At 40.8% G+C, this 143,621-nt stretch overlaps 10 protein-coding genes and 1 long non-coding RNA gene across 14 annotated transcripts; 8 read left to right on the top strand and 3 right to left on the bottom strand.

Moving 5' to 3' along the window:
• Positions 1-12,343: 12,343 nt before the first annotated feature.
• LOC6571450 (odorant receptor 67d) lies at positions 12,344-13,658 on the bottom strand. The gene is given in 4 exon segments (XM_043215358.1): positions 12,344-12,571; positions 12,633-12,822; positions 12,879-13,081; positions 13,083-13,658. Coding segments are annotated over 4 exon segments (1,182 nt in total). The 3' UTR covers positions 12,344-12,358.
• A 486-nt stretch (positions 13,659-14,144) lies between these two features.
• Positions 14,145-17,743, bottom strand: LOC6571451 (odorant receptor 67d). Its single transcript, XM_043215357.1, has 5 exons — positions 17,095-17,743; positions 15,361-15,957; positions 15,115-15,304; positions 14,842-15,053; positions 14,145-14,367 (listed from the first exon to the last, which is right to left on the bottom strand). Exons 1-5 carry the CDS (start codon positions 17,712-17,714, stop codon positions 14,145-14,147), a joined length of 1,842 nt encoding a protein of 613 aa, XP_043071292.1. The 5' UTR covers positions 17,715-17,743.
• Positions 17,744-24,031: 6,288 nt separating this feature from the next.
• On the top strand, positions 24,032-26,419 carry LOC6557942 (transcription initiation factor TFIID subunit 5). The gene is made up of 2 exons (XM_043215454.1): positions 24,032-24,050; positions 24,155-26,419. The coding sequence occupies exon 2, from the start codon at positions 24,247-24,249 to the stop codon at positions 26,356-26,358; it is 2,112 nt and encodes a 703-aa protein (XP_043071389.1). The 5' UTR covers positions 24,032-24,050; positions 24,155-24,246; the 3' UTR covers positions 26,359-26,419.
• An 18,173-nt stretch (positions 26,420-44,592) lies between these two features.
• On the top strand, positions 44,593-46,184 carry LOC6557817 (odorant receptor 67c). Its single transcript, XM_001984559.2, has 4 exons — positions 44,593-45,392; positions 45,497-45,695; positions 45,756-45,911; positions 45,973-46,184. Exons 1-4 carry the CDS (start codon positions 44,593-44,595, stop codon positions 46,030-46,032), a joined length of 1,215 nt encoding a protein of 404 aa, XP_001984595.1. The 3' UTR covers positions 46,033-46,184.
• Positions 46,185-63,251: 17,067 nt separating this feature from the next.
• Positions 63,252-67,339, top strand: LOC6558927 (phospholipid scramblase 1). Of its 3 annotated transcripts, none has more exons than XM_001984560.3 (6): positions 63,252-63,293; positions 63,351-63,578; positions 64,047-64,320; positions 65,973-66,463; positions 66,528-66,686; positions 66,936-67,339. In XM_001984560.3, exons 2-6 carry the CDS (start codon positions 63,426-63,428, stop codon positions 66,993-66,995), a joined length of 1,137 nt encoding a protein of 378 aa, XP_001984596.1. In that variant the 5' UTR covers positions 63,252-63,293; positions 63,351-63,425; the 3' UTR covers positions 66,996-67,339. The 3 variants fall into 3 exon arrangements, with proteins under 3 accessions (XP_001984596.1, XP_043071430.1, XP_032597396.1); XM_043215495.1 differs by having other exon boundaries at positions 63,279-63,297; XM_032741505.2 differs by lacking the exons at positions 63,252-63,293; positions 63,351-63,578; positions 64,047-64,320 and adding an exon at positions 65,052-65,409.
• Positions 67,340-67,796: 457 nt separating this feature from the next.
• Positions 67,797-69,728, top strand: LOC6557953 (insulin-like growth factor-binding protein complex acid labile subunit). The gene is made up of 3 exons (XM_001984561.3): positions 67,797-67,930; positions 68,005-68,649; positions 68,709-69,728. Exons 2-3 carry the CDS (start codon positions 68,029-68,031, stop codon positions 69,699-69,701), a joined length of 1,614 nt encoding a protein of 537 aa, XP_001984597.1. The 5' UTR covers positions 67,797-67,930; positions 68,005-68,028; the 3' UTR covers positions 69,702-69,728.
• Positions 69,729-84,345: 14,617 nt separating this feature from the next.
• LOC6557687 (dentin sialophosphoprotein) lies at positions 84,346-95,485 on the top strand. Its single transcript, XM_032742263.2, has 8 exons — positions 84,346-84,390; positions 89,029-89,264; positions 89,543-89,698; positions 89,790-90,056; positions 90,525-90,626; positions 93,995-94,232; positions 94,501-95,161; positions 95,259-95,485. The coding sequence occupies exons 2-8, from the start codon at positions 89,042-89,044 to the stop codon at positions 95,406-95,408; spliced, it is 1,797 nt and encodes a 598-aa protein (XP_032598154.2). The 5' UTR covers positions 84,346-84,390; positions 89,029-89,041; the 3' UTR covers positions 95,409-95,485.
• A 2,960-nt stretch (positions 95,486-98,445) lies between these two features.
• On the top strand, positions 98,446-134,647 carry LOC6558297 (zwei Ig domain protein zig-8). The gene is made up of 7 exons (XM_032743008.2): positions 98,446-98,660; positions 102,458-102,759; positions 125,412-125,626; positions 127,969-128,179; positions 131,152-131,279; positions 131,791-131,959; positions 132,466-134,647. Exons 2-7 carry the CDS (start codon positions 102,723-102,725, stop codon positions 132,816-132,818), a joined length of 1,113 nt encoding a protein of 370 aa, XP_032598899.1. The 5' UTR covers positions 98,446-98,660; positions 102,458-102,722; the 3' UTR covers positions 132,819-134,647.
• LOC116806484 lies at positions 107,432-108,878 on the top strand. 2 transcript variants are annotated; one of them, XR_004365654.1, is made up of 3 exons: positions 107,432-107,876; positions 108,355-108,651; positions 108,726-108,878. It is a non-coding gene; the product is annotated as an uncharacterized LOC116806484 (long non-coding RNA). The 2 variants fall into 2 exon arrangements; XR_004365653.1 differs by having other exon boundaries at positions 107,432-107,880.
• On the top strand, positions 115,756-116,714 carry LOC6557926 (antigen 5 like allergen Cul n 1). Its single transcript, XM_001984563.2, has 3 exons — positions 115,756-115,903; positions 115,960-116,348; positions 116,406-116,714. The coding sequence occupies exons 1-3, from the start codon at positions 115,760-115,762 to the stop codon at positions 116,656-116,658; spliced, it is 786 nt and encodes a 261-aa protein (XP_001984599.1). The 5' UTR covers positions 115,756-115,759; the 3' UTR covers positions 116,659-116,714.
• Positions 129,490-130,629, bottom strand: LOC6557883 (antigen 5 like allergen Cul n 1). The gene is made up of 2 exons (XM_001984565.2): positions 130,258-130,629; positions 129,490-130,207 (listed from the first exon to the last, which is right to left on the bottom strand). Exons 1-2 carry the CDS (start codon positions 130,384-130,386, stop codon positions 129,575-129,577), a joined length of 762 nt encoding a protein of 253 aa, XP_001984601.2. The 5' UTR covers positions 130,387-130,629; the 3' UTR covers positions 129,490-129,574.
• Positions 134,648-143,621: the final 8,974 nt, after the last annotated feature.

Genomic DNA, 143,621 nt, shown 5'->3' with positions numbered 1-143,621 from the left:
CAGCACAACACATGTGTGTACGCTTTTGTAGTCATGTGTGTGTGTGTGTGTGTATTTGTGTATGTGTGACACTTGAAATGGCAATAGCAGCTACCCTCAGCTTGCCTGGCAGCTTCATTCCCCCTCACAACAGCCGCTCTCAGTTGGCGTTGCCACTGCCAACGGAAGATGTCTTCGGGTTGAGTGCTTTTCCGGAGAAAATGTAATTTTCTCATGGCAGTCATCCTCGTTGCTCGTTGTCGTTGTTCTCCTCGTCGAACGTCGCACGATTGAAGTGTCGGTCGGTTGGTTGGTTGGTTGGCTGGCTGACTGGCTGCGTCTGCCTAGCCATGCCTTGCCTTGCCTGGTACCTAGGCGAAAAGGATACTTAAAGGATGCTTCTTGCTGCTTGCGTCTTTCGCCTCGCCAGCTTTCTGTTGCCCTTTTCAACCAGCGCCTTGCAAATTGCTCTCGCTTCTCTCTCCATGTGTGTGTGTGTATTTGTGTGTGTGTCTGTGTGTGTGTGTATGTGTGTGTGTGTGTGTGTGTATGTGTATGTATTTGTGTATTTGTGTGTGGCATTGTCGTGGCGCTGTCTTTGTCATTATCCTTTTGGGGGTATTGCGACGTGTCAAAGCAACAACGCCACGCTTGGATGTCTCTTGCCTCAACGTGGCTCAGTGTGCAGTAGCATCCATCAATTTGATGGATAAATATATGCAAATTGTGTATTAGCAGTCCTTGTTGTTGTTATCCTTTAGCAAACAGACAGACACCCTCACACACACACACACAAACACACACAAACACAGCAGCTCACATCAATAGTCGCCGACGATGGCATGGAATGAATTTGGCACACGTGTAGTTGAGTACTTTTTGGGGCAGGTGAATTGTGGGTCGCATTGTGCCCGCCTACCACATTCAATAAATCATGTTAACAGCCAGTCAAAATGGAATACATAAGCAGTTGTACAAAGTGCAAAACTTTGGATAAAACATTATCAAAGTTGCATTTCCTTCTAACTTATTTAGATGTACAACAATTCTTACTCGAAGACCCCAATAAAAGAAAGCAAACAGTGCTAATTGAATTATTTTTCGAATTCACACGCCTCAAGTGAAAAGTTTCTCAGTTGACAGTTGGCAGTTGGCAGCCCAAGTGCAAATTCCTTGACACTCGGGGTTGCAATCCTTTCAACTATAAAGAAAAATGATTTATATGCAAAATCATGCGCAGAAGAAAAGGCTGCGATCAGAAACTGAATACAGATTGCAACTGCCGTTCAGAAAAAAAAAAACGATCAAATGTCGGCGCTGTTGTTGTCATTGTTAGCTCATTTGCATTTGCATTTGAATGCCGATGGCGATGCCGATGTTGGCTATGGAAAGAGGACATAGGACACGTCAAACTGTGAAAATTAATATTTTTGCTCGTATTGGGTTTTGGCACATCTCGGTGCTGCGCAAAATTTATGCAAATTTTTCACTATATGACAAACAAAAGAAGTTGTAACAGTTTTTCTTTTGTAAGGTGTGAAAGGGGTTTCTTTTGTTTAATTAGTGCCCACAAAGGAGAAAGGGTTGATGCACTGAAAAAAATTACCTATGCTATATATGTGTGAATTAGTATGTGCATAAATTAAAAATAATCTAAGGCAAATGGTTTATATTAAAGTTAGTAGATAAATTACAATTTTGACACCACTTTTACAAAAGGCTTCAGGATTAATCAATATGTATCTCAAACCATAAAAATTACTTATGTCAAGTGATGTATATAACAGTTATTTACGTCAGTTTCCTATAAACAAAATTATATTTTGTTTTCTTAAATAAATTTTTTTATATTCCTCAGTTTGCTCCCAGCAAACAACCCCCGTGTCAAGCAACTGCCTTTAAATCAGTTCTAGCGCCATCTATTGCTCAACCTGGCAAGCAAAAGAGACCTTCAGACGCTACAAGCAGTGCAAAGGATGCTGCACATGGCAAGCAGTGCGCTGCTGCGATACTCTCACGAATTATGCTAAGTAAATGAAAATAAATGGATATAAATTATGTCCGCTTTGTGATGAATATCTTGAAATTGCTATTTAATGAACGCACCTGTGTAGAATATTTAAAAAAATACTCACGTAAATATAACGAAATCTGCAGCAATAAACAATTAACATTTTGAATTGATGAGATGCCAAACTTGCCAATGCTAAATACTAAATGCAAAAATTAATTTCAACAAATTTCAACAAGATGCCGCAGCAAAATTGTGAAAATTGTTTTGCAGACTGAAAGACAGAAAAGCAATTAAGAAGCAGACGTGAGCAACAAGTTGCATAAATGTCTATTTATAATTATGGGTCATGGAGATGAGCGCTGTTCCTTTTATGAATTATGTTGTAAATGCCTCACATACTAAGCGGACTCTGTCGACCTGGTCTGGTCCGACAGTCTGGGCCCAGCCGGCTGGCCAGAGCCGTTGTAATTGCAATGGTTAATGAGAATACCGCAAGTTGAAGCCGTTGCACAGATGCAGCTGCTACTACCTTTGCGCATTCATTTTGAAATGAAACGCTGTCAATGAGGGATAAACAGGCAGCAGGCAGCAGTCAGAAGGCGGCGGTCAGCAGACGAGAACGCAGTGGAACGGGTCCCAAGCAACTTCGATTTGATGATTGCTCGTTAATTTGCGTTAACGATCGACGAGAAGCGAAATGAAAGGAAAACAAACAATCGAGTTGTGTTTAAGCCGTTAAGCAAGAAAGCTCGCAGGATCGGTGTTCAATCGATCAGTTTTGGCCAACAAATTATCTCCTCTTTTTATGGCCATTTCGGGGCGCAAACAAGAGCACACGAGGATAATCGCCAATGTAAACATGCAGCACTTTGCGTGCCGATGCCACAAGATATTAAACCCTTGAATCAGCCAACAAGCCATCCAGCACTGGATCTGTAGCTGACTGGCTGGTCGGCGTTAGGATTCGCACTGTTAACCAAACAAAGCGACTATGCGTAGCAGCAGGATGTGGCAAGATGGTCAGGGGGCAGCGGCCATACACACGATGTTGTTGGGCAAATTCTCCAGAGCGCTTCACATTCATTCGCATCAAATTAAATATAATTATTTCTCAGTTGCGTCCAAAATGCAATATGTGCATTCAACAACGGAGCCGCTGGGTGCACATCAATTCCAGCTGAGCTGAGTGAGCTGTGCTGGGCTGGACGCATGGGAAGATCCAGTTGTTTCTCTCTGGGGCACATAGCAAGATATTTTGAGCCTTCTTTTTATGCTTGGCGCGTAATTTGGGCCACTAAAAAGTAAAAGTTGCGAAGGTCTAAAACTTGTTTTGAATGCTGTGTTGTTCGATTCTGATTCAGATTCTTACCTCGACGAGATGAAGAAACATTGTCAGTTTAATAGTTGCCTTGATTCCTGTGAGTTTTGTTTATAACTCTATTATATTAAACTATGATTAAAATTGATAAATAAGTGGAACGACATTTTTACATTGATTCCCAACGAAAATCGTGTTTACCAATTTGAAGTATAATTGTAGAGGATAAATCGTAATTTAAAAAGTTCTTTTGAAAAGTTGTGGGCTATAATATTAGACACCTGGATACAAGCACTTTTTAGGGGTTCAATTTTTAAATAATATTTGATCGAAAATCGTGATCCAAACTGCATGCATATACTTAGATCTGACGGATAAGTAACTGTCTGCATCTGGACACCTTTTAATATTTTAATTGTATAATTAATAACCATTTTCATTGTTACAATATATTTATTGGATGCCAATGTCTGAAAAAAAATCTTCCTCCCTCCTCCTCTAAAAAAAACGTGTTTTCGTGTTAAGACCAAATTATTGCAAGCGCCAAAAAATTAACATGAAAAGCGCATAATTCTATTTTGCCGTATACTTAATAGCCCCAGCCCCGTTTTAAATACAATGTCTGGCTTAGTTATGCGCCAAACCCAAACTCGGAGCGAATTCCAAAGCCAGATGCCGTTTCTGGAGAAGCTTCATTGGCTGCGTGCATCGTTATGTCTTCATAAAAACAGCAATCAGGCTAAAAGCTGCAGCCGGACCATATAAACTGTGCCACAACACTTGTTGGCTATTAACTACTAATAATAATAGCCTAGTCTGTTTATGTGCGAGTGTATATTTTATAATACATGTTATTAAAATTATTTTTAAACATATTGCGCACTGGTCGACACTTTGCATGCTTTTCTGCTCGAATGCTTAATTAAGTCGGATGAATTGCAGCAGCTAGAAGAGGACGGGATGCAGCAGCATCATCAGAAGCTTCATTTCAATGGCACTCGGCACTCGAGAGTGCACAGACGACAACGCTGGGGAAACGATCTGTTAATAAACACCTACCAACCAACCAACCAACCAAGCAACCAGCGGGCAAAGGCTCTCTCCACCTCTGTTTCTTACTCGTTTCTCCTGCAAACGCATCCTGCAACCCCGACTGCCCACGTACTTCACATGTGTATGCATTATTTTAATGACAGTGCCGCGCAGGCTGCTTGTGACGCACGCCTCAAACATTAAGTACGACTCCGACTCCAACTCCAACTCCAACTTGAGCAACAACAGTACTAGCAACAATGAATACGCGAAGGACAACGAGATGAGGCAGTTCTGGGAACGGGAACATCGTCGCTGGGCACTTGTGTTAATTGCAAGGCGACATTCACCGACAAGTGGGGCGGGTTTGGTAACAGCAACCGACAACTGGCAGGGCAACCGACAACCGACAATCGTCAACTTGCACGTTGGGAATGGCAACTGCAAATTGTAAATTGCGCTTACACAACTTGCCACTTGCAACCCGTGTCACTGATCAAAAGCTGACTACCAGCTACAGTTGCACACGCACTCGAATTTTGGACTTATTATGGGTCACTTGGCGGTTCGTTGATGATTGTTGGATCGATACACAGACTGCCGCTCTCAAGTACATAGGATGGGAGCGAGACTCATGCAAATTATAATGCAAACATTTTGCCCTGGTGCAGTTGTTTATTTTGTATTAATGAGTTTGTAGTTGAGTGTAATGATAGTCCATCGATCAGAGTAGTCGTTGTCCTATATATGCGCAAACACAGGCTCCAAATTATCGAAAGGTAGGCCAAGTCAGAGGCGGTGCCTACAGTTGGACAGCCATTGTAGCGACTGCCGCTCAACACCAGGAGGCGCTGCTGTGCTCATGTTGTGTATGAGGTATTGATTTAGGGGTTGCTTTGAGTTGATTGGGAGATCAATAGATATTGGAATTGAACAAAACCAAACAGAGCTCATGTGGGAATAGAAAAACCAACGAATGGGAAGAATCCAATAATATATTTTAAAAGGGGCAGATTTAAGAGAACCGGCGCGGAAAATAAATAAGCAAAATAAATATTATTATTCTCTTTTTTTATTATTTATTCTCTACAAATATTTGTCTTATAGTTATGTTCTACTTCTAGTAACATATTTCGCGCTATACTTGCACTAACCTTGCACAATTTTATGCCTACATTAGTATCACTAAAATCTATTGAAATCTGTAAACCCATTATTCTGTTGGCCCACGGCGAAACAGTTCCAATTTAGAAAGCCATTAGACGGTGTCCTCGAGTTTGTGCTCATCTACAATTCAGTCTCCCCATCATTCCTGCTGAAGATATTGCCCCCCAGGCGAAACTACCAGCGAGCCTGCTCGCAAAGCAAACAAACAAACTAAACGTGTCTCAGGTCGCTTTAAATGCGCTACCCCTGTCCCCTAATGCCCTATGACCGCGGGTACAAAGGCTAGACAACCCTTTCTTTGCACAGTGCCCGTATCGAGGCCATGGCAATCAGTTCTCTGTTTTTTTTTCTCTCCGCTTGTTTTTTCCGCATTTTCTGTCAAATCGTCATGATTTAATGAAAAAATCAAGGAAAAAAACTTATTTGCATACGGATATAATTTAGCATTAAACGAGCCCGCGACAGGCAGCAAAAAAAAAAGGATTTTATAGAGAGATTTCCTTTTTTTATAACGAGTATTCAGTGGAGATTTGTGTGTGTTCGTTTGATTGTGCGATAGGAAATGGTTCGACGCTATCTGTTTGCTTGAGATTAATATGCCGTGCATCTGTCGGTTTCAGTCTGTCTCTTCCATATGGGGGATTGTTCCGTAGTTTGGCCTGTCAGCTCGTTTTCAGTTTTTGTTTTGAATGATGGTTCAAAATTAGCATGGATACGATTTCACTTTTATAATCAGCGACATTTGGTTCAGCTTCGGGTTGGCAGTTGTAGGTAACAGATATCATAGGGCTATGGGCAATGAAAGAGACAATCAAATTACTTGAATCGTTAAGCTAAATTTGATATTTGTCAGCTGAAAATATAATATCTGCAGAATCTACAGAATATAATATAAACATAAATATGAAAGCAATTCGACAACAGTCTTAAGCAATAGGTAAATCGATTAAGGGTACTTTAATTTGAATTTTAAAAATCCGAATTTTACTTATAACCTTAGCAACAAATCACACAATTTTCTTATCAATGCCAAGAGATTTAGCCGTCAAGGATTATCTTAAAGCACAGCACACGCCCTTCATGCATCTTATTATAGACAATCTACCTGCCAGCCCACCACTTGAAATACGAAGCTTAAGTTGCAACTGAAATATTTATTCGAACTTAAATTACCTTCTAATTACTACAAACGCCTTCAAATTAGCATTTCTGCAAGGCTTACCTGCCCGAATTTTGACCCAACCCCCAGACAAGAAGCTGCCGTGCTGTGCCCTGTGGAAAAAACAACATGCAACGAGGCATTTACATAAGAAATTAGCTTGTAAAATTAATCCGCAATAAGCTCGTCTCGAACAGCAGCCGAGCAGCCAAAATTACCGTATTAAAAAGCAATTAGCATTTAAATATCGGGCTGCAGACTGAAGACAAAAGGCGGTTCGGGGGACGAGGAGCCCCGAATCAGAAAAAAAACCGCGGCATATGGGCGGCATTAAGTGGAGCTGTATCTCTCTCTCTCTCTCGCTCTTTTTGTTGGTCTGAGTCATCTGTGACTCCCTGAGCTAAACTGAACTGTGATGAGCTGAGCTGAGCAGTGCTAAGGTTGCCATCAAAAGTTTCTTGGAAATTAAATTTCCGTTTAGTTGCCGAGGCGTCGGCGATGGCATTAAAATTAAATTTGCGCTGGGCGCGCAAAATCAAACATGGCCAAATCAGCAATGTTGCCGATAAACAAACGCGTTCGGAAGCCATTAAAAATTATCATTTGCGCATATTGATTAGGACCACGGCGACGCCGAACGGGGGTGGCGGGTGATGGGTCGGTCTATTGGTTGGGGATGGAGGATGGGTTGGGGGTTTAGCAGCGACAACGGTAAACATCAGCAGGCCTCAGGCCTGGTCCGTGTCCTGTGCCCATGAGACGCGCACGAGGCGCATTAGATTAGGCCAACGTCTGCTGGGTGGCTGATGCTTGTTATAGAAAACAAATATCGATTCCATCCCTTAAGTTTGCACCCACAGCGTGGTGGCACTGCCACAGCGTTACCCTCAATGGCTGCCAAACAAAGGAAATGAAAAAAAGCGCTGCAAAAAATATAGAAAGCTAAAAAAAATATAAAAAAAACATCACCCACCCACCGGCAGGCAGGCCAGCAGGCAGCAGGCACGGTCGCACCCCTGATAACGCCAGACGATGCTTGCGAAGGCGCCGGGGAATCTGACTTCGACTGCGACTCAGACTGAGAATTGGGTTGTGGGCACTGGGAACTGGCAAAGTTGACTGCCTCTTCAGCGCCTGCTCACCCGAGCAGCGAGCAACCATTAAAATTTCGAAAATCCATCATTGGAAAAATGGTTGAAAAAACTGTGCGCACAACTTTCGTGGCCATGTTTTTTTTTTGGTTTCTTTTTTTTATATATTTTTGGCAAGTCTGTGGGTAGCTGATTGGGGGACTGCTCGAGACCTTTTGCAAAAATTTCTATTACATTTTTCAATATTCATAAATTTTGTTGCATAAAACGCAGCCAGCAAGTTGGCAACTGATTTGATTTTCTAATTTGCCGCTGCAACCAAAATACTAAAAACGAATTTGAATTTGAATTTTGGCCCTTCTTTATGTGTGTGGGTGTGTGTGTGTGTGTGTGCATGTCTAGGCAGGCAGCCATGAAAACACAAATCCAATCAAATAAACGAAATTAAGTGCACGTTGATTGGAGGCAAATCTGTTTTCAGCCTGAATGATGACAATCAGCTGGAAGACCCAGCTCTGGGACTACGATTCAAACTCCAACTCCAACTCCGACTGAGACAGCGACTCAAATCGAATCAACATCAGACGGCGCTGTCTTTTTTTTTTGGCACAACAACAAAAAATTGATTTCTGCAAGCGTGGCACAAAAATTTCGAATTATTTTTATTTAAATTTTCAAACGGCAGCCACAAAATATGCCACACACAAATTTGCATTAGGCACCTGTAATTTCAGTAGGACCCACAACAGCAACAACAACAACGACAATGGCAATTTCCAGGCCAACAGCATCGTTTATCCTGTGGCCCAAGATTACGAAGCGGCTGCCAAGGCAACGCCAGGAAATTTTGATTGTTATTTGTGGAGACAGTAAAAGCCAAAGCGCTTGCTCCATCGAGGCCCCACACAGGACACAGGATACAGCACGCGGCACACAGAACACGGCCAGTGGCAGTAGCTTTTATTATAATGCGCTCCCATAACTTGCACCAAGGTAGAGACAAGGCCTAGCCACAGAAGCCACTTGGGGGGAAGCAGTGAAAGCGAAAGATTGAAATGTGGAATATTTTTTTAAAAACCAATTTCGTTGAGCCGCCACCGTTCCAACAAACGAGCCGAGTATCTGCCACATTTACCGAGGGGATGGGCCAACTAGGTGGCACAGAAAATGCTTATAAGCGAAATTGTTTTGTCCAGAGTTCTGAGAATTTCTGTTGAAGCTAAGCAACAATAATATCTAAAGATAAATACTAAATAAATGCAAATGCATTTGTGTTTACCCAAATATACGATTATCCAAAATATACAGAATACAAGAAAAATAAGTAGACCTCTTTACCTATCTAACATTTCAATGCAAATTGACAGAAGGAATGAGGCCAAATCGCATATTGTTTTCTAATTCAACACAACACAAACAAAACCAGAGCCGACTTTCAAATGCTGTCATAAGCACTTCATAATTAGCACACCGAAAATTGGCACACTTTTTTCTATGCCCAACCCTCGATGGTCGATAACAAAAGAAAGTGGATTGTGGTGAAAGTGAAATGGCGAAACTAGGCGCAAAAGGGCAACATACAACAAAAGGAATTAGCAAACATGACAATGTAAATGACACAAAAGACAAACAAACACACGAGAGTTGTTAAGGGACTGCGACCCTCAACAGTTCGAGTTGAATTCGAATTTGCGACTTAATTGCTTTGACATTTGACTCGGTTAAATTGGCAAAACTGCAAGAGATCGATAAGCGATTGGATAACACCAATAGAAGAGGGTTGCTGACTGCCAATTTAAGGGAAGGATAAAAACTAATACTCATTATTAGGCATTGGGATTTGCCAAATTGTCGGGGCGTTATTGGAATTGCAAATTGTTTTTTGTGCGTCACTGGATTAAGAACCTGTTGAGCTGCATGGATAATTAACTTATAGGCAATGATATTTGAAATTAGGGAACTACTCACCAAGTAGATGGAAGCAGCTGCAAAAATAGATCGGCTAAAGAGCTGTAAGGCTGTAGGGGTAACAATTATCGTCCAGGGAGTTTCTCACGCGTCTTTTGCTTCACTTGCATAATGCATGAGGCCTGCTGCTCCTGGAAGCTGGCTCTCTTACTGAAAACGTGCCCCGACTTAAGTCTCATCGCCGGCGTGTCCTCAACCTTGGTCTTTGTCAGTGGCATCCAGCAGCAGACTGCGTGACAGGAAGCGAATGTCCTGTTGTGTCACTCATATGCAAATTGGTAGGCTGCCAGACTGCTTTTTTATTTCTCCACCGTCACATCGTATACTGCTGCCTATTAATTAGAATAATAATTAATAAAGAAACTGCTCGAGAACGTTGCACGTGCAGCAAGAGTGAAAATCTTCAACCCTTTAGCATCGTTTCGTGGCTGCATAAATTAGTTGCCTCATTGGCAGCAGCTCAGTTTCTAAGGCTGGGAGGGCAAGTTACCTGCCAAAAGCCAAACCAATTAAATTCCAACAAACAGCAAATGATGCGTACTTAAACACGTCGACGTGATGTGAATACGAAAACCGAATGAGGACCGAAGGTCTTCCCAGAGTGCAACCAAATATGATTTTACTGTTCTTTCGGCTGGACTGGCATTTTAGGGGTAATCGAAAACTCAATTTCAATTTGCATATGATTTCTATTTAATTTACGAAAAAAAAAATATATATATATAAAAAGTCCATATTGAGGGGATGTTGGGTTAGGAATCAAAGTTGTTTTTTTTTCTTGGTCTGGACAGCTGTCGAATGACTGGAAAAGTTTAGCGGCATTTTTGTAGTCATTTATTTGACGTTGTTTTCACCGAATTTCTGCAGCCTTTCCAATGTGCGCACACTTCCTGCATAGACAACAACAATAACTACAACAGAAATAACAAAAGTACCACATCCGCATCCTGTTCAGCTGCCGCCTCAGCGGCTGCTGCATATGCAAATTTTACTCGAAACATTTTCGTTTTGTCTGCAACCTTTTTACGAGTTTTGTTATTTTTTTTCCCCGTTTGATAGAAAGTGAAGCATTTTGTTGTCTCGACAATATGTAACTGACACTTGAAGGGGTGTTCGAGCAACATTTGATGTTGTTGTGATAACCAAACTCGGGATAAAAAAAAAACACAAAAAAAAACATCAACATCATCATAGTCAACGGGCAGCAATCTTTAATGTAAAAACTCCATTAGCAGCATTAGCAGCAAACATTTGAACATAGCTGTAACTGTAGCCCCTAAAAGTTGTCGCGTGCTTGATGATTTACTGAAATTTAAGCCTGATTTATGATCCTCAAAATTCACTGGCAGCCCGCAAAAACAAGTTGCCACTGTCCAAATGTCGTCTAGTACATTAAAAGTGGCCACACACTTTAGAAAAATACGGATAAAATAGCCCCCCGAAAAAAAAGGTAAGAAATAAACCATCAGCAGCAGTATGCGTTTGAGCCAAATTGACATGGGCCATTAGGGTGGCTGAATTTCTTTTTTTTTTCGCTACTTTTTCCTTCGGTTTAGACACGTGGATACCATTGTGGGGTTGCAACGAGCTTTGAATGGGCTACATTGATCAATTTCTATACTGGCAAGACTTACGCATCAATAATATTTCGATAAAACATAGAAAGTCTTGAAGAGTATTTATAAATTAATATGGATCTTTTTAAATAAGAATCCAGTTTCGCTTTCTATTTCTATTTGTCTTTTACAAAACTGATTAGTGTATAAAATATCGCCTTCTATACCTAATTCTAAGTAGAAACTTTGAACTTTTTTCACTGAAAAGTGCGTCAGAACCAAAAAATATGGCGGCGCTTGAGCACTTGTTGTACAGGCTTGAGTATCTGCACCATTGGGAATCGCCTTATCCAGAGGCAATGATGAATAACGGTGCTTAGGCGTCGGACATTTGATTAATGATGCGTTTACCGCCCCAGTGCGGGACAACTTGCGCGCGCACATAATTTTTAACGCCATTTTTTTTAAAAGTAACAAAGTGAAAATAAAAACACACACCGCACACTATTTTTCACAATTTTCCGGGGTTTTTTTATGCTTGGGCATAACTTTATTTTATTAGCACTACGTGGCAATCTGCTGGATTTTTGTGGCATTAAAAGACAATTTTTACAACTTACCAGAGTTCATTTTTTCCCTTACTTGTTCATTTTGTACCCTGCAACCATAAAATGGTGCAAAATGGTATTTTGAAATTCTAGAAATTTTATGAATCTTACACGCATCGCAAAATTAACAACATCATTTTTATCAACGAGGCTAAGACACGTTTATTTATGTCATGACAATTTGTGTGCTCTTAATACATTGGAGCATAGGTAATAGTCTAAGTAGTCTAGTCAAAGCAGATAGTATTGCATTAGCAGGGTATCTCGTAGTTGATTTTTTGTATAGTAACTTTTGGTTTCTTACTATACTTCTTGTACTTTGTAGCAGACGTCGGTCATTTTTTTGTGGCCAATAAAGCGAGCAGTGCGATGTTTATTAAATTCTTGCGGGCAAGTTCATTAGACAAAAAGCTAAAATTAATCAGCGGAGCAGGACCGCCTCACTCCTTAAATCAGCATATACCCACTAATCCTCGTTTGTCATCAGCATCATGCCCATACTGTAAGCGGCCTTTGTCAGTTGCAGCGCGGTGTTCACGTTCAGTGGCATCATGCCGGCCACGGACAGAGATGACGTAGTCTGGGACATGCGCAGCATGAGCAATAGAAAATGCTGCTCTGATATGGGCAGGTCATACCAGCGGCATTCGGTGTAGATGATTGTGACGCAATCATCATTCTGCAGAATATACACAAATCAATTCAGGGATTACCAACTCATTAGATGCACTGAAACATACCGATTTTTCAACAATGGTGCCCAGTCCACAATACAAATACAGAGTCAGAAGCGAGAAGATCAAATAGACGGGAGCCGCGGGCCAATCGCCAGCCAATAAGCAGTACATGCTGCTCAAAACACTGAAAAAGGAGCTCAGTATTTGTGCCGCGATGACGCCAAAGGATATGCGTCTTACACGAAACTGTAAGCTGTAGATATATAGTCAGACTCTAAACAGTGCCCGATATCTTAGTATGATATTTACCTCAGATAATCTTTATGCCAGAGAATAATGTTCACCATAGCCTTGCGCAATTGTGCTCTTGTTGCCTTCTCGGGAGCTTTTCTATCCATAAGTCTATTGAGATGTTTAAACTTGCAAGCCAATATGTCCTTGAGAAGCGGTACACTTCCGACAAAGGTGACAAAATACGCGTCTGCTGCAAAGTTTCCCAGTGCCCCAAAAATTTAGGCATCCAGAATGTACACCGCATAGCAACAAATATCCAATCGTTGTGTTCTTATCCACGAACGGAAGCAGAAACTGCATGATTAAAATTCGCTTGTTGTAGAATGCATAATACACCGCTGGGAATCCCGTACAGCTAACAATGAGTGCCATGTAAACTAATATCAATATTTTAATACTTTTGATAATAGCTCTTATGCCATCGAGCATCACTTTCTTGTAGTCGCCTCCGAGTTTCTCGAAACCCATGTAGGTGGTGTCCAAAAATGTCTGCGATTCTCTAAACAAGTGGGCCCAACGAAAGAAGCAGAACAGTTTTGTGTTGACCAAAATGGCGGCACCCAAAAAGCTGGTTATTTCCAAAATTACGTTGAAGTTTCCTTCAGTAACGACACTTGTATATATCGTGTAAAATGTACCGAGATAAAATAGGAATGTCAAACCAAACATAATGTAGGTCAACTTATTAAATTTAAAGTTCGGTTCCAAAATATCCGCACCGCAATTTTTAGTAATAAGTCTTAGTAAATAAATAACCCGACGATAGGCCACCAGGCAATTCGGTTCGTCTCCCATTTTCTGCACGATATTGCCTTCCGACTAGCTGGAACTTTTGACTAGTAATTGAGAAATTGTCACGAAACCCGCTGTATTTATAGGTGGCAGAACAGGGACATCCATTACATATTGTCACACGCATTTGAATGGGTTCACAACTGAATAACTTATATAGTTTTTTTTTTATTATTGAAATATGTCAAGAGACTGATGGTTTAATGAGTGCACTCTTTAGGGCATGGTTATACTTAAATCGATAATAGATTTTATGATTTTCCTGGGATTTGCCGACTGTTTCAGAAGTCTTTGTCGAATATGCGTGTATCAATTATTCTATTATTAATGTGAGAATATATATTTATGGTTCGATTTCAAGGTAGAAGCAAATAAAAGACGTTTATTTTTATAATGCGAAAAACTCGTTGATTTTGTTTATTTACTTATTGCCAGCTAGAAGAATAAAATATGATGCAAGTCTACGATAAGCAATTATAAATTTGTCTCCTACTCTAGGTATGTGAAAAGCATCATGCTGAAACTGTAAATGCCCTTTGTTAACTGCAATGCAGTTGCCATCGACAGTGGGAGTATACTCATTACAGTTAGAGCCCTTTCTTTCTGTGACTTGGCCACCATGAGGATGACGAGTTTTTGTTCTGTAACCGGCAGTTGATACCACAATAAATTTGAGTATATCGCACCCATAAAATCGTCAAGAACAGCATAGCTGTGGGCCATTCAAAGATAATTTTTACAACTTACAAGAGTTCATTTTTTCCCTTACTTATTCACTTTGTACCCTGCAAAATGGTGTTTTGAACTTCTAGAAATTTTATGAATCTTACACGCATTGCAAAATTAACAACATCATTTTTATCAACGAGGCTAAGACACGTTTATTTATGTCATGACAATTTGTGTGATCTTAATACATTGGAGCACAGGTAATAGTCTACGTAGTCCGGTCAAAGCAGATAGTATTGCATTAGCAGGGTATCTCGTAGTTGATTTTTTGTATAGTAACTTTTGGTTTCTTACTATACTTCTTGTACTTTGTAGCAGACGTCGGTCATTTTTTTGTGGCCAATAAAGTGAGCAGTGCGATGTTTATTAAATTCTTGCGGGCAAGTTCATTAGACAAAAAGCTAAAATTAATCAGCGGAGCAGGACCGCTTCACTCCTTAAATCAGCATATACCCACTAATCCTCGTTTGTCATCAGCATCATGCCCATACTGTAAGCGGCCTTTGTCAGTTGCAGCGCGGTGTTCACGTTCAGTGGCATCATGCCGGCCACGGACAGAGATGACGTAGTCTGGGACATGCGCAGCATGAGCAATAGAAAATGCTGCTCTGATATGGGCAGGTCATACCAGCGGCATTCGGTGTAGATGATTGTGACGCAATCATCATTCTGCAGAATATACACAAATCAATTCAGGGATTACCAACTCATTAGATGCACTGAAACATACCGATTTTTCAACAATGGTGCCTAGTCCACAATACAAATACAGGGTCAGAAGCGAGAAGATCAAATAGACGGGAGCCGCGGGCCAATCGCCAGTCAATAAGCAGTACATGCTGCTCAAAACGCTGAAAAAGGAGCTCAGTATTTGTGCCGCGATGACGCCAAAATATATGCGTCTTACACGAAACTGTAAGCTGGAGATATATAGTTAGACTCTAAACAGTGCCCGATATCTTAGTATGATATTTACCTCAGATACTTTTTATGCCAGAGAATAATGTTCACCATAGCCTTGCGCAATTGTGCTCTTGTTGCCTTCTCGGGAGCTTTTCTATCCATAAGTCTATTGAGATGTTTAAACTTGCAAGCCAATATGTCCTTGAGAAGCGGTACATTTCCGATAAAGGTGAGAAAAAACGCGTCTCCTACAAAGTTTCCCAGTCCCCCAAAATTTAGGCATACAGAATGTACACCGCACAGCAACCAATATCCAATCGTTGTGTTCTTATCCACGAACGGAAGCAGAAACTGCAGGATTAAAATTCGCTTGTTGTAGAATGCATAATACACCGCTGGGAATCCCGTAAAGGTAACAAGGCATGCAATGTAAACTAACATTAATATTGTAATGGTTTTCCTAATAGCTCTTATGCCATCGAGCATCACTTTCTTGTAGTCGCCTCCGAGTTTCTCGAAACCCATGTAGGTGGTGTCCAAAAATGTCTGCGATTCTCTAAACAAGTGGGCCCAACGAATGAAGCAGAACAGTTTTGTGTTGACCAAAATTGCGGCACCCAAAAAGGTGGTTATTTTCAAAATGACGTTGAAGTTTCCTTCAGTAACGACACTTGTATATATCGTGTAAAATGTACCGAGATAAAATAGGAATGTCAAAACAAACATAATGTAGGTCAACTTATTTAATTTATAGTTCGGTTCGATAATATCCGCACCGCAAATTTTAGTAATAAGTCTTAGTAAATAAATAACCCGACGATAGGCCACCAGGCAATTCGGTTCGTCTCCCATTTTCTGCACGATATTGCCTTCCGACTAGCTGGAACTTTTGACTAGTAATTGAGAAATTGTCACGAAACCCGCTGTATTTATAGGTGGCAGAACAGGGACATCCATTACATATTGTCACACGCATTTGAATGGGTTCACAACTGAATAACTTATATAGTTTTTTTTTTATTATTGAAATATGTCAAGAGACTGATGGTTTAATGAGTGCACTCTTTAGGGCATGGTTATACTTAAATCGATAATAGATTTTATGATTTTCCTGGGATTTGCCGACTGTTTCAGAAGTCTTTGTCGAATATGCGTGTATCAATTATTCTATTATTAATGTGAGAATATATATTTATGGTTCGATTTCAAGGTAGAAGCAAATAAAAGACGTTTATTTTTATAATGCGAAAAACTCGTTGATTTTGTTTATTTACTTATTGCCAGCTAGAAGAATAAAATATGATGCAAGTCTACGATAAGCAATTATAAATTTGTCTCCTACTCTAGGTATGTGAAAAGCATCATGCTGAAACTGTAAATGCCCTTTGTTAACTGCAATGCAGTTGCCATCGACAGTGGGAGTATACTCATTACAGTCAGAGCCCTTTCTTTCTGTGACTTGGCCACCATGAGGATGACGAGTTTTTGTTCTAAAATCGTCATTCTAATAAGATAAGCAATTATAGGGCTGATTGATAAATGCATTCATTGTAAACTTACCGAATGTTCAATTTGTGTTCCCAGTCCACAATATGTATAAAGTACTATAACAGAATATATCAAGAACAGCATAGCTGTGGGCCAGACCTTAAGGAAAATACACGAAATGGTGCAGAGAATGTTGATGCAGGACGTCGAAAGCTGCACGAAAAAAATTAAATTGTAGACTTTTTCCGTTTTACGTAGAATTCTAAGAGATGGCAAATAATTAGGATGCTGTTTGATAGTATTAATACAGTTAACTCACCCAGAATACTTCTGATGCCAGGCTAGCAACTCCCAGAACATGTCGCGAATCTGTTCATTCTTATTGCTTTGCACTACCAACTCGTTAAATTCATTTATCTTTACTTTAAATAGATCCGTTAAAAGCGGCAAATTCGCAATATTAATAAATAGAAACATGTCGCAACCAAAGTGACCAAAGGCGCCCATACCCAAAGCTATTACGTGAAGTACTGTCAAAATTTCATGCCCTCTATCTGTATTGTGGTTGATGCCCGGCACCAGAAACTGCATCACAAGCGTCTTCTCATTGTGGACAACATACAGGTATATGGGATAAACGGCCATTGAAATTGCAACAATCAAATATAGCAACATGAAGGCGATCAGCATTCTCCAGGTGTTCTTGACACGCTTTTGCAGACATTTTATATACGCGCCACCCTTTGCCTCGTACTCCTTGTACATTAAATCGTAGGTGACCATCAATTCACGCAGAGACGTCTCATATTCCAATGTACTTTGTATTTTTGCTTGAGCCTGCATCGTGGATCCCGCTATGGAAAATACCCGTAGAATCACCGTCCAGTCGTTATTGTAAACCAACTCCACATATATCGTATACCCGTTGGAGGTGTACATAAAAACAACTAAAGTTATCGTAAAATATGTCATCGCCCAAGTGTGATAGTCAGGATTCCAAACATCGCATCCACAAACGTTCGTACACTTGCGTACGAGCCCTATAATTTTGGAGAACTGACTCGATGCGCTGGCAGCCATTTAAAATATGTTCACACCAATGGTCTGTAGAAGTCTTTGGCAACGACTGAAAACCGTTGCATCAAGCACATTCCTTTTATTGGCAAACTAAACTGATATGAAATGTCAAAATATTGACAACTTAATAGGACAATGAATGGTGTTTAGTAAAATAATCTCACGGGTCAATTAACTTTGTGCTAATTGCCTCAGTTTTAATATATTTAATTGCTTTAAAGTGCAGAGGAACTTGTCATGTCCACAATATGATTTATACCATTTAACGTGGGGGACTTTTGTGCCCACTCAGTTGCCTTATGCATGAGCACATTCGACACCCCAACAAAAAGCTGTACGCAATTGATTTAATATACAATTTTTAATAAAATCTGCTGCCCAAAAAAAAAGGAAATGTAAGCCGAAAGAAAACGACAGAGCAACAAGAATGAAATATCAATTCAACTTTTTCTAAGACGACTGTAAAATACCCTATACATTATAAAAAAAAATTAAACACAAAATAAAATCAACAATTTACTATTGATTGGAAAACCGATTGTTAATTTTTTTCGTTTCTAATCAGATATGTAAAAAGTGAGAAATTAAAATGTATATAGTGTTATTCATTATTTATCTATAGCAAAACCGTATGGCAAAGTCTTAACGCTCCATGCTGTAGCCCTCCAATCTATTTACACAACGCACGAGGCCTCTTCGCATATCCTGCCACTTCCTCCTGCTTCAAAATCTAGCAACCATTTTTATTTTTCGTCCAAGCAGGAAGTGCAAAAGAAAATGTAAAACGCCTAAGCTACGGCCCAACAACTAATAAAGGCTATCAACAACAGTTCAAACAGCAGCATCAACATCAGCAACAGCAACAACAACAACAACAACAGTTTAGTCTTAACAACGTGCAATGGACAATGGAAAACTGGCTCAGGAATACAAACAGCAACAACAACCAAATGATGAAGAAGAAGCAAACTTGCTGGCTGCGCAGCTGAAAATGTTTCTTCATACGCACTCAAGTGTATATTTTCTCATTTTCTTGCATTTAACTAAAAATTTGCTTTGAAGTTTTGACATTTCATAAAGCAGATTTCGTTTCCCGCCCAATGAACTTTTTTTTTATTTATTTATATACATACAACACAAAATGTTCTTCTCTTTTTTTTCTATCGAAAATCCAAGCAAACAAAAGTAAAAGCGACTTCGCAAAAAGAAGAAATTTCAGTTCGAGTCACCCCTGCGGAAGGTGTGGCCTCAGCTACAAAAAGAAAAAAACGACCCTCACCAAATGCCTACCCTGCTTTCACCCCACTCCTGCTCACATGAGCCAAACGCGGCGTATACTTAATATGAAATACACGATGTCGGCGTTGGCTTAAAGTAGCCAAGGCAACGTCGAAGAAGCTGACGCACAAGTTCAGCGTAGGCCTTTGAGGCGGCATTAGCTGCCTCACAAAATTACTGGCTCGTTAGTTGCCAGGTAGCAGTGCAGCGTCGTCGTTGACGTCGACAGCACCAGCGACAGCGACCGAGGTAACTTCCTGTGTTTCTCTCTATCTCTCTCTCCCTCTCTCCCTCTCTCTCTCTCTCTCTCTCTCTTTCTCCCTGTCTATGTGCTTGCTCGCTCGCTCGTACACGCACATGGCTCTGTGTGGTGGTTGCGGGGTAGGGGTGGTCTGAGCCTCAGAGTCAGCCTCAGGACACGCTAATTTCCAGTCACACAATTCCAGTGGAAAGTGCGTATATAGCTGCCGCTGGCCGACAGGAGGCGCCACCATCTACGTGAACTCAGTTTTGCTAATTGCCAACGGTTCTTGCATCTTGTTTCGGCTTGTTTATCTCTAATTATATTTTAATTTGCACACTGTTTCTGTTTGCTTTTTCACTCTCTCTCTCTTTCTCTCACTCTCTTTCTGTGCGCACCGCCCTAAAGTGTTTGCACTTTACGCGCGGCATCCTGGCGCACATTTTAATTGCAATTATGACAGGACGACGCTTGGCCGGTTCTTAAGGCTTGTCCTTGCCGCAAGGCGTTGTGCTTGGCACGTAGCAACATCATCAATGGGCCACTAATTATACCGGCAGTACCTGGCCAGTCGCCACAATAACAAATTTATGCCAAATCTTTCCGATTATTTGGGTTGTAATTACTTCGTGGACTCGAGGAAATTGAGCGAGTGCACAAATTCCGAATTTTAAACAGTATCGTAAAAGACAAATCGTTTTCTGGAACACCTTAAAGACCGAAGCCTTTTTCAAAAATTACTTGTTGGACTACCGGTTTATGCCCAAAGAAACCGCCAAGTCAGGCCATTTCTTGTTGAAATGTTGCCGAAACTGCACACCAAACAATTAGATCGCCAAAAATGTATGGAAAAGGATGGCTTTGCTGAAACCAGTCACGTACGGGGAAGCTCATTTCCTGGCCACGGGTCACAAAGGTGTCAAACGGATACAGCGACGTGCCGTGTATGCACAATGTCCTACACCTGGGGCTAGTGGGCTCTGCCCGGTAATCAAAGAAACCCGAGAAACAGTTCACCAAATTCAAGCACAAGCAAACTTTAAACGTTTCATAATTGTTAAATTGCCGCTGGCCGACATACCCACAGCACAGGACAAAGTGCCACACAATTAAACAGTGCCAGTAAAAACCGCCAAAAGACAAGAAAATAAGAGGAAGAAGAAATATAAGAAAAAGAAAAGAAAAACGCAGGCAACAACGGGAAAAAGCTGCAGGCGAGCGAGCGCTATGTTAATTAATTTGCCAGGACATCCGTGACGTGAGGGAGAGCATTGGTGGGTGGTGTGTACTGTGGGAGGTGGACTGTAGCTGCGTGTTTATTTTATGCCGTCGCGCTTAAGTGGTAAGCCCCATTAACAACTGCCTGTCGTTTGGCAGCAAAATAATGGCGTTAGATCATCGTCGCCTTGGCCAGGACACAAGATGTAGGACGCAGGACGCAGGACGAACGCCCAGCACTGTACGTCATTTGAGCGCTCAAAGCTTTCAGCGTAAATTGTTGAAAATTAAGAAATGTTTCTCCACACTCTCGCACACTCGCACAACCACCCAACTGCTGCAGTCCACGGTCCACGGTCCACGGACCAGTTCAGCTGCCCCCTGGTTCAGGTTCCATCATCGTCATATTTCATGGCTTTTCCGGGTTCTGCTCTGTTGTTTTATGAGCGCCATTTGGATTTGTTGTTGTCCTTGTTGCTGGCGTTGCTATTGCTGCTGCTGTAGTTGCCATTGTTAATGTCCTGGCAACCACAAATGGTGACCAATCTGTGGCCCACCCACCGTCACGACGACCGACAGTTCGGCATTTGGTTTGTCTTTTGCGGTTTCCTTGTGTATTTCTCTTCTGGTTGTTTTTCTTTAATTTAGTCCCTGGCCAAGTGGCTTCCTTGTGGGCGCGCTTACAATAATTAGATGTAACGGATATTGTAATTGGTGTTAAATTGCGTCAGAGGCCGTGTTAATGCTTGTTGTTTATAGGGCTGGGGAGGGGGCGTGGTTACAGCATTTAGTGTGGAAACAGAAGATGTTACGTAATTTTTGTGGGAATTTTGGTTGCGGTTAAAAGCATGCCTTTGTGGTTCCACTTGCGAAGTATTATTATTTACTAATTTATAAACTCGATAATTGTGCAATTATTGCATCAGTTTCTAGTTATTCTTAACACAATTATTTAAACACAATTTGATATCTAATCATCTTGTGAAACTTCTCAGCACTCTTATAAGTTCCAAATTTCTCAGAACTTTACGCATTGACATGTAGGTACAAACTAAATGAGGACTGTTTACCGATCACCGGCAATGTTACCTGACTGCTGTTTGTCTCTCAGCGAAGGAAACTCTCTGACTCGATTCTCAGCATTCCCATGGCTATTCTCATTGCAATTAGCATGACAGTGTGTGAGACAAGTTCAGGATACGAGGTAATATTGCGCGACAGGGGTTAAAGCTAAGGCACAAACAAGTTCTGATGGGCATACAAAAGAGGTTTGAACCTTATGACAGGATAGTTTGAATTTGAATATGAAGACCCAACGGTGCTAGAAATTAAGGTTCAAATGCGGAGCGCGTGTGAAACGGTTTACGAACTACGAGTTATTCAATTCAATTTAAAACATCTACGCTCTTTCTGTATGTAGTTATCCCGAAGGAACTAACTTGCCAGGCAGGCCGCATTGCATAAATCACTGTGCAGCATTTGCATAAGTTGGCAGCCCACAGCGAAATCGGCGCAAACACATTTTAATGGCCATTTCGCTTGCGTTAGCTGCACCGCACACCCTCTTCAAAAGTTTTGTCTCTAACTCTCTAATCAAATTAGCAACAGTTAACCGGATGTGCAAAAATCTGCCACCACTTTCACCTTTGTGCTCGTCTGTGTGTTTCTCATTGTTTGTTGTGTTTATTTTGGGCTGGAATTTTTATTGTGGTGTGGTGCATTTATTTTGATTTGATTGTTCGCACATCAGCGGGTTGCCGCAGTCCCAGCACCAGCCTCCGGCTCCGGCTCTGGATCTGGCTGTGGCTCCGGCTTCTAAAAGACCCGCCCAGTATCGCGTTTGCTTGCAAATTTTGTGCATTCGCATTTGCATTTGAATGTGGCTCGCGTGCGAGGCATGAATCATTCATCGTTGTTGCTGTTCATGATGATTCAAGTATCGATTTGCATTGATTTGCATTTCAATTGCACTTTTTCGACACTTTACAATGGATTATTTTGCAGTTGCATAAACTTGAACCGAGCCAAACCGATGCGCGATGTGATGTGATTTATTTATGGGGCTGCATTACATTTCAAGTGATTCGACCGCTTCTCAATTGCTGCTGCTGCTGCTGCTGCTGTTGATGTTGCTGCTGCAGATAATGAGGCTTTGTTTCTAATTATTCGCGTCTAATGATAGCCCTTGAGTTGAGTATTGACATATGCACATAATATGTACTCATAGAATTAAACACGCTGGTGCATTTCAATTGCGCTTTCAAGCTGTCCATATGACAAGCCCCAGCTGCATTTGAAATCTACATATGGCACTCGCATGGGTAACGAATACATTTTTCATAAATGCATTTTTTGCGTTGCCACAATATTTCATTGAAATAAATCATTGCGAAATTATTAAACAATATACAGACGGAATTTTATCGAAGGTGCAGCAGCATCCGTCTTTTTTTATGCGGCTGTTTGACTTATAGGTTTGAAGTATTTTCATTATTTATTTTTTAAACATTTTGGAAAACATTTTCAAAATTACAACAAACATGCTGAAAGCCAGCGCATATAGAACGCAGTAAAGCCGTTAGATATTGGCTATGCAAATTGTATTTATTCTTTTCCTCTCGGTTTTATTGGTACCGAGAGCTGTGCCCGCATTTTTTGCCTGATCAGCAATGCGATTTATGGCATGTTGTGAGAATATGCTTGACATTCGATGTGCTCAGTTCTACTGGCCAATATAAAAGTAACATTTTTCATTGGCTATGCTTCACTTTACTTGTGCGATAACAATGTGAGTCGATAGAATACTTTTGACATACTCAAATATCGTTATTGTTTCTAGCAATTATTCACAAAAAGCACATCTGTAACTTTTCTGTAGAAACTTTGTGAACATTTGGAAGAATGGACAAACGAAAGAAAAGTAAAATCATCGATGCAAAACGACCACATTCACAAGATGAACAACTTACTACCAAAATGTCAAAATTACAGAAAAATGCGATGAGCGATGAAGACACAGATAGTTCCGAATTTTCTGAGTCTGAAAATACTTCCGAACTGGATGAATTATCAGAGGAATCTGAGAAGGTATTTCCCCTAAACAAGCAGATAGAATCAACAACAATATGTAAGCCGGCTAGTAACTCTGCAGCATATATAAAAAATCAATCAACTTGTAAACAAAAAAAGTTCACAGAATGTTTTTATGATAGCGACAGTAGTGATGATAGCGATGATGGTACGGATGACAGCGATGATGCTGAATACAGCAGTGATACTGATGATAGTGATACTGCTACTGATTATAGCACTGATGATAACGATGATTGTGACGATATTGCCAAAATATCAAGTTCAATTGAAAAAGTAGCCAATTACTTGAAGAAGAAAGATAAATTCCAAAATGCAATGATCGCATTCTTGACAAAAATGTCGAGTCAATGCACCGATATAGAAAGGAGGTATATTAGATCTCGCAATCGTGTAATTCGTTCATCTATCTCTGATACTAACATTACCATTACTACTTCTACCGCTACTACTACAACTTCTACGAATACCACAGATTCAGTTAGTCGACGCAAGGCTCTGACAACTAAAAATGACATTAACAAAGTTGCGGAATTTTACGAGGATGATAGCACATCCAAAGATGATATGTTAAGTTCAGAAGATGAAAGAGGAGAAGCCACTTATGAGTCAGACCAGCATATTGTGAATTACCTTAATGAATATGAGGAGCTCTTTCATGAGATTCGCAAGATTATTCCTAAAGTACCCAATCGCTTCAAGTATGAAATATACAGCCTTCTGTTCCCGACACTGACAATTGTCTATTTTCGAATGGTTATCAGCGGTAAATTCCGTAAGGGCCGAGCATTCGTGGAGAGTTCTCGGCGTTACTTTGACCATTCCTACACTGCCCGTGTGGACAAGCTCTTGGGAATGCAGGACCCACGAGATATTCCACATAAAGCTAGAAAGTTGGTTACTGACGATAAGGAAAAGGTTCGATTTTCCATGTTCAAGGAAACGTACTATTTGTTGGAGATCCACAGGAATTTTTGGAGGCTTCCCATTCAGATGATGTTTTCAAAACATTTTGAACCATTTCCTGATAATAAAAACGATGCGCCTCGACAGCATACTCGCATCGGCTCTCCTTTATTGGAAAAGATTTACTGGGCTACACCCAAAACACTCTATGAAACCAATGAGAACAGTCCGATAAAGGGGAGACGCAAGCGCGCTAAAAAGAACCAAGCTTCGCCGACCAAAAGTGTCAATTTGCCAACAGTCAATCGTCTCTATACTCCAACTGCAAAGCGTTGGGACATGGAACGAATTAAGGAGGAGGATGATCATCGTGCGTCGCTTAACCGCGACAATCTGCCATCGGTCTACCTTTATACGGCGCATGAAAATGTTGAGATTGTTACATGTGCCGCCTTCTCGAGCAAAACCACAATGCTTGGTATTGGCACCGAAGATTCCGCAGTTCACGTCTTCTCGCTGACATCCTCCAAGCTAGTGCAGCTCAAGTCAGCCACATACCTCAAGCAGCTGGACACCAGCATGTCCGGCATAGACGAGAGCATGTTGGACGCGACCAAGAGGAAGATGAGACGCTCACTCTATGGTCATCGAGGTGCCGTCTACGGATGCTCGTTTGCACCGCATGATCGATTTCTGCTCAGCTGCTCTCAGGATCGCACTGTGCGCTGCTGGTGCCTGCTCTCCTGGAGCTGTGTGGTCATCTATCCGGGACACTGTGGGGCCATCTACAACGTGACATATGCCCCTTTGGGTTATTACTTTGCCACCACTTCGGATGATCGCACGGCACGCATTTGGGTGCAGGACTCCAAGAAATGTGTCTCTATTCTCGGCGGCCATCTGGCTGAGGTTGGCTGCTGTCAATTCCATCCAAACAGACATTATCTGGCCACTGGCTCGGCTGACTGCACGGTGCGCATATGGGACATCGTCAAAGCGCTTCAGGTGCGCATTTTCACTGGTCACAAAGATGGCATTAGAGCTTTAGCCTATTCGATGTGTGGACGCTACTTGGTGTCGGGATCTGATGATCACTACGTGATTGTTTGGGACACTGACAAAGAGCAGTTGGTCCGTTGTCTGTCTCATCACACCGGTCCAATTAACTGCATTGAGTTTGAGCTGGACAACAAGCTATTTACAGTGGGCGGCCAAGACTGCCAGATGACCATTTGGGATTTCGAGGGAATAACTCAGGAATACGTTGATCCTAAACCAAAGGAAGTTCAAGCCAATAGTCAGGAGAGTGATGCAGAACACACTCCATCCGAGCTGAGCAGTGAGGATTTTATGATAATGGCATATCCCAGTAACGGTACTCCATTCTATACACTACGCATTACAAGCCGAAACTTGCTGCTTGGACTCTGTGTCCGGCCAAAGAAGGATGATAGACTGATTGAGTCGGACACAAACGTTGAGCGAACAGAATGGCTCAAGCACTTAGATATACTAATGGTGAGGGCGTGCTATGCTCCAGAAAACAGAGAAATATTGCGTGGATTAGAGAGTTCATCGGATGAAAACGAATCAAATGAAGAGACGAACCACTGCTCATCTATGTCCGGTGTTGAGTCTGTGAACGATGATGCAGATGATTGCGATGTTGTCTCCTTGCAGGATGATGATGTTCAAACAAAGGATTCTGATGCATCGCAATCAAATAAAAAGAATAAACTGGGCTCAAAATTAGTTGAACTGCTTGAATCTTAATGTGACCGAAATAAAATACAGAAGAAGAAGAGAAAACTCATATTGTTAACCCCATTTTAAATAATGCAGATTTTGTATCAAAACAAGAAGAAAAAAAAGAATATTAAAGTAAATAATTCATGTAGCATAAACGCTGCGTGACTAACCCCAGAGGAACAGCAGCAGTAACAATTTGACAGTTTCAAAAACTGGTCAGGCCACGTGAACCGCCCATCGCCTGCCCACCAACCGCCCCCATGCGCCCAGCCACAAAAGGCGTGCAAAATTTATAGACGCACGCATTAAAAGCCGCCAGGCACGCTCGACTAACTGCGTCGCACTCGTCCACGTCGTCTTGTTCCTGGATAGTGTCCTCTTTACGGGTAACTCGCTGCACCCCCACAGTACATCCTCCCCCTTACACCGAAAAGCGACAGGATAATATATTTACGCAACTTCTTATGATTTTGTTGTGGTTGTTGTTGTTGCTGTTGTTGTTCTTGTTGTTATTGCTACTGCTGGATCCACATAAAATAAAATATAAAAATAAAAAAATAAACGAACTCAAGTGCTGTCCTTGGTGTCCTCGTCCTGGCTGCTGTTGTCATTGTTCTTGTTCTTGTTCTTGTTCTTGCTGCTGCTATATTTGTTGTTGTTATTGCAGGCAGCATCTTGTGCCTCGTTTGTAGCAGTTATCTTTTGGTCCTGCTGAGCTGGTCGCGCGAAATGAAATTGTTTACTCCACTGTCATGTGCACGTGAGACGTGGACTGAACGCCGTGTCCTGGCTGCTCCTTCCGGCCCTTTAGCCCCGCTGCTATCACAAAACGAAAAATCTCTTCTTTTTTTCGCCAACCAAAAAAAAAAACAACAAAAAATGAAAGAAAATTCAACGTAATAATTCTTTTCCGCTCGGATAAGGTGCGATAGGAGTGAGAATGAGTGCAGAGTATGGGCAGGGGGCGTGTTGGTGGGTTGCTGGGGTTGCCAGGGCTTTCGCCTCGTAATTGTGCGCAATTTTTGTGGCGCTTGTGCTGCCCATTTGCCCGCAGTTACAACATCTTCTATTCGGCATTTTTCTTTCCGTTTTCCTTAGCTATTTTCTTCTCTGTGTTTTTATGCGCGTTTCTCTACTGACTGGCAATTCAGCTACTTCCCTCTTGCTCACATTCTCTGGTGACTGTGGCCAATTGTGTGCTGCTATGTTTCGCCATTTTGGTCCACACACACATGTGATTCATACACACACCACCCACATGAGCAACGGTTGTACCCGGTCCTAAGCCTCAGCCATTATTCATGGGGCTTATTAGGGGACAGCGCGTAAAACTGTCGCAGCAAACAAAATAAACAGCACAGTCCATTTAACCGATTTCATGGGGTACAAAAGCAGAGCATAAAATAAATATTTATAAAGAAAACAATGTCCTGTCGTGGGGGCGTGCGTTCTGCTGATGATGAGCAAACAACTTGAAGCGCAACCATTTTAATTTACAATTGTCGCAGGCTGTACTTTTGCTTGTCCTTGTCCTCCTACATACCATACATACCATTCCAGAGCCCGTCTCCTGTGGCGCACCATCCTGCACTTGACAGCCACTCACCAGTGCTCAGTTCTCAGTTCTCAGCTCTCAGTTCCAGTTCCAACCAAACCATGGGCACCCCAAATAAGACCTTTTCCAAGTTGTTTTCTACCAGCAGCATTTGGCAGCGCAATGCACCCCAAAACGTACTAAACTTAAACCGCATATTAGCAGGCCATAAATGCAGGATGTGTTTTTGGACTCGGTACTTAAATATGATAAATGCGCGTATTGTATTACATTTGGATTTAGGGCAGTGCCAAAGACAATAAATTAGCCGGGACACACACCGATAATTGCACACATGCTGCGCCTGCGCTTATTCAATGCATTTTACCAAAAAAACAAAAAAAAAGCTATGAAGATAAACTGCCTGCACTGGAACTTAAATACGCTTGGAAACACACTCAAGTATATAGATGGTATATGCACATAGTTGTATATTATATCGGACTAACGATTGGTAACAGAACTATAAAAAAATAATAAAATTTATAATTTTAAATTATATATATTCTATATATTTCCACTGCCTTGTACCTTGCAGAATTGAAAAACTATTGTACCCTTTGTGCCAGTGTATAAAATGCAACCCGTAATTAGTTATGGAAGCAGACAACATGCATACCTCCCAGCCCGTTCTTCAGTTGGCTGCCCAGCTTGGTGTCGTCAATGCAACGTTTGCCAAATTTACACAAATTCCATTTGCCTCGGCCGACAGCCGACTACCGACTACCGGAGTTAAGTTTGGGCACTGGCTGCTTTATGAAGATTGGCCCGAAACGTGTTTGCGGACTGGCCAATAACGAGTTGTGGGCAAACTTCGTATTCTTCCTCCACATTGCCTGGGTCGATTATTATGGGCAACGGTGCGCTGCAATTATGTCGTCCAATTAATATCAACACAGCGGGCGTCGTCTGATCATGGTGTGTGGGGAACGTGCGGAGAGGGGATAGAGTGGGGGTTTAGTATTTTATGCTATTTTTAAAATTTATTGTCTCTGATGGTATACCATGGGGCCAGGACCACCCGTTGGCCCGTTGGCTGCTTGCTCTTTGCGATCGCTGAACTTATGCAAAATAGTTTCGATCGATTCGGCGATTAGAGGTAAAGAACAAAAATCAAAGAGAAATGATAAGCAAGCGTCTGGATCGGTAGGGCCAGACATCAATCAAGCTGTCAATATGGCAATATATGACCAGTGCAAGGTGTCTGCATAATTGCAATGCCCAAAGTTGATGTTTATTATAATATCCACACATCAGACGCGAGTGCAACTTGAAAACTGAAAACTGCACACTGTTCAGCGTGTTGATCATTATTTTTTGCATGTAACTCAAAGTCATTACATTGATAGACTTTGCGCAAGCGACAGCTGCAGCCGATACAACGTGACCAGCCGCAGGCCGACAGGACGAAGAGCAGGACTTGGTACAGGACAGAGTAGTTCATACTGCGTACCCTTTAATTAACAATTAAGTTGCAATTTTATGAGCAATTCAAATTCGCCTTTTAATCCCGCTGCGAATGGGACGGAACAGTTAATGGTCTCTCCTAGTCGCAAGTTGAATAAATTATCATTTCTCACACGTGCGTGTATGCGTGTAGCATATTAAAGGATAGCCGGAAAATCTTCCATTGTGGCTAGTTCAGGCTGCAGTTGCAGCTGCCACACTTGGTCACAGATCCGAACTCACTGATAAAGAAGTCCAGCATAACTAGGGATTGTGGCTTTTAGCCGATGCCACTTATCGCATAAGCTTGCCTTAATTCAATTTGTGGCGAATTTGCGTTGGGACCAGAGTTGCGAGGTCATTATTTTGCATGTCCCATTTTATTTTATTAATATGTTAAGGGCCACATTGTAATTTATACTTTAGTCATGTTTATAAACCTACCTTAGGGTTGGCAACACGACGCGATGCTCTGATGGATTACAAACAAATTGGCGCGCTACACATAAATTTTTATGCAATTTTAATGAAATAAATGATCTGACATACTGGCGACAATATGAAGGGCTAAAACTGCTCGAACCAGTTAAGGACTACCGCAAGATATTTCCCAACAAGTTCGATGAAAGCGCACAATATTTTGTGCAGAGATCATAAACGTTATCCAAAAGGTGATGAAAGTACAAATGCACGCTACATTTTAGGGGAGAAAGACCCTCAAAATGTTCGTAATAATCGAATATACTCCAGCCTGGCCACCCTTTGACTTAACGTGCAGAGCAGAAACGCCTTAAGGTGTGCCTAACATTATCCCAGCTTTCACTATGAATTATATTTATATGTAAATATAAATTTATACATATTTATATATGCGTATGGCTATTTCCGCATCAGCATTCTAAGCATGGCTCCCCATGATAATTAGGCATCGGTATACAATTTGAAAATGCATACAATATTAATAATATTATTTTTCGTCGAAAAACATGCCCGCAGCGACATGAGAATGCGAATGCAATTGGCCAACTTTGAGCCCAGTTGCCATTGTTTATGGCTCTGACACACGCACTACTTAGCTACGTACAGGTAGAATATTCCCTCCACCTCCACCCCCTGCTCCTGCCCCTGCCCCACTGCTCATTCAGATAGTCAATGCCGATAACTGGCTTAGGTAGTTCAGCTTGTGTCTAGTTGGGCACATTGTACTTAAATGGTTCGTTGTGCTGGGCAGAGTCACAAGTAAACAATGTTTCCTGCATGCAACTGCTGGCTGCGTCAGTGGCAAGTTGAACTGGGGTAATGCCTAATTATGGGGCGGGCGTTATCGCTGGCAAATCGGCCATCAAATATGCAGCGCAACGCGTGCATAGATAAGAACCAACATAAATTCGCAAAAGTTATACGAGCTGCAATCATGAAAAGCAACTTGTTCTCTCTCACATAATAACCCCACGTCAGCAATTAACACATTGTGCTCCTTCGATAAATTGAATTTTCTATATGACATTGGCTCAAAACTCAACATGTGGTGGATAGAGCAACGGCCTCTCACCTGTCTCCGTCTCCATAGCAGCCTCTCTCTCTCTCTCTCTCTTTCCCAATTGTCGTGCAACAACAACAAAATCGATATGAGTTGCATGCAATGCGAGGCTGCTGCTGTCGCTGCTGCTGCTCTTAGCCACGGCCTCTGATAGCATGACGACATGGCAGGGCGCACAGGAAGCTGAAGCTGAAACTGAAACTGAAGCTGAAGCTAAAACTGATGCTGATGCCGAGCATGGGCAAGCGACAAGCGACGGTAACATGCGCCCGGCATTATAATGCCAGACGCGACACAGACCGACCCCACACACACACACACACACGCACTCGCACACACACACACACACACACAAACATACGTAGACAGGGAAACTGCTGGAACGAACTGCTGACTGGCAACGTTAAAACCGGTAAATCTTCATAGAGTTTGCTACGTAAGTTGCTCTGCGCTGCTCGAATACTCTAACAGAGTCCATCAGCATCATGATATTCTTAAACAGAATGTTGAAGATGTTTCAGTTGATAGTGAACATGACTGAAATGCCAAAACGACTACTTTCTTGACAGAAACAGAGAACACAATATTAATAAAAATTCTCAGTTTGATTTATTTTAGGGCATTTAATTTTCGCTACGTTTATTTTTGCTTGCACTGCAGACAACGCTGCTGCCGTAGACGATGAGGGTTTATTTCATGCTTACTTTGGCTTTCTTTCTACAGCCGTAAGCAGCCCCACCTAATACTAAGCGCAGTATATCTACCACCACCCAAGCAAACCAAAACTGAACCACCTTGCCACCCAGCTACACAGCCACCCAGTCACCACTGAATTTTCTCTCTGGCCTGCTACTTTTGCATATTCTTTTCAATTTCGACGGCGGCGCTGGCTCGTTTGGGTTGGCTGACTGGCTGAGGCATTTTCTTTTGCAAAACTTTTGCAATTTTCTATTAAAGCAATACACATGCACACATGGCTGGCTCTCGTGTTGTTCATGTTGGTGGTGGTAGCGGTGTCGTCATGTGTTTGCTGCAGTGCTGGTGTGCAGATGTGTGTGTGTTTGTGTGTTTGTTTTTCATATAAAATGGGAAATTTTCTTTATGTGTTGGCGCATGGCTTTTGTTAGTTTTTGGCCCGTGCATCGGCCAAGTGAAATGCCTTTTCCATTCCCCAATCTCTCTCTCCCTTTTCTTTCTCTCTCTCTCTCTCTCTTTGTATCTCTCGTTCTCTTTTTGCTAATTTAACAGTTATTCAGCAAATGTATTTACAAGCAGCACCGCCATGTTTGTTCGCACATAACCTCAAAACTTTATACGCATTTTACCAAATTGCGTGTGCCTTCTTGTTGAAGTAGACATGCCGCACCAACATCGAATCGCTGAGCAGCTTTTTGCCTTTGACTTTTGCCACTGATGCGTTGCATAGTTTTTGGCGTTTTGTGTGGCTTTTGCTTTTAGCCAAATTTGCAGCGCCATGGCAAAATAGTGCTTAAAGCCTTAAAGTAACTCCATCAATTCACTGGCCTGTATCTAATCAGCCAGCGTGCGTTGAAGCTCATTCATGCCTCAGTGATGAAATTTGTTAACACTTGAGCGCCACACGCAGCACCCGATGAGAATCACAAAGAAAGGTCTGTGTGTGTTTTGACCAACAGTTGGTTAACCGTAAAGGGTGTCCATATAACTTCAAAGGTTGGACAAGCTGCTTGATCAGTGAATAGCTTGCTTTATACTCTGCATAATAAACAATATTCGTTTTTGTATGATATTAAATATTAAATGTATGCTTATTAAACTTGGGATTTTATGTGTTTCGAAAGTTTTATTGAAATTGCCATTTGAATTTCATATTAGATGATGAGTTCTCGCCGTTTAACTGTGCACGCTCACCTGTGTCCAATGCTATTTTATCAGCTGTGTGTGCAAAAAGGGCCATAAGCATTTGGGCCAACAGCCCGTCATCGACATGGTCACTGGTTACTGGTCCCGGTGGTCGCTCAGTCCATTGTCCTTTGTCCTCCTCCTTGACTGTGTGGCTGGAGTCTAATGTGCTCGTGTCGCAGGCAAAAGCGTTCAAAGCCATTTTCTATTTTTATGTGCGCACAAACTGTAAAATAAAAAAATAAATGTGGGAGAGGCAGCAACAGCAGCTGAGTAGACGTTATAAAAAGGCAGTTTCGCAACGGTGGCCATAACAGCATGGCCAGAACCAACCCATCGGCCAAGTTAACTGCATTTTAACGCGCATTTCAATTTGGAACGGATATAATTTATAGACGACTGACTGGCGCTCGCTTATGTGTCCAAGTCCACGTTCACGTTCACGTTTACGTTTACGTTTACGTCCACGTTTCCATCCAAGTCCAAGTACGAGGCACAATGTTTGTTGCCTCCAAATTGAACCGTTCGCTTGACTGCTCGCCCAACCCATCCGCCAACCCACCCACTATTCCTCAGTCCGGACAGCAGCGAAGACATGGCAATATCTGCATCCCATATTTATCTAGATTTTGTTTTGCCAGCTCCGACATCGTCCGTTAATGTGCAAAATTTAATAATAAAGTATTACGACCCAGCGGCGGTTAAAGAGTTTAATGTTGTTCAACTCGCTGTTGCAGTTGCTACTGATGTGGCAAATGCAATTTCATGTAATTTGCATTTGCAGCATCTGAAGTTGCAGTCCGCCTTAAAGTATGCTGCAAACAATTTACTTGCCAAATTTGGTCTATAGCTGCAAGTGACTGCCCGGCCTGACATTTGCATCGTTGCCTCGTTGTTGTCCTTCTCATGTTGATGCTGAACTTATTTTTCGTTCAGCGCATTTTTTCCCGTTCTTTTTTTTTTTGTATTGTCCTCGCGCATTTTCCACTTTTCAAAATGTCTGCGTGTTTGAATTGAACAATAACCCTAAGTTGTTGTCGTCGAAATAATATTTTCTGTGCCCTCCAATGCTGATTTCTCATACAAATAAACGTGCGTCGTTGTCTTTCTTCTATCTCTGTCTCTCTGTCTCTCTGTCTCTTAGTAACTCAGTCTCCCCCTTAACTTTCTTACTCTTTCTCATCGCTCGAATTCCTTCCCTGCTGTTTGCGCTACAGCGAAAATCGCAAAGCAATCAAATAAAATTTGAATAAAAGATTCTTGTCTGTCGTTGATTTGCGAAAAGTACAACAACAGCAACAAAATGACAAAAACAAAAACAACAAATTGAAAATAAGAAAATGATGGCCGGCAACTTGTGCGCTTTTTGCCTGAAATCCACTTCAGGGAAGGCTGGGGACCATACGTACTTATTTGACTAAATTTGGAGTGGGTGAAAACTGAAGATGTTTCAATGTACAGTTTTGGTAAAGTTTCGGAGCTGGTATGATCAAAAAGACGTATGGGATAAGAAGAGGAACCCTTGTTAATCTTGCACTTACCTAACTTAAAGATACAATCAACGAAATTCACCACACTCAAAGTCATTCAAGTCTTTGCTTCAATATTTAATTATTTCCTTAAATTTTCACAAAGACAACAGTCTGACACTGGCCTTGACCCTGACCGTGTACGTGAATTTATGTTGGCTTTAGCCTTGACCGAAATGCTACGAAATGCAAATTAGTTCAACCCACAAACGAGCCAAGTAAAATAAAAACAAAAACTCATTACAAAGCACTGCTCAACGCGACACTCCGCGCGGCCTTATTTAATTTCATACCAAATTACACAAGAGGAAGAGCAAGAGCAACAGCCGCAACAGCAACAGCAACAGCAACAAAGGCGACCCACATAAATGACGTCACCGAAGGGCAGACACAAAACGTGGAAGCAGCTAAAACCTAATTAGCCAACGACCGCGACGCGACGCGACGCGTCGCCAGCATCGCCAGCGTCTCCAGCGTCGCATCATTTTCAGTGTCACGGGCGGCGACCCGAAGCGTCGTTTGTTCAGCCCTAAAGATGACCCCAGCTTCGAGAGGGCCCACATTAAATTACGGAAGCGTCCAGTGTGGCATTTAGGACGTGGCAAAAGCAAAAAAAAAAAAGAAGTTATTAACGCGGCCCAAAAAAGGAAGGTCGCGCTAAACTTGATAAAGATATTTCTGCTAGGCAAAGGGAAAAGGGAGAGCAAATGCGTGGTACTACTTCTGTTGAGATGCCGGTCTGACCTTATAGCGAAAGTGTTGACCGCAAAACGTGCTGGGGGCGCTGGCGGTGGGAGGTTGGAGCGTGCAACCAGCAGCAATTTGTTGGCCACCATTTGGGTCAAAGTTGGCAGCAGCTGGCGCTAATGTAATTAACACCAACTCGCTCTCACACTCTCTCTCTCTCTCTCTCTGTCTCTCTTTCTCTCACCAGTACATCCATCTTGGCTGCCGAGCTCTTGCTCTCGCTCTCTATTTCTCTCTGTCTCTCTTGCTGGAAAGCAGCGCAATTGGCTGTCACTTGTAACAGGCGCACAGCACTGAGAGCTAATGTTTTTAATTAACTTTTGGCGTTTTGCAGTTTGCCTGCTTTCCACCTCCCAATTTCTACCACCAGAGCTGTGGGCTTTTTGCAGTTAATAATTGTGGCTTTGGCTGCTGCGCGTGGCACAAAGTTTTTGTCGCATGCTCTTCTCTCAGTGCGCGTGTGTGTGTGTGAATAAAGTCCTTGCCCCAGTATGAAGTTGTAGGTGTGAATTGGCGCTGAGTCTGAAGCCAAAAAGGAACTGGGCGAGCAGCAAATTGTGAATGACATTTTTAGAATGGAATAAGCAACAGAGAGACTAAAGACATGGGTAGAGAGAGAGAGAGAGAGAAAATCAGAAGATGAAAGAGAGAATATGTACAATTTAGAGAGGGAATAAAATGAAACTGCACTGAAGCTGACAGCTTTTGAATGATAATGATAATTAAGCTCAAATGCCATTAAATTCACTCCGTTATAAAATGATAATTATATTTTCATTTATTGCTTGTAATTCAAAACAGCTTCTGCCAAAGCCTATTCACAGAATTAAACTATTAAAATGTATATTAAATGCATAATTACCAGCTATCAATATCAAATTGCAGTGTTAAGGACAGTCCACAATTAACAACCCTCGGAATTGCACAAACAACTGGCAAGCTGACAATACAAATTATCACTTATGCCATTGATTATTGTCAATTGCCAATTGCCAATCAATTTCGGCTGGCAGTCACAGGAGGGCGGCAAAAATATCAATTGCCAAATGCCAAATGCCACAACGTCACGTCAAAGTCCTAGCTAAGAGAGGGGTGTGTGTTGGGTCATTGAATGAAATCGTTTGTTGTTGGTAGGCGCACAAAAGGCACTCAATAAAGCAAACTGAGCCTGCCAGCCTGCTGACTGCTTATTGTGTGCCGTGTTCTGGCCATGCCAACTCTCTGCACTTGACTTGCCAACTGAACAAAGGACATGCATGAAAAATACGAAACCATGGTGCATGCAATGGACTCTGAATGTTGCAATTAAGCGCAGCAGATCTCGAAAACGACATCGACTCAGAAATATGAACCCCTATTGAGCCTCCATCGATATTTCGACTTACCCTTTTGTATCCACGCAGCCCTGCAGCCTGGGCACCCTTTCCTGCTGGTTGTTATTGTTATTCCATGTATTTGCATAATTTGCATATAATTCTCTGTCAAACTGTTAGAGATACAAAACAACACCGAAACATAAAAAAAACCGCCGCTCATGTTTTTCAATAACTCTATGCAAATTCGGTCGGCGTGTGAAAATTTCATACGACTGCCAAACAGTCAACACAGCTGCTGGCCTCGATGGAGAGATGGAGAACCACCCGTAAGAGGAATACTATAAAATAACAAAATCAACCTCGGCGACTTGCACGTCTGCAGTCTATAAATATTCAAGCGTTGCATTGGCAAAAGTTTTATTCAAAACTTTTAATGCTGCGACAGCTTAAAACAATAAAAGAATAAAAATACGCACCAGCTTAGGTCAATTGGCATCGGACAGCAATTCGCTACATATATATCTATACATACTTAGAAGTGGCAGAAAACTGGAACCAAAGTTTGCACGCCGTTTAGCATTTTGTTACACTAACTTGCAGCGGCACTTTGAGTTTGGGTAACTGGGAAGCGTTAAAGTTTTCGCCACAAATGCGTGGTGGCAACAACGAAAGTAAAAACAGTCGTGGCACAGTTGGAAGCATGTGTACGAATTGAAACAATCAGCATTCTGTTGAAAGGGTCTAGTTTTAATAATAAAAAAAAAAACAAATGACGCAATTTAAGGAAAAATAAGCATCAATGAAATCGTCTTGAGTGTGGCAGAACACATAATTGCAATGGCACCATAAACTATGCCTACACATATATATACATATTTATATATACATATATATTCATACTAAGTAACTCATTAGTATAAAACTTTGTTACAACACTTAAAGGCTGTGCTTGCTCATTTAAATCCATTTCATGCATCATAAAATGCCATTCCTGAAAAAGTGTGTAAAAAATTCCAGTAGAAGAAATGACTGGGCCAAAAACTCATCGAGTGGGCCAATTAGCACGCCATAAAGTGCACGATACAAGCAACGGCAACTGCCAAACGGTAGCGCCTTGCAATTAGCCAACTTAATTAAGACTCGGACATGAACAGTGCCTTAAAACGGACGCCGCATAATGAGCGAATTTGCATAATAAAAAGCAAATTAAGTGTGTTTAACTAGCTCTTAAAGGTGCGGCCAGCCAAGCAGACAATAACATACAGATGTGTAAAGCGGCAAACAGACAACGATGGGAACCCAACTTGCCATCTTGTGTCTCATGTGAATGGTGCAATTGTGGCTGGATTGCAGCCATGCTAAGTTCAATTTATATGCAGCCACTGGGTAAGCAATTCTGCAATTCTGCAACTCCCATGCATAGCTTTCCCTCCCCTCCCCTACACGCCCCGCACCGCCTCTTGCTTTCATTTATAGTTAGTACCATAAATTTGGGCAGTCGGCCATGTCCGAGCAAATGGCGAACTGACCCACGCCGTGGCCACAAACTTAATTTCGTATTTGTTGCCAAAAACAAAGGCCCAGCCCATAAAAACAACAACAATAACAACAAAAGCGCTACAAAAAATAAGTGCTATGCGATCCTACATCGTAGTATATATATCCTATACTGCTGCTATATGTCTGAGCTACTACATACAGTTGGCAGCCAGTGGCTCAGCAGCCGCATCGACATTTGGGCCAGCCCATTGGCCATTTGGCCATTTGGCCAGACATTTGTCTGCAACAGACGTCGCCTCGGGGCGTGCATTTTGTTTACATTTGCCAAAAAACGGCAAGTTCTGTTCTGGTAGCAAGTTTATTAGGGCGTATGATTAATTGCCCCTCACAGGCGCCGGCACAATTCAGCCGCAGGCAACATTTTGAGGAAACTGACCCCAAACACAGCATGACGAGACCCAAAAAGCTTCACTTACGTATAAAAAATTTACGCGAATTATTACAGTTTTTGCTGCAGGCGATGGTTAAGACAATTCCCACAAGGGTAAGGAGTAATAGGTGGGCGTGGCTTTATGGTAATTAAAACTGACATAATCAAGTTTATGGAGTTACAAATTTGAGCAACAGTACTCGGGCAAGTTCAAATAAAGGAAAGCTTGAATTATTAGCATTAACATTCTATTTTTCAAGACAATAGTTTCACCTCAAAATTCCATACAGAAAGTTAAAGAACTATTGCCATTAAACTTTCATCTCTCACACTGTGATTATAATTAGAGACAACTTTATTGCTCGTTGAGGCAAACAACTTCAGTTAAGCCATCGAATTCCCATTCTCAATGGGCCGCATCAGCAATGTGCTCACTAATTTTTTGCAATTGTATCTTTTGCTTTGAATGCGATATCTATGAAATCCATCCATCTATCTACGGCTACTTGTAACTGTATCTGTGCATTGTGCATTGCCAACCTGCCGCTGGAGAGCATTTCAATCAAAACCGCACTAATGAAGCCCATTGAAAATGCAATGCTTAAGCAGCAGCTTCCGATTGAAACCAGGCTCCACCAACCCCCTCCCTTCATCTTCCACAACCACCATCCGCACACTTCGCTGCCCCTCTTCAAGCCAGCGTAACCACATTTCAAAGTGCAGAGATCCAATTCCCCAGGCGCTAGCAGCTTTCCGCTTGGCGTCAATTTTAATGGGCGCGCTATATTAATGACATTTTCATTTCCATTGCATCGGCGATGGCACAAAAAAAGATAAAAGCATGCGTATCGTTATCTTGTAAGTGTGTGTGTGTGTATCTTGTCAGCATAATTATATGGAAAGCACAGTACAAAAGACAGTTGACAGCATAGCCCTGTCTGTGTCCTACTCTCTCGAGCTGTGCTGTAGCAGTTGATTTTTGACATTGCTTTCGTTGAGGGGGCGTGGCAACCAAATGTGAAATGTTATTTTTTCAAAGTGCATGCGACGTTGCCAGTTGGTCTTGATGTTATTGTCGGTGTTGTTGTACGCTTGAACACATATTCACTTGCCATGCAAGAGGTAGCACTACATCACTTCACACCACACCACACCACAGCACACCACAACACATCACACCAGACCATACCTAACCACATTAAGCCAACGAGCCAACCACTGGCGAAATAGAGTTCTTGCTGTTGCCAGGTAGTGCCTTCAAGTATAATATTTTTCCACATTTCTTTATTTTCATGTTGCCATAATTGCGTCGTCGACGTCGGCTGCATTTCTTTTGTCCAAGTGCGCCTCATCAGCGTCCACCATCAACTCTCGCATCAGCTTCAGAATATGCCCCATCTTGTCTGCCCCTCCCAACGGATTCAATGCTTCTGCATCTCTCTTCTTCTCTTTTACTCAGTCATGCTCGCGGTAATTAAAGCGAACTGCAAAATTTTATGTTTTTTTTTTCGGCGCTTTTCAGCGTTGTAATTAAAAATTGCAAAAGTATTTTCTTGTTTTTTCCGCAGGTTTTGCGTTTTTTTTTTTTTTACTGCTGCTGGGAGAACAAATGCCGAAAAGCTGAGTGGGAAAACCGCGTCAAAAGCAACAGAAATGCATTGGACAGCCCTTTTCTCTTTTTCTCCTTTCTCCTTGCCGGGAGGACTTGGCTGGGAGTGGCCCTTGGCTGGTTCATTTTTTGTGTACGGCATTGATATGGCGAAAGCTGCAGGGATTGCTGTCATTTCGGCCATGGAAAGAGGAAACCGCAACTTAAAGCTGACTGAAGTTGAAGGCTTTCTGAACGTATGCAAAAATGCAAGGATTACATATAAAAAAGATTTAAATGTAAAGACACTATTTCAAATTTATAATACGATCATAGGTCATCATTGAAGATATATATAATATATTATCAAAACTTTTCACAATCTTGGTTGCTGTCAAATGTTGCGGAGTAACTTGACAAGCTTCCCGCAACTCTCACTCCAAATTAGCAGCCGAAAAATGACCAACATTTTGGGGCCAATCAGAAAAAACTGTCAACTAGCCATAAATAAAAAATAAAAAAATGCTGAGGAACCAAAAACGACAAAAATGAGCAAATTAAATTAGGCAAGCAGACAAAAGGCGGCCTGCAATTTACAGAAAACTGCCAACAAATCAAATTGCCTTATAACCAGATCTCAGTCAGCACATAAAACGATCGCTGTCCAATTCCCGCGTGGACAATTGCAACGAAGGAATGAGCGGTTGCAGCAGTCACTGCAACAGCCACAGCCACCGCGACAACCAGAATCGCTGACAGAGCAGCAGGAGCAGCAGTAGCAAGAGCAGAGTAAATAATTTCGTCTTGCCATAAAAGTGCAGTACGGCGAGGGTGGGCAGTGTCGGTGTGTCAGGTGCTGGTGGGGTGGGGAATGGTGGTAGATGGCAGCATCTGTCAATTGCTTGGAGATTGATGCCCCTGGATAATAGCGACGCGAACAATTTGCAGACGACAACACGCCACAGAGCCAACAACGAGGTGGTCGCATGTCCCCAGACAAAGTGAATGACAACTCTTTAGACTCTGGCTGGCTGACTGGCTTGCTGGATAGCTGACTGGCTGAGTGGTAACGGGATTTTAAAGCAAGTTATTTGCCCAAAAATGGTGGCGACAGACGGCAAAGTGTCGCAGTGCCGCCGACAAGTGACAACGGCGCATGCGTGACTTAGCGAATGTGGCCCAATGTTTGTGCCGTCGTCTCCCGATTGCCGGCCAAAGATTGCCAATTGGCAATTGGAAGACACTCATTGTTGGATTGTTGCCTCGCATTGTGGCTGATATGGATATATGGTAAATGCAACATTGACTGACACTTTGTCAGCATACGCAACTTGGACAAATTTGCCTTGTTTCCCACTGCCATGTGGCAGTAGTGGCAGCTGCAGCTGCAGCTTTGTCTGTTTTGCAAGATCTGTGTGGCATGCAAGGGGTTTTCAAGCTTAAGCCGGCAGCTGCATGCCTAGACATTCCTAGACAAAGGCCACATTGTTTGTGGCGAGCAGAAGCAGGAGCAGGAGCAGGACCAGGAGTATGGGTAGGAGCAGGATGCAATAAAACGCAGTCACAGGTGCATCAAATGTTGGTCCAAGTTGCAGTCAACATGTTGCCAAGTCATTAACTTGAGCCTGTTTCAGCTTTTGTTACATGTTTCTGATTACTACTGCTGCTGTTGTTGTTGCTGCACTTGTCGCATAGGGGGTGGGGAACACTGCTGCAACAAAAGGCGGCCAGGACATGGACATGGGCTGTTTTGTTGTCGGTTGTCGGCCGGATAATTGCAACAGAAACAGAACTTAAGGGGCAGCTGCGTTGGCGTTGGCAGCGCCTTGAGCGTTTAGGCCATTTGAAAAGGGCCATTGCAGCCCTACAGCTGACTGCTAATGTGGGAGGAAGAGGGGGGAGTGGTTTGAAAAAACAGAAACAGCAGCGCCAGCAACCACTTTGCCCAACAACAACTGCTGTTGCTGTTATTCCTCCATCTGCGCTGGCATCGTGTGTGTTTGTCTTGCTCATGTGCGAATTTTTATGGCCAAGGAAAACAACCCCCAAGCGGCACGCACACACAGATACACACATATAAACACATGAGTATTATTTTCAAGTGTACGTGTGTGTGTGTGTGTTTGGCAATGTCAACTGGGGCGGCTACAAGCTGCTAAGTGCACTTGCCCAGTATTTCTTTGCCTTTCATTTGTTTCTCCTTTGCCATTTATCTATATGTGTATGCGAGAGGTTGACTTGGGGTGGTGCTTCTACCGCTGACACTCCCCCTCACCAACACATGTGCCATGTTTTATTTTGTATTTTTTTTTCTCTTCAGTAAATGCCATGAATATATAATGCACTGCACTTGAGGCGCTCCTCCCACTCCCGCTGCTCGCTCGCTAGTGACAAAAGCGGGCGGCTAATTCAAATGATGGGTGCGGGACTCAGTCCGTCAGATAACTGCATTCTCCAAATGTTGCCAAAGGATGCAAGCTCACCCAATCTCCCATACCCAGCCAGCTGGGCAGCATCTTTGTTCGCCATCCGTTGCCGTTGCCGTTGCCGTTGCCAGTCGGCCGGAAAGTAATTAAAATCTGCGCTTAAGTGCAGGCTCTTAAAAGCAAGGGAACAGAGTACGGGTGCCGAGGCGAGATATATCAACAAAAGTGTTAAAAGAGCTACTGAAATATGCAAAATGAAATATTTAATAGGCCTGTAACAAACGCCTGGAAAACGGAATGAAACATTCGAGATTGGGCAAAGTGCTTGACGCCATCTATTGAAAACAGTTCGTACAAATCTCTGCATCCTTGCTGACAAATCATTGAATTCATATTCGCATGTCCTTTTGCGTTACACTAGCGCCATCTGGCGCATAGCGAAAACTGTTCCCAAAATCACATCGTAGACACTAAACATCGTAATGGGAACAGCTGGGCCCAGAACATAACACATCGATTGTAGGGGTTGACTCAGGAAACATTGCAGCGATGTTAACATCGCCGCAATTGAGTTCCACTCAAGCAGGACGCACTCAAACTCAATTACCCCTTCAAATTAATCACTCCACTCACAGCGCTGCACGCAGGAGCAATGTTGAGTGAAAGAGCAGCACAGGAATTGAGCTAACTGCAAATTGTTTTGAGTGAGTGGCATGCGAATGAGTTTGAGTTGAGCGTTGTGCTTTCTGCGCTAATTAATCGAGATTTCAGCTATTAACATTGCTACTTGCTGCTTAAATAATTTATTGTTGAATTGTATTTGACGAACGGTGAATTGTTTCGAATGTCAAATGCCCATCGCTGATTAATTAAATAATTACAAATGGCCAAAGGTTTAAAAACACCCAAACCAAAAAATGCAAACCATTTTTTAATATGTTACAAGCATATCTACAACGCAATCGGAAAAAGTTTTTTCTCTGCCAAACGTAGCTGCGGGCAAAAGTTTTTCCAAAACAGCAAAAAAAAAAATTGAAAAAATAGGAAAAAAAATCATTCAAAGCCCATCTCTTCAATGCTGCAAATGAACAAAAAATGCTTGAAGTGAAGTGCGAAGGTGTGGCGGGTGGGTTGGTCACAAAACTGCGAAAATTGAAATGAAAATTACCCATTGTGGCAGCAGCATTTCAATTTGAGCTGCCATCTTGCACGTGCCTTAGCCTTACGCCTCGTGCGCTCTTCTCAGCTCTTCTCAGCTCTGCTCTGCACTGTTCTGCTAATGGTCCGTGGCAGTTCCTGGTTTCTTGACTGCTTGCTCCAAGCCATCCATAAAGCCGGCTTTTGCATTTTATTCATGTCGTGCGACGTCGACGTTCGACTTTATTAGTTATTTTCTGCTCAATTTGTTCTTTGGAGGCAGGATAACAAGAAAAATTATTTTCATTTCATTCAACTTGAACACATTTAGCATTATGGAAGAAAATAAAAATAAGAGAACAAAAATCAAATCGTTAGTTAGTTCAGTGCAGGTAGCAAGTAAATCCATTCATTGGCACTCGAGCGAGCCAACTTCCAATTTGAGGCTGAAACTGGCTACTCACAATTGCGTTTCGGCCTTACAGTCTGGGCACGTACTAGGCCTGGTTTTAAAACACGCGATAAGCGATTATAACTTTATGACTTTGAAATGCAAATTAACGTATTAGGGTATTGCAAACAGTATAAGTGTATGCGTACATGTATATGATTAAAATAAGATGCATCACACGACATTTTGTAGAGATATATATTATTAAATCAATATTATTTATTTGTTCTGCATCTCTTGATAATGGGCGACTGTCTGCGAATAATGCTTTTATAGATTTTATAGTATTTTAAGAATAAATTAAAAGAGTATTCCAACTATAATAATAATCCGACTTCGTTTCCTGGTATGAATGTATGTATTTTTGTTACTTGAAGCTCGCAAAATCTTTTCTAGCAATGCTCAACGGCCAGCGAAGCTAGCTCCGTCTGGTACAATCAGTGAGAATTTTACAGCTGCGACACTTTATAGTTCTAACGCCTAATTAAATTCTTGTACAAGTTAGAAACTTTACGCACAATTATCAACACTTGGCCAAGGCGCCGTGATGGGGCACAAAAAGTTGACAGGCACGCCCAGTTCGCTGCAGTTAAACGGAAGGTATAAAAGTCAAGTTTTGGCCACATCCTGTACAGTTACAGAAAGCGAACTCAGACGGCAATAAATCAAAACCATGAGCAGCTCCTTGATAGAGACACCTCGCACTTTCGAGGATATGATGCGGATACCAGTGCTCTTCTACAAGACAATCGGTGAGGATATCTATGCCCATCGCTCTACCAATCCGTTGAATTCTCTACTGCTTAAGATCTACCTGTATGCGGGTTTTATCAACTTCAATCTGCTGGTGTGTGGTGAGCTGGTTTTCTTCTACAAGTCAATACAGGACTTTGAGACAGTGCGTCTGGCCATTGCTGTAGCTCCCTGCATTGGCTTCTCCCTGGTGGCTGATTTTAAGCAGATTACTATGGCACTCTATAGGAAAACGATGATACAACTCCTGGATGACCTGGAGGAGATGCATCCCAAGACACTGGCGGCACAGAGTCTCTACCAAATGGCCGACTTTGAGCGCACCATGAAACGTGTCATAAGAATCTTTACTTTCCTCTGCCTGGCGTATACCACAACTTTTTCTTTTTATCCGGCCTTTAAGGCGACAATCAAGTATAATTTTCTGGGCTACGAGACCTTTGATCGTAACTTTGGCTTTCTCATCTGGTTCCCCTTTGATGCAACCACCAAAAATTGGGTATATTGGATTACTTATTGGGATATTGCGCATGGCGCCTACTTGGCTGGCATTGCCTTTCTCTGTGCGGATCTTCTGCTCGTCGTGGTCATCACCCAGCTGTGCATGCACTTCAATTACATATCGACGTGCCTCGAATCTCACCCATGTAATGCGGATCAGGACGAGGAGAATGTGCGGTTCTTGACCACAATGATTAAGCATCATAATAAGTGTTTGATGTAAGTGATAATTAAATCAGTTACACATTTATTTCTTAAGAGACTCACTGACTTGTTATCAGGCAGTCAAATTAGTTACTAAACTCATATCTTATCCGTAAAAGGCTCTGCGAGCAAGTCAACAACATGTACAGTTTTTCGCTGCTACTCAACTTCTTGATGGCCTCAATGCAAATATGTTTTATTGCCTTTCAAGTGACTGAGTCCACAGTAGAAGTTATTCTGATCTACTGCATCTTTCTAATGACGTCGATGGTGCAAGTGTTTCTAGTTTGCTACTACGGCGATGCATTAATAGCAGCGGTATGTGATGATTTAAGTGAGTGATTCTGGATTTTGCTAAAAAATGAATACACTTTGCAGAGTCTGCGTGTGGGTGATGCGGCCTACAATCAGAACTGGTTTCAGTGCAGCAAAACTTATTGCATCATGCTTAAGATGCTCATTTTGCGCAGCCAAAAGCCAGCGATGATAAGACCGCCCACATTTCCGCCCATTTCATTGGTTACATACATGAAGGTGAGCGCGTTTTTTTTTTTTTTAAGTTATAATAGACTTTTTACAGCTTTTGTGCTTTTAGGTGATCAGCATGTCCTATCAGTTCTTTGCCTTGCTGAAAACAACCACTGACCGAGTCTAAGTTACAATGATAAGAAGCCTTTTGATTGCTCCTGCTATTGTCATGGGCTAATTGCGCTATTGGCAACGCTATGCGAATCGAAATACTCCGCCTCTGCAAGTAGCTTCAGTTCCCAATGGAAGCTAGCTACAAACCTAATGATGTCCACTACACACTTTGATAATATTTAATTAAAAATCGCACTTAAAATTAATAAGCTTAAATTGAAATCAATATCGCCCGAACGAGCACAAACGCAAAATGTGGAAAACAGCAAAATAAAATAAATAGAAGAGCACACGGAGGAAAACAATTTTTCAAAAAGAATATTACAGCAGCAATAAGAGAAAATCTCACATAGAAACAAAAATCTGTAATGGCCCCCACTGTGGCGTCCAGTATAAAAAGATGCCAGGAGCAATCTCCCCATTTACCACTCCCCATCTGGTAATAAAAGGAACAACATAAAACGCAATCACAATCATCGACAATAATCCGGCAGCAGCAAAAAATGCTTATTATAAAATTTCACAGTTTTTCAATGAGCGGCAAAAAGCAGCAAAAAGCAAAGCAAATCAAAAAAAATAACAACAACAAAAAATGGAAAACAAGTAATAAAAAACAGCAATGGCTTTTCAAAATCATAATGGCAGCTAGTAACAAGAGTTTTGTGTACAAATAAGTGGAAAAAAATTGACAGGCAGTACCATTACGATCAGCATCCACATCTACATCCACATCCACGTCCATGTCCATGTCGGCGTCAATGAGAGCAAGCAAATACCACGTCAGCAGCTCCAGTGGTACCACAGCGTTCCCTTCGCCAGTTCGTCGTGCACGTCACGCGCAACCACTTAAAAAACCTTGAGCCACCCAAATCAGCACCCGCATCCACACCCACACCCACACCCATTACCAAGCCATTCTCCATTCTCCATGCCCCATTGCCCGCTCCCCATAAAGCTCTCCTCGTTGCATTTTCCCTTAACAGGCCGTTAGTCGTTATTATTTTGGTCCATTGACGCTGCGGGCCATGGCAGCCCAGCTCTATGTATACTGGTATATATACCTCGGCCATATACACCCCCTCCATCTCTTCTCGCAGCTTCTCTCTCTCTCTCTCTCTCACACTTCATCACAGTTTGCTGTGCTTAATGCGCCGTTCAGGCCAACGGCAGTGCACGGGCCACATTATGTACCACCACCACCATCACCACCACCACTATCAGCAGCCGCCCGTTTCTGCCCGGCCAGTCCATCAACATCAGCATCACCCACCTCCTGGTTGGGCTGTTTGCCACCCTCGTTGACGTTGATGTCCCGTATTGGAATCGCGTTCGTCTCGCCTTGTTCGTTCTCCTCCTTGGCCCTCCACCGCTTTCATCGTCCTGGTCGCGCACTCTCGGCAACAGCACCATCAGGAGGGCAATTTTTATAATTTTAGTCTCGTTTGCTTTGAATTTATTTTTATTTTTCTGGTTTCTTTTTCTTTTTCATTTCTTTTTTTTCTGTTTTTGTTCTCTCTTGCCCGCTCGACTGGCTTGACTCCTCCTTTCCGGCATGGCAAAAATGTTCCCCCGTTGCGGGCTTTGTTGATTTTATATGCCTGCTGCTTCTTTCTAAAAATTTCTTGTCAGAGCTCAGAGTTGTTGTGTACACACACAAACCAACACACTCATAGAGATTTAGTTATGGATTTGTATTGGTTTCATTTGACGCTTTTTTTTCTTTTGCATTCTTACTCACCCAGCATTACAAAATGGCGTTGCCTGTATTGATTTTCGATTTGCTCCTGCTTTTATTTTCACCAGATTTTGTGCCCTGTGTAGGCCAAATAAAGCCAAGTAATGACTAATCAGAATGTATACTAATGCGCACAACTGTACCATTTTTTTTGCAAATGTATCTAAGCATTAATATCAAACCGAAGTTCTTATTTCTATCGGGTGTCTGAAATTCGATTCTTAAATATAATTTGAGTTTATTATTCTTACATACATTTTCTCTAATTAACAGAGATAACGTTTTCAGTCTTTGTTTAAAACTAGTATTTGCCTTATGGCCAATTTGATAATTTATTTATATCAGTTTCAAAAACAACTGTGTCTTTCCTGTGTATTCAATGCCCATTAGCTGACCCTCATCAGCTTTCATGTTGGACTATCGCCATCCACAACCCGCCCACACTCAACTTTGATGCTCATAGAAGGAGTCGTGAAGGCAAACATTTTGTATTGAATTGCTTCAGGATGCTGGAAATGGCTACAAAGTGTGCGCAAATACGCAAAATCTTTTTATTTCGCTTGTCAGCTTTTAATTTTATGCTTTTCCCTGATGGACCACGACCAGAGACAGCAGGGGCATTGGGATGGGGCGTTCTTTCTTCTTTCCGTACGCTTTTTGTGCGACTGGACCTGGGCCGAACGGACTGCTACTTATGCGGCAGCGTCACAAGAACAACAAACCGTCCTGGTATATCTTCGTCTCCGGCTCCGGCTCCGGCTCAAAAGATAGCCATGGCCATGGTAAATGCCCGCCCCCCAGCGGCCCACTTTCCCTAGCAACGCTAATGAGATCCAAACGAAGTGCGCGGAGGTAACTTTCCATTACGTAGAATTTGTTGCGTTTTTCTCTTTTTTTTGTTGTTTTATTTTTTTGTTCTCGTTGTCGTTGATGCTATTTCGTTGTCCGTTTGCCCCGCACCACGCTTGTCCGTGATCTGGCGTGTGTCCTTTTGGCTTGTTAAGAAAATGTCGCTCTCTAATGCTCAGCAAGTTGCGCTCTGGAGAAGTGGCAGCAACAGCGACGGTGACAGGGCCAAGGGGTGGGGTAGAAAGACTTGGCTGACTGGTCGCTGTTGGTATTGGAGCCGCTGCCGTAGCGTCCTTAAATTAGAAAAATGTAAATTTATTTTAATTAAGATAAATAAGTAACAAAATGTTTTATGGAAATTACGTTAACAACGTGGGGACAAGCGGCGGTAATGTGCTCCGAGGGTTGGAGACTGCTTTCGCTTTGGCTATTACTTTCAAGAGGCAACACACTCCAGAGCAGCGCAACGACCGCAGGACAACGCAGGACGACGCAGCAACTGCTTTTACATGCAAATGCACATAAGCAGCAGTCAGCCGGCAGCCGGCAGCAGGCAGCAGGCAGCCAGTGGAGCCAACATTCGCCAACAACAACAATTGTAATAGGAGCTGTCTAGGGCCACGTTGCTCGAACCCACAGTTGAGAAACAAATGAAATAATTTTTTTCATGGCTTTGTTGAAAAGTTAGCCATTGGAGCGATCAATGTCTGATTTTTTTAAAAATAATTTTTTTTGGTTTTTATGTTTCACATTTTATGTTTTTTATTTATTATGTACACATACTTTTGGAGCGACTGTTATCGACACTCATTGAAGCGGTTTGATGAATGCTGTTGAAACTTTTAATTGAAGCCAAGCCTCCAACGCGTCTGAGCCTTTCGTAATTAATATATATTTGCACTTGCGTTTACCACACAATATTTCAAACAAAAGCAAATACACATAAAGGCCAGCCTTTTTTTTCAATTTATTATTTTCTCATATTGATGTTTTATTTATTTTAATTAAGTCGCTTAATTTGTGTGTGTTTTTTTTTCCTTATTTCGTTTTTAATTGCCTGGTCAGCCATTGCATTAAATGATCCCATTGAAAATTTATGGTCATCAATTGAGGCTGTAACGTTATTCAATAAATGCAATAATTAAAACTGTTAATAAATGTTGGCTTCCACAATAGTAAGGTAATTTAATACCTCAAACATAATTTATTAATTAAATAACGTTTAATCAGGTTGTTACCATGTATTTCACTCACTCACCATCAAACCACCCAACTGCAGAGATATTCTTAAACAATGCATTGTATTAAATTAAGTTTTTAAATATTTTTTTATTATTTTAACAGCCCAACTATTGTAACGTCCCGCATTCAACTTTAAATGTAAGATTAATAAAGAGGTTAAACCATTTTCAGCTAGCCCTGGTTTTGAACCGACCACATGTGAATTTTTCGGAAGAGAAATATTCCACCTAAAACTCCAGGTTTTAAATATAAGCGCATCTAGAAACATATATATTTTAAGCATTATATCTTCAGCAACCGCATTATGAAGAACGATATTCTGCACTCAGTCCACTTTTCAAGCTTAATGGTTTAAATATTTACTCATAATTAAAATTCAGCTTTATGCACATCACATCAAGTGCATAATCACAGCGACGTTATGCTGGCCAGGCTGTCAGCATCCCGGCAAGGCCATTGAGACGATTTCTGAGTGAGATGACGCCCAGCGTGGCTGTCACCAGGCGGCAGGTGGAGCAGGAGTCAGGCACAGCATTAGCTACTGGGCAGGGTAAGTAAGCAACTGAAGATTATGACGCCCCCTAAAGTAAATGAAACTTGTGCACAAATTACACAAGTCAGTTGACTGGCTCCTCACTCCACTCTGCCCTCCACCTATGGGTCTGCGGCATAGCTCCATTCCACCCCACTCCATCCCACTCAACTCCACTCCAGTGTAGCCCACTCCGAGGAGCTCTGCTCATAATTAAAACAGGCGCTGAATGAAATCGCATAAAATGAATTAAACATTTTAGGGCTATTTAGACGGGGCAGACGGCGACTTTCAAGATCTGAGGTGTGAGGAGTGTACGTGTAGATGGGGGGGATGAGTGCAGGCCCGTAGTTGCTCTCGGGACAATTGCAGCGTTAAATGCAATATTAATGGTGTGGATATTCAAGGCATGGAGCAGCTTCTCTAATAATGTAATCCAGACGCAGCTTTTGTGGGCGTTGTGGGTGGGCGGCCGAGCAAGGACTGTTTTTAATGATTTTTTTGTTTCCCTTATTGTTGCTCGTTGTTGTTGTTGTTGTTGTCGTTGTGCACACACACTCCAAAACATTTTTCAAGTGCATCATTATTTGTTGCGAAATATGCGGACGGCAGGGGGCACGGGGCGTGGCAAAGGTGGCTGCCTCGTGCAAATTCAATGCGCTGCATTTTTAATCCTGGCACAAGAATTTTTCTGTGAGCCTGTTTTATTTCTTTTTTTTTTCAATGCCGCAACTGAAGTGCATGCCACGCCCACTGCACTTCATATGCAAACATTTATGATGACGACGTCGGCTGCCTTTTGCTGTGGGCACAAAGGTAGTCCTACTGCTTTTGTTTCGCCTCCCTTCTCCACGACCTTCCCTTGCTGGCAACCATGTGTGGGACGCCGCTCGTCGAGTGCATTCCAGGCTGCATAATGGGATGTCTGATGAAGCTCTTAGTCGGCATAATTACTTTTTTCTTCATTTTTATTTTTTATTTTTTTGAGTAGCAACTGGTATGCGTCGGTTTCACTGCTGAGCTTTGCTTTAAAACATGAAATGAAATTAATAATTATATGCCAAGCTGACAAGCTTCTGGCCAGCACTAATGAGGTAAGCTGAAAGCTCTGCACTGGCCAGGATACAGTTGCAATGCGAGTAATGGTATTAACAGACGCAACGGGAGCAGCAGGAGGTGGTTGCCTTTGATCGCAACCACTTGAATGCCAATTAAAAACGTGTAAATAAATTTCAACAATCGCCAAATATACAAAGGCCATGCATACATTATGTTCTATTACATTAGGCAGCAGCTAAACCTGTGGCAGGACGAGCGTGAATTATGGCTACTGCATTAGCATAAGGATTTCGAGTGCGGCATAGTTTGACACGGGTTAGGACGGGGAATCGGGGAACCTTACCAGGTAAATCTCAGCCCAAGAAAGCTGCAATCATAACAACATAAATCGTGGGAAAGCCTAGCACAGACTGAGGCATAAGAAATATTCAAATTAGACGAATGTCACTTCACAGGACACAGGCCAAACAGTAGGATAATGCGGCATTCGAAACTAGCGCTACAGTTTTGTCAACGTGCACGAGTGACAGAATAACTGAATAGGTGAATAATAGAATAGGTGAAAGGATAAATGAACCAAAGGGTGATTGTTCTTGTTCTCACAATCTGCGCCCAAAGTGGCGATCGTTTTGAGTTTGTGTTTTTGTAAGGGTTCCTCAATCGTCAGGATCACAACGGCTGATGATGCTGTGCGTCTTTTCAAGTTGTCCCATAACCCTTTCATTTTTTATTTTTGCATATTTTCCAACCAATTTTAATTGAAATTTTTACCTGAAAACTTTAAAACTTGGCCATCGTTTGGGTGCTCAGCATGCAGCTGCGATCCGCTCAGGAAATGTATCCGAGCCACGGATTAATGTACAATTCTGTACTTATTGAAATGCGCCAAATATTTTCATAAAAAAAATACCACAATATTTTCTAATGGAAACCGGCTAAACCGGTCTGACTGTTACAATTTATCCCTAGCATCTATCAACTTCATCATCAGTTGAGATACTTTTTTCGCCTTGATAAATTGTTAAGTTGCCAGACTTGGATGGCCGATATTGACATCTGCTGCTTAAACGCAGATAATTAAATTCAAGAAATGTTTTTTAAAAAATCTTAAGAAAGAGAATGGAGTTCCGTGTAAAATTTAAAACAGCTTCGAATAAGTTAAGTGAGTTATTACAAATTGAGTGTTCATATTTTGTCGTTTAATTATTTATACATTTTAGTTTGTAGCTACCATTTTTCCATACTCGAAACTTTTTCAATCTTCACAATCTATCACCAAACTTGGACAACGACAGATGCGGGTAGATGAACATTTTATTTTGCCGCCCCATTTTAAGCAAACAGCAACTTAATTTACGCTGAAATCCATTTGACTTTATCTGACATTCCAATCAAGCCGTCTAAAAATTTGTAACAACACAAAAAAAATTATAACAAAAACCAAAAAAAAAATTATGAAAAAAAGTTGCTCGCAGTCACGTCGTACAACTTTTGATACAAATTTTTTTCAAAAGCATTTTTTTTCTCTTGCCTGCCTGCCTCTGCACCATGGCGATGATGAGGTCAACGATGATGATGATGATAGTGGGGTGGCGCCGCGCTAATAGGCAGCAGCCCACCCCTCGCTGATTTCACGTACAAAAATAATTCAATTGTTCGTGCGACGATAGCGAATGAGAGAAGGACTCGGGAAAATTAAAATAGTGTGGCAAAAAAATAAAAAAAACAACAACAGTAAAAGCTGAAAAAAAATCTTTAAAAAAAAAAGAAAAAATAATGCCTCGACATGCCAACAATATGTGCTGCGTGTACTTACGGGGCCAGCCGGGTTTGCTCAGCAAATGTATTCTCCTCTGCTGCTCCTGTTATTGCTGCTGCTGCTGCTGCTGGTTCTTCTGCTTCTTCTGCACGCACATAATTTCCGGCGCGTTTTTATTTAATTTTTTTTCTAATGGAAATCACATGCTGACATATTCTTCCTCATAACAAAAAAGGACCTTTTTTTATCGAAAAAAATTTGTAATTTTGTAGTCAAACTGTAAAATTTTTTTTTTTTTTTAACATTCAAGTTTCAGGGGAGTATAGAGCAAAACAAAAAAAATATATATAAATGAAATTAAAAAAGCGCACAGTTACGCTCTATAAATTTTAATGTAAATGGATTCTGTGCTGTTGTTGTTGTTGTTGATATTTTTACTGCGTTTCGTTTCGCATACGCTTGTTAGCTTAAAAGCGCATTGTTACTGACAAGCTGTCGGATGCGTTTTATGTTATAAATTTTGACTTGTTTTTCTGAAGAGTAGCAAAGTAAAAATAAAAAACCAGACAGCAAAATATAGATGCGGATAAAAAAAACAAAACGACATATAAAATGCAAATGCGTGTAAAGTTTATTGCCTGCTTTGGGATTTGGCTTAATGTGCGTACTATAAACCTGAATTTGGCGCACAGCTTATGGATCATAATAACGATTGCAGTTGCAATGGCAACTGGATAAAGAGTGACTGTCTAATGATTTATAGCATGGTCAAATAGTTATGATTAAGTCAATGGCTAATTTTCGAATGTTCAATACATGATGGAAGTTCCCAATAAAAGCTTTTTTAGCCATTAAATCGAACTATTTATACTGCATGTTGCGTTAGTCAGTACATATGTAAGGCATTTCAAACTCACATAAATTTAGTACTTTAATTAATATGCTGTCTGACTCAGAGCAGACTTTCATCATATGGCTCTATTAATTGTCTGTCACTCATTTAGCTTGTAAACATTTTTTGTAATAATTCAGTGCTTAGTTTTCAGCTGCTTTAAAGTCGCATCAATTGTACTTGGCCTATTGATTAATTGCCACCCAATTTTGCAGCCAAATCAAGTTGATTTTCAACAACTTAATTTAATAGGCAACTCCATCAACAATGTGCATATCTTTCAACTTTTCCACTAACTTAAAACCACATTAATCTTTGCAGCTCATCGTCGTGTTACGTGTGCAACATCAATCAGCAGCCAATTTGCTCACCCCAGACCCATCAACAGGCAACCCGCAACATGGCCACATTTCTCCAACTCTCTGTCTCTGTCTCTGCCTCTCTCTCTGTCTGTCTGTGACAGTCTCGCGCCCTCTCAGCTCTGATTTTTTGCAAATTTATTGACATACAAATGGGATTTTGACGGCGCTAACAAGTCAATAAAGCAAAGTTATAGACCTCAGCCGGAGATACAAGCTGACAGCTAAAATTGTCAGTTTGAAGTACTTGGAAAAAATTTACAATAAATAAAAGTCGAAAGAGTGCGCTACCAACAACAACAACAAGAGGAATTAAGCCTATTACCTTTTTTTTTGGTAGCCCAACAAATAACAATATACTCGTAAAAAAAGAAATAGAACAAAAAAACTCTGACGGGTTGCTCGGTTAGGGGTTGGGCCATCCTTACCCCTGGCGAAGCACCCCTCAATGCACATTTTCACACCAAGCGATCAATGCTCACTTTGTTACTTTTGTTGTTGTTGTTCTTGTTGTTGTTGTTGTTGTTGACTGGCTGTATACATGTGTATATATAAGTGCCGATTTGCGATCGATTATGCGGTCTGCATTGATTTCATTATTGATTATGGCCGCTGCTCAGTGTTTACTGTTTACAGTTGAGCCTGTCATTAGAGTTGTGAAAGAAAAGTCGCTGAGCAACCCCCCCGGCTAAAAGTCATACACTAATTTGCTGCTCATAACGACATTGTCTGAGCGCGCTTTCAGCTTCCCCAGTGCATTCAATTATCGTAATACCTTAATTTGCCACCTGAGCTCATTGGCGACCTTTCTGTATTAATTTTATTTTTTTTTTATTTGGCCTGCGACAGACACTCTCCCAATTGGAATGCTAAATGGAAATGCCGCAGACACGAAACCAACCAGAAGAACTTCGTTTCAGCGTCAGCGAAATTATACAGAAAAGCGAAAAATGGCGCGGTGAAAAAATAAAATAAAAATGGTACAGTCGCCAGTAGAGAAACGCCTTCTCAGGAAGGACTGCCAGCTTTGTGGTGAATGTTTGAAGTTTCCTTTTGGTTGCTATGCGCAGCATTCAGCTATCTCCCTTGAATATACTCTATCATTGTCTTTAAGTTTTAATTAAGAAAATTCCCGTAAAGAATAAGATTTCGACCAGCAGGCAAAATCAACAATTTTATATATTAAATTATATTTTAAGGAAGTTCTAATCTAAAGCTAAAAGTATACTTACAAATTGCTGGCTCTCCATTTGCTGCGTGTACCCGCACATTGGTTTCATCCGAGTGCTATTCTCTGCTTTTGGTTCGTATTCATTTCATTTGAAAATGCCACAGCTTTTTCATTTACCATTCACAACTTTCGGCTTTGGTGGAGTGGGAGGGGGATTGTGCTTTGTGGAGTGCTGCTAGTGCGGCAAGAATGGAGGTCTTTAAACTGTGGATGTGGATGTGGATGTATCGGCCCGTTCACTAATATTTCTTAATTAAGCGCATATTTTGCTGGTTCTCGCTCTGCGTTAGCCACAAAAATATTTTGCAGTTCATAAGATGTATACCCGTGGAAAACCCCTAGAAATGTCAGTGCATTTAAAAAACTATTATTTTCGCACAAAGTGCAATATAAGCTCGCCGGGGTTTCCTTATTAAATTTCCAGCACAGACAAGGACGATGGCGCGGCGCTTGTAATTCCTTCAAGGGAAATCTTTTCAATTACAATTCGTGCAGATGGTTGCGTTTCCTTTGCGTCACCTCCAGCCCCTCTCAGCCCACTCTCTGCGGAAGTTTCCCCCCCGCCCCATTTTTCGCTGGTTACTTTTTAAACCCGACAGACAGTGGCAATTTCTTTTCATTTCGCAGCGTATCTTGCAGCGGTCCTGAACGAGGCGACGTCTGGTCGTCCTGCAGCAGCCTGTTGACAAACTGCGGGCTACGCTTCTCTTTGGGCTCCCTCGAGTGGCGCTGCGACATCACAAGTGTCTGCTCGAGACCTGACTTGAAAGGTGAGGCATCTTCTGGGCGGCAACTTGCAGTTAATTAGTGTATGTGGTGCACAGTTCTAATTGCATGCGACAGCTGCCACAGAGCTGCCACAGAGCTGCCCTGGAGCTTGCTCTTCGCGCACAGAGCAAAATCAGTGCATCGGTATCAGCAAATATACTCTGCAGCTATTTGCGGCTTCATAAAGAATATAATCCAAGTCGTGTATTTATAATCCTCAAACACAAATTACGTCATCATTGAGTATGGTCTTTGCTGGTGGTCTGGCCTGGTCGTAAATTCTTGGCGTCGAATACAAATTGTATAGCCATTTGAGCGCTAATGAAGATCAGCCCACAGCTTCTAGCGCCGGCGCAGGTAAATTATGAAATTATTGCCCAAGGTGCAATATAAGAATTGGAAAATTCAACATTGGATAGGTCGCCCATTCGATTTGATACCCTACATTAGCTCCGACGAATTTGCAAAGATTTTTCGAAAAGAACTTAATATGATTAGTTTTTAGTTTTATAGTTTAAATAATTATTTAATTTTATTTATAGTTATTATAGAATTTTATAGTTTAAATAAAGTAAAAATAATACAAACCAGAAAATCAATCAAAATAATTGCCTTTCATTTGAGCAGTCATCTTTGTGCAACTGTAGCGCATATGCGACTAGCCGACAAAGCAACTTGCAACTTGCCACAGCTGTACACCAATAAAAATTTGTTTATGGCTGACAGTGATGGAGCACATCTGATAATGTTAGCTTGTCGAGAAGTTGGCCATCAGTAAGAGCCTCAAAGTGGGTTGCCAAAGTGCCACTCGAACACTTGCCCAGTCAGACCCAGTTTGATTATCTGCAGATTACAGCATTTGTCATTGTAGGTGAACGCCCACAGTTGCAAGTTCAATCGGTTATCGTCTGGGGAGACGCCCCCCTTCATTGGACACGAGGCCTGAATGTTTCGTGTGATTTGTGCATTAATTACATTTAACATTCTAAAGTTGAAGCGATGTCGATGTTTGTGTTGAGGTTTTAGCGACAGAGCTGACAAATTTTCCAACGGCCATAATGAAAAATTGCATTTTTTATTAACAAGTAAAATAGTAATATTCTGACATAATCCGCTTAAATGTATGCAGCTTTTGTCATAAATTCCAGTGCATTGTTCCATGTCACTAAATCATATCAACAGCAATTTATGCAAACCCACACACAAATGAGACCCAATACACTCGGAATCGGACCACAGACTCAAGCAGAATCATAAACAGACGCAGGTCCAGTTTTCAGTTGTGGCAATTTCAATTCCAGTTCCAGTTTCAGTTTCAGTCGGTGTTCGCCCAATTAAAATGCAAGAATTGTTAATGCGCGACATTAAAATTCATTATTATTACATACGTTTATTACTATTACGGGCATTTGGCATGCCAATTGCTCTTGCTGCTAATCTTGTGCTTGCTCCATGTAAATGCCCAAGTCAAACGTTTTAAGCCATTTAGGCAGCTGTAAACCTGAAATCTGGCTGGCTTGCGCAGAGAAGTCTTCTTGAAAGGGGGCGTCGAATAATATATATGTAAGAAGACCACAAAAAAAGGTGCATCATATTTACGGGTCCAGTTAAGAGTAGTGCGCATATTGACACATTTTCTGGCGGTTGGTTTAAGTGCCCCCATTTAAGTGGTGCATGCGGCGCCGCTGCCACATGGGGCACCTGAGGCCAAACAACTCACACGCTTTTCAACTCCTACCGTCTGTCAAACGCGTCAAAGACCAGCCCAAGCCGCATTGTAATTAATGACAATAATTTCAGTTGTTTCTCGTGTCAGCCAAGTTCTACCTTCGATTGGTGTCATTAAAATTGAAAAATGCTCTAGCATATTTTGCCCGTATGTTTGTTCGTGCCCACCAAACGGCAAACTCGTTACAATTTATGGCCACAGTTGAAGCAACCACTTTTTTCTGCCACACATATTGTTATTACTAAGTTGTTAACCAAAACCGTTGTTAGATTTTTCAAAATTTTCTCGTTTCTTTTTTGTACCGCTTTAATTGCTTATCATTAAGCCGAACGCGCCAGGCTGTAAAACCCAACACAAATAAAAGCACTCGCTGCTCTCGGCCCGCAGTCATCCGTAGTCCATCGAGTATCACTCATCGTGCAACGTGCAACGGGCATCGATCAACACATGCGGCTGACCCCTGGGCTTAAGCTCAAGCAGTGCCAGTCAGCGATAGCCCAGACTAGATAACGACAGCTGCAAACCCGTTCATGACCACACACACACGCACACACATATGCATATTTGTAGGTAGGATCAGAGGACCTCTGCTCACAGTTGGCTGCACAACAAAAGCCTTAACCCTTTCCAGCAGATTGAAGTATGCATAAAAAAGAGTCGCCGTTGCCGAAATTTCATTTTAAAACATTTTTAATATGCACGCATGCGGTTCGTGTTGAGTTCTTGTTTGATTTGCAGTTCATTTCGGGATGGTTCTGGTCAGAGGCCGGCTAGACAGCTGCCCGGATGGCTGGCTGGCTGGCTGGCTGGTTGGCTGGCTGGCTGGCTACTCAGCCACCAAACCCTCGACCTGCCTCTCGACCCGTCCAATAATTACACGCGGCATTTGCTTTGTTTTGTGAGCGCTTTTTCTTCTGTTTTTTTTTTTGTGCCAGCATCCTGGCATCCCGTAGAAGGACGAACGCGCGCTTAAATAAGCAATTACCGTGTAGCAGCATCCTGTCAAAGGTCTGCCCAAGGTCCGCAGCTACACACACAACAAAGCGAAAGGGTTAAAAAAAAAATCTAAAAATACAAACACAAACAGCGCGTTCGAGTCGCGCTTTGTGTTGCTGTCGGTTTTGATTTAAATCGTTTGGCCATGACATGTGGCCACCAGACCAAGAGCTAACCCTTTCCTCTCTCCCTGCCTCCGTCTCCCTTGCTCTGTCTCTGCCTCTGCCTCTGTCTATGTCTCTCGGTGGTAAAATCAATAAATGTCAGGGCGCTCTTTAAAATCAGTTTGGCCTCGCTGGCTGTCCGTGGCGCCAAGTTCAAGTTCAACACTCGATAATTAATTGCGCGTCAGCTCAAAAAACCCCCACACCAGAAACCCCCTTGCCCCCTCGCCACCTCACCCCTTCATCCGCCCCCGCTTCAAGTGCGTGCCGTCTCATAAACATGCCGGCAAAAAGGGTCGACGTTTCGGGTCATTGTGCTTTTAATTAGAAAACGGACGGGTTAAATAAAAAAAAAGAGGTGAAATGAAAACTCATTAAGATTTGCGTTGTACATAAGCCCTTTTGCAGCTCCTTTTACGCCATTTGCCGCTGCTGACCCAGTTTCGTCCGGGCTTGACCTTTCGCCCAGTAAGTGCTAATTAAGTAATTAAGCTAAAAGCACTTTCACCCCCTCTGCCATCCAACCAGACGGACGCAAAAAAAAAACAGAGCGAACCATGACCCAGGTCAAGCAAGTTGTGCAATTCCCATGGAATCACAGGTGTCCTTGCATGTTTTATTGCCTCCGTCTGTGCATGTGTGTATGTCTCTGTCTGTGTGTGTGTGTGTGTGTGTGTGCATGTCCGGTCATTCTTTAACGTGATTGCATTGGCAATATGTGCAGATGACCTCGTGCAAAAATCTTTTATATTTTGTTTTTGGCTGACAACAGCTGCGCACCCATTGAGCCAACTGCTGGTTGGCTAGCCAAATGCAGTTCCCACAATCTTCCTGTTGTAATTGCTGCTGTTGTTGTTGCTGTCGCTGTTGCTGTTGCTGTTATTGTTCTCTTTGTTGTTGTCCTTCACATTGACACATTTATGCTGCACTTGTTTTTCGCTGTCCGCGGCATTTCGCACACATGCAACAACATCACTGACCCAGCACAATGTGCATTTTATTTGCTTTGTGGATTGGTATCCACTTTTCGAATCAGATTTTGCAACATTTTTTGAATTGGTATTTTTGTTTTATTAGCATATTATTGGATTCTATTTTAATAGATATTTATATATTTTAATTAATCAATTTTAAGTACACCGCATTTATATTCAACTAATAATTAAATTAATGATGCAAAAGCGAGCTCTGCTAATAAAAATAGTGTTTTTTCTTTTACTTTTATATGTGTTAATTACAGTCGTTTATAAACTTTTATATTCTTTCTTTCTTTTCCTGGGAGTATCCTAGTTTGAACAGGTATCTAATATATGGTTAGTTAGTTAATACTTCCTCGCAGCACATCTTAATTCTATATATTTATATTATATTATATATTATTATAAATTACTTATATTCGTTTGAATTGAGTTTTGTTTCTGTTGTCTTGCATATTTATTTAAATATATTTGAATTTATTGTCGTAAACTTGAGAAATTATTCAATGTATTTAAGTGAGTGAAAATTTATCGCATTTTTTAACAACATTCATCGTTAATTTTTAGCTTGATCTACATATCTATTTAGATCTTGGTTTTAATGTCTAGTTGTGAAATTAACATATCTGGTTGGATCTAAATCTGCATATCTAGTTAAGAAAGGCGATAAATTTGAACTTAATTTAAACACCTTAAAGTTGCAAGATATGTATGTCCAAAAATCTTGAAATATTCACATTAAAATGTAAATTATTCAAAATTCCTTAGAACACGCGCCAAAAGAAATATCTTTCACATTGCGTTGTGCTCCCTGGACTGATATCAGTCCAGTAACATCATCAGGTAGCAGATGTTCCCACAGGCTGAGCTGTCGTTCTACCTGTCCGCTGGACGCAACCCTCTCAAGCCGAAAGCCATCTATCAATTGGGAACGTGGACAATAGAAGCTTCGGACTGCGACTCCGTCTCCGACTGGGAGTATCTTTTGGCGACTTGATTTATGGCAGCGCTGTCCACTTGAAGGCAACTTTTGCTTTCGATAACGGCGATCCAAACACACACACACACACACATAAATTAGATCGTGCTGACAATAAATAACCAGAAAGATCATATAAGAAGGCTGGCCAAACAAATTTGTAGTTTTTAATGTTTAAAGGCGAAAAAACAGCGGCTAATGAGCAGCTAACAGAGATGAGGAATTTTTGGCACTCGACGCTGCAGCTACCTTTGCACCTGCACCTGCCACCGCACTACCATTTACACAAGGTGAATGGAAAGGGGAAGGGGAAGGGAGAGGGGAAGGGTCACCCGCATGCAACTCTGTCTCTGGAAGCTGCATTATGTTTGCCGGCTGCCTGATTTTTCGAGATTTTGATGCACTGAAGCGACAGAAGCAGCAGCAGCAGCAGCAGCAATAGCAGCAGCAACAACAGCAGCAGCGCCGACGACAGCAACAGCAAAAGAGTTGAGGTCGAGGTCATGTGTGGGTGGCTGGGTGGTTGCTTGGTTGGTTGGTTGTATGGGTTTTATGGGGATGGTGCAGTTGAAGCTTTTGTGTTGGTTGCCAACCGCAAAAATGCTCTCTGACTTGCTGGTTATTTTGCTGTTGCTGTTGCCATGCAAAAAGCAATGGCAACTAATTGAATGTGCTAAACTCATACCCACACACACACACACACACACACACACACACACACACACACACAGACAGACAGACATATATGCAACTGCATTAATATCGCTTTACATGGCGCATTAAGGCGCTCATTTCAGCAATTTGTTTCTTTTTTTTGCTTTTACTTTGCTTTGCTTTGCTTTGCCATTTGGCCTGACCCGCTCCGAGGGTTCATTTCAGGCCACCCCGCAAATGCTGTGGTTGGGGTGGGTGTTCATCATGATGATTTCTACATTGCGCATTGCATTCGTATTGGTAATTACGATGTAACCGTCTCTCTGTGTGTGTGTGGTGTGTGTGTGTATGTGTGTGTTTGAGTGACGTCTGTTTGCTGTCCCTGCCTTGGGGTGGATTTTGCCAACGTTTTTTTTTGTCCAACATTTTTTTCGCTTGCTTTTTTTCTGCTGGCCTCTCTCGCTTACTCACACACACACACGCGCACACACAGGGCAGCAGTGTTTTTTTTGTTGTTGTTTCTGCTTCTCAGTTTGCCGGCAACGGAAACCGCCATTTTTTATGCGCCCTAAATACGCCACCCTCTCTTTCAGGCCTGTCACACAACTGGCATATACAGCTGTCGCCATCTCGCTCTAGCCTCGACCTCAGCCAACCCGCACCCTGACGAACTCTCTCACCCTCTCTCCCTCGCACTCTCGCACAAAATTTGCGCATTAGAAAAAAATATGTGGGCTCTGTGAAAAAAAGAAATAAAAAAAAAAATGGCGGTTTTTTGTTGATACCAAAAAAAAAAAGAAGAGAGTAGATAAAAGTACATTGTTCATTTGTTTGCATGGCAACACTGAATAAATATATTTTATTATTATTTAATAAACATTCGATTTGGATTCTCAGTATCAAAATTGCAAATCAATTGCTCCATTTTAGGTTAATTTGTGTGTATTCAAGCTTGAGTTCATTTCGGCAGCTACATATACTTCTGCTCAAACTAATGCAACACAAACTTGGAATAAATTCAGTTCAAGTTCAGTTTTTAAAGTTACACTTTTAATTTAAGTCATCTTGTGCTCTTTAGTCGCCATCTGTTGTGCGGCATCAGTACTAGCCCACCTTATGCCATCTGTATTTCAAACTTATAATACAGTGGCGGCATCTAATGTTTATTTCAGGTACCAGCTGACAGTGCTGACAGTTGTTTCCAGAATGATATATCGATAGTTACATGCGATATTTCCTAGCACTTTTGGTATTTTGATCTTTATAGCTTTCAGTCCCATTAGTTGGCTATAATTTTGTGTGGTTGAGATTTGTTGAATAAAAAAACAAAAGCAGCAAACAAGTTTTTGGCAAGTAATTAATCGAATAACAAACGCAGCTCAATCCAAATATTTCAACAATTGTAGAAAGCTGCAGCGTGCTGTCGACCCAAGTTGCTTCCAACAGAAACGCACAACGAAAACAAAAAGAACAACAACAAAATGAACAACATTAATAAAGGTGGCTACGTCCCACCCGGTTATTATCCACCAAATGCGCCACCATCCGAAGGTGGTGCACCCAACGCACCACCCTATGCGCCACAGTATCCTCCACCACAGCACGGAGGATCGCAGCCGCAGCCATTAGCCTATGTGAGTAATTCGGATTTTCGGGGGCGTTGCCAACTTTCAACTGTTGACAAACATACATACATACATACATATATACATATATATGTGTATATATGATGTATACATACATTCTTATTTTATATTTATATACTTGTATTTGCACGCAATCATTTATGGTCTGACATCATGTTTTGACTTGCTTGCTTTCTTTGCTTATCTTCAAAGTTCAGTTTGCCAATATCCCCCAAGTAAGAAATATGCTGAATGCAATTTCAACAGTTTTGTATGCAGTTTGTAACTGGTACGAGATTAACACTTCAAATGCTTATCTGTTGGATATGCTGAAACTTATGTTAGTTCATGTTATTTCCATATCTTGCACTTAGTAGTAATGGAGAGTTCAGAGAAGGTGCAAGCTCACCAACGCCCCTAATTATTTTATGAGACAATTGACCAAACATTCCGCTAAAACCAATTATTTGTTTTCAGGGTTTTGCTCCGCCACAGCCACATCAAGCAGGAGGAGGAGGTGGTTATGCTCCAGTGCCTCAAGCGCAACCTTACGGAGATGTCTATTATGGCGGTGGATCAGCACCTTTTGGCGCAGGCGCTGGCGCTGGTAGTGGTGCTCCACATTCATTTGAGTATCCGCCAGGACCAGCTGGTCCGCCGCAAGCATATGGACCAGGACCTCAGCCGGTGATAATGCAACAGCCTCGTATGCCTGGACCGCCCGCCATGGGCGGCGTAGCTGGTCCAGCTGGTGAGTTGTGCTTCTGATGTATTTTTTATATAGACACACACTGCTGCAATTGCAGATGTTGGCAGCATTTTAACAATCACAATTCCGCATCGGCATCAAATAAAATCAATTGAAACAGACGCAGACGAGAGCGTTGAGCGTTAATCGGTGTCAATGTACTGTAATTGTGATTATACCAAGTCCACAACGAGGACGCATCTTTGGTGCCATTCAACCACACCGAATGCTGGTTCGAGTGATACTAGATAGAGATACTCGCTGAGTGGACGCGAGCGGTAAACTACAAGTAAACTTTGTCTTAGCACCCAAAACAGATCTGTAAATATTTACACTCGAGCTGTTAGCGAGATATATTTGAGGGTGATATCTCTAATCACGATGAGCTAACAAAAGCAAGATGTTTTTGTTTGTGCTTGCACTCCCCCATGCTGACGACCCCCCATATATATACATAAATATATATATATATTTATGCATATATCAGCGAATCATCCAAAAAAAGCCAACCCGCTGTTTCTTCTTATCATGAGGCGAAGCGTTTGCTTTAATTGAACCAATAAAATAATACAAAGCGCTATTTAAAAACACGTTCAGCTTGCTTGACTACGATGATTTTTCCGGCGCGACGCGCTGTCAACTGTTGTCCATTTGTGTGCCCTCTCCCAGGCACAAGCATCAGTTCAACTCGGTGCAGCATCGAGAGCAGTCGCAACAAACCCCTTAAATTCAATTAGCGCTTACGATGTCAGATGCAACAGCAGTTCCAGTTCCCGATGCAGTTGCAGTTGCAGCAGCCAGCTCGAATTACATCTCGACCTTGGATCTGACTAAAAACGAATCGGGCGATCAAAGGGAATCGTCGACTGGTGGTGCTGCTGGTGCCAGCAGTGGCTCCAAAGTGTTACGCTTCATTTGGCACTCGCTGTACAGCAAGTACAATTATTTCTGCACAAGATCCCAGACGCTGAAGCAGTTGGTCTGCCGCGAGGCCAACAAACCCCTGCCCAAGAAGTTTCGTCACACAATGCGACTGAACAAGTCGGCCAAGCGCAAGGGCTACGAGTTCTACATAAGCGATGAGGATAGAAGGTGAGATTGATCCTTATGGTCAGCTTGCGACGATCTCCCAGGCTTGTGAGCAAACCTTAATTGGCTGCTCAAGGCTAATTTATTTACAGCTTATTGAAGCCCACTCAACGCATAATATTTGTGCAATTTCAGGGGGCTTTGTAAAGCTGTCTTGTTAGACGTGCCAAAGATAGCGTTTTGAGATTGAGATTTATATAAGTCATTGTGATGAAATTATAACTTTGCATGGACTTAAGATATATATCGGTAGTGTCGTTAACGTTATCTGCCACTCTAAGTTCGCAAATTAGATTAGATATAAAAGTGACGTTGATTGGCGTAAGCAGCCCAATAAACCACGGTGCGGGTCGTGGTCGTAGTCGTGGTCTGCCATTGTCCATTGTAATGCCTTCAATTGGGCATTTGAGCAATTGGCACGATGACACAACGACATTGACCAATTGACACGCTCTTCTGCTTTAAAACTAACCCACACACACACACATATGCTGATGTGATATGATTTTGAAAGAACAAACAATTTAATTATCGATGATGTGATTATTTGTTGTATTTTAAAACAGGCGACTGGATGAGTATACCTACAGGAATTCCGAACTGTCCGCGCGGATTGGAATACCTTACGAGTATCGACCAGCTTTTAGTTAAGCAAAAGGTGGAGCTGCTCGAGGCCTTCACTGGTTTCGAGACCAACAATAAGTTCTCAATCAAAAACGCGCTTGGCCAGAAGGTCTATTATGCGGTGGAGGACACCGATTGCTGCACCCGCAACATGTGCGGTCCGGCACGCCCCTTCGATATGAAAATCTTTGACAATTTCCAGCAAGAGGTCATCCATGTTCACCGTCCATTGGCCTGCTCTGCCTGCTGTTTCCCCTGCTGCCTGCAGACAATGGAAGTGACAGCGCCACCGGGCAATGTTATTGGCTCTATCGAACAGGAGTGGTCCATTTGCTCGCCATCATTTCGCATTTTGAATCACATTGGCGACACGGTCTTGCGTATTGAGGGTCCCATGTGCACCTTCTCGATGTGCGGCGATGTGGAGTTCAATGTTAGTACTAAAGTTCTCTGATCCTGTAACAGACTATTAATTGATCATTTTAATTGCTTCGCAGGTGGTCTCTCTTACCGGGGAGAAGGTGGGCAAAATATCCAAGCAGTGGTCAGGATTGGCACGTGAAATATTCACGGATGCCGATTTCTTTGGCCTTACTTTTCCAATGGATTTGGATGTACGCATGAAAGCCGTGCTGCTTGGCGCCACGTTCCTCATTGTAAGCAACCTCAATTTTAATTATATAGCAAATTTGAAACACTAATCGCACATTCAGTCGTACAGCATTCATTTCTTTCGCCTTAAACTCATGAGTCGTCTGCATCGCAGACTTCGTTGGCGTTGAGGTAAAACTTTACTAATATACCCCATCACAATCCGAGCTTACTCTGAATATGCTAGATAATAAGCATTTTCCATAATACTGAATCATTTCAAATTGATAATCTTTGTATTTCATTTATTTTAGGATGCAATGTTCTTTGAAAAGAGCGGCAATCGGGAGACTGATCGTCCAGGCATGTTCTAACCCTTATGGAATTGCTGTGAGGTTTGCTTGAAATTTATGTAGCAAACTAGCAGATATAAGATATTTCCAGTGCACTATCGCGTACTAGTCTGATATGGCCAAAGCTGCTGCATTCTTGAAATAACCAAATTATTGACTCTTACTTTTATCCAAATTTGGCTACAAGCCACATCGGAAGGATTTTGTTAATCTCAGGATTTGTTTATTTGCTATATTTTTTTTATATTATTATTTTTTTTTTATTATTATTTATTAATATACGACGACTACTATCTTAATGAATTTTTGTACATTTACATTACAATGAATCGAAATCTCTGAAAAGAGTCAACAATGTACTTTAACTATGTGTATTTGTGTCTTAATATATTTCAAATATATGAATTTATATATATATATATATATATAATGTAACCGTTTATCCAGCTGAATCAATAGCGCACAGCACATTCTTTGGCATAACGAAACAATTTTCGAAATTTTAAACTCCTGATAATAATCAAAAATATATTATATAATATGATCGGCAATATTGGAAGAATGTTCAACATTTGATTATGGATAAATGCGTACTTGTGAAGAATATTGAGAGTTTGCAGATAAATGAATGTATTTATTTACACTAAAAAAGAAAACATGTTGAATGTTATATATAGAACATATACATATATATACACATGGAAACTCATGTACATTTATTTTATGAAGTAATTTCAATGTCAGTTAAATAAAATAATCAAAATAAAACGACAAGTTAACTACGACGTGTTAACTATTCACATTAAAGGACGTCTTCTTAAATTAACAACTGCAGTTTGCCTTAAAAGATCCTTTCTTTCGGAGCGATTACTTTCTACCTGCCAAATATGTTCCCATGCAGTCTTTTGGGTTGCTTTCAGACGCATCGAAACCGGTTGATAAGCTGACAGCTACAGGTTGGAAATGGAGTATAAAAACAAGTTTTTTATACGCTTAAAAATAAACACAGTGCTACGCTCTGTATTTTTAGGTAACTGTTTCATTTGTGATAAAGATGCTGTCGAGACGAGCTCTTATTCTTGCGCTGCTGTTCGTATTTTGTGAAATACATGCAAAAGATGTGCAGGAATGTGAACACGTTGCACACCAAAACTATGTTTGTCGCGAAATTGAAAACTTTGAGCAACTCTGCCACTACATACAAGCGGATTGGCAAAACATTAAGGTTATTAACGAGCATACGGCAATTGAAAACGATGACGAACCGCTCCCCAAGCTGTCAACGCTGCGGCAATTGGACCTGTCACAGTCTGGAGGCCTGACCCTGGGCAGACGTGGCTTCAGCGATTTTACTTCGCTACAGCGACTCAACCTGTCGCACTGCCAACTGGAGGAGCTGCAAGCCAAGCAATTTGACAACAACGCGGCCTTAATCAGTTTGGATGTTAGCCACAATGATTTGCTGCGCGTTGAACGAGATCTTTTGAGGCAAATGCCAAATCTTGTGCACGCAAACTTCTCAAATAATCTCATAGCCAACGTGGAGATGGACGCCTTCAAGGATCTGAAGTACTTGGAGTTTCTTGATCTGACCACTAACGAACAGGAGAACATCACTCTGGGCTCTAATGCCAATCTGCGTTATTTGTCCATTAGCAACAACAATATTAAAAATGTAAGTTGAGCAAATTTGTATATTCTCTTGGTAATGAAGTCATTTGTATTTTGTTGTAGTTCAAGTGGTGCCGACTGCGAGGACTGCCCCAGCTGCAGGAGCTGCACTTGCACAGTAATTGGCTGGAAGTTCTGGATGCGAGCATCTTCAATGTTCTGCCCCAACTGCGTGTGCTGAACGTATCCAATAACAACATATATGAAATTCAGCGAAACTTATTCGGCGGTCCAGGTCCTGATCGTACTCCATTGCTGCGTTTGCTCGACTACAGCTCCAACAATGTTAAAGTGCTTGATAATCAAGTGTTTAGCAGGCTGCAGCAACTGGAGACACTCAATCTCTGGTTCAATCAGATAAGCATGATCTCGCCAACAGCCTTTCGGGGCTTAGTTAACTTACAATCGCTACAGTTGCAGGGCAACAAAATTTGTGTGCTGCCCGATGAGGTCTTTGCCAATTTGACGGCCTTACAGCTGCTTGATTTAAGCAAAAATAATATTAGGCAATTGGGCGCCAATGTGTTTGGCAGCTGGGTGCTAAGAAAACTAAGCTATCTCGATCTGAGCAACAACCACATTGAGGAACTGCATCCCCTGGCCCTCTCCTCACTGCCCTTTCTGCAGCAGCTACGACTCAGGCGCAATAAGTTGATTTCATTGGACATCCGGATGATTGCGCCACTGCGTCGTCTGCGGGTTTTGACGCTGAGCGAGAATCATCTCATGGAACTCGATCAGGATCTGCTGACCTGCTTGGACAAGCTGACAGAGCTGGAAATTCATAACAATCGGCTGACCTTCCTGCCTGCATTGGAGGAGCCGCTTCTATCGCAGTTGCGCCGCATTAGCATAGAGGGCAATCCTTGGCAGTGCCCATGCCTTGACGAGCTGACCAACTGGCTGCACACTAATCAAGTCAACTATGCTCGGGCTGCCAGTGGCTATTTCAGCGGCCGGAAACCCCTATGTATAGTCACACCAATGGAGCACTGCGTGAGGGATTTGCAGCTGGTGCGCGCGCATGGATTTGTCGAGAGCTACGAGCAGATTTGAGGTGATTGTACTGAAGCAATAAATCAATGGCACTAAATGCTAGTCAAGTTTCTAACTGGGTGGGCCCATCTGAGTTTAGTTGAGTTGCGTTTAGCTGTGGGTGTCGCGGTGAGGAGGACTGGAGGACTGGTCTTCGTAAATCACAGACAAATGAATGACCATCAGGCGCAAAAGTTTTGCAAGCCAAAGTATTTGGCCAACTGTCGTAAAACAATAAAACGGAAAACGGCCGCAAAGCGAAGCCCAAGTACAGAACACAATAGCACAGAACCGAACAGGGGGACACAGGACACAGGAGAGGCAATGGGAATATAGCATAGAATAGCACAGATTTTCAAATACTTAACACCACTTAGGCCAACAGTTCGACAATGACAGCGACAAGTGGGTTGCTGGTTTTGGGTGTGAACTGAATTCCTCCCATTGATTGTTGAGCGTAATTTAACGTAAGAATTTTTATTAAAATTGTCGAATTGATTGCGTATAAAGTTTGTGCATTCAGTGAGCGGACGATTGACCATGACTTAATGAATAAATGATTGATTGTGATGAGTGTGAGTCTGGGTGCGACTGTGAATACGTGTGGTGAGTGCTCATGCCGTGCGGAATCTTCCGGCTGCACGGGAAACATGGGAAATGGAGCTGTGGGAATTGTTGGAGAATATTTTAAGAATGCGCAATACAAAAGAATGAGTTAAAAGTTCGCAATAATAATGAGTAATGATTTACAAGGTAAATCGGTTAAAAATGTTAGCATATTAAGCTCTTTAAAGTCTATTGAATTAATGAATAATGATGAGGACTGAACGATTATATTTTGTAGCCAACAGCGCCAGCTTATATAATACAACTTTTTTCATTTCCTCGGCTCATTTCTCATAGGACAAATTCTAAGTTTGTCGTGCTTTAGAAATGTTTGCCTGTGTGTAAATGAATATTTGCTACGCAGAAGTTTCATAGACAAAAACGCATCCATTTACAAAGACAGCATTTGCTGGCAAATAAGTAGTTCAACATCTACGTATTCACGCAAATGCATTCAAACCGAGCACAAGTATTCGAGGCATTCACACGCATAGGTGACAAAAAGAAAGCCCAGTCCAATGCGCAGAGACAAAGCATTCTTATAGCTGCACAGAATGCTGGTATTGCAGCAACAGAAGGAGCAACTTCACCTAAGGACACGGAGCCCAGCATCTGACATCGTTGCTGAACAGGGATAATAAAGGTTTTAGTTGGCTGTGGCACAATATGGCCCCAGTTGAATATTAGTCATATATAGGCTGTGTTGGTCTCGTCAACGTTGTGGGAATATAATTTTAAACTAATTTAATTACTTTCGTGTTTATTTATTTATTTATTTTTTTGGGCTGACGTTTTCTAAATTTGTCTTCGGTCAAAGTATTTCTTGTTAAAGGTGAAACTTTCCATTTCGCCGCTTCTTAAAGGCTGACATCAATTTCGTTACGAACTTTATGGACAGGAAGGAGCTGTTTTGGAGACGGACAAAGTCCTTTCAATTAATTTAGGTACAAACTTTGGTTAGACTTTTGTTTGAACAATTTGATAACTGAAAACGGTAGGCGTTAATTTCGTGTTTCTGTATGTGTGTGTGTGTATGTTTGTGTGTGTGAGTGTGTATTTATGTGAGTCACACTTGTTGCACACACCGAAGCAAATATTGAACCCTCATCAAATGGAAATGACGCTCAGTGCTGTCAAAGACATCACAGGCCATCAATTTGAGTCCTAAGTTTGGCCATTGACCAAACATTGAGACTTTCAATTTAATGTTGACATCACCTGGTGTTTGTGTAATTTTACACATTTTCATTTCATTTTTGCCTATCTGCATTTGATGTGTGCTGCGTGTGGAGTGCTACACCTGTTCCTAAAAATGGATATTCATAGACGTCGCCAAGTGTCTCTTGACCAAAACAAATTTAATGTTCACCACTCACACAGTTTTGGTAATTGCGTGCGCAGTTAATTGCATTTTTGTGGCCCTAATTGCCATACATTTTTGTTAATGAAATGTTTGCAAAACATTTTATAAGTTTTTTTGTTTTAAATTTGCATGACAATTGTATGTTTTAATGACACATTCTATGTAGAATGTTATGGCAACAAAATCAGAAATTAGCGCAAACCATGCAGCACAGCCGGATGTGGTGCAGACTTCACTCCAAATTACAAAATTCTGCGGTTCTGTGGCTTGCTGCATTCATAATTATGGACAGTTGTCGGTTTCTGTGTGTTGTTTTGGACTACGCAATTCGATTTATATGCAAAGTTTTGTCGCATCATTTTGTTGATAATTACCGAGTTAATTCATTTTTTTGCTGGCTATGGATTTATCTAATACTTGCTCTGCTTTGCAACTCATTTCAAGCAATCCTATGATTATTTGGGCCTTTATTTGCCACAGTTGCAGTCATACCTTATTTCGAATGCCGAGCAGGATAATGATGGTATATGTTTAAAATGGCTTCTAAAAGGCCTTCCCACACATCATATGTCGCTCGGCAACGTGACGATGATCCGGTTTAAGACACTTTTGAGATACTTTTGTCCCACTAACAATGAAGTACATATTGTATAGTAGCATATAATGCTGAGATCTCTATAATGCTCCAGGCAAATGCCTGTCAACTGTGCCACTTTTCAATTGTTTTGTTCATTCTGTTGTTTGTGGAAAACGGGATGTCTCCTTTTTACTACTAGTGCTATTTGTACCTGCAACTGACGCACTCTAACACTCTGAGATATCTTAATGGTATTTCGCGTATTTAGTCGTCACGGGTTGTTCATGCAACAGCACCTTGCCTCATCTGCTCTAGATCCAACTGGGACAGCCGCTCTATGTTTGGCCCACTTGGACTCATGTGCAATCTCTGTTGTGCTGGCAGTGAAAATATCAAAGCAACTGCACGATGTTCCACGTTGGCAAGGAACATTGCTGGAATGCTTTGTATGTGTGGGTATTGCTACAATGTCATCGCCTGCTGCCTGCTCTTTTAATGAAAATACTTGGCTGGTGCCAAAAAGTATGCAGCATGCAATATGTAGGTAAAAGCATGCAGCTGGTGGCCAAAAATGAAACTTCATCTTGCTAGGCAGGCAGGTATAAAATACCTGTTGTTAATGATTTTTAATGGCGAAATTGCATGGCCATCGTTGAGTTTGAGTTGAGAATTCTTGAAGTTGGATGCACCCAGCAGGTTTTGAGATGTGTATATGCATCAGCTGAGACTTTCTGGTCCTAGTGGCTTGTCTGCTTGTTAAAAGTGTATTTGCTTGCTGGTCTTCAACAAAGCTGGAGCAAGGACGCAACAAAGTGCTGGGGCTCACAGCCTCATTTACGTGCAAACACAATTCGATGCGAATTTACGGTCAATAAATTATGCATGCCACCAGCGCAGCAACAGCCCCGACGCCAGACATCCAATGGGAAGAAAGGGGCATGCAAAGGAGAAAGCGGGCAGTGTCCGTTGGCCTTAAAAAACAAATTAGTGGCGCTTACTCAACAAGATTGAGCGTCGCTAGTGGCAACGTCATCGTCATGCTGATTGTATTGCTGGCAACAGAGGCGTTGCAAGGTAAGTAAACTATACCTCAATGGCAGAATTAAGTCGCCTCACGCTCGACGCCACTGAGCGCCACATGCAGCATGAGACTCATCGCAGCAGGCAAGGCAGAAAAAGAAGCTGAATTCGAACTTAATTAATGAGAGAGCCTCCGTCCATTGTGCCGTGCAGAACTCCTCCTCAAGTCGATTGTGCAGCTATTTATAGTGCCATAGATATTAACTGATGAATATTTACATAAATAAATACATACATATATACTAAGTGAGTGAAGCTGACGCGGCAAATCAACAGCTCAGTATAATTTTGTTTATAATACGTGCAATACACGTAATTTGTGTATCACTTCTAGCATTGCGAGTGAGTTTGAATCGAGCAATGAAATTCGAAATGGAACTATGCATGTCGACTGTTGGCAATTGGACTCCGCATCTGTTGCAAATGAAATTATGGTAATGTGACAGTAGCAGCTGCTGCGTTGTGGGTATGTGTGCGTGTGTGTGTGTGTGTGGTTGTGCGTATCATACGTTGACCCACAAATATAATGTGGTTTCGGTGGCCGCCGCTTGTCTAATCCTAGTTTAATGTTGATTGCTTGCATTAAACATGTGAAAACGCCAAAAACAATTGGCCAGTCCACCGGACTGCCCTGAAAACAATAAAGGATCTGTGTGCGTGTTTGTGTTTATTTGTGTATGTGCGACGCAAATTGGCGCATTTGGCGCGGCAATTGAATAAATTTAATTGCAAATAAGGCTTATTACGGTCAATGAAAATGGAAATAGTTGTGGTTGGCAATAAACTTGACAATAGTCAATCTATGTTGCAGTCCCTGACTGCGGAATGCAAATTGAAAGAAAAATCCCATTAAAGTGGACGCAAACTGTTTGCGACACTTGCAACTTTAATAGTAAATAACAACAACAACAACAAGCGCCGCCAAAGCCGCAGCTGTGCCACGTTCCAAACTTTTTGTAACAAAGTTGGAAAACAACATTTTGCTTTGAAGGGCTCCGTTGTCGCACTGCAAACTCCTCGAAGGGATTTACAGTCTTGCAGCAATAGATACGCTCCGCATAACTTGCAATCCATCTAAGAAATCAGTGAGTCGTTTCTGATTGGTTCTGTTTGGGCTTAAAATTAGAGCCACGAGCGGGCCAATATTTACTGAGCCGAATCAATTAGAGTATTGGCAAGTCGCCATCAAGCCAAGTTTTCAGTTTTAATTTAAAGGCAATGGCAATACTGGCCTCGATGCCGATATAAAATTAATATTGATTTTGTTATTGGCCCGCTCCGCCTCCGCCTCCAGCTCCGGCTGTTGCTTGTGCTTGGCCTTATCAGAAAGGGTGCGCCTCGAGTGTCACTTGGGGTGCGCTTTGACAAAAAGTTTCTTTATATTATTTATGCGCTGTACATGCCCCAGGCAATCGGCTCTTAATATGTTGTTTATGCGACCTTGTTGCTACTTTAAGCTTTAGTTTTGAATTTATGCTGGCAGCTGCCCTGCCGAAATAATAATGAAATACCATATACCGAAATGTCAAATGCATTTGGTTAAAAGAACCCAAATACTAATAATGTGTTAACTTTTTGGCATTTTGACTGCTGCCATTTTGAGTACTGTTGTTGCTACTGCCACTGCTTCTGGTTCTACCACTGCCACTGCTTTTCCTTTTGGCTGTTGCTGCTGCTGCTGTTGCTGCTGCTGCCACTTGAGCTGCTGGCAAACAGTCTGGCAAGCAACTTCACCACTTGAAATGCCAAAAAGTTTACCCAAAAGAGGCCAGCAAACTAATTATTTAGTTTCATTCTGAGCAATGGCGGAATGCCAAACGGCAAACGGCAAAAGCAAACGGTAAACGTCAGTGTAAGCAAAATATCAATAAAAACTCCAATCGAGATCTATTTCAATTAAGTTGTATGAAAACTTTTTAATTAACGGCACTTCAGAGCCAGAAGCAGCTACTGAAGCCGGTCTTCATTTCCGGCTTTCCATTGCCATTGTTGAGCAATTTATTGCTGCGTCTAATTGGGCAACGTGCAACAACCGAAAGCTAAAGCAAAGAATAATAAAAAACAGGAAAAAAAAAATTGCTTGTTATGTAAATGTTGATAAATCAAGTTGCGACTTTTGTCTGTGACAAGCGGACAACTGTTGGACAGTACAAATAAATAAATAAATACATATTAAGCGAACAACGCTAACATGTTCATGCTGACCCCATTGTGCGGCTGCTCTAGTGGCAACAACTTGTATTTGTTTGCCACTGTTGCATACTTCGCAGCGACCCTCATCAAAAATGGCGGCCATTGTAAGGAGTTGGGCTCTATCGTGACACCTTGTGATTTAAAAGGCAGGTCAAAACTAAAGCTTTGCTCCTCAGCTCAGTGATTTATTGGAGCTAAGCTGATTTAGTGCCAGAAATGCTATAAGCTGCGGCCATAACTAAGAGGCTAACGGGCTGGGGTGCAAGTAACGCTGCTAAACAGAAATGAGCACACGCTATGTTGGCCACAATTACAGCGTCTAGACTATGAGCCAGCTCTAAGAACTGTCAAACTGTTGCCCACTTTTTGTCGTCCATTCTTCATTGGCAGCGCCTCACTGTCAATGGCCCGAAGTTTATTATAGAAATGACAAATGCAGCGACATCTTGAATTGAACTGACGATGAGTTACTTTTTCTATCCAGCTGCTTGATAAATTGTCCTCTGCCACCCCCCTCGCATCTTTCCACCCAATGGGCTATTAATAAGATAAATGAGCGACAATAAGTGGCAGAACTTCTTCCGCTGACGAATATGGCGTATGCGTAATTACCATTTCATATGCATTAAGCCTCAATCACAAACCACAGAGCGCCAAGCGTCGAGCGCCGAGCGCCGAGCGTGTAAGTAAATATTTGTTGAGCTGGCTAAGACTCTCCACGGCTCGTGGGCTGGCTGAGTGTCTGGTTGACTCACTGGAAATGGCAACGCTATGTCATTAAGCGCATTTGTAAAATCATCAAGAATATATGCGCAAAGAGTCGTCGATGTCGTCGCTGGCGTTGCTGGCATTGCTAGCACTGCTGGTGCTGCTGGCCTTGCCGGTCGTCAAATGGATTTTATTGTAAGCGAGGCATAAAAAATGCACAACAAATTGAAATGCGATCAATAATAATTATTGTTGGAGCACAGTGAATACACAGAATAATTGCGTTTCCATGCAATTGCTCAATTTTCAATCCCAGAAGGAGCTGCCTATCGCACAATGACGCGATTATCGAATGAAATTGATGGTCCTCAAATAATATCGAGCGCCAGCTTGAATTGGAATCACAATGTGAATTCAGTAATTGTTAAGTGACATTTGTAAATGGACTGCTTATATATAAAAGAAATAATATAGCTAGATGATATTCGACGATGCCTTAAAGTGAATCGGTAAATAAGAAGTACATTTAAAAACAGAGAAAACTTGCATATCAAATTTGTACACGATTTCTCACCACAAACTTTCAATTATGGTCCCATTGTGCTGCAGTTGCCAGCGGCGGCATCGTTTAAAAAAACATTAGCCCGAGTGACAGGCGTGAGTGGCCAACAGTGCAGCTTTAACTTTGAGCCATAAAGTAGTAAAAGTTTATAGCTATTGAGGGACAAGCATCTTGACTGTCTCGCTTGACCACAAGTACAATGATGTTGGTGGTCAATGGCCTTGCCCAGTTCGTCACAATGAAAATCCAATTTAATTTTACTGATTCTGCACTTTGGCCAAATCGAAACGAGCCGAACGAAATCTTATCGGCAAACCGCAATCTAACCCATGTAAATCGGATATATATTTATATTTATATAGGTATATATTTAGAGTAGACAGTAAGCTTAAACGTATGCGGGTATCAGTCGTCGGCACATCTAATTATTGTTTACCGTGCTTAAGCGCCAGGAAAATTGAATTGAAATCAAAATAAAATGCGACGAAAATCGAATTTGCGTCCGGAAGTTAAGTTGCCGGCCAAGACAAGGAGCCGTTACCGGTGTCAGCCAGGTCAGCTATGCCCGACCCCAGAACGATGGCAAGTATGGAAGCCAAGCGTCGGCAAATCCTTAAAGATTTTGGTTTAGCCCGAGGCCGAGGCAATAAGAAGCAAAAGAAGCGTAACCGAAGGAAAGCAACAAAAGTAGAAGCAGCAGGTAACATGAAACGACCAACCAACTAACTCTATATAAAAACAGTGGACTGCCAGGGGGTGCCAGCGGTCTGCTGTGGTAGTCGAGGTCTATCAAGGTTAGTCTGTGTTTTGCCCTGGTTTACCAAACATCGAGCAATGTGTGTTTGACATTTGATTTCAGAGAAGGGAGAGAAGAAAAAGAATCTTCAGTTCTTTCTTACCCCACGCCGCCTGTAATCATATTAGTACATGCCTCTTGACTCCCAACCTGATGCGACAGAGGAAATGCAGCTGGGCAGTCCAAACGCTATCCAATTATAGGAAAACACCAAAATGAACAGGCCCCAACAACTGTCAGATGTTCAAGTTGGTCAGCTTGTTCAGATTTGGTATACATTTGCATTTGCAAAATGCAAATTAAATTCACGGTGCGTGAGAATGAGCAGCAGTTCCATGAAAAATAATCCCTTGTATATATGATTTGCTATCAAGTATCCTGTAAATAAATTAAAGTGATTGTTAAGCTTCATCTTCTTATACCATTATTGCAAACATTCGTGTTACTCAATGTTCACATTAAATATTATATATTTCTATAAAATATTTAAATTTCTTAAGCTATGGTGGATGTTAGCATACCCTGTCCATACTAAATTGATTTCACTAACAGGATATAATGAATGTTTAACATGCAAATGTGCACTGGCCAGCGACTTGGCCTAAAGACGTTGCCTTTAAGACCTGTCAGTGTCAGAGTCAAAGTCGTGCGCTGACTGGCGGCCTCTGTGCCCATGGTAATTGCTGTCCGGTAAAGGTCCTCAGCAGCAGACAGGCAGCGTCCTGTTCGGTGAGTGCTTCTAGTTTGTGAATCCACCTAAATTCTATGCAAATATTTGCCTTATTAACATCGTGGAGTACCACAACTGATAAACGTTCAGCAGCACGCGCCATTTTCCAGCGCCGCCCGAAAGTATACTACAAAATGTATAAGCCATAAGTTATGCTAATGCCAAGTTTTGGCCGGGATGGGGAGAAGGGCAAATCCCGTTGAATGTTGGTGTTAATTCAAATGACATTATTTAATGCACAGTACACGCAACATGGCACTAAGTTAATTTATATGTGTGCGTGAAAAGAAAGTGGTTTTCATAAAATGTGATAAATGCTTACATAATTCAATGATTAAAGTGAAAAAATGTGAATCATTTTGATTGTTATTGCACAACAATTATATATGTTTGATTGTATGTATGAATCTTCGACCAGGCCCATCAACGAATTGCATATCTAATAATAGTCAGTACTTATGACCATTTGATGCGAACATTGCAATTAAAAGTACATCAACAATATCACATGAGAAACGAACAATACACATTGGATTCGTTGTTAGTTTTCTCGTCCGCAATAACAACAAAAGCAATGAAAATCAATTAATTTTATGTAATTTGAGACTCCGAAAATTTGCATATTTATTAAATTTTGTGATTGAATGCGATTGCCTTGAATATATACAGCCGTTAGTGAGTGTAGAAATAAGATAGCAGCATAAAATGTGAAGGAAAAAATACACTTAAATTCAATTGATGGACGAGATTCCACTTGATTCAACTTTAAGCTAATGGATTTTGTGGTTTTATAAATTATATATTATTGAATAGTCTCCTAAGGATTATTTAAATGGCAATTTAATAATGCATCATTAATAGTGTGAAGCTTAAAATAATTCACATAGAATAAATATCGTTTGTTAGTCAAATTTTTGGCATTGAACTTTTATATGAACTTAAATATTTCAAACTGTGCTACTTGACTTGTTGTTGATAGTGGAAAGACAAAAGAAGTATCCTGGAACCATTTAAGTTCTACTCATACTACATTGATTACATCAAGCCAACATTCATTTTCTAGCCGGGTATTCGATGATCATATCTGCATGTATCATTTGAAAATAAACAAGTATTTATAATTGAATTGCAGTGCTCAAAGTTCATCAGTGTGTGCCTTACAAGAGCTGAGGCTGATCCATTGTCGAATCATCAGTTGTTGTTGCGTCTGCTGCTGTTCGTCAAGCCGACAACTCAGTTTGACAGTTTTATGACCATAAATGACATTTTGTTAATGTTGTAGTCATTCTGCCACGCCCATTTTATGCTGTGATACACCCTCGTTGCTTCTGGCAGTCATTTTATTGCATTAAAGTGTCAATTACCCAGAGACGTGAAGTGAGTTTCTTCCCAAATTCGAATAAATATCTATGTGTGCCCATACTTGAATTATAAAGAGCTCGAAGGCAGTAGCAGCAAACCACAATGCCAAGAATTGTAATGAGAGCAATTGGTCTATTTAATTTTGTTGTTGTTTTTTTTTTGTTGTGGATGTTGGTCATTGATATTGTGCTTCCCTTTTTTGTCGTATATTATTTTTTACCTGCTGCTGTTACTGTTATCGGCAGTGAAAGAAAGAGAAAGTGGCCGAGGCCAGTTTTTGGTATTTATTTTGTTGTTATTGTATTTACTTATTCGAATTGACTGCACTGTGCATGTGTGCGAGAGGAGGCAAAGAATGTCAATTTCTGGCCGTAATGTTCATGCGGACTTTTGCTTTTCTTTGAAGCTGTGAAACAAGCCCCACATTAACTCAGTCACAACACTATACACACACACACACACACACACACACACACACACATAGACTGTGACACATACAGCTGCATATAAAGTAACACGTTCGTCTGCAGCTTTCCCTTCCTGTGCGAGAGTCGCTCGAGATGCTTCCACTTCTACTTGGCTCGTCGTCTCTGCATTTATTTTATATGTGCGAGTGTATGTGTTATATTTTTTCGATAGGCTTGATTCATTTTTTAGTTGATTTTATATTTACATATCTTTTATTGGATATCGGCCGTGGCAAAAAGCATGAAAGTAAAAATGGGTATAATTTAATGACGTCGCTGACAACTTTTTCTTTTTGTAGAACGATTCAAATAAATTAATGTAAGAAATGCTTCTTGTGGTTTGTAGACTTTCGCTAATTGAAAGCCATAAGACAAGCTGGTTGCTATGAGCTTTGAAGTTCTCTCTGCATATTCATTGCAATGCGACACAATTAAATCGGACAGATATAGAGATGGGCATGGTCAGGTAATAGCCCAACCCAAAAGACTTCGGGCCAAGCGCACAAATTTAGAAAACTTTTTGAGGGCACTTTCATTTACCATTTTTATTATTTTTTTTTTGTTGTTTTTGTTTTATTTTGCGCCGGTGCGTATTGAAATTGCTTGGCTCGGTTCGGCTTTCGTTCGATGGATGCGCTGCTCATTGAATGCGAAATGAGTGCCACAAAAGTAAAGGAAGCCACTTGGAACTTGGGGCTCGAATATTGAAGCTTTAAGCTTGCCACTTCGAACTGTCTTAACGGTCAACAGAAGTGCCGTCCGTCGTCGTTGTCGTTATCGTTGAGGATTGTACGTGAATGAATTCATCAAGAAACAACAACAGCTTGTACACTGGCAATGCACAGCATGAAAAATTGAATATAATGGGCAAATGAAATTCAATAGCAACAACAAATTGAAGCCCAATCCCAAAACCCAATATAAATCCACATCGACAATTTCTGCGGTTTGGCTTAGACGAACATATTTGAGTTTTCAACAAAATGAAATTGTTCGCACGCATTTTGCATATAATCAGGCAACAGCAGCAACACCAGCAACACAAGCAGCGACTAACTAAAAATCGATTAGTTGGCAGCCACACGCATTGGATGGCAGGTAACCACTCTTATTTTATTGACAATTGCTCCCAGCCCAACTGGCGCATCCAGTCCAACAGCTGCCCTGCTAATTATTCTGGGCACAGAGCGACGCTTTCATGCATAATCCCACCTTAAAACTACAACAATAGCAAATATAACACACGTGCAGGCAGATTAGGCATACTTAGGTATTTGTATTTCACTTTTTTCTGTGCGTTATTCGAAGCCGAAAGAAAAGCGAAACTTTTTCGAGACGTTGAGTTGCCAAGAAAAACGGTTAGTAATCAAATAATTTCTAGCATTTAATTGTCGACGTCAATCTGATGTGTCTGGCTGTTAATAAGAAAAAAAAACCAACAGCAAGAGAGGGCCAAGATATTGAATAGCTTAAACCAAACAGACACGAAAGTAATCATGAGCGCTACACGAACAAAGTCGACAGAAACCAACAATTGGATTTTGGTTTGGCTGGCAGTTCACCGCTAATTGATAGTCGGCTTGTTAGTCTGGATAATTTAATATATCTCTGGAAGATATAATTAATTCTAAAGACTTAGGCAATTATTATTAATATTGGGTGTCAAATATTATTTTATTATTCATTTATTTAATAATTGATACAGAAAGAAAATTTTACAATAATCTTTTTAATTTTATGCGAATAAGTAAAGGAATAATCCTGATTTAATAATATAAATGTCTGAAATATTTAATGGGTACACGATATTTAAATAGCCTTATACACATACATACATAATCATAAATTTTAAAGCCTCTGAAGTGCTAAGTCTTAAGATTTTTAATAACCACTTGAAAAATAAGCAATCAACAAACCCCAAACAACAAAGCCGAAAATTAACTTATATACCTCCAGAAAAAAAGTTTGTTGTAGCTGCAAAAACTAATCAGCCCCAAAAGTCTGCGTTTTCATGAAAGTTGAGCAAATTAATTAGTCAAATGGAACAACGTCTCTGAGTTGGACTCAAAGGCCGACGGTTTCTCAGCACGCCCCGTTGATTTGTTGCTGAAAATGTTTTACAAAGCCAAATAGCAAAAGACATTTTGATTAGGAGCAACTAAGTTTAAAAATGACTGGTTGTTTGGGTGGGCAGTTGGGCGCAACGGATAATTGTTTTGTGTTTATCAAGTTTTTTGCCACCTGAGTGGCATTCCCAAAGAAAACGTCAAAATGTATTAAGTCGTAAAAATGTTTAATTATACGGTGTTTAAAACAATGATCCTGCCCCCAACGCCTCAATCGCTTTATAATAGTTGAAGTTTCGCCAAGCGAAAATTTGTTACTTTGAATGAAAGTTTTTATTTATTATTTGTCTGTTGCTGACGTTAGTCGGAGCACTTCAATGATTTTGTTTTTTTTCTTTTGGCGAGTTCTGTTGTTGTTTTTCGGCACATTACATAAAATTTCGTAACATTCTGCGGCAAAAGACTGAATGCGTCTGCAAGTTGAGTTAAGTTTTTAAGTTGAGAAACTCCACTGACCTGTTAACTGAAATGCTTTGCAAAGACTTGCATACTTGCCCGCTGTCTCAATAACAGCAGTAACAAGAGCAACAATAACAATAACAACAACAACAACAACAAAAGCTGCGACGACGACGACGACGACGACGACAGCAAGTTGCGAAGAAAGTTATAGACAGACCAAGCTTTGGGCTGCAGTAAAAACAACTTTTGCCCAACTAGTACAACTACAACCACAATAACAACAGCAACTACAACAAGAGGCAACTATAAACGAGTAGAACACGTTTTACTGTTGGATACGCTGACTGCGCTGCCGGCGAAACTGTTGTCGCGTATTGTTGAGTATGTGTATGTGTATGTGTGTGCGTGTATGTGTGTGTGTGTGTGCGTGTGTGTGGGTGTGTGTGCGTATGCGTGTGTGGGAAAGCTTTGACTTTGACAGTCAGCTCGCTGACTGTCCATTTTCCTTGGTCCACTGTGTCCCGGACATTGAAAATGAAATGCAAGTAACTTAATTACATTACAGCTTGTCAGAGATGTGAGTAACTTTTATCGAAATGTTTTTCGTTTCATCTTTTATTGTATACACAAATTAAAAATCACCATTACTGCCCTGTGGCAAAATAGTCCATCTAAACATCATAAATATAGTAACACTTGAATTTGTAATGAAACTTAAATGAATCCAGTCTGCAAGGGTATTTATTCTTCGGCATGACTTCGTTTGCCGTTCTTATTCGTTTCGTATTAGTCTAATATAAAAGTTGACTGCTCGATGGCTAACGATTTCACTTTAATGTGGTTGTTTTGCCACAAGATTTCGGAAATTAGCACTTCTCATCTGCCTGACTCGCGAAGCGCGAAAAAGCTCATCAATAAAATTTGCACATATCTACATACTTTAAGCATATATTATATATTAGTCATTCCATATTTGTCAAGCATAAACTCATTGAGCAGGCCAAAAGGTATGTCCGGAATGGGGTTAGGGTGCGTCACTCAAAATTCAGAAACAATCGACTGAATATTTACAGAAATTATTGATTTTTTATTTCGGATATAGTAATAAAAATGTGATGGATTCATATTAAATCATCACATTATCAATATTATGAAATAAAGGCGAGCCAATAAAATGATTCAATAAATGTCATTAAATGGGTCATTAAATTTACTGCAATTAAAAATACATTGTTAAAACTTAAATAAATCTAAAATCACACCTGATATAAACTTGATACCCAACATGCTACAAATGAAGTGAAGCTTAAGCCTGTTTTGTCGCTAACTGTAATAACCAGACGCTTACTGTGCCAAATACTTTCCCATAGGAACCGCCCATAAAGCGCACAGCTCAAGTCCAAAAAAGATTGAAAATCAAGTTGGTCAAGACATAGAGAGAGAGAGAGAGAGAGAGAGAGATAGAGAGAGAGACACTCAGAGATAGAGAGGCTATCAGCAGAGAACGCGAAGAAAGCAATGTAAATGAATTGTGGGGGAACGGATCGGTTTCTTCACGGTGTCGTCTACAACTATGCTGGTAACTGAAGATTCCAGCCACGATCAGTTGCAGACGGTCAGTCGTGCGAGACAGTTGAGTGCGCGGCGGTGTGAAAATTACCAACGACGAGGCTCGACAGCATAATATAAGCAACCAGAACCACAATCACAAACCAAAAACTCCGCCAGCGAGAAACAGGTAAAAAGCAAGCGTTGAAAAAAGAAAGTCAGTCAAGAATCGCATGGGGCTAAAAAGCATACGAGAGAAGCTTAACCAGCGACAGTCTTCAGCGGGTACTCGAGGAGTGAGCAACGGTTACTTAAACTCAAATTGAAATCGGTTATCGTAACAAACAGAAAAAAAAAAAAAAAAAAACTAATCAAAACCAAAAGAAAAGAAAGAAAATAATAATAAATACAAATTTACGGTGTGTGAAAGCAAGAAACTAAAACAGAACAATATACAATTATTATCATCGTTTACCATTATCATAACCAAAGGGCAGCTCAAGGTTAGCATTGGATTAACAGTGTTAAAATCTGAGGATTATCGTAACATCGAATCGTGTGTGTGCCATGACTATGCCAAGTCCAAGCAATTCGCATGCAAAGCGATTACCCCAACACAAAACCCACCCCCGAATTGCTGATGACCCACAAACAGTTCACAAAACGGGAGATAGAAAATAGCCTTGGCAGCGTCTTGGCCAAGAACTTTTAATTGATTTTGCAGAGCTGAGAAAAACCAAAGTCGACACAAACTTGGACTCGGACCCGGACTCTTAACTGGCCTGGGTCATAAATTGTATCTGCACAGCAATTTAGAGCCATCCCCGGAATTTTTTTATGTGCTTTGCTCCAGATACAAGCCACACAACCCAACTCTGCTCCAATTTCATATGTGCTCTGTGGTCAGCCATCGAAGCAATAGAAAGAGCAGCAGTTGCCTCGCTGAGTAATCTCTTATGCCTTCTCACAGATTTCTTCTTACAAACTGACCCACATACGAGCTAGTGGCTAATTTAAGTGTTTCCTGGCATCGCAGTTATAGTTTACGCTGTTTACATTGCCTCTGCACTTTGCTGCCAAAACAAAACATTCTCAAGTGTTGTTCCAAATAGTCTCAGTCTCAGCATCAACACCAACAACGCCAACATCAACAGCATACATGCACTTAGTCCAAGTAGAAGCTATTAACAGAGAAATATTCGACATACACATTGAAGTTTTTGTTTCTTTTTTTTTTTCGAAATTTGAGTGGACCAGACAGCAAACCCACATACCCCAATCCACATACCCCAAAAAGTTGCCACCATTTTTTGCTGTTGCTGTTGTGTACTTAGTTTATGACAAGAAATGTAAAAGTTTACTCAGTTTCAAAGATAGAAAAAAGGCTAAAGGAATGGTCCTCTTGAGGATATTCGACTCTGAAATACCCTACTCTTGAGTGTATACAAAAAGGAGTGATAAGATTGGCATAATTTTGGCAGATGATGATGATGAGTTGGACAAATAATTATTAATGGATTAACGAACACATTTATGTTTTATATTCAAACTGTATCAAGTCATGGTTTTCCATCAGCTCCGGCTAGATTATAGAGTATTATCAAAAAACATGACTAGACCAAGTGCATTAGTTGGCTGAGATGCCAGGCAAGGAGTTAGTGCGTGTGATGCAGTGTTGTTCTGCCAGGTGGCTCCGATGCGACGATAACAGCTCTTAGCTCGTGCGGCATGCAAGTTCATGCAGAAAGTGAGCGAGATGAATGAATATGTTGTCAGATTGGGAGACCGAGAGGGAAAATGTTGTAGCCTGGCGTGAATGCTGCTGCGGCTGCAGGTGGTTCAGCATGGGGCGTGTCACCTCAAGCGGCACGTGTAGAGATTATTTGTTTTTTCTTCTTCACTTCTTTTGTCATTATCTCGGAAAATTAACCGCAACAGCCACAGCAGAAGCAGCAGTAGCAGCAGCAGCAGCAGCAGCCGGCAAGACAATATCGCCCCGCCCAGCCATATATGAGGCAAGTTTAAAACAAAGACAAAGACTCACAGTTGCGGGAATGGCGATGCTAACAGGCTGATATGTAAATCCCCAGGCACTTTTGTGGGCGCTTACGCGTGGCCTTTTGTACGGCCAGCATATTTATTGATATGACGCTGATATGGCAACGTAAACGCAGATAGGACGAGGCAGCAGCCGCAGGCAGCCGCGATAGGGATCAAGTGGTGGAGTGCGTTGGTGGTGGAGAATCTTCGGCTTCAATAACCCCCCTTATGTGGGGTGTGTGTGCGAGGGGCTTAAATAATTTTGCTGGCTGTCATGCAAGTGCATAGCACACACTCCAGCAATGCTCCATCTCCTCCACCTCCTCCACCACGTCTGCCACTCGCATGAATATTAATGTAAAATGCTCACACGGTTAGTTGCATTTTTCTATGGTGCATTAAAATATAGTGGGAGCAGCGTTCCATATGAGTTAGTGCCTACAATAGTGAACAGCAGCAAAAAACCAGAACCAACTGGTCGGATACGAGGAGAGCGACAGGAGAAGGGAAGCGGAGTGGCAGGGGGGGATGGGTATTTTATGCTTGTCAAAAGTTTTCCCATTGCAGTGCGGCTGTTGTTGGTGCTTGTTCTTGCTTGTTATAGAATGATGCGTAAAATGCTTGAAGTTAGGTGAGAAAATGGAAGAATATTGAGCAGCTTGAGGAGTATGCCACGCGATGGCAGGGGGGCAAGACGCATGCTTGCTGGCAAAGTAAATGCAATTTCGTAGACTTCAATAACCAGAGTTTATAAGTACCCAACTGAGGACGCCGTAGTAAAAGCGTCAACATTTACAGTGGGCGTCAACTGTGAAGTGCACTCCACAAAAAATTACACACATATCTGTTGAGTACTGGTTCTAAAGTATCTCACATGAGAATCAATTGCTGTAGAATTGAAGCAAATATAAAGCAACAATCAATTGGCATCACACAATATTGGTAAAATCTCAGTTCATTGTCGCTTAAGAGAAATGTTTTCGAAATGTTGACCCAAGGCATTTATAGTCAAATTAATATTCAATTTGTTGCACTGTCGCACCTGCCCTTCGCGAATAGATGGTTGTTGCTAAGCACTGCGAGGATTGTGCCTGCCAAGCAGGTGATATGTCATCTTTGCTTGAGTGCCACGCCCAGAAATGTCACTTTCTCTCCCACTGCCACTGCTACAGGCAGTGCAGTACCTGGGGCTTCCGATTTTAATAAGCGCTGCTTGAGAGTGTACATCGTAAAAGTTTTAATTAAGCAGAGCTTCGCGGCGACGAGTCTTTAGTCTCATCCACAAGGCAACCGCGTGGCAGGAGAAGACTTGGACGCCGTTAAACTGCGTCGTCTTTGAGGTTATCAGGCAGACTATCGCCAAGCCGGCGAGAGGCCCTTTTCAACCAGAACCACTGGCACTGCAATGTTGAGCGACTGTTTTGGGCTGGCCAGTAGGTCACTGGGTTTTCACTTTGGCTTATGGCTAGCGACGTTGCTTATCAGCGCTAAGTTGAGCTCGATTTTTAAAGCGTTTTTTTTCTTTCAATAAGTGGCCGGACAGGTAGCCAACAAAAACAACAACAACAACAATAATAACAACAACAGCTACAGTATTGAACAAATGGCTGTGGCAATGCTGCCGCAGAAAACTTGTTCGTGGCAGCGAAGTCGACGTCGACGCAGACGTTGACGTCGCTTTCACTTGGGGTAGCCGCACTTGACAGTGCGACAATGGCAACACCAACAACAACACCAAACAACAGCTACAACAACAACAACAACAGAAGCATTAAGAGCCACAGCAAATATAGCAACAGCAACAATTGTTGCGGTTGTTTGCTACAGCCATTGGCTGTTGGCCATGCTGATTGTCATGGCTAAAAAGCCAACAGCAATCGCAGTAGTCTACAAGAAAACCAACAACAAAGTAATGCCAGAATGGAAAGTTAAGGATGTTCATGTGGATGCCACAAATACCCTAACCTATAAAGGACTCTCTACTTTGCTCGGCCCACCACTAATCCAATGTAAATTTTCTTACTCAGCAAATATTTTGATAGAAATTAATCCAGTTTAAATTACAACCTAAAATTTGTATTACATTTTTTGAAATGCGATTAAAGTAACCAGCAGATGAGCTGGCAAATGTGAGACAAAAGCTGATATGCTGTCACTTAATAAACAATACACTAATTTTTGTCTGTCTTTGTGTCTTTACCTGCCACTGTTGTGGTGTTGGTGGCGGCGGCAGTGGCAACTGGAACGGCGTCAAATGGCGCCGGCAGCATTATTGTTGTTGTTGTTGCAGCTTCTGTTGTTTCTCCTACTGCTGTTGTGTGTCAAGTGCCAACAAAATGGACATGTGGACACCGCCCGGCGGCAACTTTGAGTCGCAGTTCAAAAACATGTTTACACTTACACACACACCGAGACACACACAGACACACACAGACACACACAGACACACACACACACACACAGACACACACAGACACACACACACACACACAGACAGACGCACACACACACAGACAGACGCACACACACACACACACACACTTCGAAGTTGCTTTCTTTGATGTCTGCTTTTCTGACTGATTTACTTAGTGGCCCGCCAAAGTTGGCTTTTGTTCAATAAATATGTAATTTATAAGTCATGGAAAAGAAAGTGTTGCACTGCCACAAATTGGGTTAACCGCAAAAGTAAAAGTTCTGCATGCCCCAGGTTATAGCTCACAATCTGAACTTGAATGTACCACACAAATTTAGCTCATCTTGTATTCATCTGTTAATCTGTCTGTTGCAGAGACGAACCAAAAATGAAATTCGTGATTTTGCTGTGCGTGCTCAGTGCACTGTTGCTGCAAATTGAGGCATCGCCGGTGCAGTTGCTCTCGAGGAGCGAACGGGCCGTGGCTCGCCAGCAGGCGGTCAACAATGATGTGGCACCGGCGGCGGCACCAGCCACCGATGATGATGACGACGACGAGGAGGACGATGATGATGAACCGGATTTGGGCGATTTGGTTGATGACGATGATGGTAGGTAGCCAGACCAAAATGTGAAAAAAAACAAACAGCGCACACACACACAGATATTAAGCATGCACCCGATCACCTGAGCACCATGCACCCACTGAGAAGCACCACTCCAACTAGCAACTAGCAACTAGCAACTGCAATTGCAACCACTAAGAGGCACTCAACGAGCAACCATTTTGCAACAAGAAATATTTGCATATTGTGTGATGTTATTAACGAGAATTTTATGCTCTCCTTCCCTTTGGGTAACGCAGTTATTTTGCTTTCGGGGTTTACAGATGATGACGAAGAGGAAGATGATGATGACGACGAGGAGGATGACACGCCCCAGGGCCAGGCAGCGCCAGCAGCCGGCGCCGCCAGCGACGACGATGAAGAAGAGGATGACGATGACGATGACTACCTGGACAGACTCTTCGATGATATCCTGGGCGGTAAGGACCATCGATAAGACTTTGACACTCCACTGAGCCGACCAATTAAATTACTTTGGCTGTTCGCCTATTTCCCTTTTTCCATTATCAGATGATGACGATGAGGATGATGACGATGAGGTGGCGCCCGCTGCCAGTGCACAACAGGCAGCTGCTGCTGCTGCGCCCGTCCAGGCACTTGAAGAAGTGGCGCCCGCTGCGAGCAGCTCGCTGAGCTCGGGCATTTCTGATGGTGTCGACTTGCCCGCGGAGAGTGGCAATGCCGCTGACCCCATTGCCACTGGCAATGCTGTTGAGGATGTGGCTGCGGCGCCCGTACAGACAGCGAGCAGCAGTGGCAACAACAACAACAACGAAGGTGAACTAAATGTTTTTTACGATGAAGATGCACTTTTAGATGGTAGTAGTGGTGGCACCCCTAGTTTAAGTAGCACGAATGCAATTGACCAACTAAAACACAACATAAAACAACAACAAATACAAATACAACAACTACAAGTACAACAACAACAACTGCCACAACATCAACATGGGACACATCAAACAATAACAGCAAATCAAGCATCATCACAACAGCAACATATAACAACAACAACAACAGTATCAACAAAGAACACTAATAACAATAACAATTTAATTGTCGGCACTGCTCCGGCCCAGCAAGTAGTGGGCGTGGCAGTGGGACAGCCACTTGCAGCGCCCGCTGCTGCTAATGCTGGTGCCGGTGCAGCGTCCGACGATGATGACTATGACGACGAGGACGATGAATATGATGATGATGATTATAGTGATGATGATATTGATGAAGGAGTCGATGAAATTACAGGTGCGCTGACAGGTGACGACGAGGAGGCTGACGACGATGATGATGACGATGACGATGATGATATTATTGGCGATGACGTCATCGAGGCCAGACGCGAAGCACGTGAGTCCAAGTCAACAACAGCAACAAAAACAGCCAAAGCCAAAAAATCAACAAGTGCTTCCAAGAAGTCCAAAAAAGAGCTCAAGCATTAAAAGTAAACAACTGCCACAACCACAACAACAACAACAACAACAATAAGAAACTGCAAAAACTGCTTATGACAGGGACAACAAAATATCACATTGAAATGACTTAAGACGTTGCAAGGCATTGCCAACTGTTTTTGGGTAGGACCACATGAAATCTCTCGGACATTGCATAATTCTTTGCCTGCACTGACTATCTTTATAATCCCAAAAGCAACAACTCGATCAAAAAATCACAGGAATGCAACAGCAACAACCTAATTCTAATTTATTTATTTATTTATTTTTGAGTTTTAGTTACAATGCAACAAAAGCAAATTCTCTAGTTTACACAAAGTTAAACAAAAGAAACACACACAAATTGCATAATTAAGTAAAAAATATTTTAACAATATCCTCGAAACGAGTTGATTGAGAGTTTGGTGCTAGTCAAACTATCTGCAAAATGACAACAACAAAGAGCACAATAAAAATGCAAATGCAAATTTTTAAGCTGCACACACACACACACACAAGCAACAATCCTTTCTGCCCCTTTACCCAACCACATCACCATCACAACTCCTCCGCACACAATTGTTACGTTTATATTCAAAGTTATTTACGCACGGACTGTTTCACAAGACCATCACAACCACCACCACCACCAACCACCACCAACAACAACAACAACAACAAGAACAACAACTATGAAACGCACAACAACCAAATGTTTAATGCTGAAGCACAAATTGTTGAAATAATATTCGGAGCAAAAAAAAATAAAAAACAAAGAAGAAAGAAATGCTGATATGAAAGTGAAAAGCTCGCCGCGTGGTATGCAACAAAAAAACGCTATTTTGGCAGATATTTTTGTTGCTATCCGCGTCGTACGCATTCACGCATACACAGAAGCACACACACATATACACACACACACACACAAATAGCTAATTCTATGTTTGTAAACAACAATAGCAAACACCAACAACAACAACAACAACAACGATAAATGTTCACTTAGTGTAATTTATTTATTATAATTTTTAACTTTTTTCTTGGTCCACATTTACTTTGTAATTAATTGATTTATTGGACACAAACAACAAACAACAAAAGTAATCGCCGAATTTATAAATGCATATTTGTAGCGCATATCAAAAGTCCTCTCTCTGTCTCTCTCTCTCCCTATGTATTTCTATTTGTGTATCTCTCTGTATCTGTCTCTGTTGCTCACTTTACCTTCACTCACGCTTTCATACATTTGGCTCACAATTGACATCAATTAATCGTTGGCTACTTTTTTTTGGCTTCTTTCTGGCTCGCATAACTTTCCGTAAACGTAAATAACGCAAATTGTAAAAAACATACAACAAAAAAACAACAAAAAAAAAGAGTAAAAGACAAAATTAAACCAACTGTAAATTGTAGCTGAAAGTTGATCGCTTGAAAGGCAGCGCACAATTTGCCAAAATTTTCCACATAAATGAAAAGTGACGTCAAAAACGTTTTCATTGCACAAATTGTTAAACTTTGCGTTTTAGGTTCATTTATTTTGTAATTTATTATTTATTTATTTATTTATTATTTATTGTAAAAACAAAACAAGAAAAAAAAAACAAACAAAAAAAAAATTAGCAAAGCTGCTCACACATACACAAAAAAACACTCACAAAAGTTTACTTAAATAAATTTTTAATGAAATTTGTGTACAACTTTCTGACAAATCAATTGAAAAAATCAAAATAAAAACCTGCTTATGTGTTTTATTTCTACATTCGTCCCAACAACACTTTCAAGCGTCACTATTTGCATAAAATTCAGGGATTTTTGGTTACACATTCTATCTCTCTATCTCTCTCTCTTTCTCTCTCTCTCTCTCTCTCTCACTCTTTATCAATGTGGTTGTCTCTTTCTTTTCACCACACTTTTATCATTGGAAACGTCACTTGTAGCTCTGTGTTATCAATTCATTAAAGTCTGTAATACATATCGAATTCTGTTGCTCTTTGCGGCTGGATACTTCGCTCACACTGTGTATATATAAACATTTACATTTATTTATAGGTATTGGTATAACGGACAGTGTTATTCTCTAAAAAAAACTTGATTACTATCTATTTTTAATATGGTAATTGGAAAAATGGGCGCAATGAACTTCAGTAGAAATTTTCCTCAATTAACCACAACAAAAGGGCACAGTTTAAAATAAATAAGGCTTTTCCGCCCGGATATCAGCAACTTCATCCCTGTGTACTTAACTAGTTAGTAGATTGTAAGTGGGTGGAAGGGACACACACACACACACACACACACACATTAACATGTAAATGGCACATTAGTGGCTCATTATTTCTAACATTACCAGAATAATGTTCTCTTGTATATGTAACTATGAATATTTGTTTGATTAAGGGATGCAAAAAAAGAAAAGGAAAAACCCAAATCACAGTTGGATACAGTTTCTTGGGTGAACGACTTCCATTTTTTTTTTTACGAATAGTTAAAGATATTTCTTTGCTGCTAGTCAAAGCTTACACTGATTGCGTCGAAATATCAATTTAAATATGTCTTTTGCTGGCTTTATGCTAAGTGTTTTATATTTTTATACTCCGATATATTTCGAGTCACGTCTGGATTTGTCTCGTGGGAGAGTTTCACAGCATAAGCTGTGAAGTTTGAAATTATTTAGATATGAATAACAAATATAATAATATTTTATTCAAGCTTGTAAAATTTACATTTCACTGAAGTCAATTTAAATTTATAAGACTTCCACAGCATCCATTACATAAATAATGTATCAATATTAAGCTAATTTTATATATGAATTGCACTTAATACTCATACTTTAGCAGCTCTGGAATATTTGTTCATAGATTAAGTATGGCTTTAATTAATTAAGAGCTCATAACTGCGCAGCTTGAATGTCAATGCTCTTTTATAACATTATTTGCTTTATTATGATTTTATTTTCGTTTTCCCTCCTTCACCTACACACACATAATACACCGACTTGTGGGTATGAGAGCATGGTTATTTGTGGTGGGTTCCGGGATCCCGTATATAGGCACATGATGGCGACACACGCACACACACACTTGTATATAATTAGAGAGACACACACAGTGGCGAGCACTGCATGAAAAAGCATGTTGCGACATTAACAGCACGGGGCCACGGGGCCACAGGGCCGCAAAGTTGCCACACACACTCACATTCACACACAAAATCCACAAAATGAACTTGTGTGCTAGGCTCATGAAAGCGTATTAACATCAAATCTTTTATGGCGCCGGGCAGGTGATCTGAAAAACAACATCATTGACATGTCAACGGATGCATTCCAAGCGCGCCATAATCATTTCATCGATGCCATATTCTCTCGCATAAATCGCATTGTCGCCGACAATTATGATCCGTTTGTTGTGCGATTGGCCGGGCGCTCGGCCACGCCCACATATGGGGCAGGTGCTGCAACGAAGACTACAACCAAGACCAAGGGGAATGGCAATCACAAGGCGACAACACACAAAAAACTGTAAGTCAAACTAGCAATAGACGTAACTCGATGTTTGCAAATGGTTGCCTACAACTTGGATACACTTGTAGAGCATAAGAAATGAAAGTTTCTATCTAGTTGTATGCCACAGCAGTTGCCACAAGTTAGAAAGTGTTTTACTCAACGTGAAGTAAACCGCATGACTTAGTCAAGCAGCTGACTGCTCGGCAAGGGTATACAAGCTGGCATCAAATCAGGGCAAAGTCAAAGCAAATGATGCAAATTTGTCAATCTCTGTGACTTGCAGCAAGAACACTCGCTCGGAGCCGCGTGCCTCCTCCGCCTCCTCCTCGTCCGCTGGCACCATTGGCAGCAGCACCGAGTCAATCAAATTGCAAGAGCAATTGACGCAATTACAGACTGAGCTCGGCCTCAAAGCAAGGGAGGAGCAGGATGGCCAAAAGGAGGTGGCATCCGGATCTGGCAAAGCGGAAACTCGTACCGTGTTCAATAGGGAGCAGGGTGCTGCCAAAGTCAACCAAAAGAAATCCACTGGCACGCAGCAGGCGGCGCATAAGCACAACCCCAAAAAGCCCGGTGGTGGTGCGGCCCTGAAGGCTGGCACTGGCAACTACAATAAGCCAGCGGGTGGTGGGGCCTCCAACAAGGCTGGCCCGGAAGTGGAGAAGCTGCAAAAAGCGGAGGGAAGTCTATCGGGTCTGGCGTCGCTGAAGCGCGTTGGCAACGTGAAGGTGATCAGCGATGCGGAAGGACGCAATTCGACCATTAAGGCCAAATTCACGTTGGGCCCACTGACTCTGCGCGTGGAGAAGTCCTTTAAGCGGGGCAGCGTGCGTAACGTGAAGAGCGCCACTGCCAGAACCAACGAGATGATCGGACGCATTAAGTTCAGTGTGCTGGATGATCGGGCCACCTTGATGTCAATCAAAGTGCAACAGCCCAAACAGGTAAAGCCTCAGTTGCCACAGCTGTTGCAACACCTTTGTGCCCTCTGCAATTAGCCCTAAATTGATTTTTCTTTCTGTTTTCTTTTGTGGTGTGTAGGTGGAGGTGGAGAGCAAGGATAATCACGACCGGACCCGCGAACTCGTCTGGCGTCGCACGCCCAAAATTGCCAAGTTGGTCAACGAGAAGCTCAAATTGGCAGCCGAGTCCCTCTTCACACCGCAGGGCGTTGAGGTTGTCCGGCTCTAAGCGACTGGGAGTTGCCCTCCTTTGCGTGTAGCTCTAACTAACCTAATTTTAATGTCTAACTTATTTATTTAAATTATTTGCGCTCTTTATTTGATAATTAAAAATATTACTGTCGCAGTTTACAAATGGAAGCAATCCAAATGCCAGCTTATAGATCGGGAAAGGGTTTCTAAATCGAAATTATTTGGTTATATTTTATTCATATTACGCAATTGAAATTGTTTTAATTAAGACAACTGTGATTTGTTTGAGAATTTGTGGCAGGCCTTTGGTGAAATTATCGATGCCATCGAGTTGCATCTAAAAGTCTATTTTCAGTTCAAAATAACTATTCACTTCAGCAGTGCCGCTGCAAACAAAGGGTCTGCAGCAACAGTTGTTGCACCCAGTTGCATTTCAGTGCGTTGCAAACTAACGAGAATGCTGAAAGTATCTCCCTTCATTAAAGCTGCAGGTGGATTCTGGACAAAGCCCTGCATTTGCCCCTTCGACTTCCCAAAAGCAAATATGAGTGCGTATTTTGTGCAGCATCTAAAAGCGGAAGGACATGCAATTTGTTGTTGTTTGCTCATGTAGCTGTGTACTCCACTCACCCCACCTGCTGCCCACCCCAGTCAGGCAACTCTTGGCTTCTTTGTCGCCATCGTGTATGCTGTTTGTCTTGTTGTCCTGTCTGATGTTCGTTGTTGTTCTTTGTTGCACCTAAATTGACAACAATATCGTTTCATTTGCTCAGTGAAGTGAACTCATCAGTGCTCAGATCCCCATACCCCCTCCTAACCCACTGCACAGTTTGTTCCCCTTCCAACTAATTTCGTTGTCAGGACACTGACACACTGCTGCATCAGTTTTTTTGGCCAGCTCTTGCTGCAACTTAGCCGTGGGGCAGCTTGAATGTAATATTCTAAAAAGAGGTCAATGTGTGATTGTGGTATTTCATATTTTTAAATTGGATTTACTTTAAATAAAATGTTGTTAAATGACATTGTGCAATGCAATTGTTGGTCTTAGTTATGCTGTAAAACGCTGCACAGCAACAAATTAAATCAATTCCATTGCTGCAACGGGGTCTGAGGCAAAAACTCATTTGCAAGACTTGCCAGCCAGAGCGTAAAATACGAAAATGTTTAGTAAGTAAATTTTGTGGAGCATTCATTTGCATTTGTTATTAGTTGGTCGGTCTTTGCCAGTTGCAATTGTTGTTGAATATGCAACAATGCCTAGACGAAAGCCAAGCTCAGCCAGAAGATTAAATTCTATGTTGGAGCTGATTGCATTACCCCAGTGGGTGGTCCAATGCCCTATTTACTTGGAGGAAAAGTATGAAAAGGGATTCCTTCATAAATCATATGCAACAAATTTGAATGTTCCTCTTACAATCTGGCCATATGAAGTCTTTCACTAGTTTGGTTTTGAAATGGAACATTTGCAGTATGACTTGACTTAAGTTTTGCTGGAGTTCGAAAATATTTTGAACGATATGTGCAACTTTTGAGTCAAACTTGTGTGGAAAGTTTAACAGCTTCAAACGTGCCACATGCTGCCTCATTAGACTAAGATAACGATGTGTGCCACACCCAAAAACAAACGTGTGAAAAAGTTGCCTGCCTGGTCGAAAGTTCTGAAAACTATGCCCAAGTTGCTGGGCAAAGTCAAGCATACAACTTGCCCCATGGCAACTTGGCCAAGGTCAAGGGGCACTAGAAATTAATCAACTTGTTTAATTAGCTCGCTAAGCTGCAGATGGGCTTCACCTGCCGTCCAGGCACAAACATGCTCTGATCGAAAGTGTCGTCGAGGCTTGCCACAAAAGCGACAACTAATTGCCACATAATCAACAACAACAACAACAGCAACAATGCGAATGAGAAAAGGAACTGTGACAACCGCAACAAGCGGTAACTATTGTAGGTGGCACCAGGGGGTGGGTGAGGACTCGGATCGGAATTAAGCACTTGCGCTTTTTACCAACTCAATTTACGCTAATTACTGATTTTCGCCATGGCGATAACGGTACGCGCTGTATTTGCCTAACTCTTAGCTATCCCCAAGAGATAAAACCCAAAACGAACACAAACACACACACATTTATATATATATGTGTTTGTTCGTAGTGGAGCATTGTCAACATCAGCGCTCGTTGCCCATCTGCGGCAACCAGGCGAACGTCATGTGAATTTATATTGTCATTAGTTCTTTTTATGTAAAGTCGCTATGTAAATTGTATTAAAATTCCACCAATTCGCCGCAAAAGTGCAGAGAGAGTGAGCATGACCAATGCGCATGCGCGCTCTTTGCTTCGTTCTCTTTATCTGCGCGTAGCACTGACCTTAAATTGTGATGCTGTGGATGCTGTTGTCTGAGTCCAACACACAGTTCACGTCGTGTGTTTTTTTGTTAGACTGATTATGATAAAGAGAGCTGTGCAAGTCCAAATGACCAAGAATGAGATTGTGATTATGAAGATCGAGGCGAGAGCTTATTGAAATGAAACACTTAATCTATGTATAAGTAAAATAACTATAAATTCGCATTTTGTTATCCTCAATTGGCATAACTTTTTCAAAACTACATAGATATAATTTAAGTTTATGAAATTCAGTGTATTAAAAATGGCTTAAGTGTAATACAGTTTAAGCAACATAATATTAAATGTACTTATTAATGACTAAATAACAATTCCGCATTATAAATTAATCACGTTTCCCAATTACCATTTGCTAGAAATAAACGATTATCTTTAATAGTTAATTCAGTTTTATATTGTGTCAGACGCATCACAATAAACCATTTTATGCTTGGCTGCTTGAAGAGCACAAATCAGTGAGCGACAAATTAGCTTGAAGAGAAGTCGTCTTTGCGGCGAATTGGCAGTCGGCTTTGGCAAATGTTGTCGACGACACCAGCGACGCTGACGAAGCCCGAAAGCACGAAGGCGACAGCAACAACAACCGAACAGGCAACAGAACGAGGCTTGGTCCTGATAATGTTGGAGGCTAAGGTTCATTCGTTGCGTCAGCTGGCAATTGCTGGGCCCCAAAATAAGTTTCAGTTTCAGTTTGTGTGCGACGACGACGGTGAACGCATGCGAGACAAACGCAGCGGGTAACGTATGCGAGCTCAGTTCCGAAACCAAATTCAATTTCGATAACGAATTCGATAACAACAAAAGCCCAGCGGCAAATAAACCAAACAAGTTGATATCCACCGAGTGAGACGCGAATTTATCTGCATCTACACCAGTATAAAACTGTGAGTGTGTGTGCGTGTGTGCATGTGTGTGTTAAAGAAAAGTTGAGACCAACTTCTTCTTTGGAGCAAGTCAAAAAGTGGCAAAGTCGTAAATTTTGAACGTGTGAAAACGCAGGAAAAGCCTCATTGCCACATTGCCGGCCTGGCGGGAGATGAAATTGAAAGGACTTTGTTGCTGGCATTGTTGTTGCCATTATTGTAACTGCCGTTAGCTTATGCCTTTTGGGGCAGTTTAGCAAAGTGCGCGCGACACACGCGAATATTTTATGACATCGTTTCGAATTATATGCGATTTTTTGTTATTTTTTTGTTTGCTGCTGTTCGCAACTTGTTAACTGTGGCAGCCGACAAAAGACGAAACGAAACTAATAAAATAAAAAACAGCAAAACGCACACACAACAAATAAGAAACGAGCTGCCCCTTCCCCCATCCCCCATCCCTCATCCACCTTCCCAACTCTCCGGCCTGTGCTCTCTCCGCACCTACGCACCTAATGCCCCTCCTTAGCATTCTGCCTCATTAGCAGGCAGCAAATTAAGTTGCTTTTATATTTAGACCAACATTTTCCACAACGTGAAAATAAATTAACAAATTAAAAAAACACCGAACTCAATACAAACACCTCGAAAATGTAGTAAATCGTCTTTGATCTTTAGCTCGACCGATAAATGGAATAACGCGTCAAAACAAATTGTGTGCACAGCAATTTCCCCGAACGACAATATATTGTAATTTAATATTACCATAGCCTTCAAGCGGTAAAAAAAAATAAACAAAAAACTGACAAAAATTAATAGAAAACACATAAAGAAATCAACAGAAAGTGCGCGATGGCTTTTAGTGGGGAGCCAGGCGGCCAGCGAGACCAGCAGAATGATCGCCAGCGGGTACACACTGCGTATGCGCATTGCGTAAACTAATTTGTTACGCACACGCCACGTTGTACAAGTCTGTAAGGCAGAAAACAGCTACAAGCGTTGTCATTTTTGCTGCCGTTGTTCGCCAAAAAAAAAAACTTTATCCTTAATAGTTGCACTAAGTAGTTGAAGACAGGCGGGAAAAGTTTCTGTACACTTTTATTAAATAAGAGCACACATCAAGAAAGTCGAGACAAAAGCACGAACATGCCAAGTGCCAAGTTGCCTTTTGCTATTTTATCTGTGCTTCACCTGCTACATAAATTCCTTTCCAAAAAACACAAATTGAACACTTCAAACTTTTGCCAATTTGTTTTTCGTTAATAATATTACAATATTCAATCAGGAAATATAAACAAAGAAATATTTGGTTTCCATTAAAATTGATCTGAGTAAGAAATATTTCTGTCAAAATTGCCCCAAAAATCGTTAAACTTAATTTAATTTACATAAAACCTCGAATAAATGAAATGTATTAAAAGAATTGAATTTGCGCACTCGCAAATCTGATTATTTTAGTTCCTGAGTAGCTCTTCAAATACACAGATATTGTTATAGCCTCAAATTGCCTTCTCTCGACAGTTGAGTATCAAGGATGCTGGCCATAATCATTAGGTTAAATGCAGAGAAAATCTGCGTAAATGGCTTTCAATTTAGCAAAACAAGCAAACAAAATGGAAACCAAACTAAAATAAGCACACAATGCTCTTGTATCAATAAAATATTCATGAACAATGCGAACAGTGTCGCACGGGGAGCCACTGAACCGTAGCAATGCGGAAATGGCCAACTAAACTACGGGAGGGGAGGCAAAGGGAAGGTGACGACCACGTCATCTAATCACGGATACTAACTGTAATGACAAGCGTCGCCAAAGGGAGTAGAACACTGCTGAAGAGCTGAGCAACAAACTGCAGACGTTTGCAATTACACACACACAACACACCGACACGAACTGAAAAAATGATATAGAGAATGATAGACAGAGAAAGGAAGAGAGAGAGAGAGAGAGAGAGAGAGAGAGAGAGAAGAGGGAGTGGTGCGACAAGTGGACTTCACTTGAGCTTTCACAGCCTTGGGCAACAATTACCAATCCGCACACACTGACACAGACTAGGTACAAATACACAGCCATAACACACTCTCAAAGAACGTGTGTGTGCATTAACACTTTCGAGAGAGAGCGAGAGAGAGAGAGAGAGCGAGGAGAGCAGCAACAGCATTGTCCTCTGCGCTGCTGCCGTCTTTAATTCTATTACGGAAGCAAAAGCGACAAGTGGCCCCCACTGGGCGCAAAAGGGCTAAGATGCCTTCTGCTGCTGCTGATTGAGGTCTAACACAACACAACACACAACAGCAACAGCCTCAGTATCTGCTTCAGTCTCGGTTGATGTCAGTCATTGTACCTTTGAGTTGATTCCTGAATCCCATGCCCATTTTTAGTTTGTAATTAGCTGAAAGTGTTGCTGCAAATTTGCAATTAATTTGCCTTAAATGAACTGGGCACGCCACAGACAAATTTGCAAGTGACGTGCGAAAAAGTCAATGGCAACAACGGCTTCAACAAATTACAAGTATATTTATCAAGGCAGCTGATGTAGGAGCTGGGGTAACTTTATTCAGCCGCAGCTCGAATTGATTGATATCCAGCTGACACATAGCGCATAAGCTCAAATACACACAAATAGATAAAAATGCTTGGGGATGAGTTAAGGATTGGCCAGAGGGTAAAGAAGACATTTGGTGGGTTTCAATCTTGGGGCGTGACAAGCCTGTGGGCCAAACCATTTCCCAATTCCCGCCATCCATTTGCCCCATATGCAATCAAATACGCACGCACATTTACACATATAAGTGTGTGTACCTAAATCTATTTATTTATTTTGTCTGTTTTCTTTGCCTTTAGCCCGTTTTGATTATTATAAGCACGGTCAAGCTTATTTTTGGTCTTGGGGGTTCCATATTATTCCATAGACATGCGTGTGGGCTGTGCTCATAAAATATGCATAACTGAAATTCTAGCAAAGTTATCTGTTAATTATACACCCAGTAAAGGCTCGCATTTAAAGCAGTGTAGGGTTGGTAATTATATAATTGATTTTTCATTTCTTAAATTTGCTTAAGGTCGAGTGTTCCAATTTAAGTGAGATTAATGTACACAGAAAACTTTTACAGACTAATGTAGCACGAAGGTTGATTATTAAAATATGATCAACTTTTACAGACTAATGTAACACGAAGGCTGATTATTATAGAATCATTGCTCTTATTAGATTCTTGAATCAATTCAATTCACTAGTCTCATCCGTAAGAAGTATTTTGCTTACGATATTTTTGCTAGGATATTTTATTCAATGCGTCATTTGTGTTGAAACATAAAAGGTTTTCCTTTATTTTATTTTGTTCAATTTGTAGCTTTTATTAGGTGAAAATGGGCACCAGCACTAAACGAAGCGAACAGGCTTATAAAAACAATGATAAATTTAATCAATTAAAGTTCACAAAGCTGACAAAATCAATTTGGCAAAGACAGCAAAAACTGTTCGAAGCGCGTGGCAAAAAGAAAAGCAACAACAAAATGGCATAAATAAAAGGCTAAAGTTAAAAAAGGAAATGGAAAAGCGAAACACAAAAAGTAATATTTGGCATAGGCAGCAATGGGACAACAGCAACAACAGCAATAACAAATAGATTAAAAAACGAACGAACGTTAAAAGATTAAAGTGTCTGCCATTGGAATTAAGTGTTTTAAATGTCATTGCGAGTGTTTAATTCTTGGCGAGTGGGGAAATAGCGCAGAAGTCGAAGGGAGTTTTTATTGCTGTTCTTCTTCTGTGTCTGTGTGTGTGTGTGTAATATGAATAAAATATCATTTACAGTGAAGGAAAAAAATAAATAACAACTATAAAACGGCTAAAAGTGCAGCTATAAAAACACTTAAAGCTAACAAAGTGCGAATCGATAGTGAAAACATAGCAAAAACATAGTAGGAAAGCGAAAGTGCAACAGCAGGTGATAAAGATCCAGAAACGGAGCCAACAACAGAGAGACAGAGAGAGAGAGAGAGAAGGAGAAACGTAGAGTGAGAGAGAGAGAGAACCCCAGAGAGAAGCAGACGGCGCTGGGCGCTCAATCCACATAAAAATGCTGACCTTCTCGACGCTGCTCTGTTGCATGATGGGTAAGTTGTAAGTCCGGGCAGGACAATTGAACCCTGTCCTAACCCCAGTTAAATACATATCTACCTATACCTATACATATATATATATATATACTGTCTAAGCATGCATAAGATTATCTGCGATTGCAGGCGACAACGAACCCAAGTGACCCCCAAGTTATTATTGCTGTTGTTGCGGCAGCACCTACTGTGAATCCTTTAAAAAACATTTGTGGCCCGGGCCCTGTGAAAATCCAGATTTATGTCTGCCTGCTGCGCTGCACTGCGCTGCGATCTCGACATCGTTGCCGTTGTCGTTACGTTGTTTTTGTTGTCCTTGCCAGCAACATGGCTAATGCCAACCGCAGCATGAGCAGCAGGCAAGCAAACTAACAAAACTGCGGTCGCAACGCTTCAGGCAGCCCCAGACAGACATATCGCATAACGGGAGCGAATACGGGGAAGAGATCTTGCTGCTGCCACAATTAAAGCTTCAACTTTAAAAGACAGTGCACAAATGGCTCTCTGCACATAATTATGCATAATTGAAAAGTGTAATTACGCCCAAGACTAGAGCTGCGATTTTAAGTGGCACAGCTTCAAGCTCAATCAAGCAGAGCAACAGCATAAGCCGTGGCAACAACACAACAGCACAGCGGCACAAGGCAAGAGGCAGCTGTAGCAACGTTAATGTTCAGGACTCTCCTTTTAATTGCTACCAGATGCAGGCTAGGCTAGGCACTAAGATGCCTTAAGCAAAATAGTCCAAGCGACCTGCATAGCAAGACAAAACCATCTGGAAAATATTGAAGAACATCTTTCTTGGACTTGCTGAAAGTTAAGAATCCTTTCCTTTGCTTGTGCGAAGTGCAGTTAATCGGATAGCCAAGTAAATAATGTTACCATCAAAAACAGACGCAATATTGCTACTCGAAGTTTATATTAAGTGGCGCAGAACCATTAGTCTTGCCAGATGAGGAGGCTATAATTAGAATACAACTCAAGTATAACAATGCATAAATATGATTATATTTATGTAGGTTGTGTTTCTGGTTAACTCTATGAGTAGGTTATTATGGGCCTCCTTACGTTCCCCCTGAATACAAGGCATACTTCTTTCCTGTTCTGGTTTGCTGTAAGTTGTTCTGGTTCTCAGCTTTTGGTTCAGTTTGTTGTTCCTCGCCTCAAATTTCGCCCACTTTGCCGTCAGTTTTCTTTCAGAGGTTGCTTTTTTCTGCCTCTTGTGCCATGTGTTTTTATTGCATTAATTTTTATGGTCGCTTGCCTTGAGTTGTTGTTACTGTTGCTGTTCCTGATGTTGCTGCCGCTGTTTCTTTTTGTTTTTGTTGTTGTTGTTGTTTTGGTGCTTTTGTTTTACTTGCGTATGCCCCAAAGTAATAAAGTGAATTGGTTTTCTCAAATAATTTCCATTTTAAATCCAGTCAGCAAATCCGCACAAGCTATACTGCCCACCATGCCCCACTTTCTTCACTCCACATTCGACGTTTGTTGCTGCTTGTTGTTCTTAGCCTTGTAGTTGTTGTTGTTGTTGTTGTTGTTGACGTTCTACCAAAAGTGGCTTCATTTTCTCGCATACAATTGTTTTGTAAAGTTTGTTCAGATTTGTTTGGTGACAGCATTTGCGATTGTTTCCGTTATCCCGGATCCCTTTAGTTTTTGCTGTTACTTATTCCAATTCGTCGTGGTGTCGAAATCTATTTGCATTTGTCTCCAATGCGACTGCTGTTGCCGTCAATGTCAAAGAGGCCTCAAAATTTAATTGAAATTTAGTGTAAACACAATGACAGCCTGTCGATTATCCTGCTTCCGCCCCCTCCTCCCCCACACACACACACCTTATAAACGCAGCGACTCATCCAAGTCAATATTTCCGAGAAATCCTTTCGCGCGCATATCCTGTCAACTTTGGCTTGGCTTCCAATTTGCCGAGCTCTTTTTGTATGTCAAAAACTCGATCTAAAACACGGCAAACATTTCACACACATGTCACTGAGCCAGTGCAGTTGTTGCCCTGTGCTCTATCAAGGATATGCTGCCCCTGTTCGCTAACTTTGGCTGTCAAGGCAACACCAACAACATTGTATCAAGTCTGCCTCGCGCCTTCCCCCCAGACAACATACACGCACACAATCCTGAGTTAGCAAGTAAGCTTCAATTGTTTACTTATTTACTTTGTGCATATGGAAATGAAATGGCAAATAAGCGAATGAAAAGGAAAGAAAAATTACGTTGACTTTCCCAAATGTACATAAGCGACATATACACACAAGTGCAAACAAATGTATATGTACACACATATGAATGGGTGGAAACACATTTAAGGAAAGCCAAACGCCGTCGGCAACACCAGCAACAACAAAATCACTGATTTTCTTTGCCTCCCCCAACATCCAACACCCAACCGTCAATCTCTCGTTGTCACACGTTTGATTTAAAGCAACAGCTTCTTCAACTTATTTTTATTAGATTTATATATACTCATGTTTCGAGCTTCTGCCTATAAGCATTTTCTTAGGAAAGCATTTAGCTTAATACTTTATTCCACAAAATGTGTATTTATTATTAATGTTTAATACACAACTTATGCATTACTCAATGTTATCTGTGCGAGCATCCGTCGTACTGAGTACAATCCCCGCTTTGCCAATTATATCATTTCGATCAGTAAAATATCTACTTTTTAAGCATATTTCTTATCTATTATATTATTAGCATATTTTTAGGACAACCACATTTATTTATTTTCTTTATTTTAATTGGTTGTCGTATTCAAATCTTAAAAGCCGATTGCCACTTTGTACACCCCATTTAACCATTCCATGGCTTTTATTTTATTTGCTTGCTTTATTTTTGTTTTCTCATTTTTTTTTTGACAATAATTCTTGCAACATTTCTTTATTTTGGTTTGCAGCATTTTCAATTTCTGCGTACTTTTGTTTATTTTACTTATCAAAAAGCATCATATTCAAATAAACACAGAGAAGACATAGAAAAGCAGCTAAACAAAAAATAAATGAAAATAAAGGGGCATGAACAAATTGTTTACGGATGTGTTTGCGTCCTTCTTGTAATCTTTGCTGTTGCTGCTTTTGTTGTTGCTGTTACTGCCACAACTGCCATTGCGAAGAGGAAGTGAATGGAAGAAAAGAAGCAACCAAAAAATGAAAAAGGATGTAACAAAAATTCATAACAAAATACATTTCATGGCATTGCGAGCAACTCGTTCATCCTGTTCGGGATCCTTCGGTTGCTGTACTGTGCGTGTTTGTGTGTGTGTGTGTGTGTGTGTGTATGTAAGTCACTTTTTTATTGTGTGTTTGGCCAGAAAAGGAAATTCACTTGACTTTTGCCTACAATAGTTTTTCATTTTTGTGCTTTGCAGTCTGTGTGTTTGCTGTTTTTATTATTATTTTGGTTGTTGCTGAGGTTGCCTAAAGGCATAAATAAGCAAAGAGTCTGTTGAAGTTGTTGCCGCTTGGCAGCTCGACTGCGTTTTGGCCATGGCCAATAAGCCAAGATGTGCCCAGTAGGCAGAATACACTCACACATTCATACTTATTTATGGCAATTTTTCATAAGTGATTGCCAGAAACAGACCATCTATATTTATTTGAGTGTGACAGCCTTTTCTACTCCTTATTAAATTAAATAGGAACAGCAGTCAATTTTTTAAAATATATTTATTTGCCTTCTTTTGTATGCACATCTATTTTGTTTCGACAATGCATTTCATGAGCCATCAGATTTATAACAAATGACTTTTCAAACACACTCCGGTAATTATTAAGACTCATGTCATAGCCTTTAAACGTATAATAACTCTCGACTTCAATAGCAATCCAGTGCCGGGCACACAGTTAATTGTGGACATAATGGAAGCAATACAGGAGAAGCTTATAATGGCAACAACAAAGTGTTTCCACACCCAATGTGTCCATAATCCCAGACCAATTCTAATAGCAGCAGCAGGAACAAAATATAACGACCCTGGCTCGCTTTTATTATTCCGCTAAATTGATTTTGAATTTAGTTCAATGTTTATGGTCAAATGATTGCGTTTTTGTGTCACCAGCCTTGGGGAGCAAATGGCAACAAATTCTCATATATTTATGTGGTGTACGTATATGGTATCTATGGGTTGGCATACGAACAGACCCTGGTCCTATATCTCCTTCTCTCTGCTCTATATCTCGATATATTTTGCGGATGGTCAGCAAGGTGCGGCTACAATTCTTGCTTTGTGTACCATATAAATCATTTGTGCTTCGATGCGTAACCGACAGCAGCCCCTAGAAGTTGTCCACCCCCAACCCAAGGGACAAGCCGTTGGGGCCGAAAATAAACACACCTATGCCAGAAGAATGCCCTGAAACGAGGTAAAAATGAAAAGCGTTTCAAGAGTAATCCCCAATCGATTTTCAAGCACATTCATTGAGTTTCCGGCCGCCATTTGCTGACTTTAAGAAGCCTTTTTGTGGCCACCTTTTTTATTTATTTATTTTTTTTTTGTTGTGTTGTTATTCACTTTTTTTTTTTTTTTTGTATTATACTCATGCATATGCTTAGGACGCGCAGCATGCCTGGAGTAAGTGAGTTTATACATTTTTTATTTATTTCATATCCATTAAGTTCAAAGCAAAATGTGTCAGAGAGGCGTCTAATGTATTGGCTGCTTCGACCATAGTTGGGGTTCGGGGTTGGGATGCGATCCGGACTACTCTCTGGGCGCACATTGATTGCCAGCGAGACTACTCTGTAATGGCCTGGTCTGGCCTGGTGGGGCGTCATGTGGTGTTATGTGGTGTGGTCTTGTTCTTGTCTGGTTGGATGGTTCAAGCGTTGAAATTTCAATTACTCAAGCATATGATAAATGAACTTGTAGCCGCAAATTTTCTCGCCCCTTGTCTGGCAGGCTGGGGAATCCATTATGAAGACACACCGCAAGCCGCCCACTAAGTGTGTGGGCGTGTCACTCACATGTTCATGTGCAAAAAGTGCAGCTTGTGAAATGATTGTGAAAAATACTTGCTCAACTTTTGCCCAGACTACAGTTTGCTCGAACCAAATATGCAAAGCCTTCTCCGGGTCAACATGAAAGGAGTTGCGAAAGTTTGTGTGTGCGTGAGTGTGTATATGTGTGTTTGGGGGTTGTGTGTAGAGAAAAGTGTTCTTAAATGCCATTTGCTGCCTGCAAAGTTGTCGTGACTTAACAGCTTTTGGTAGCAGCAGCTGCTGACTGGCAATTGCCCTGCTCAGCCACGTTGGTATTCAGTTAATTAACAGCTAAAATATTAACGTGTGTGAGCGTCAGAAGTATGCAAGTTTTAAATTAAGTTAATTAAGTGACATATTTGGAATGACATCCAAGCGAAGTCCCAAAGACAATCGGTAATCCGCACAAAATTGTTGTTCACTTACTGATGGAAATTCATTTCCTCTTTGCCATTTCATTGGTGTTATTTGTTGTTAGTGTTAAGTTCTATAGTACATCAATGTAGCTTTGCCAGTCACTCAGTCAGTCATTCACTCAGTCAGTCAGTCTGCCACTACAAACATGCATCGACATCAATTTAATTGCATTTCATTCATTGCTAGGCAGCAGCTGCTGAATTTCATTCATTGCTAAGCACAAACTGCTGCTTCAGCCCCAATGCTGTGCCAAAGTGGATGGTCCGGATCCGTCCGGGTGCTCCGCGAAAATGGTGTGAAGTTTCATTTCACTTCAGTTGCGGGTGTTATAAAAAAGGCAAACTGAAAACCACATACAAGAATGTAATGCAATGCTGAGTGAAGAAGCTGGAGCAGTGGTCCGGGAATGTCGAGAGGGACCGAGGGAATCTACCAGTCAGAATGGCGACGAGGAGAGGCCCCACAACAGTCAGCAAACAATGGGTGAGATGAGTGCAAAAAAGGATTTAACGCAAACATAACTTTACGAAAACCTATTTATCTTTTCATTTATCAAGTTTGAACTGTGTAGAAATTGAGCACGCAGAATGAATCTCAAATAGTTTGAATTGGAAATTTCTAAAAAAAAGCGAAAATGTATCATAAAATTGGATTTTGCGCAAGTGCAGCACATATTTGTTAACTTTTTGGTTACACTGTCTTGTCTGTAGTTGGCCAGCATAATAAATAAGTCTTTGATATAGAAAAAATAAATATGATGTCCTAATTTCGTTGGTAAAACATTAGAACTTGCTTTTGATATGTTTGAAATGATTTATTATTATTGTGATTATAGATGTTCGCTGCACTTAGTAGGATACCCAATGTTACCCACTGTAGCACTAAGTTGCCACTAGGCACTTTTACACCCGCTCTTTCAATTCCTCGTTTCCTTTTCCATTCAACTAGCGTTTCTCATTGCTTCTGCTTTTGGCGCGAGGCGTTTTTGGAATGGCAAAAATTGAGACGTCGCCGTCATTTTACCGCACGAAACGGAAATACCAGACAGAAAAAGAGAGAGAGAGAGAGAGAGAGAGCGAGAGAGAGAGAGAAAGAGATAGAGAGCGAGTGATTTGAAAAGGCAAGCGGAGAGAAAAAAAACAAAGTTTTTAATTGAATTGTATGCTGCACAGCTTCAATTGCAAGACCGTTTCGCTTTGGGGTTAGCCATCGGTCTAGAATTGAGGTAGAGTTGGGTTTGGCTGTATTCCGATCCAGCGACATGTTTTAGCCGTCAAGAGCCACAGTTGCAGCTGCAGATTCGTTGGTTTGGCACGTTTTCCTTGTTATCGACCGAACTGCGAACGTTTGTGCCTCAAATTTAGATACCGCATCCGCTCGACTAAATGCGCGTGCTTAGATCCAAACGAGTAATGTAAACACTTACGAGCGCACAGCTGCTGCCGGAATATAATGCTCTGGACTGGAAGATCTGCCAGCAAATGCTATTGCTGCTATTGGCTGTGTTTTTTGTTTTGTTGCCATCGCTCCATCTCTTTTTGCTTTTATTAACACAAATATTAATTTTTGCGGCGCTGCATGTGGCATGTGGCTGTCTTGTTTACACTGATGCCTTCGGCAAGCGGCTTTGCTTGCCCCATGCCCCATATTCCTGGCACGCCCTGCTCGTTTGTGATTCTGTTGTCTGAGTGTATCTCATTAAAGTCAAAGGCACCCAAGCACGCACTTCAATTTGCATGAGCACAGCTTTGAGATGTCCCTTTTTGGGCTGGGAACGGACCTAACGGCCTCCGCCTGGACTATGGCTTCATTTTGGACACTCTTTGTATAACATAACATTGTGGAGAAGCAAACAAATCTTATCATAAAACAGATGGCGTTACATCATATACACTTGGTGGCCCGGTTGCTTGTCACCCAGAGCAGCGGCTATAAAAGTAACGATGTCCATCAGCACAGGAGAAAAGAAAACTTTACAATGGCGACAAATTACTGGAATGCGGGTGTGCGGGAGGTGTATGTCCATACCATGCCAATCGCACCTGACCCAATTCAGCACTGATTTCGCTGAACAAGAAGAGGAGGAATGAACAACTGATGCAAAGTGAGACAAGGCTACAGCTTATCAAGCTCCTCGATGGCAGAGTATATTGAGAGTTATCTATTTCCCAATACGTCTCTTAATTTAATTCAATTTCAATGGGCTTTGATTTGAAAAAGCGTTGAATCTTTCAAATGTTTCAAATGCATACAATAAATTGCATAGATTTTGAATTAAGTATACAAAGTTACTGTTGGTTAATAATCTTGTCTCTCTGCAGTATGATTTTGACATTTGTCAGTTTTTGTTTTACTAGTTAACGAACAAAATAGATGACTAACAACACTTTCACAGAGCCATTCTGCAAAAGTGTATAAGAATGGTGTCATATTTCAGGCATATAAATACGCATGCATTTATACGTATGTACGTAAATCCTGCTCCACTTCTTATAGTTTTTCTTTTTGCTGCAAGGCCACAGCTGCCTTCATCTAGGACTTGCACTTGGCACACAATTGCCGAGAAATGTTTTGTAGTTGGATGCTCTGGATGCAGGCAGCCCGTTCTCAGAAGCAATCTCTGCAGGCGGCATGGCCATACATGCGGCCATCGCACGGCTGGCTGCCTCTTCGGCCGCATTCTTTTTGTTGGAAACTCAGCTTGGGATTTCCTGCAGCATTTTAAATGCATTTCAACCATTTTCCATTCAACGCTTGTGTTAGTTTGCCGTGCGATTGCTGGGCAAATATTTTCTTAATTAGTTGGCACAGAGCTGCCTGAAAAAAACTGGGCAATTTCACTTCTTCTTCGCTTCAGGTTTTCTGGCCAGCTGACCAGCTGTCAAATGTGAAAAATTACAACTCAAATTGCTGTACAAAATGGCTTTAAAAGCTCGTTGAAAGTCACGCAATGTGTTGCATAATTTATTTGTACGAAAACAGAAATAATATTAATTACCACTGCAGTACTTGAGGGTGGCTCTGTAAAGAGGGGTCAAAAGTGCAGCGCACAGCGTGAAGTGCGCAACAAACATTAAACAACGATGACAACCAACAAGCCAGCGACCTCTTGACTTTAACCCCTGAATGTCGAGTAACTTTCCCCCAAGTGCGTCATAAAAAAATGCATAAAATTTGCATGTCAGAAATACGTTGACGTTCATTCCCACAATGACTGCTCCTCGTTGTCGTCATGGTGGCAGGACTCTGCTTAGCTTCACTATAGCTCTTCAAACGGACTGGGTTTTGGCTTAACCACGAGCGTTAAAAATTTTGCAGTCAACATAACAATTATGTGGATTTGTTGGATACGAACAGGGAGGATGAGGAGAGGGGCAGGGAAAACAGATTGTCAGATTCTTAAAACGGAAACATTTCACCACACAGATTTGTCTTGTTTGCATATTAAAAATTCCCCCGTGCCATATGGTTTAATAGTGCATTTAAATTTTTAGGGCCCACACAGCTAATTACGTGTGGGCTGTTTATACGTTTCAATTTTTTGGGCACGGGGTGTTTAATGCCATGTTGCATAAATGTTGAAATGCTGTGGCTGGCGCGACACATGTTTGATTCGATGCCAGACAGGGCGCTGATAGGGGCCACAGTTTGGGACGGTGTGGAAAGAGGGACGTTTCATTGTCTCATCTGCTCGCCGGCGTGTCTGGCTGTCTTCCGTCTAAACAAGATAAGCAAAATGTGAACAAGATGCGCAGCAAATGTCAAAGCGTATTTAATGAGCACACGCACCCTATCCGCTCCCCAGCCGCTCCCGTCTGCGCCATGCTGCACGCTCAAATTTTGCCGCGATTTTCTGCGAAAATCAGAAAATCAGTTGGCAAGAAATCAGATTGAGAGTTGGGGTAACCGCGTCGTCGACAAGGCAAAATCGACAATGTTGTGGCAAATACTGATGCGGTATGAACTGTGGGGCATGGAATAGGGACCATTGGAAGGACGACGACGACGATGACGACAATAAGGAGCTGTAGATAAAGCTAAAGCATATGCCGCGATGCGTGTCAGAGAATGTCGACGGTCGACGGTTGTATGTTTTCCCTCGTGCTGCATATCGAGCGTGGCAGACACTGAGGGAGACGCCACCAATGAAGACGCTGATGGAGTCTACGCTAACTTGACTGAAACTAGGTGGCATAGACAATGTGCTCGACCACATGCCACACAAGCGAAACAAATTGTTCAGACTGTGACCTTTTGTACGCACAGCTGTGTGTGTGTGTGTGCCTGTGTGTGTGTGGGGTGTAGGTGTGTGTCTGCGTGTGGCCTCAGGTAGATAACGTCGTCCGTTAGGCTCGAATTCTTGTGAAATGTGTATTTGAACCGCGCCCGATTATGGGTTAAGTTAAGAGCAGATTATGTGGCTGATGAAATTGTTTTTACTTTTGTAATGGAATAATAACAAACAATGGTATAAACCGCTTAGCCAATGCCGAAAGCACACAAGAGAGATACTTAAATTAAATAAAATACCATGTATTATCATACCCGAAAACTTCTGAAGTGTTCTTCACAACTTACACTTATAGTTAAATAGAAGCTTAAAAGATTTCTAGGCAAACACTCAGTTATACTCTGCCCCTTGGCAAAATAAGAAGGTATTTGCTTTGTAAAATGCCATTCTCTGCTTGCACGTTGCCTCAGCCACAAGACTTTTCATTAGTGCAAGTGCTTCATATTTTACACATTCAGACGCACTCCCCTACGTGCCATACGCCGTTGCATAAGCGCTGGCGGACAACAATGCAAAATAAATAAGGTGAAGAGGGATGCCGAGCAAACGGAAATGGCAAACAAATCTCAGCCTTCGCACGAAAAAAGAGTATGAGCAATTTTCGTGACTTTGTCAAAATTTGGATACCCTTGCATGCATACATACATGGAACGTTGTTTTGAGAAAGCTAAAAATCAAATCGTAGAATTATACTATAACTTTTTATGATCCGAGCTAACCGAGTAAACTATATTTAGGAACCTACATGGAATGAACAAGTTGTACTCAGCAAATTGGAAATGCTGAGAGCACAAAAGTACTTTTTGCATAAAAATGACCGCATAAGTTATAAGACTCTCTGCAAGGGTATAAGAAAAGCACTTTGGCGCGTCATATGCTGCCCATAAATGTGGGGCAGCATGCAGCGAGTACGAATGGATGGTATTGGCATTGCAATGCATTTAGCAATCAACTCACGACTCTGCAGTTGAAGCCACAATGGCAGTCGAAGCACTGCTGAGTTTCTGCCACAACTTTGACTGACATTCGGCGTTGCGCATACGCCGCGTTGCACATGTAGCTGCTTCAGGGTGATGGTGGTGATGCTACTACTACTGCAACCAGTTGGCGACCAGCAAACAGTAACTGGCAATGGGGCGTGTGTTAATAATGCGTGACATAAACTGAAGCTCAGACATCCTCTCAGTTGGTTGACTGCTCGATGCGACGTGCACGTGAGAAAACGAATTGAGTTGAGCATTTTAAGTGACAGCAGTAAGACGTCTGTCGCATAAGTCCAAAGAAATGGCAGTCGCTGTTGCGACATTGTCATTGTTTTATTGACATACCAATGTACCAATGCACACACTCAGAATCTCTCACACAGCTTCACACACACAATACTTACGCCTGGCTGCTTTTTACATGAATAACATTTAAATTTTTGCCTTTTAATATGCAAATAAATGCTACAAACGGCAATGGGAAGGAGCCAACAAATTCAAAACTCCCTCTTACTCTGCATAATTTTAACCTGTGTGTGTGTGTGTGTGTATATGTGAGAATTTCAATTTCCGCCTTGACACACACATACAGCAGTGTGTGTGTGTGAACTAAGCTCACTGCCAATTGCCGCCAATCAAAAGAAAACCAAAGTCGAAGGACGCTGCTGGCAAAGCGTTACTGATTTTTGAGGAAATTAAATGAAATTGATTTTAACCCCAAGTGTGAGAGTTCAGTTATACATATTTGTACATTCCTGTGTGTATGTATATGGATGCGAGGACAATATCCGTTGGGGCATACGAAAAGTAACTTTGTATATATTTCACTATTTAAATATGTGCACAATGTTTTAAATTAAAACTTACTTCCGAGGGTGTCACAAGAGACAGGAAGAAATATATCTAGAGATAGAGAAACAGAGGGTTGGGATTAGGGTTGTGAGAGGCAGATGCCTGGTTGTTACATTTAAGCTGCTGTTCTTTGCAAAGCTTAATCTCCGTAAAAATAATTACAAACTGCAATTATTAGCCTCAAATTGGCTGTACAGAAAACGCGTTAGCAAAGCAAATCCAATTAAGTGAAAAGCGTGTGTAAGCCCAAGATTTTCTTTTCCATTTTTCTTTCTTTCTCGTTCTCGTTCTCCTTCTTCGTCTCCTCCACTCTTTCAGTTGATGCGCACTAAACGGCAACAACTTTTGCTAGGAAAGTTGCAGTAGCTGCCCCTGACATGTCTTGCACCTGCGGATGATTATTGTAGGGCTCAGATTGCAGGCCTTATTCTGTAGCTGTTGTTAAAGTTTTTTTTATATACTATAGTTTGCTTTGCATTTTATTATATTTGCTGCTCGACAATCGAGCTTGAACTTTAATTGGCTTAGTAATCATAAGAATAACGGTCACAAGTATCTAATAAAACTACAGATTTTCTGCAATTGCTGTTTGCTGTTGCCTTTTTATGGCTGCTACTGTTTACTGTCACAGTTGCTAAAATTACTTGCGGGAGTTAAAAATTAAGGTAAGAGATTGGAAAAAATGAGAGGAGAAATCTGAATAATAGCTGTGCGAAAGTGCATTAAGAATCAGGGATATTATTTTCTTTGGAATCATTTGTCTGCTCGCACTTTTTGTACAGCCGTCGTATTCCGGTGAGTTTGAAAACATTGTGCCATTTAATGAAAGTGAAAAAGTGTTGCAAGTGAATGACCATTCGGTAGTCAAGAAAACTATTTCAATTGAGGTAAAAAATAAGCGACAAGGACATGCCGGCATTTTCATTTCTCTTTTCACCATCATACTATCATTTTTTTTTGTGTCTTTGTGAATTGTCGCTGAGATTCAGAGAACTTTTTTATGTTTGCTGTTTAAATTGCAGCATGAAAAGAATTTTTGTGTTCACATTTCAGCTCTCATCTTTCATTCCTTTTGGTCTTCGGTGTTATTTTTTTGCTTTTTTTTTTTCCTTTTTCTTTTTGCTGGTGTCAAGTGCGACAAGTCGATGTGGCAAGCTCTTCACTTGACCAGTTCTGTACACCTTTGCCATTGATAGCATTCGAACATGACTAAGTTTCATTTTCATGCAATTTGAACCAATAACGGCTGGTTGCTCCAGTTGTGTGTATTTGCGTGTTTGTGTGGGGCAAATGTGTGTCTGTTTTCGTATTAGCCTATGTGCTTAGCTGTGTAGGCATGATTAAGAAACAGCTGTTCTTGACCAAAAGCATTTGTCATAGCACCACAGCTTGAGCTGGCTAAGTGGCGTGAATTGAGTATAAATGGTACGATCCAATCGCAATCGGCTAACAAATACTAAGCAGCATGCATCAGTGTTGCAAGCACTTACTCGCCACAGTTTCGTTGCTGTTGCTGCAGCAAGTCTACTGCCAAAACGAAACTACAAATTATTGTCAAACAGGACTGTGCCCCACACTTAAGAAGCACATTGCCTGCAAAGCCAAAGTGGTGAGTAAAACATAAGTAACTCGCCGCATACAGCTGATCGTCTTATTGAACTGCAGGGTATGAGCAAAGTCTGTCCGTCCGCACAGCAACTGAATCTTACCCAGCATCAGCCACTCATTCTCACTCAGCATAACTTGCAACGTAATGTGCTTGCCTCTGGCAAGTTAGAGAACTTCAAGATGCCCGAAAAAATGGCCACAATTCAGTGGAATGAGGAATTGCAGCAGCTGGCGCAGCTTAATGTAATGCAATGTGAACTGCACTATGATCAATGCCACAACACTCTTGAGTTTCGGAATTCCGGTCAAAATGTGGCAATGCAAAACGCTTCCGATAGAACGGATGAGGACCTGATCAAGGATAGCATTGATCGCTGGTGGGATCAGTACAAAAACATAACACGGGAGCAAGTGGAACACTTTCCCAAAGAACCCAAGGTTTTCGAGTGAGCATGTGTAAATGCAATTAATAAACTCCTTTTTATCTGGCACGCTTTCGACAGGTCCTTTCGCAATTTTGCTGTGATGGCACGCGATAACAACACACATGTGGGTTGTGCAGCCACACGATATACCAAAGGACAGGCACAACTCTTTCTAATGGCTTGCAACTATGCAAGCAACTTTATACCTGATCGTGCTCTATATAGACCAAAAAGTTTGAACTGCCAGAACGGCTTTGACAGAACTTATCTCGCATTGTGTAAGATTGGCGAGCAGTACAGAGATATTGAGCCACTGGAGCCCAACAAGTAGGGAAACTAAACAAACAAAATAAATACATTTATAAATAAACTATGAATAAATATTGTCCAGCCAACTATATGCTTTTAAAAACAATATTCCACGCTAGTCAGGTCCATTTAACATGATGATTTGTGTCAATTTGTTGGGCAACCATATATCATCGCCATTATGACAGCCGCCTACATATGATGATGGGGGGAGGCAGGGCCAGCTCATCACCATTCACACACGGCATCATCCCATCACCATCACCATCATCATAATTTTTAGGACTGCAGCTAAAATATGATACCCGATGTTTCTGAGGCCGAGACTCGGGCACGACGCGTCGTCGTCGACAAGTTGGCATCTAATTTTAACGTCAATATACGGAATGTAAAAACGTGTCTTCATCAGTGTGCCACAGTTCGTAATCTGCCGCTACGTCCGTCCTTGTCTACAAATCCACCACACCACAGACCACCCCCTTCCCGTGTCTTGCTGCCTGCTGTACTCTAGCCTGCCCCCACACAGTTTTAAGTGCCTATTAATAATGTTGGCCTGGCCTGGCTGAGGCAATTTTTTTGTTCGTATCTTGCTTTGCTTTATTTTTAGTGTACATCGTTAGCAACCATCCTCTTGCGTTCTTCTGCGTTTAATATGCCGTTATGTCGTCAAATCTCGGGATCATTAAAACCAAGCAAAGAGACAAAAACAATCCCAGCCAAATGAAGAGCTCTTAAAAAGTAATTCTACTTTACTTTTGTCACATTTACAGATAATTAATAGACGCCCTAATGGCGGCTACCTTAAATATGTCCCAATTAAATCCAATCCAGGTATTAGCCAGGTAACTAAAAGCCCTCGCACAGTATACAATAAACACTGTCCACTCTGTACAATTGCAATGCATGCATAAATTACTTTATTAGTGCATCTCATGAAATTATGCGCACTTCTTGTTAATTATGTTGTAAATTTGAATTGTTCATTTGGCAAATACAATTTGCTATGGTAATGCTCATTAAAAGCATGTAAAACCATTGTCACCGTATTTTGTGATGTGCTGCGTAAAAACATTCTAATAAAAAATTAAATATATGAGAGTAGCGCTGCATATATATATAAAATTTAATTTCGCTCAGCGGCATTGCTCGGGCATATGAGAAAATGGCAAAGTTTCTTTCTAGAAAAGCATTTAATGGCATACTCGACTTTTTAAATGCATACTAAAAGTTAATACTATAATTTAAAATTTTAGAGTGCTTTAAAAGTTCGCTTTATGAATATACTGATACTTATAGAACACTGTTTTTAATCGCTTCCATTATATAAACACAGTTTTCATGTACATTTAGGAACTTTTTTTGCTAAACTGTGAGCTTTTGTAAATTAATTATATAGTTGTTGGAAAATTTTAAAATACATATATTGTATTTTTACTCAATAATTAAATATTATATTGCTAAAAGTTTGTATGCCATCTAAATACACGTTCATTCTTATTTATTTTTATATACCTATATATATATCATCCAAATAGTTTGTTTTGTTAGTTCGACAAATTATATATAGCATTCCTCGCACAGTTGTTGGAAAAAATCGTATTTTTATATGTTTTAAATGGGGGTCCGGCGACACCCTTCAGATTTTATTGTTGATGTGATTTTTGGGGTCTCTGCTATGCCTGCTCGTAAAATTTCAATTAATGCTCGAAATACAGTAAACAAAATATGGCATTGGCTCTATTTTGGCGTTTTGTTGCGTTAAATGTGGTCGAGTTTAAACAAGTTAGTATAATAATAGATTGAATTGAGCATAAATTACAGAAGCGTGCTTGGGGCTGAGAACAAAGCATGCATGATTTAGTGTGGCCGAAATAAACGTCATTTGAATGTTTAATGAGCACTCAAATGTGTCAGCACGCTAAATGAAAATTTATTTAATTATGATTCGGACAGCCCAATACCCAGACACAAATGAAAAGTGACCTATCATAAATGTAAAGCTTGCGACGAAATATTTTTGTCATGCAAAGTGTATCCGTAAGCAGCAAAGAGCATGCCAAATGCCTAAAAAGGCAATCAAAAGTTGCCCAAAGAAATTTGGAGGGCAAGACAACTTTTGATTTATGAAATTTTTGCTAAAAATACAAATGCCATTTGATGACATTTGTTGTTTGTTTGTATCGTAAACAAATTCTCGAACAAGTCCAATAAAAGCCGTAAGGGACTTTGATTTATCATCCAGCTGGAATTCCCTGAATGAATGCTGCGACATTAAAGCGGCCGCAAATGTTTTTTGTCTGCCCATGCAAATATCATATAGGCCATAATAAATAAGGCAAATAAAACTTTAGCCAAGCCGATGATCAGCATAAAGGATTGTCAAGTTTTTTGCGTATAACTTTTTGGCAATGCAAATTACGAAGATATTTGGTCAAATTTGGGATATACGGATAACTACCACTTATACACATGTGAGCATGTGTTGGCCACAAGCATAACATTTGGACCACAAAACATCCCATTGCCGGCTCATTTATTTTATGGCTGCGTCGCTTTAAGTTATTTCTCTTCATTATATTTTATATGCAGCTGGAACCCAACCTAAAAGCAACCGACGGCTTTGGGCAATCAGCGCAAATGTTACGTTTGTTTGCCCATACAATTTTATATATATATATGTGCAGAAAATGTCAAATGGTCGCCTAATCTGGCTATCACACATACGACCCGTTGTGCGTTCTGTCGCTCGCTCATTTGCAGTTCGTCAGTTCATTTCAGGGAGCTTAGCGTACAGTTCATTAGCGACGTCCAAACTTGCCTTATTAATCCTAAAATCCTCAGAGGAGCAGGCGCCAAGACAAAACCCCAGAAATGACCGCCAATCGCCAATTCGACTGTCGACAGTTATCATTAGGTCCTGGCATAAACAGCAAATTAAGTTTTACTGTTTCATATATATTTGGTACTCAGCATTCCGGCCAGCTGGTTTTTGGGGCTGCTAACTTTTAGGGCCTCGTCTATGACGCGTTGTGTGAATGTTTCCGTTGTGCCGTGGTCTGTGTAATTTCAGCTGGTCCTATTGACATTTGATTGTTTGTAATGAACTGCGTACTGTGCTTGGTAACCAAATAAATAACACATTATTGTGGGCGGTTCTTGATTGGTCTGCTTCAAGAGGTATATTACCCTGACATTTGTGTATTCGCAAGCAATATAATAACAGTAAAAGTATTGACAATGTATGTAATTAACGCTTTAATTACTAATTATCTAACCTTGGAGTGCCAATAATTTGAAAATCTAATCAACGAGTTCAAGACCCGTGTAAATGTCACTTCTAATTATAGCAATTAACTATCAGAGACTTACTTTATAAGCATTTTCATTTTTGAATTTAATATCAATTCGCATCCATAGTATTTTTTATCTTTGATTCAAACTGATTTATTGATTGATTTTATTGTGCGAGTTAAATCTTTATCCAAATATTTGACGTCATGTGAAGTTTTCTTGAATCTAAACTGAACTAACTTTGCTAACCAATTTCATGTTTGACTCAGTGAGAGTGCGAGTGATTTATTTTGACTGATTGTTTCTCAGTTCGCTAGCAGCGCAAATTGTGCGGCAAACATAATTCAATTAACGCCTGGTCAGTGTTCACACGCGAACAAACAAACTTACAACTCCACACACCCATACACACACACACACTAACACACATGAACAGACGCTGGACCATTGGTCGCTCTGATTGACGGTCAATGACGGACGGCCATGCAAATGGCCGGAAAGTGGATCTCTACAATTTTGCAATTTCCGCCGCAGCACAACATCAAACAGAAAACTCTTGACGCTCTTAGCTCTATTTCTTTCTCTCTCTTACCAACTCTGTCAGACTTCTTTTGATGTGTGAGTTGTGTAAATATTATTTTTTTTCTCAAATTGTGGGCTTCACGCCTACAATTTTATTAAATATATATATTGGTTTTTTGTTATGAACATCGATATATTTGCATTTGCTAAATGAAATATAAACAGTGGAGAATGATTTTTTGTATCTTTTAACCGTGAAAGGGAAACTATTATGAATATTTAATTTAAAATAATTGACAGTTGCTGTTGCCATTTATTGTGGCATGTCAAGCATATATTGAGTTTTAATATACGTTCAGTTCGCAGCAGTTGCCTCGAATAGAATCACTTTCATGCTTTCATGAAAGTAATTGCAAAATCTAATTAGCATTTCTCTGCTGTTACTGGCACGCCCACAGATGCCATGACTGAAATAATAATTGCTGAAAAAACCCGACGACAAAAGTATATTAATAAACATCAGCAGTGCAAAGAGAACAAAAATTGTTCGGATATGCTCGCTTCAAAACTGGACATGCAATGAAGCGCACACGCAGCGGCAGCAAACTTAAGTTGGGGCGGCACACTGGACAGCCGCCCTCAACGTTCACTTCCGCTTCCGTTCGTTGCCGGTACACATTATTCACATGTTGTCGTGTTGCTTGTGACCGGTTGCCTTGCATGCACTTAATAATAACCGAGCTCTGGTCAACGACATCAACATCGACATCGCCCTCGGTTCATAGACAATGCATTGTATTCTTTGGCTCGCATTGTCAATAATGCATATTTAATCAGGTGTAAAGTTCCTGGAACTGTTTAACCTATTGATTTTTCACCATATTGACATACATTTCCATGAAAGTGTCATGCAACAACTGCAAAATTTTAATGAAGGTAATCAAATATCCGATCAAAATACTCAACGTCTCCTTGTTAGATTTGCATACTGATTCAAAGTGGATTACAGTCAAAGTTCATAATTTTACTCAACTTGATGAAGTCCTAGTCTAGCTTTGCGACAGTCAAAGTATGAAGGGGAAAGGTAGAAAAGGCAGAAACCATATTCATTTGCAATTTGATTTGCAAATAACTATAGAAACATGACAGACAACTCAACTTGAAGTTGAGACATAAATACAAAAGTCTGCTCTGATGCGGAAAATGGATATGGATTTGAAGGCTCCGGAAAATATTCACATTACTTAAATCCAAGTAACGGTTCAAGAACAATCTGTTTTATTAATACTTATTCCACAATTCAGAGTTTTTCTGCGCTCATCCACCCATCAGTTACTCAAGAGGTGATGTGCCTGTAGGCAATAAAAAAGTGCAACATTAAATGGGCGTTTCACATAAATAAAACAGTTGAAAATTGGGTTAAAAATTAACTACACCAAATTAAAATCAACTGCGTGGGGCCCACAGGACCTGGCATCGTAGTTGCTGCCTGTCAGCGAGTCCTGCCGCCGTCGAGACTCGTAAAAAATCGACTCATTGCCGATTTTAGCCTGCCGGCCTGCCTGCCTGCCTGTAAGCCATAAATAAAGCCCCACAAACATTAATAACTCCCAATGGGTGTGTTAACCGGCAATGACCAAAAGAGGGCATGCCTGGCATGAATTTGGACTACGCTTTGGTTGCTGCCCCTTTCCACTTTGCTCCTCTCCTGCCTTGCGCACCACCAGTCTGCATAAATTGCAGTGAAAATGGCACAAAAAAGCCTGGGTACGTTGTCGTTGTTACTTATTGTTGCTGATTTTGCTGTTGCTCTCTATGAAAAACGATGTGCAACAAAAGTAACAAAAAAGGAACAGGTAAAATATGACGCATACATAAGGTGCGCCCGTGGCCCGAAAGTGCTGCTCTGCAAGCAACGTGTAATGCATGTAAGACAATCATTTTGACAAGGCAGCAGCAACAACAGCAGCAGCAACATTAGCAGCAACAGCAGCAACGCTACTGTGTTTACACTCTGCCTCCCAGCTACGGCGCTGTCTGGCCCTGGCACCAAGTTACTCATTGGCCTGTCTCTCGCCTGGCTGCCTTTTGATTATTATGCACTTTGATACTTATCTTTAATTGAGGTAACATTTTACCTGAAAGTTGCTGAAAGGATTTTTTTGTTTTTTTTTTTTATATTTTATGCTACACTTAACTGGGAATCATTTTGTCGTGTTCGCTTATTTTTTAATTTACTGAAAAATGTACCAACGATGGTGGTCATCATTTTAACATTGGGAGTTATTTTGCATTGATAAGGATTATATATAAATAAATTATTTTATCAGAAACAAAATACATACAACAAAATATTAAATGAATGAAAAGAGTATTAAGGTTTCATTGCAATAGTATTATTTTTCACTTTACTTGTCTGGTTGCATTGAGTTTACTTATTAAGTAGGGAAGACCATTTTGAAGACAGCCGTATACACACACACACATACTTACTCTCTCGCAGAGACACCCCCGCACACACTCCGAAAACACATACAAATACAAATACTAAGCGTTTTATGGCCATTGTTGCCAATGCCGTTTGGCTTCTATGAGCTGAGCTCACAGCTCAGGTCTACTTACGTGTAAAACCCACAGCTCTGTTGTAATCGTGTGCACCATGCAGTTCGTATGAATCGTTTTGTCGTTAGACGTCTGCATCGGATGCCAAAGCTAATTTTACGTGAAATGAGTCCCCAAGCTATGCATCAATGATTCATTATGAGCCGTTGCGGGGGGTTGCCACAGGAGAAAAGCCAGAAACTGCACAGCACGGCATATGCAAATGAGCAATGAGTGCGGTCACGGTTAGGGTTAGGGCTGACGCTGACTGTAACGCTCTGTTGTTCTGGTCATTGATGGCCGCAGTGACCTCTCTACCACAAATCGAATCAATCATAAATTGTCAACGGCTGCCCTTTCTACTCCCCGCACCGAAATCTGTTTGACCCAACTCTGTGTACTTTGTTCGTATACGTAATATTTAAGCTGCTTTTGTGTGAATGCCCATGGTCATTGTTTGACAGCGAACTTAATTGATTTATAGCCTAAATAAAATAAAATATTGTATACATACAACATGGGTTGTCTCTTTAATTAGTGCCATAAATACTATTTATTGTGCCTTACCATTTATTTCAACTGTCCACGTATTGGTCTCATAATGTTGGAATAGGTTTTTTTCTATTAAATTCCAGTTGGAACTGAACTTAGTCAACGACAGTTGCTGGAAAGACCATTGCATAAGAGCAGGCAATAGCATGCTGACTACATTTCCATTTGCGTAGCCGGAGAGGTGGGCATTAAGCCACCTGCCCGTTATTTACTATTTTATAAAAGCAATACCCATATGGCCATCGAGCCAGTGGAGACCTGCTATTTGCATTCACTTCGTTGGAGTGTTTGCCTGGCCATTCGTAGCCTCATCCATTCCTGCTGCACAATCGTCCGGCTAGCCAGCACATTTTAATCCTGTCAAAGGCGTTCTTATAGTGCTTCGGGGGCAGCACTCTTAAAGTTTCATGGAATTTACCAGCTGCCTAACAGCACAGCAACAAATGAGATGTGCCTCAGGCACCTGGACTAAACGACACTTGGCTGCTTGAGTAAACAAGACTCCTGATGCAAGCAAGTAGCACAAATTTGATTGGCATTGGACCACAGAAATGCCATCCTATAAATCAGTTTCGAATTTTGCTTTTAAAACGAGTGCAATTTGAGGTGATCAATTTAGTTGGGAAAAGTACTTTAAAAATTTAAAAGTTCACATCACCATAGTTGAATGTGGGATACTTTAATTAAATTTATCTTATGGAATTGTTGTTGTCTGTAGCTTTCTCTTCAATTTTCCATATGGTTAGCATTCTTTGTGGCACATAGTTTGTGGCTTCTCAATTGTCAAATCTCTTCTGACATTTTGGTTGGAACTTTGTTCATTTGTTATTGTTGTTTCAGTTGTTTATGCCTTTATTGTTGCTAACATTATTTCAGCTCTAAAAAACTTGCACCCTGCTTTTTGCCCTTTTTATGACGCCTCTCAATTTGACATGACCAACTTTATGAGCCTCTCAATTTACCAGCCCGTTTTTTATTTATGCCGCTCTTTGCCTTTGGGCCAAATGAAAATTTCAGTTTACAGCTTTTTGTTGCCATTCCGTTATTTTCATTTTTATTTTTTTTGTTTGTTGTTTTTGGTTTTGTTTTTTGTAGCACAGCATAAACATTAGAACACTTCATAGTCAGCACTCTCGGTACATTATAAAAACCATTGCGTTTTCATTACACAAATGCCGACGCGTCGTGTAATTACAAAATTAGCCCCTGCCAGCGGCCCATAAATGAAATGCACAACAATCGGCAACAAACCGGCAACAACCAGGAACAGCAACAATACGAACTAGAACTGGAACTCCATGAGGGCACACTTGAGGAGTCAGCGAGGCACTGGCAGTTGCCACCGACACTTGAGACCCGGCACAATGACTGTGTCATTTGCGCAATTTTATTTTAAGTTACACAAGCAGAAGGAGAACACAAAATAAATACAGCTAGGTCGTGCGTGTGTGCATGTTCGGGTTGTGTCATCCTTTTAACTTAACTGCAATTAGTATGTATTAAGGTTGAGTTTCGGTATGGCCGTTTCCTGTTTCCGTCCTGATACTTTCTTGAGTTCATTTTGGCGCCATTAACAATGTCCTTGACAGGGCATAGGTCGCCAAGTGTCTGTTGTCCTGCAGGTGGCTTAACTGATGTTATATGTTATATGTTCATTTGAGTACAGACGAAATTGCTATCAAGTCTCGCGTTGAACAGCACTGATGGCTATTCACAGCGCCAATGGAAAATAACGCATTAAGATTTTTTCATTATCCAAGTGTATTTATATACATGTATATTTTGATTTCTCTTTTATGTGTTTTGCAGGCCTTACATTGTGCTACCAGCGGCAATCTGTGAGCAACAACAACAATCACAATAATGCGGATTCAAAGCCAACACATTTGCCACCATTACATTATCCGCACGGCCACAAATGGAATGAGCCCTATTTCGATCTGACAATGCCAAGGAATATAACATCCCTTGTGGGCAAATCCGCATATTTGGGCTGCCGTGTCAAGCATTTGGGCAACAAGACGGTGAGTACGACACTCGCAAAAGATGAAGATAAGCTTTAATACAAATCATAAGATAGCTATCTAGCATGTGTATATAATACAACAGCAGCTTGTCGTAGTTGTAGAGGAAAGCACAGACTGAAGAGATAAAGTAGAAAAACAAAACAATGAAAAAAAAAGCATATGACACAAGTTTGGGTAATCAAAGACAACTCGACTCTGGCTGCGGGGGAGTCTGTTTTAATAATGTTTATTTTTATTTACATTTAATAAACAAAAATGTAGCGACAAGTGTTGGCAATATGCCGACCATCTCAGATAGTTGGTATATAATATTGGCATAGGACACATGTGTGGTGCCTTTGTGTGTGTGAGTGTGTGTGTGTGTGGTGGCCATAATAACAGCTGCTTATTAAATTTACTGTCAGTTTATTATGTAATACGTGACGCTGAAACAATGAACCGAAGTAAGGGCACCCAATACATGCCAACACATGTTGTCCGTGTACCCTGTCCAGATATTGTCATTATTTTTATGGCGTCACTTGATTTCCGACAGCCTAGTACAAAAACTTTGCTTAACGGTCGCATAAGGTACATATACATATTGGGTTGGGTTGAGTTACGGCCCCCTGGTTATATTTTCTGGTAGGCAATTAATGTCTCATTTTCCAAATTTCCACTGACTCGAGGAGAAGCACTTTAAGTTTTGTATATTCTCGCTTGAAGGCTTATTCTGGACAATTACTTAACACAGTATTGAATTTCAGCAATCTAATTAAATTGGTTGCCATGTGAAAGGCTGTCGGGTAATGGACTTCACAACCCAGGGGCTTGGGCGAGTCACGCAGTCAGTCTACCAATGTCCTGACTGACACCGCAGCACAATCTGTCACTGAGCAGGACATGAGCCATAGCATTTAAAGTAAATTCGATGCGATTTAACAATCATACACATCCGTAAACACAAATAGGTACTGCATTGGGCTGTGGTTCACACTTCAGCATTGCGGGCATATTTGCGCACATGCAAAATACACATGCGGCCTGCATGTTATCATGAGAAACGTTGCAGGTGCTCCTCGTTTGGGGCCAGAAGTTGTAAATGCTCCAGCGTTGATTACGTTAAGCGATTTAGCGTTGGTTTTGGCACCCTGGACTGGGGTCATAGATTTCCACGTAACCAAATCCGCTTCCGCAATCAGTAAACTACAGACACACACACATATACACACACTCATCTAGACAGAAACAGTACGACAGAACTGGGGAATGTGAGGCAAGCTTCTCTAGTTAACTGGCGGCTCGTTTTTGGCCAACGGTAAATTTATGTTGCCAGTGCGGCAAAAACTCGGAAAAAAGTTTTTTTTTTTTTTTTTTTGCAGGCTTGGGCTGTTATTGCAGAATTAGACAGACGGCAACTGAAACTGCACAGATGGATGCCTGGCACAGTTGGCTGACTCTGACGCAGTGTCTGTCCATATGCCTGTCTGTCTGTCTGTTTGCCTGCCTGTCTACCAATGTGTACATGTGTATGTGTATTGGTTATAGTAGCAGTTGGCCACCGCATAAACAAGGCGCCCAAGACTTGCCAAAAAGGAGCAGCGCTGAAAAAAAAGAATGAAATATATAAAATTTACAAAATGAAGTGGCCAATGCGGAAAGGAATGTCGAGGTTGAGAGCACGGAAGTATCATTTTCCGGCGCTGTCATGCGTGGCGCACACTAATTTTCAGTTATTTAATATTTAGATTGCGAGCTGCATACCATTTTGGTCTTTGGTGCTGCTGACAGTGAGGTGGACACCGAGTCTAACCAAAACATTAGCCACCAAATTGACACAAGTTTTTTCCTAGCTCAATCAAAATGCAAATCAGCGTTTAGTGGCCAAGGAATCTGCTCAAAAGGCACTTAATGATGTATTCAAACAATGTTATTCATTCTCTTTAACATATAAAAGCAGTAAAAGCCAATTCAAATGTAGATAAAATCGAGTTATATTAATTTATATGCTTATAGTTAGAGGAGGACTTTAAATAAATGGATTCCTATTTGTATAATTTAGAGTGTTTCAAAATCACAACTATTTAATTTTAACTTTAAATGCTATATTATACTACAGGTCAAACCATGATCAAAATTCGATGGTCTTTGAACATCGGATTAGTTTTGAAAAGTGCAGTTAGTTCAATATTTCAACCATGTTTAACAATAAACTGTTATAGTCTAACATTTATTCTTGAATCTATATTATGAATTAAGCAGTATTTCGTAAATTACAATTTCCCGGATCCCTATGCTTCTTATATATATATATATATATATATTTAACCCTAAGACATAATTCGGATCTTAATCCACAGGTCGCCTGGATTCGGCATCGCGATCTGCACATTCTCACTGTGGGCACATATACTTACACAACGGATCAGCGTTTTCAGACCTCTTATCATCGCGATATTGATGAATGGACATTGCAAATCAAATGGGCCCAGCAGAGAGATGCTGGCGTTTATGAATGCCAAATATCAACCCAGCCGGTGCGCAGCTATTCGGTCAATTTGAACATTGTGGGTGAGTGGAAACAAAAAATTGTGTCATATTATGCTCCATATATGTACACACATAAAACCCGAACTTTTAAATATATACACGTATATCTGACAAGACAACGACTGCAGGGCTTCTGCGATTTTTCAACTGCTGCTGGGGCTGCCAGCGATTTCATAATATTTTGCCACGTTATTCATTTATATTATGTGCATATTCATGCAATTTGCAAAAGTGTAAATTATGCACACTTGACAATCTCGCAATAAAACTACGCAAAAACAGCAGCAGCATCAACAGCTGCGAATATAAAATAAATGGACATCACTTGGCAGGTGGGAAAGGGTGACAGAGTTGGGCGAAATTTTTTGTTGGCTTTCCAAATATATGGGAAAAATTGAAGCGCCAGCGAAAAGCGGAGAAAAGCTACCGTGGTCAAAATGATATTGAATATTATGGATAGATCTGTGATGAAATTGGATCTACCCTACTGTGAAAATATCAAAACAAAAGCTGTTAAATCGATTCACATTCTGATTTATCTGTTTTCATATGAAACAAGATCACCGAAAAATCTGCGTCTGGTGCATGTTGGAGCCTGTTGATTAAACCATTTTCGTTTTATTCATACTTCAGAATTTCGCACAAAAAAAAATTGAAACTATCGTTGAAAAATTTATTTTTCATTATCTAATTTATAATTTTTTACATATATTTTAAACAGTCCAAAATTGGTTTTGTTAAGTACTTAGAGCAAATATTTTGATTACAATTTTACATATTTTTTTACTATAATTTATACTTTTTTTTATTTCATGTTCTTTTTTGTGTTCTGTATCTTACACCCAACATTCACAAACCAGATATTATTGATGAGGAGACGAGCAGCCTGATGCAGCAATATTACAACGATGACGCATTCTACATTGCCGCGGATCGGGTTTATCAGTCGAGTGATGACGAGTTTGCTGGCATGTTTGGACCCATCCAGACTGTTGCGGGTTTGTTGAGAAATGTGACACAACAGCAAATTCAGATAGTTACAGTTGGAGGAGCTGTTACCTGATTATTGTCAAGCATGCATTCATGATATTTTTTTTAAATATTTTTTTTTTTCATATCTTTCGCGTCAGACTTATGCACTTTTCAGTCAAGTCGTTTAGTTGGGTGCAACTGGGAGAGCTGTAGAGTCAAGTGTTTTTGGTTAGGGAAACGTTTTTCTCGCTCATAACGAACAAAGTGCCTTCCAAAATACTTTTTTTGGGTAACTTGTCCGCTTGTTAGTTTTGACATTTTACTTTGCATACTTTTTTCATAGAAAATATTGTGGCACAAATGTTGCAGTCAAGTTTAATTAGAAACCAAGAAGAAACTTTCCAGATTGTTTGAAAGGGAATACTCCAGATTATTATTAACATTTTAGTCGCTTATATCAGTCAGCATCTTGCATAGTTTTGGATAATCTTCGCTGATCCCATGGGGACAATTCTTGTCTGCAAAAGTGCCCTTCTTATAGATTGGCGCCATCGCTTCAATCCGATTATTATAGTAGCAGATTAGTACAAATCGACTGGCAGCCCGGTCAGAATAATCCGCCGCTGCACAACCCACAAATTGGTTTTCGTCATTCAGTATATTCCTGATCTCATGGACTTCATTTCCAAATAAATGGCCCTGAGCAAGCTTATAAACCTGATGCGTCCACTGCTCCACTTGGGCAGTAAGTTTCTCAGAGTTCGGTGATGGCGTGTAGCTGGGAAGAGATTGTGTATCCAGTAAATTTGAGCCATAGTTAACAGCCGGATCTGGAAAGTTGGTCACGGCCATGCAGTACCTGAACATTGACTGCAGGCATCGTTTCACATGATACTCGGCTATCAGAGCCAGTTTTGAATGCCATTTCAACTCTGGCATGTGACTAGCCATAGGTAGACCAATGATGGTTCCGGCTGCCACATCCTCACGATATTTGTTGTGTATTTTGAGCAGGTAATTCCTATACATCTGCATGTTGACCAGCACGTGAGTATGCATGCAACTACTATGAAAAGTCTATAAAGGAATTAAATAATATTTCTTGTGCCAATCATATCAACTCTTACCAAATCATTCTCACAACCTAGATGCTGCAATCCATGGCATTCAGTCATATTGCAGAAATCTATAGCCAGACAAAATTCTGTACCCTCACAGAGCAAAAATAGAGCAACAACAAATTGCATTCGATGCATTCCAACTGTTGACCGCAAACGAACTGAAATTTGTAGCCAGGCGTGAGTGGCTTATATTGAGAATATGTGATCCAATCAAGATCTGCAAGTGTTTTACAACAAAGGGAATTATGGTTTTCGTTCCACATCAGTCAATTCGTAAATTAAGTATTTCCTATTTAGTCGTATTACATTTCTTTGTTGGGACTGTGTATACAAAAGTTAGTTAATTTGTCAGTCAAATAGAAGAATCACATTTGAAATATTTTCAAAATTAACCTTGATTACGACTAAGCAATTACACAAATTAATTTACTTTGGAATTATTTTGGGCACGTATAATTTTAACGAACAAACGTTAGCAAGTGAATGGAGTTTTGTTAAATACAGCTCTCTTTAGTCATCTTAGTTTTTCATTGCTCATTTCGCAGTCATCATGCGAAAACTGTTCATTTTCTTGTCTACTGATTGCAGCATGAGCGAAAACAATGTCATGTTGCTTTAGTGGCATCCACAACAAAATGTAAGAGTTAGGAGAAAAAAATGTCAGTGGCCGAAATGACAGAAGGCCGGAAATGACCAGTTAAGAATGAGCCAACTTGGGGCAGGTGCTAATAAATTCCAAGTTTATACGCTATTGTGTGGCTAGTTTACTTATTTTATAAAGTCACGTGGGTTGGAATTTTGTAACGATGATTTGCTGATTCGATTGGGCAACTCATTTCTCTTTCAGTCGTCTGTATGCATACAAGGACTCATGAATCTTTTCAACTACTTATTTTGCAGTTCCAACAGCAACGATACTCGGCGGACCCGACCTCTATGTGGATAAGGGCAGCACCATAAATCTTACATGCATCATCAAATTTAGTCCGGAGCCACCAACACACATTTTCTGGTATCATCAGGATAAGGTGAGCATCGTATCAGAATTCAATCAATTTATGAAAATGACGGGAAAGAAAAAAAAGTCGCTTTGTATATAAATTTAAATTTTTCTTTGCGCCTCAAATTATCTTGCAATAATTGAGTTTTGCCCTCGCACAAAAGGGCGCTGAAAAATCAGAGAATCCACACCCACGATTCACAGCACATGCACTCAAACTCAGAGTGAAACTCATACTCATACCGTAGCACAAGGTTCAGCCAATTGCCGCTGGATAAGCGTTTCAACTTTTACGAGCGCTGGGCGCATCTCGTGTTCACGCTTTTGTTTACGCTGCGTATACGTAGCGTATTTAATTTAAGCTTTTATGATTATGAGAAAACATGCTTTTGCATTTAGCTGCCTTCCCCTTGACTACTTGGGTGTTGCCAGGTCGCCCTACCACATGCCGTCTGCTAACCGTCCCCACAAATTCCTTTTTCAAGGCAAAGTTTACTGCGAAAATGTTTTAATACTTACCCACATATTTATTTACACAGGTGCTCAGCGAGGAGACTGCGGGTGGTCGTTTGAAATTTAAGACCATTAAGTCGGAGGAGACCAAATCAATCCTCCTCATCTACGATGCGGATTTATTGCACTCAGGCAAATACTCATGCTATCCATCGAATACAGAAATTGCCAGTATACGCGTCCACGTTCTCCAGGGTGAGTATACCGCGAATATGGGGAAATAGTCCAAATAGTTACTTGCATGCATGTGGGGCTCTGTGCCTGAAGTGAGCTTAAATTCTCAATAATATGGTGGTAATGGCTAGCAAATAAACTGAGAAATTGAATTAAACAGAAGCTGTCAACTTGCAGATGCAGTTGGAGGGCTTCCAACTCTGATAACTGCATGAAGAGCATTTGCAGCTACTACTTGACCTCTTTGGTCATGTACGCATATGTAACTGAAGAATGGAGGACACACTTAACATTGAGGTGGGACGAATGCTGTGCAATTTTTCATAGCTTGACAAACTTTATGCATTTTTGAACAACAACTTTAGTGAACTAACCGCAACAGGAATAAGTGCTCTGGGGGCTTTGTGGTTGGTTTGGGGTCGGTGTGGGGTCTGGCTGAATGTGTTTGCAGAAAAGTCCAACAAATTGTAACTCATTTATGCCATGTCTGCATTAATTTCTCTTCTGTGTTTGCTCATTTTGCACAGGCGAGCGACCCGAAGCAATGCAAACGAATGCAGCGCCAGCTGCTGTTGCACTGGCCTGGACCTGCCACACCAAACAGGCAACACAGGCAGTCAAAGTAATTAGCACAATGGTCGCGGTATTTGTATTGTTGGAGGCCTGCTGCACTCTGTTGCTCCAGGGATCTGGCGGTGGAACAACCGGAGGGGGAGGAGAAGAAGAAGAAGCAGGCGATAGAGTAGCTCGACTTGAGCAGAGTCAAACGGCAGAGGCGAACAACAGCAGCAGCATCTGCGATAGCGTTAAGCAAGCTATCCAGCAGACAACGTCAACGTCATCCGACCATGTCAATACAAGTAGGACAACTGAACGGTGATAAATTAAAGCTGCACAGTTTGCCAGCACCACGGAAATGCCACCGCCAATGCCGCAGCCAAGTCAGCGAATGTAACTAAGTGGCCAGCCCGCTGGAGAGCTATCAAGATGTGAAGCCTGGCTGTCGCACAAATGATGCAATGCAGCAGCACCAGTAACAGCATCAGCAGCAGGAGGATGAGCAATAGTAACAGTGATAATGACAGTGGCAGCACCCGAGAATAATACCACCAAAAACTGGTTAGCTAATTATGCTAATGATGAGCGGCTTTAGATGAGGCTTCCTTCGATGTTGTTGGTGCTTCTGCTGCTGCTGATATTGATATTGCTCCTGGTATACTCTCTAAGTTGTAAGTAAGTCAGTGTGTAGTTAAGTGGGTTGGGTTTAGCTGAGCTCGGGGCAATACCAGCTATGTACATAGTACTCTTACCTAAACTTATATGCCCACAGTAAGTTCATAGTAAAAACATATACTAAAATGAAATCATATAGTTGATATATTCGCAAACTCTGTAAGCGTAAAGAAACTTACCAATGGAATCTCCAATTGTTTAGGGCATGTTGCAATATTTTCATATATATTTAAACATTATTTAGCCTAACTTGTTGTATATATCGTTTGTTGTTTATACTCAGCATCAATTATACTAAGTTTTATAATAATCAACTGTATTTTTAAGACCTAGCTAATAATCAATGTAAATATTAACGATTATCTATTCTGAGGCAGTTAACTTCGATTATGAATTTTTATACATACATATATTTTTTATATTTTTTCACAATGTTCCTATAAGCATCTTATATTTCTTAAAGCTTTTCCTATGCCAGATTACTTGAAAATCAACAACTTTTAAGGAAACCAAGTCATTTCAAGTCATTAGTTTTCTTGTCATTTCGTTTGGAATGCGTTTTATATGTACTTTTGGTGTTAACTGTTGGGTTACTGCCTCTGTCTTTGGCAGGATTTCTAAATTGTTATGCTTATCTCCTTCTCCAAAAAATGTCATTCGCCTGTCATGAGTATCTCATAAAGTATCAAGGACATTTTGCCCAGTACCAAACTTTGCAGTTAGTTGTTAGTTTGTGCTCGGAACTTCTATTTCAGCATGCCCGGCTCCATTTCCCAAGAAAGCTGCAACTCACTTTGCCATTGCCTGTCAACAAAATATTTGCATTTCCATTTGCCAAGCTGTCCACTGAGGTATAGCGCCCAAGGCTTCAGTTAGTCTGAAAACATTTCGACCGGTTTCCGCCTGGGTCGATAACACATGGTTGCACAGGTACTCCATTTCCCAAGGCGTCTTCCTGCACCTCTGCAAATTGTTCACCCAGCGCTTGGCGCCGTTTAATGTGTCACATTTAAAAATGCATGCGACTGTCCACTTTAATGGGCGGACGACTATTAAATATCATGACCATTTGCCAGACAGGGCTGGACATTTAACTGATCAAAATTGTAAATAAAGTTGCATGTATGGTACGTATAAATTAACTCTGCTGTATTTAACTGAATGTGGTAGGAATATGTAAATGTATGTTCGCAAAGGGAAAACCATGTGCAGTCATAAATATTAATGTTAAGAATTAAAAATTATAAATGTATGCCAGCGAAATTAGTCGCGACATATAAATGAATGTTTAATGAGTAAATGAATGTTACTATAAACATTACGCAGATCACGAAAACCAAACATAATAACAACAACAATAATTGCAGTTAAGAGCAAAGAGTACATATATTGTGTGTGTAATACGTATGTATAAAAGTTAAGTTGAGTATTATAACCAGACATAATAATAACAATGAAATAAAAAAATAAAATTACAAAAAAAAACTACGCGCATATATAAATGAGATGATGATTATGACGAGGATGTTTTGTTGCAAACAAAATGAAAACACATTATAATTGTAATTATGATTATAAAGTTGTTTTTAGTGTTTAAGTCAGTAGCGCCAGCTGAGCGTTAATAAGCATTAGGATTAACTATGTTTATGAATAAAAGCGGCAAACATTTAAATAAAGTTTTTAGTTATTATGAAAATGATATATACAAAATACAAACAAACTCTGGTCTTTCTTTCTTCCCACTGATAATTTAAGCGTAGGGCTAAAAAAGTTATAATAAATTGCATCTACGTTGCGTATGAGTAATATAAACAAAATGGGACCAAACTCAGACTGGGCGCGTTGTGCCTAAAAGATTTATGCAAATATTTGGCACAGTCCCATTAGGACTCTTGCATTTTCCCAGAAAAACATTTTAACGGGCTGTACACAATAGACAAACCAAACCGTTAGAAGGGGTCCTGTTGCGGAGGCATTTTCATTTTTCAGCCTAATAAAGAAGAAGCCGAAAGTATGAAAACTTTTGACTGGACTCAGCGGGACGTCGGAGACTAGGCCAGTGTATGTGGTATGCGCATAAAATGCTGTCCCCTGTGTTTCCTGCACAGGCCATGTGTGAGTTCTAGCGGTATGGCATCAAAAGCCGTTAGCATAAAAGTTTATTATATGACAAGTAAGTACATATATTTGTATTCAGCTATGTGCTGAGCTGTACTCCGCTCCACAAGGCAAATAACGGCAATATCATGCCAAAAGTTTAATAGCGCAAAACGCGTCAAGGCGAATTGGCTGGAAACCGTAAGAAACAGCCGAGAACACTCAACGCATATGAAGCGTAAAGGTTTTGCCACTAAGAACAAGGAAACGGATACACCAAATAAAACCACGTAACGAAGTACGACGAAAATAGTGTACTCTTTAATTTCGTTATCCAGATTCTATAAAACCCCAAGGAGCTCAAATAGATGACATACCTTTATTTAGAGAAAATTTAGAAATTGTTTCAGATTAAGATATTATTGTTCATTGTTTTTGTAATTCATTATTTTGTATCAGACTTACATTAATCATCATAATGGACTTAATTATATCACAGTTGCCCAACATCAAAGTGCCGTTAAATACTGATCGAATTTATATATAGCTATTGACTGCTCCATGACATGTTCTTACTTACTTACTGACTTAAAGAGCATACAAATATGTTTCAGACCACCTACTGTCTTGGCAATTGCCAAGTGGTCCTTTTAATTGCACATTGCTCAGGGTTCAAATCACAGCTGTTAGTTGGCAGGTCTGGCAATTTCAGATGAAAGCTAGAATGTCTGAGGAATGTTTGCCAGCTGGCTCGACAGGCAATTGACAAAGGCAAAATAAATTATCATCATTGTGACATTTTCATTTGTCAACGTAATTTGCTTTGAATCGCATTTTTTTGCGATAGAACGCGCCCGCGCCTGAAAGCACACTACAATTTGAGACGAGGAATGTCCTTTTGTGCCTGGCTGGCAAGTGGGCCAACATTACAGGGGCCTTTGACAGTGGAATGATGTGTTTTCGTTTCGTTATGGCTGGTAAATAGCAGGGTGCCTTGAATATTGCTCTTATTATTGCCATATATATTTTTAATGTGAAAATATGATTTGATTTTATACATTTATTTCTTTGCATTTGTCGCTCGCCATCTGCAATTTATTGGAGCTGTTGCCAAGTCAAAAATATTCGATTTTGATTCCCTTTTGAGCTGTGCGTATATAGAGAACATAAATCGACTTATGTGCCTCATGTGAAAAATAACAAACGCAAAACAGCATACACACAAGTCTAGGGGCACAGGTTTAATATTAATGTTTGTGTGTCGCTGAAAATCCACTACATAATTTATTGACATGGCATTACAGTGTCCCTGGCAAGTACTGTGCGACGGGATGCCAAATGTTGCCCGTCCTTCACCTGCCTGCTAGAGTATCGTACCACATTTGTATCTGCCCTTCAATTTGCTTGTGTGCGGCAGGCTGGTGTGTGTGGTTTGTGCAATGATCAACTGCGTTGTCAAAGCAAATGCCTGTGGCGTCCGTCCATTGTATGCTCACAGCCTTTAAATGCTGCAATGGACATTTCGATGCATCTACAAAGCGTTTTTTTTTTAATTTATCCAATATATGTCATCGATTTGCGAAAGCAATTTGAATGCATATTATTATTAAAAAAATATCTCATAAAGATGGAGTGAATTAGTTTCTAACATGAATGAAATCAAACACAAAGTAATTTAAATTTATGCGTCAGCAGCTCGTAAATGCTTCTCAAAGTAATGTAGTTCATAAAAAATGTATAAAATACCATTAGCCAGAGTATATATATAATTTATTTAAATAGAAATGAATAATGATTAAAATCTTATCTGTTTGAAACACAAATGGTTCGATGTAAGAAATCGTAATCTATGTTAATTTATTTTAATTGTTGAAAGCTCATTTGTACCTGCTAGTCTCATTAGCACACACGCTCAAAGAAATATTATAATAATTATTTTAACATCCGCTTGTGCTCAGCGCGACGCTCCTCAATGAGTTTTTTCTTTTTTTCTTTTTTGGCCAAATTGTTTCGCATATAATTTACACATGTAATGAAATTTCTGTGGTTGTTCGTGCATGCAAAAACCTACCTAAGCACAGACCCTGGGCGCCAGATATTCGGCAATTTTTCATTCTTCATATTAATTATTTTTCATGCGGTATACGCACAAAAAAATGAGGCAAAAAAACAAAAGAAAAAGCCAAAACTTTGTGGTTTGCGCATAATTAAATTTGTACATTGGGAGTATTTAGCGAAAACAATGTATGAGATAGTTGTATGCTTCATAGTAATGCGTTTTGATTAGAAAATCGTTTTAAAATTGTTCCAGTTGTTGTGTTTTTGGTTTTGTTTGTATAGTTGGTATTTGCTTGTATTTTCATTTGCGTCGCGCTAAATGCGGTCACTGTTGACCGAACCCCTATTTGTGTGAATGTTTGTATCAGGAATATACACACATTCATCCATACACACAAAAAGCCGTACAAATCCTTCTGGGTGAGGATTGGTTTTTGAACATGTTCAACATTGTTTTAGCTGCTGTTGTTATTTTTGTAGCTGATGCTGTTTGTAGCAGTTTTTGTTGTTATTGTTGTTGTTGTTGTTGTTCTCACACATGCTCATAAAAGGGCACATAGACCGAAAATTGTTGCTTACTTTTTGCACACTTTGTGCTGTCACTTTTGCGGTCATACTTGTCTTGTTGTTGTTGCTCTTATACAGCCGTCCTAATGCAATTTGTCATTTTCAAATTTTAGTTCTCCAGCCTTTTTTGTAACCATAAATCAGAGTTGCTCTTAAATTGCAGTATGAATATAGTTTTGATGCAATAAATTTAAGCTCAAATTGTTTATTTACATGCTTACGAGATTGTTGAGAAATTGCTCGATCCTTCTTGGAGCTGGCTATTTTTGCCCAATTGCTTGGCTCACTTACGTTCACTCGATGCAGTCGATGCATTCACTGTGAATGAATAAATTCCAATTAATTCCTATATATGTGCACACATTTATTGGAATTTAAACTGAGTGCGCCCATTGACACTACGCTACAGGAGCCATTGTTTGCTTCCTCAGTGGCCACTTAAGTTAAATACGTTTTTATGAGTCATAAGCTCGAACTCCAAGTGCGAGAAGTAAGGGAGAATGAAATCCGTTTATGTTTTTGTTATTATTTTGTAAGGCACTTTTTCAGTATACTTTTATGCGTCAAGGCGCTCAAGTTGTGACTTTTCGCACATCCTTTTGCGCCATCCTTGCGACTGCATAATTTTCTGAAATATTTCGTCGGTTTTATTTTGCATGATTTACTCTGATTCCTACATGCACGTCCCAGCATCATATTCTCATCTGCGCGCTGGTCTCCAATGTTTCTTTGTTTGTGTGTGAGTGTATGTGTGTGTTGGCGGCTTTGCTCCGCTTTGGTAGTTTTATCACACACTTGACCCATAAATCAAACATGTGTAAATGTTTTCACTTTATATGCACACTCATACATATCAAATATTTTCGCCGCCTTCTGTGTAAATCATAAGAGTCGCAACAGAATCAGGAATGGAATGAGTACAAGGTCCTTTCTTCTCTTCCGTGCGTGTAAATGAAGCAGAGAGGCGTGTAAAATATGCCGCAAATAGCTATTTGCCTGTTATATTCTAGCTGTTGGGCTATTTCACTTCATATTTGCAGCTTTTTTCATTGTTGGCCGCTTGCCAATCCCTTTTGACGAGTGCCTGACATTCTGGCGGCTTGTCATTCTATTTGGTATGATTTTTATTGGCTTAGTGAGTGCGACCACTATAATAATACAATCGCGCAAGCTTATGAAGTTGCCTACATCAATTTCTGAATACCAAGGTTTATCTCGCTCTAAATATAAATCAGTTCGCATTGAAGCCTGAAATAATACTACAAATATTTGTAGAAGCAAACAAATTCAGCATTTCAACAGATTCTAAATATATTTGACTCGAAATTTAAATTTATTGACCAATTTTAATTAGCATGCTTATTGCATATCAGATTAATTTCACATCACAAATTGCAGATTGTGCGCTCATCTGAAAACCTATTAGTAAAGTAAATTTTGATATTGTGTTAATAAATATTATTGAACGAAAATTCATTGTAATAATATTTTAACGTATGATATTTAGTGAATGGAAATGTATATCAATTACATCAATTGATTCATTTTATAATCCATCACAGTGCTCGGTAAGTTGATTCTCAAAAAATGTGCAACGTCACCTCTTTTTCGTATCAATTGTAGCAGACGGTGCGGTAAAAGTTGTGTGCACTTTGCCCGATGACCTCCTGGTGGATGCAAGCAAATGACAACTGGGGAGGGGGAGAGGCAGATGAGAGTTTAGGTAACAACTTTTTCCATTTTATGCATGAAAGCCTTTTAAAATGTAATTTTTGCCTAATTAGCAAGAAACAAAGAACCGTTTCGTCAGTCTGGGTAATGTTTATCCCCCTCTGTCTGTCTGTCTTTCTAAGTGTACTCCGATTTTGAGTCGCGGGCGGTTGTCCAAAATCTAATTTGCGACTTAACAGCTACTCAGTCCGTGCTGAGGCCAAGGATAAGAAAGCTGAAAGCCGAGCAAAGAGGACAGCTGACAGCCGAGAAGTTGTGGCCTTGAGAGTGAATGCCTTAAGTGGCCTTAACTTGAGACATTAGCTGCGACAAAGTGGTGGCACTCCCGTGCTGGCAACTCGAGTGATATATTAGAGGGTTGTCTCCCAGTCTTGCTTCTGTATTCATAATCCTTTGAGGCGTATCCTGCATGCGTAACCATAACAGCAATGAGAATTTCATATTCGCACGTAAAGAACACATTGAGTGGCGGCCAGCCCCCTGTGTTGTCATGCTCACACTTCTTTGACTGGGCTACTAATACGCGTCCAGCTTGCTCGAGCATGCCGCTGGTAACTCTTCTCACTTGTGGTCCCAATATCGTGCTGTATTAAATAAAGGAAAACATTTCTTTCCGCGTGACTAAATACCTTTCACTTGTTGTCAGAAGCTACCACGCCTAATGTACACCGCCCACCACTTGGCTATGTCCTTTTTATTAATCGCGTGTCGAGTTTCATGCGTTCGTCATATGAAAGAGAGTTTTAGTCGTTTGTGTTCTTTTCTTTTTTTATTTATTTTTTTAACGTGGAACATTGTATGTGTTTGTATTCTGTTATAGTTGTTGCTGTCTTTAGCTGCTACCTGGTGAGCTAATTAAAAATTATAATTAATTGCATTTGTTTTGCGCACAAGTCGCCTGCCTGCCTGCCTGCCTGCGTGTGTGTGTGCGGATGTCTTTCGGGTGTGCCCAGCATATCTTGGGAAATTCATCTAAGTTCTTGGTGCTTGCTACGCTCAGCTTTGTTCCGCTCCGTTTCGGGAGCAGCACATTAAGCTTATTAAATTCACAACGAATTTGTTGAATTAAGCGACTTTCATCATTTGTACACACATGCATTAAGTTATTAAATGTTTGTTGGTGGCTAAATGAAATAACAAAATCGACAACAAGAAGAACATTATGTATTTTAAACCATAAGCCAAGATGTTAAGCGGCGATTAGCTGATGTTACCGTTATGCTATATTCTTATTAAAAATCATAATTAAAATGCCGACTGCTGACATTGAAGTGTAGGCCTTCCCGTCCCTATCTATAGCTGTTCATCTTGGCCCGGTCATAAATATTCATAAATTGCTCCTGTTCTGGTATAACTCATTTCACCTGCCATTCAGTGGGCAAAGGAAGTTTTCGTAATTAATATGAGGCACTGACAACAAATTAATAATAAGAGAATTGATGATGATAGTTGATAGCCGAATACCCTGCTCGGGTAACAGATGACACCTGATATCATATCATAGACTGGTCATGCAGGAAACCTACACTTTTCGGATCTGTTCACAAATGCTACTTTAATAATTAATTTAAGTATTTGGTCCAATTGACGATTATGCGGCGAAAGCATAGAAAAGTATTTCATGCCGCAAATAAACTCTTAAAAACTGCTTTGGTGTAGTTTTAAAGTGAATATTTATTTTGCTTATTACATTTATTTGTTTGCAGAAATATATATTTATCTCTTCCGTAATTTTTTGTATATTGTCAGTACCACTCGCAGTTAATGTCATTGTTTTATTTTCGCAGCGATTAAGCCTATCATTAAAAAAGTACTACGATGTCAGCATTTCTATAAAATACAACACATATTAATGGAAAAAAGTATTATTTCGCATTGATTTATGCTGTGTAAGTTTGCTGATCAATGGCAAATAATAACTCAAATTACTTTAACAGTTGCAGCATTAATGAGAACATACTGTGCAATTAACAATGAGCCATAAAATATGACATACAATTTACAATTGCAATTTAACTTGAATGACAGCTGGATGTGACAATTTTTTATTTGTTAATTTTATTGCACCTTTCCGGGTGAGAACAGTCACAAATCAATTAAATTATTTTAATTATAATTATTTGCTATTATTATTGCACTGCGAAAAAGTGCTGACAGCGAAATTTGCGCCAAGGCTTTGCCTCTCCATTCATTTCCACTTCCACTTCCAAAATCGCCATCATCATCGTTGCAGGAATTCAGAAATAACTAAGAAAATGCTTACAACGCCCTTTATTTCCTGGCACCGTGTTAATTATTTCCGCTGAGGCTGTAAGTTTTATTTATTGTATTATGCGTGAAGTGTTTTGCAGGCAGTATATTGCTTCAAAGAGAGAGAGAGAGAGAGAGAGAGGGAGAAAGAGATAGAGAGAGAGCGAGAGGGAGAGTAAGAACAAGAATGATACTGCCAAATATGCATGCACTTCGCTCAAATTTTGACGCAAATTGTATTTAATTAAAATGAACAGTTGGCTCAATTCTGTTGAAGCTGTATTTCTACCTCTTTAATGAATACTGAACAATTGCCAATTTGGATGTTATTCGCATTTATTAATAAGACAAAGCCCAAAATTGAATGGCAATTCCAAGAAAATCAACACAAAAATGATTATCAAGTATCAAACTCTGCCCATTCGAAATTTAAATTTCAAATGCGCTTGTTAATAAATCATGACGATTTCCGCGATTGGGAGAATTAGGTCAGCAGCTGTTGGCTGATTGATATGCTTATAATACTCATACCAACGACCGGGATTTTCTGGCAATCTTCTAACAAAATGAACGAAAATAAAAATGCCAGCAACTCAGCATCGTAAGGCAGTTTCGTAATTGACGTTGATCGACAGTTGCCATTTCTGCGCTATATTGAAATAATTTATTGGCTCGCCTTGGGCTCGCCTGTTTCGCTGCCAGCCCAATCATTTATTCATTCATTAATTTTTGTTTGTTTTATGTTAATTTATTTATTGCTGACAGCCTCCAGCTACCAAGCCATCCGGCCACCTGGCCACCTGGCCACCTGGCGGGCTAATTACGTATGCCTCCGTGTACGCATTAATTTCCTTTTTTTTTCTTGTCAAGGAAACTGCAAAAGGAATTAGCTCATACGAGTACTCGCTGGTGACATTTGACATGTTGCTTTTTGATTGACGCACGCAATAAATGTATTATACATATATATTTACAGTTAATTTGCCTAATTATGCCTCGCATTCGTTGTTGAATTTGTTCGCCTTATCAATTTGAATACTGGCAAACTTATCACTTTTGGCAAAAGTCAATTGGGGCAGCCTTGGCCTTTTCTGTATTGCGTATTTTAATTAAAGCACGTACATAACGCAACGTCACGCAGAGACGCAGATGGGCGGCATTGGGTTGGCAGCATGCATGCAGCAATTAAAGCCAAATAATGGAAACCAGCAACGCATACAAAATGTAAATGAATGGCGGAATGGTAAAATGCTAACAAGGCGACGACTGCCGGCGACAATGGTTCCTGGTTATTGCATTGCGTATACGCCTCGAGGTGCGTTTTCTATATTCCAGTTATTTTCCTACTTTTGCATTTGCTGTCGTTGTCCGTTGTCCGTTGTCCTCTCTTTCTTCTCGTTATTTTCCTTCCTTTTTTATTATTTTTTGCACGGCTGGTCACGCGCTCAAAGTTCGACGCATGTGCGCCGAAAAAAAAGTTGCGCAATTGCTATGCTAACAAAATTTTCGTCAAGCAGCTTGAAGGTTTTTAAAGACAATTGTTTTGGAAAGATTTTCGATTCAAGGTGGTGACATTAGTTGAAGAAGGAGAGAGATGGAGCACTACTTAACCTTGCTTAATTATGCTAATTTATGCGAACAATCAGTGCACAATAGGCAGACAAGTGACAATAAGAGAAACAACAAGAGCTCACTGCTGGGCGTGCCTGGGGCCAAAATAAGAGAGACATACACATACACTCTGGCG

Source organism: Drosophila grimshawi, unplaced genomic scaffold (assembly GCF_018153295.1).
Source record: "Drosophila grimshawi isolate 15287-2541.00 unplaced genomic scaffold, ASM1815329v1 contig_44, whole genome shotgun sequence".
NCBI classification, from domain to species: domain Eukaryota; kingdom Metazoa; phylum Arthropoda; class Insecta; order Diptera; family Drosophilidae; genus Drosophila; species Drosophila grimshawi.
The sequence above is the reverse complement of the archived record's forward strand: the minus strand, read 5'-3'. Positions and strand labels throughout refer to the sequence as shown.

What these genes read in the sequence shown, in the direction of transcription:
- LOC6558297 (XM_032743008.2), top strand. Translation starts at nt 102,723, where the DNA reads ATGCTGACCTTCTCGACGCTGCTCTGTTGCATGATGG. An exon ending in GCTGCTCTGTTGCATGATGG is followed by an intron (nt 102,760 to 125,411) that starts GTAAGTTGTAAG and finishes TGTGTTTTGCAG; the next exon opens with GCCTTACATTGTGCTACCAG. An exon ending in ACGCGTCCACGTTCTCCAGG is followed by an intron (nt 131,960 to 132,465) that starts GTGAGTATACCG and finishes CATTTTGCACAG; the next exon opens with GCGAGCGACCCGAAGCAATG.
- LOC6558927 (XM_001984560.3), top strand. Translation starts at nt 63,426, where the DNA reads ATGAACAACATTAATAAAGGTGGCTACGTCCCACCCGGTTATTATCCA. An exon ending in CGGCGTAGCTGGTCCAGCTG is followed by an intron (nt 64,321 to 65,972) that starts GTGAGTTGTGCT and finishes ATTTTAAAACAG; the next exon opens with GCGACTGGATGAGTATACCT. An exon ending in GCGGCGATGTGGAGTTCAAT is followed by an intron (nt 66,464 to 66,527) that starts GTTAGTACTAAA and finishes ATTGCTTCGCAG; the next exon opens with GTGGTCTCTCTTACCGGGGA.
- LOC6557942 (XM_043215454.1), top strand. Translation starts at nt 24,247, where the DNA reads ATGTTAAGTTCAGAAGATGAAAGAGGAGAAGCCACTTATGAGTCAGAC.
- LOC6557687 (XM_032742263.2), top strand. Translation starts at nt 89,042, where the DNA reads ATGAAATTCGTGATTTTGCTGTGCGTGCTCAGTGCACTGTTGCTGCAA. An exon ending in CAACAACAACAACAACGAAG is followed by an intron (nt 90,057 to 90,524) that starts GTGAACTAAATG and finishes ATGAAATTACAG; the next exon opens with GTGCGCTGACAGGTGACGAC. An exon ending in GCGACAACACACAAAAAACT is followed by an intron (nt 94,233 to 94,500) that starts GTAAGTCAAACT and finishes TGTGACTTGCAG; the next exon opens with CAAGAACACTCGCTCGGAGC.
- LOC6557817 (XM_001984559.2), top strand. Translation starts at nt 44,593, where the DNA reads ATGAGCAGCTCCTTGATAGAGACACCTCGCACTTTCGAGGATATGATG. An exon ending in CATCATAATAAGTGTTTGAT is followed by an intron (nt 45,393 to 45,496) that starts GTAAGTGATAAT and finishes TATCCGTAAAAG; the next exon opens with GCTCTGCGAGCAAGTCAACA. An exon ending in CATTGGTTACATACATGAAG is followed by an intron (nt 45,912 to 45,972) that starts GTGAGCGCGTTT and finishes TTGTGCTTTTAG; the next exon opens with GTGATCAGCATGTCCTATCA.
- LOC6557883 (XM_001984565.2), bottom strand. Translation starts at nt 130,386, where the DNA reads ATGCATCGAATGCAATTTGTTGTTGCTCTATTTTTGCTCTGTGAGGGT. An exon ending in TAGGTTGTGAGAATGATTTG is followed by an intron (nt 130,208 to 130,257) that starts GTAAGAGTTGAT and finishes ATTCCTTTATAG; the next exon opens with ACTTTTCATAGTAGTTGCAT.
- LOC6571451 (XM_043215357.1), bottom strand. Translation starts at nt 17,714, where the DNA reads ATGTACACCTCCAACGGGTATACGATATATGTGGAGTTGGTTTACAAT. An exon ending in GCACCATTGTTGAAAAATCG is followed by an intron (nt 15,054 to 15,114) that starts GTATGTTTCAGT and finishes TATATTCTGCAG; the next exon opens with AATGATGATTGCGTCACAAT. An exon ending in CTGATGACAAACGAGGATTA is followed by an intron (nt 14,368 to 14,841) that starts GTGGGTATATGC and finishes AATGGCCCACAG; the next exon opens with CTATGCTGTTCTTGACGATT.
- LOC6557953 (XM_001984561.3), top strand. Translation starts at nt 68,029, where the DNA reads ATGCTGTCGAGACGAGCTCTTATTCTTGCGCTGCTGTTCGTATTTTGT. An exon ending in GCAACAACAATATTAAAAAT is followed by an intron (nt 68,650 to 68,708) that starts GTAAGTTGAGCA and finishes ATTTTGTTGTAG; the next exon opens with TTCAAGTGGTGCCGACTGCG.
- LOC6557926 (XM_001984563.2), top strand. Translation starts at nt 115,760, where the DNA reads ATGCATCAGTGTTGCAAGCACTTACTCGCCACAGTTTCGTTGCTGTTG. An exon ending in TTGCCTGCAAAGCCAAAGTG is followed by an intron (nt 115,904 to 115,959) that starts GTGAGTAAAACA and finishes ATTGAACTGCAG; the next exon opens with GGTATGAGCAAAGTCTGTCC. An exon ending in AAAGAACCCAAGGTTTTCGA is followed by an intron (nt 116,349 to 116,405) that starts GTGAGCATGTGT and finishes CGCTTTCGACAG; the next exon opens with GTCCTTTCGCAATTTTGCTG.